Genomic DNA, 144,179 nt, shown 5'->3' with positions numbered 1-144,179 from the left:
TCATTGTTGGAAAGGTCCAAATAGTATAATGAGGCAAATTTAGTGACCTTGAACATAGGAATTGGTCCACTCAAATGGTTTAAACTTAGATCCAAAACATCAAGATGGGGCAAGTGGTCAAATGATAATGGCCCAACAATGTTGGTATTTTGAAGTCTCAATGTCTTTAAGTATGAAAGCCTAGAAAAATCAGGAAGTGGCCCACTACTAAATGGGTTCTGGTCTAGAGCCGACAACCCTAAAACTTCTTGTGTTGAACACAATTCTTGTAAGTAGTCATTGAAACTCAAGAACAACTTCTTAAGTAGTTGGCCAGACAAAGAAAGCATTCAGCATAACACAACCTGGCTGCAATGCTGCAGAACCCATTCTCGAGCTGGGTTTGCTTTCGTCAGTGCCCACATATAACATTACTTAACTCTATTCTGCTGAACCGGTGTATCTCCGAATCTCAGGCAAGACGTTACTAAGCTAGTCGAACTCACACTCACTCAATATTTTACTATATAATGTAATACAGCTATTAATTCAGCCTATGACAGCATTTATCTTGATACCGGGGCTGGTAGAAAACATCACATCTAACAGATTGTTCACCTTCTTAGAGCTCCATAGCTTTTAGTAACCTAGAAACAGGAGAAAGGGCTTAGTTCCAAGAAATGACACAACTCCAAAAAGTTAAGAATTTGAGAAAGTACATTGTAGAAAAATAAATTTCCAATATCAACCACAGGTGTATTTTACATTTACTAGAGTTACATCAGAGACCTTGGCAACATGGTTGAACTACAGGATAGCAGACCGCTAAGTACCAATCAATTCTCGTCGAGTAATTTACATCTAATTAAATTCATATATAGGAAGTGAATAAAATAATTTGATATAAAAAATATCCCAAGAAAATTTTTGGTTTGCTAATACCAGTTGCAGAAATTTCTGAATTGTGCTCGTCTTAAGGGTGACACTGACACATCATAAGTATCCCAAGCAACTTTTTGGTGACACTTCATTTGGTATATCACAGTCATTGCCAGCCAACACACAAGCATAATTTTCAAATCTTTCTGCTCTCCTAGGAGTACTATGGGTAGCACAAAGAGTGTTGACTGAGTAAGGACACTGTGGATCACCATCTATTCAAATAAATGTTTTGAATGGAAAATGGTAACTTATATCCTAATCAGAAACAAGTCAAGAAATAACAGGAGAAACATACCCGAGGTTGAGACTTATTTAATCTCTTTCTGATGTCGGTGTCGTCATCGTCATCGTCATCATCATTGTTCACGAGCATTCTATGGATTGAAGAGTTATCTGATTTCCTTCCGCGTTTAGAAGACTGTGTAGATCCTCTACCTCTTCCCTTTGAAGCAGCCCTCTTCTGTCCTGGTAGATTGGATTCATTTTCCTGTGATATAAGATGCAGTAGATTCAACTTACTAATCGTTGAGCATGTCAAGGATGCTTCAGTGAAAAGTTACAATTCATAGCATGCATGAAACCGTCAGGTTTTGTAGGTATCAGACTGGCAAGCACTCAATCAAAGAGCCTAACCAATACTTCATATTTGTAGGTATTACAAACTAAGGAATACAATACACAAGGAATTAGCTTCATGTATACCGAACTATCATCGATCTCTTCAACATCATTTTTATTGGCATCATCACTTGAAGCAGAAGCCAAGTTATCATCGTCAGCACCACTTCGGATGGCAGTTGCTGCAGCAACTGATGCAGACCTGCATTAAGTCAATGAAATCATGATGAATACCTACCCAGGGTTGTCAAGGCATCATCAGTAGAATATCAAAGTGACTTTATAAACCCATCAATGGGGAAAACTTATCCTTCATTAAATTATTTTCATGCATGTTCTTAAAAACACCCTGTCCACATTGGCCAACATACATGCAGCAACAGGATGCATGGAACAAATCCCAAGTCAGATATCAGAATGCTAACCTCTGAGGGATAAGGTTGGAGCATATCTCTTCTGTGGCTTATCATGTACACCTATTTTTTTTTCTAGTCTTTAGCAATATGAGAGACCAAATTTCAGTGACAAAAAAATTTGACACAATGACCCTTGGGTGTCCATTGGCCACCAATAATAAGTTACAAAAAAGAAGGGATATTCTGCTCTAAAGACAAATTTATTAAATTAGAAATTTTCGTAAATAAATACAAATAAACATAAAAAATGTGAAGTTTTTCAGTTGTCATTATTTCCATGTCCTTTCTGGATTTTATTTTGCTGCAAAGCATGGTTGTTAAACTCGTGGGTGAACTCGTAGAATCGGACGAGTTCACAATTTTGTGGCCATCAATCCGTTCAACTAGCATGCAAACTAGTTTCTTGGTGGGCTCAGGTAAACTCACGCAAACTAGTCCAGACTCCCTCCAACTTGCGATTGCAGGGATGGGTTACAATTCTTGGAACCAAAATCTGACCCAAAATGACGCTCATGTTGGCCATTCTGAGGTGCAACTGACATTAATAACGTTAGGGCACCGGCAGAGGCAAATTTCACAACACCCAATTCACAATTTCAATCATTGTTGATGACACCCATCTTGTGCTTTTCATCTCCGTTCAATCTCTTGCAATTCTGTCATCCATGTGGAAGGCTCTCTCTGTTATTCTGTGTTTCATCTCTGTTCTGTCGAAGGCTTCAAACTTCTGTTACACACATCTCTTTCTCCATGTTGCATCTCTCTCTGTCCAACAATAGCTGAGCAGCAAGTCGGAGCTGCAAGTTGATATGACAGCAAGCAACATGCATGGCCTCCAATGCCATCCCTCCATTCTCTGCCCTCTGTACTGGTGTGTTTTTTTAATTTATAAACTTTGTTTCTGGTTTTATTTTGGTAACAAGCCCTCCATTCTCTGCCCTATTGGTTTTATAAAGTCTTGTTAACATTGCATTTGATGAATTGAAAGTTTCAATTTGACATAATGGTTTCATTATACTAATTGTAATGGCCGCATGGTAATCATATGGGGAGTATATTTCACATTAAACATATATTTATTAGTTTTCATATTCTAGATTATGGTTTACATATTTCGAACCATAAATTTGTTGAATTTCATATTTCAGCATGATTTTTATGTTGAACCATAATGTACAATCAAGTTACTGTATTATTGTAATTTGCTAATTTTCTTTATTAGGGAATTGAAATGTTGAATGCTTTTTGTATTATAAGCAGAAAATTCTCAAGTTTGACAACTTTGCTGCAAAGAACTCAAAAAAGCTATGAAATGATTTATTTATTAGCAAGAAAAGCAACCTCTGAGAAACGCGAAACCCTAAAGCTCCATCAATAGTTGTCTGCTTCATGGTGCTGGAACCTCTACCTCTTCCTCTTCCCCTGCCCCTTCCTCTGGTTGTAGTTTGAGACGCACCAGATGACCCTTTTCGACCTCTAGTACTTGGCTTTGAACTAGATACTGGCATGGCATCTTCATCATCACTAAAGGAAACTGCACTTCCAGTTCCAGCAGCACTTCTGCCTTGGAAATCCTACATGGAATTAGAGAAAAGCTAATAATGAAGGTCACAGATAATAATATTGCCAATGCAAAAACTTCTTTTCCATCACTATTGCTATAGCAAGTATAATACACATGTAGGGTTTACCTTCCATGGTTGAGCATCAGCAGTGAGCTGTGTGGGTTCCTTGGAGTGTACAGATCGTTCCTTGACACGTTCCTAGAATAAGAGAGAGAACCAACAACAGAGTCATTCATGAGACTCCGATAAGCATTCCATCCATCAAACCATTGTCATCACATGGTAACATGTAAAAATTATGAAGGCCCCAAAAATTGCAAACAGTGCAAACAAAATTCTGATCAATGGAGGTGCAAAAGGACACAGGGAACTGTCGTGCCTAGATTATGTTGGAGATTAATTGATTTCTAAATGAATAATGAACAACAATGATGAAGCTTCTAACCTCCAAGCATTCTCCAACTTTAACAATTAAATCTTCCTCTTCAAACTTCACGTTGTCTGAATCCTTAGCAAGTTTATTCTACACAAGCATGAAAGTCATCAATCAGAAGAGGAAGAACTATGACAATAACATGAAAACATACTAGAATATATTCAATCTTAATAGGCTGTGGAACAAAATATGGACCAGATGTTCCAGCATAGCAGCATCATATAGACAAAGGCATATGGCAGATAAATGCAACATAGAGTACTCACTCGTGTTTCCTCGATATTGTATTTTACACAAGAGTAAAATGCCATTTTATCATCTTTGTTCACAAAATTTTGCAATGCAATATCCAAATCATTAACTGGCAGTATCTCCATTTTCTGCAAAACCATTAAGAGTTTAGATACATTAAAAAATAAAATTAAACTGAACTAACATTGCTATATTCATATTCCTTTTTAACGAAAGCTCAAGTCATTCCAGAATCCCAGATACTAATATAGCCATCTAGTAAAACTATAAAACTAATAAAACAGGCTTAAACAGTGATAAATTAGAACTTTCATGAAGTTTCAAATTACGTGAACAAATATGGACAGATGTATAAGAGTATTCATTACTTGCAGTGTGGTTCTTTACTTAGCTGTTATTCATTAACTACTCTAGTTAGTTATAGTTAGTAGTTTAGTCTGTTAGTGCTGACAGCTTTGTGACAACTGTATCAACTAACCCAGGTTAGTTGACAGATAGAGTAGTTGGTAGTTATCCAACCATATAAACAGTATTGTAATCTGATGTTAGTTGGGTTGAATAATATCAGATTTCTCAATCTCAATTTTCTCTCCTCTCAAATTCTCTCAACTCTATTAAGACGGATTGAGGTGAGCTTTATTTCTAATGATTATATTTATTTCATTGCACCCTTTGTTGATGAAGGGCATCATATAACCTTTAAATATTTCCAGAAAAATTCAAGTACACAATCAGTGAGTCACAAATGAATATATTTGGCTGTTTATTGTCAAAAAAGGAAGGGTCTATAAAAGCCATAAATGAAAAGAATGAGTTCAAAGAAAAGGAACTTTGATATATTCAGTATATTTTCAATACAAGCTCAAATCTTCCCTTTTATAGGATAAACAATTAGGCCTAAAAAGGGAGATAAGGAAACATTTTCAAAAAAGAAAGTATCAAGATAGAAAGAGATATTTTTTCATATCCTAAACTATCTACGATACTTACAGCAGAAAGGAATCAAGTACTCAAATGATTAAAATACCAGATTACTTTCAGCAACCAAAGCCTCTATGTTCTGTTGGTTTAATTCTTCTGGACGAAGTCGTTCTGAATCATCAATTTTTCCTAACAAAAGGAAAGAGTGGGGTCAACTAAACTTATTTGCACATTTTTTAGTCGAGAATTGAGATCATCACCTTTTTAAAAAAATTGTGTAACATGATTAAACCAATAAATAAATAAATAAATCAAATTATGCCAATAGACCAACTAGTATTATACTTTTAAAAAAGATTGCATATGTCTTGCACATGATTCTTAATATGGCCAAACAGCCAAGAGAACACAATTCCTTCAATTTGTCCCTAATGCTGATTCTAAATTTCTAATCATAACAAAATCAATAGAAATGAGGAGTAACTCACGCAAATCAAACTAATTGGTAAAGAATGAAAAATAAAAATAACTCAAATTACCTTCAACCTTGGCCCTTTTTGTAGCCTTTGAGAAAATGAGAATGTCTTGGGGATTTGCAACCTAGTATAAGGATGACTAATCAACAGTAGAAAACAATCCTCAAGAAAAATCAACATTAGCACACTAATTCATGAAGAGGGATGGATAGAAATTACCTTCCCAACATATTTCTGCCCAAATCTTTGAGGATTTATAGTCATAAATCCAGAGTAATCTACCTGTAATTCACAAAGTAGAAGTTAAGGCCATGCTAGAAAACATCAAGTAATATCCAAGGCAATTAGATGTCCATTATGGCCAATAGACTGAATAGAAGTTCAAATTAACATTTGTAATAAACTCTGACTTGACTCCATGCATCAAGAATGGAGTTTAATTGGTTTAATATCAGGAAAATTACTATATTTTCTAGAAGAAAAATAAAGATCAAACCAATAAGATTATATTATAGAAACAATGAATTACAGAATTATCTTCCTGCTAGGTGAAAAGCAAAATGAAAGTGTCATCCAATCTGGACGTGATATTCAAAAGTCTAGTTACAGTATACAAAAATTACCTTGATACGTATTAGTGGAAGCTTGAGTTCTTTTCTATTGATGACCTGCTTACTAGACTTTTCTATAAGTTTTCCAACCTGAATCATTTTCTAATATCAAAACACAGTTTCTATACATATGATCACTGATCCATGCAAAAAATAATTCAAGAAAATTGAAGCTAAGTTCCAATCACAAATTTCACTATTGTCCCAAAACAGATTCTAAAGCAGAGTAGATAAATTTCATCACGACTGAATAAGAACGATTTATTATAAATATAACCACTATGAGGAACCAAAGAGGAAGACTTTGGTCAAAAGATACCTAGGTAGGTCTCTCCCACAAGAAGTTTGTAAGCAACCAAAAGGACACAGCAAATTAAATGGCAAAAAAAACAGAAAAATTTTCATCCGATATAACAAACCCACATACCACTTTGTCTAGGTGTTCAAGAATAGAACTTTGATCATTGGGATCAATGTCCGGCTCATCTTTTAGTATAACCTGCATTATGAAGATTTTAATGATTATTGAAGAACTGTGGGATGGCTTCAAATGTCAACCATATGGTCAATTCATTTTGCTTCAAATTGCAGTGAGAAATGTAAATTTTGTACGTAATTAATAATTACAAAGGAAAAAAAAATAATATTAGTATTTTGGCTCACCTCAGTATACTCAAAAGGCCGCACAGACATCAAAGGTATCTTAGTTGGGCGATATTGATTTCCCTGTCAAGAACCATTTATTCAAGCACTTAGACTATAAAAACAACAATCGCTGATCTGATACTATGAGAGACATTTAGATAATCATTACATAGACGAGTATACAACCTTAATTTCCAGAAGAAGTACATGCTTCGGCTTTGATTCTCCATCAATAAGTGATGTAGCAACTGATGACCCTGGTTGTGAAATGTGAAATCCCATTCCTGGAACTTCCTGGAGAAAATTAAAATACATATTAATTTTGCAGAACACAACATATGTCAATCTGGGCCCATTTAAGACAAGTATAATTAGCACACCTGCGGGTCAACCAAACATTCATGTTCATGGCCCCACACAATGAAGTCTAGGAAGCGTGGCAAGAAGTGCTCATTTATTGCATTTTTTGGATTTGTTTTAACCCTACATACCATGAATGAAAACAAGATCAGTCATCAGGAGATTAAATCTAAAACTCAGATACAGTACATCATTTGCAAGATCAATAATTTCAAAGTCAAATTTATATTTCAGGATAATCAACACATCTTCATTGATGAGTGATATTAAATGCAACCTCCTAAAATAGACAGACAGGAAGACATAACCTGTTCTGATGAAGTACAAGAATGTTGAACCAATCAGACACTTGACACCCTTCCTGAGATTCAGGTCGCATCCATTGAACAGCATGCGGTGTCTGAAAATAAATATAAATAAATAATATATCACAACCAGATGGGAGAGCAGTTAAATAGATGAACTGCATGAAAGCAAATTTTATCAGTGGCATACTTGAAACATCCTATTAAGCCTTTCATCTCTAATGTTTCCCAGACCATACAGAGCTACAGATGTTGAACCCTGCAATTCATAAAAATACAGCCTCAGGACAAAATGAGATTTTAAACTATTCCAGTTTTCTCTTCTTTTATTTCCTAAATTTAGTGTGACTGCATTGGCTCATTTTGTGCTCAAAACAGCTTATAATTAAAACCTTACAGAGAAGGATTGAGGGGGAAGAAAAAAGCTTGCCCTGAAAGTTAAACAAAACCAAACAGGCTCCTAAAGGGAAAAAAAAAGGGTTCACTAAATATACTTTATCCTGGTATTAACATTATTCAATCACAAACCTTCTTGATAAGAATAGGGTGGATAGTGATCTGACCGACACCAGAACCCCCAAGAACTGTTTTCCCAAAGTAGTTGACTAGATTACATGCCGAGAGAATATCGACTACAGAAAGGTTGTCCTGTCACAATCATTCAATAAAGAAAGCACATTTGTTGTAATTTAGACTTTAGAATAGCAGTAAATAATGTTAATGTGGTCAGATATACATCAAGCTAAATTAAAAGGAGGGGGGGATCAGTTTCCTTCAAATTTAATTGAATTTTTTTATCACATGGCAGAAGGAAACCCAACAGACAAAAGAAATAAAAAATATCATCCCCCCTTCAACAGTATATTCAAATTGCTTCCTGAAAAAAAATGTAAATAAGGTCTTCCTAGTGTTATAATTTAGATGTCTTAAATTTGGAGTAGGTCCAATTCAACTCCAAAAGCTAGAACATGAGGTGAAAATTGCCCAAACCTTTCTATTGGCCATTTTTATAGTAGAACCTCACGCTCAAGATTAGTAATCTGGAGCATGGAGATTATAGGACTGATTTTATTTAGATTGCATTGGGGAAGTTGCAAGACTATTTAGACTGCATTGGGAAAGACACAGGCCAGGTACATCTTGAACAGTTGTCGGTGGCCCAGTATCAAATTTACAATAGGCTCTAATACCATCTCGAATTAGGGCTTATCGGAAAAAACCCAAATACCACATCGACTAGAGATAGTGCCAAGATAGAGTATATAAGTGGGGGCAACCCTCACTCTATGAGTTAGATTTTGGGGTTGAGTTAGGCTCAAACCCACATTCTAAGATACAACCTTCACCTTGTGAGCTAGCTTTTAAGGTTGAGTTAGACTCAAATCCACATTTTAAGATGGTATCAGAACCTATTCTAAATCCATTAAATAGGCCACCCATCATGTCATCCACACACTAAGCCTAAAAGTATTGAGAGTGTATTGGGAAAATCCCAGTCCTACATCGGCTATAGATAGTGCCAAGATAGAGTATATAAGTGGGGGTCAACCCTTACCCTTTGAACTAACTTTTGGAATTGAATTAGGCTCAAACTCATTCTAAGAGGGCTAGACCTGACTCAACCCCAAAAGGTAGCTCATGAGGTTAGAATTATCCAAGCCTTTAAATCTCTACCTTGGCCATTGTTGTATCATTAAATAATGATTTGTATGTTTAAACAACATATTCTTCAACTTACTCTAAATTTATATTGTCACAATGCAAAGTACAAGACCAACAACTCTAATCATTATTAAAATTTTAAAAAAAAAAATTCAAAGCAATTATCACTAGCAACATATCTTCATCCAATGTCATCTTGAAACATAAAAAAGAATGGTCAAATAAACAAATACTAGTCCAGATACTAGTACGTATTAATTGTATAGAACCTTAACCAGCAAAAAGTGCACTAGTATTTTCCAAGTTCACCAAAACCAACATTCAATAATCTTTAAGTTCTCCGAAATCCTAGCTATTCAAAGTTCATTTCATCCAGCCAAAACTCTGAACAATGATAAAGTAATAGGAACCAATGCTGCAACTAAAACCAAAACGCATTTCAATTCTCAACCACCAAATCACACCATAAAGCATGTTCAACCTTCCAACTCGACAACTTATAAAATAATCAATCATTTCCATAAACACATACGAATTCCCCAAATATAACATCTATGTATCATCTTCCTTCTTAATCAAACACATTCTAAATGCAGCAACAAACAAACAAACCAAGTCAAAAGAAAAACAAGTCCAAAATTACAGATAAGCAGCAACTCATACCACGCCAGCAGGATCGTCATGGTTTCCGTGAATAGTAAATACCGGCAATCCAACATTGAAGTGAGGATCCTCATAGTTCACATGACCAAACCTGCAGAACAAGCCTCAATCACTCACTCAAATTCAATCCCTAATAATCTTCACATCCACCGAACCAGCATCCATCTAGAGTGTGTTTGGATAAGTGTCAGCAAAAATGATTTTGCAAAATTGAGTTTGGTTAAAATTGATTTTGAAGTGGTGAGATATAGGTTTGGATGTTTTTATTTTTATTATAAAAACTTAGTATAAAAATTATTATCCAAAAACTACTCAAAGTTTTAATCTAGAATCAATTCTGAATTCTTCTCAAACATAAAATCAAACACACGAAAATTTATTTAAAATCAATTCTGGACTCGCAATCAATTCTCTAACGTGAGACCAAACATGCACCTAATAACATGTTCGGTTCCATGTTTGGGGACGTATTTTCATAAGCTATAATAGCTATAGCATTCACGTTTCAAACGTGATTCCAAACACGACATAAGAACCGCACAGACAATCACGTGTCATCAAGGAGAGAAGGAGAAACTGACGCGTTCTGGAAATTGAGCGTCTGGTCGCTGACGACCTGGAAGGGGACGGGGCGGTCGTTGAGGCAGTAGCGGCGGAGAATCTCGATGGCCTTGACGAGCGTGGAGCGAGAGGGCTTGTTCTCGTGGAAGAGGTCGCCGCCGAGGAGGACGAAGTCGACGCGGTGGCGCTCGGCGACGGCGCAAATCTCCTCGAAGGCGTGGAAGGAGTCGTGGCGGCGCACCTCATCCTTCTCCATGTAACCGAGGTGGCAGTCCGTCGCCACCAGAATGCGAAGCGTGTTCGCCGCTTCCGCGTCCTCCATCGTCGTTGCTCGAGGGAAAAAGGAATTGCAGTGTTGTTGTGTGATACTGTATCAGTCAGTGTTGTGCAGAAATTTGGGTGAAGGGAACAGAACGGCGTCGTATTAGCTCCGGAGTTTTGTCAGAATGGGCGGGACCTTTTTGTTTTCCTTCTTCGTTATTTTTTTTCTTCTGATTTTAGTAAATTTTGTGAAAATACCACGATAGAATCCAGGGATTAAAAACACTTTTTTTTATAAAGTTCTTGACTAAATTACATTATATAAAAATTTAGAGATTAAAAAAAGATTCAACAAAAATATAAAGATTAAAAATATATTTTATTTTATTTATTATATACCAAAAGATAATTTGTAATCGGTTACTACTGTTGGTGTAGTGGACTATATACTTTATGAATATTAAAATTCCATCATTTGTTTGAGAGAAAAAAAATAACAAAGGAAGAATTTAACTTATTGGAATCCACCAAAAAAAACACTTCTCTTCAAATTGGTAGAAAATAGGAGGAAAATGATCTTTATCATTTTCACTTTTTATTTAATTTCTTAAAAATATTAATATCACATGAAAATAATAAATAAATTTATTTTAAAAATAATTAAATAATTTTTTAATTAGTATAAAATATTTTTCTATAATTTTTTTCCACTCATCCAAACAAGGAGAGAAAATAATTATCTACTTCTTTCCTTCTTATTTTTACCTATTCAAATAAACATCTTGTCTACTATATTTCTCTTTTTTTTTTCTATTTCCTTCTTGTTTCTTTTCTTTTTATTTAACTCTTAATCCAACAAAGCGTAAGGATATTAAGTTGAAAAAAATATTTTTATATGTTTCCTTTTAAATTATAAAAAAAAAATTTATTTTTATATTTTCTTGTTTTTAAAATTTTATTCATTTTTTAAAATATAAGAAATAAAGCGAACAAATATGATATTTATAATTAAAAATAAAAAAAAATGATTTTAAATCAAAACACCTTTTTTTAAAACTTTTTTTCGGCCCAAAATTGGAAAGTATCTCCCCTTTGCACATCTACTTCACTTTTTTCCAAACCTTGCTGCCTAATTCGAATTCAGAGCAGATTCACTATTGGGACATGCTAGGTGCACCCAGCAACATTGCTGGTGCACCCAGCAATTAAGTGAATGGGCAAAATTGCCCCTGTTAAAAAAAATAATTATTTTTTCGGAAGAAGGTTCTTCCGATAGAACAATTTATTCTACCGGAAGAACCTTCTTCCGGATGAACAATTTGTTCTACCGGAAGAACCTTCTTCCGGAAGCTTCTCCGGAATAAGGTTCTTCCGGTAGAATAAATTGTTCATCCGGAAGAACCTTCTTCCGGATGAACAAATTGTTCTACCGGAAGAACCTTCTTCCGGAAGCTTTCCGGAAGAAGGTTCTTCCGGTAGAATACAAATTGTTCTTCCGGAAGAAGGTTTTTCCGGAAAGCTTCCGGAAGAAGGTTCTTCCGGAAAGTTTTCGGAAAAAAGGTTCTTTTGATAGAGCACAAATTGTTCTTCCGGAAGAAGGTTCTTCCGGAAAAAAGTTCTTCCGGAAAGTTTCCGGAAGAGGGTTCTTCCGGAAGAACACAAATTGTTCTTCCGGAAGAAGGTTCTTCCGGAAAGCTTCCGGAAGAACCTTCTTCCGGAAGCTTTCCGGAAGAACCTTCTTCCGGAAGAAGAAATTATCTTTTTTAATGCAAGGGCAATTTTGCCCATTCACCTAATTGCTGGGTGCACCAGCAATGTTGCTGGGTGCACCTAGCATGTCCCTTCACTATTTCCTCTCACAGGGCCCAACACCCAAATCCATAATTTAAGAACTAGCACTTGCTATTCACATTTCCTATTTTTTATAAATACACTCACATATCCCCTTTTTACCTCCTAATTACCCATTATACCTTTTTTCCTTAAAAGAGTACATTCCTTGGGACCCCTTTTCATTTACAAAAATTTCTTTTCAAAATAGCGTATACTATTTTGGAAGTATCTCTCTAGAAATGTGATTAACAGTTTTGGAAATACATTTATGGAAGTATGAATCATAGTTTTAGAGATATACTTCCAAAATAGTATACATTATTTTGAAAAGACATTTTGGTAATAAAAAGTCATACTTCAATCAATGTCATATGTACTTGAGAGTCATTCTGGCCTAAATCATTGACCTACACTTTGATTAAGAAATGAATAAACACACTTAAAGGAAATAATCATCATTAAAAGTTTTATTTTGTAATTAAGATGTATAATAGATGAAGTTAGTAATGAACATACCTTGAAATGTGTTACATAAGGAAAAATGTTAATTATGGTATAATATTGATAAAAACACAGTATTATATAATAAAATTTTAGATAGAATTTAAAGAATATTAATAATAAAATGAAAATAAGATTAACTCACATGAAATGTAAGATAAACGTTTATCTCATTAACAATCTTAGTTCTTAAGTAATGTTTTATTATTATAAAAAATGTCCTTCCAGAGTGACATAAACCTATTCCAAGAATGTATTTATGGAATTATGAAGCATAATTCCAAAAATACATTTTCAAAATAGATATATGGTATTCCATAAATACATTTATGGAAAGGAAAACAGGGTGTACTTCTTTTAGGAGGATTGGTATAATGGGTATAATTAAGGTCTAGAAAGGGTCAAAGGGAGTATTGGATGTACTTATAAAATATGAGTGTAAATATAAGAGCCTTAAGAACTTACGATAAAATGTATGAAATTATTGACGGCCCATTGCTTCTGTGAGCTTACACGATAACATCAGCTCTAATCTAATCGTCTCTGAAAATCTTATTCTACTACTCTCCTTTCTCAAATTGTTCCACTGATTTATTTATTCTTAATCAATTAATTTCATGTAACATATAAGTTCAAAAAAGCTTCAATTCTGAATTATCTATGAAGTATTTATTTTAAATTAATACATAAAACTTCAAATGATAACTGGCGGATGTTAGTTTTATGTGTTACATGTCTTTCTAGCTTTCTACACATTTTCAACCACCACGTACACAGCATGTGCAAGATCGCCATCTTATTGCAAAAAATAAAAAGCCATGCTAATGATTCATTTCTTTCTATAACCAGAACAGGTGTGCTAAGGCATATATGGTAATACTATTGTGTATTAAATGATGAAGAGTATATATTCGTGTTGATATTTTTTTATATATATTATATTCGTACGTGTTGAAATTTATATGCTTATTAAAGGGATGTTACTTTCTGCACTCTTATTATTACTTCTTGTTGCGTCCCTTGAAAATTCATTCTAAAAACACTTATAATTCTTTCCCATTTTAACTATTTTTTTAACTCTTTTCCCTTTTCACTATTAATAATAATGTCATACGAACACTATAAATTAGCTTACCTTTTTGTTTAATTTTTCATCGAAACTGATATTGATAAATTAAGTATAAATCGTTGTTTTTCAGGTTTTAGTTTTTAAATATAAATTGTAAAAATATGCACTCAAATTTAAAACATTTTTAACTCAGTTTTTAATTAGACGTATAACAGTATTAATTAACACCATAGTTGTCACTTATGCCATGATCATAAGTCAAAATGTATCATAATTCTGTATAAAATAAAATGAATAAATACTCTCAAAAAACGAAAAAAATTCCACCAAATTTTTATATTTAATATGAGTATAATTATTGATTAGAGATTTTGAGAAATATAGTATTAATAAAAGATGGTTTACTAAGATAAAAGTAAAAGTAAATAAACAAGAGTGACAATAGATAATAAGTAATCATTTTTTTGGAAGATAATACTGTAATAGTAGTAGTATTCAATAACCTTATTGCTGTGTCAACTAGGGATAATTTGCGTCAGAAACATGTAAGCGTGAATGATAATATTTGTCCAATTTATGAAAGGGTAAGGACACAGAATTTCATTTATTCTTTCTTATGCCATGGCAAAGGCTGTTTGTTTCTTAATTTGGCTTTCTAGCTTTTGGTTCTATATATATGGATTATAGTCTATAAGCTAGGAATTTCTATTTGTGGTGTGGGAGCAAGCCTAGAAAATAATCAAGAGCAATCCTATTGCCCTCGCAAGAAGCTAATGGGGTTGTCTGCATTGTTTGTTCTATAGTACTTGCCTAAATAATGGAAAGAGGAAATTTAAAAAAGTGGGAAATAAGTAATTTTAGTTGCTAATAAATAAGGAGAAGTGATAAATATATAATAATTTATTTAATTTTATATTTTATGTTTATTTTTCTTTTGCACATTATTTATTATATTTTAAATTTAAATTTATCTCTTTTTTTCTTTTAGTTATATATTTAGTTGTAGAATTTGTTATACAAGTATGATTTCTCATTAATAATTGTCTGATTTTACTACTCGTACCACTTCTAGGGTTAAAGCTCCTTATATTCATTCTCTTAATTTATCCTGATTAATTTACTGGATAAATAAATTATAAAACACTTTCCATCTTCACAACTCTTATTATGTTTACTTTTTTGCTTTTAATGCGGAAAAATCTTATCACTTTATTAACAGGACAAAAACAAAAAAGTTAATATCCCAATATCATATTAATAATTTGATTTTTGTATGTATTATGTTTTGTTAATACCTAAATTTTGCTACAAAATTCAGCGGTTGAAGATTTTTTATTCAGTAAAATGATTTTTTATTCAGTAAAATGGCCGCCAACTAAGGTAGAATTCTACCAATTTTTATGTAAGATGAGCGAGGTGAAGATTAGTCTAGTAGAATACAAAATTGACGACTTATCAACATTACCCAAACAAAAAGGTTAACAAAACATGATCAAGGTCAATACAACTATCTGCAATGTTATTTAGATGATAGGATTCGACTAATTAATATTAATGTTAGTTGAATGGAAGGGAGACCAATTTAGTTGAATGCACAATTGATTAATCTTCAACATTTGTTGAACATGAAGATTAGTTGAACATGGATAAAATCAATATGACTACTTATAATATTAGTCGAATTGACATAATTAAGTTAATTTTAAGATTAGTTGAATGAATAAAAGATTAATTCGACTTTTAAGTGGGAGATTGAACTAACTTTAGTGTTAATTAAACATGAATAAAGTCATTTTGGTTACTTACAATTTTAGTTGAAATGTTAGTCGAATGATAGATTTTGACTTAACTTTAAGCATAAAAATATTAGTTGAATTACGTTAGATTTAATTTAATAAAGATAAGATGATATTTTTGACCATTTTCTTATATTCAAATGACTTGCAGCGGTTAAAAATAATAAATGATAATCCTCTCAAAAAAATAAGAAGTAATTATCATCCTCTTTAACGTTTGAAATAACTAATATGTTGGCTTGTGGAAAGAAGAGAACATGCATGGATTTTAGAAGCAACAAACCATTACCAGAAGATATATTTGCATCATAATTAGTTAGCTAAAATTAGTTGTTACTTGTCGAATTCAACTGCAAGAACTAGATAAATCAGTATAAAACTAGTGGAATGACTTCAAACCTAACTATATAACTCTCAAACTACATTGTAGGAAATTATCAAGTAGAAAAACATGATCCAATAAGGGATGCGAATTTGTAGCCTATAAATAGGCCTTACATTTCAAACTTTAGAGAAAATCAATTTAACATAAATTTATTTTACTCAATATTTTATCTCCTGCCTTTTATCTCTTTATAATATAACTTTCATTTAGAAGCTTTCATTTATCATCCTTCATTTAAAACTTTCTACATTTATTTTTATGTAAATCTTCTCCTTCTTCATCTTCTTTCTTGTTTTTTGTTTACCTGCACTAAACATTCTTTGGAGAAGCTTAGAAATTCATAGCTAAGAAACAATTTTTTTCTTCTTGACATAAATTATTTGATCATTATTTACCATAAACATGACTGATCAAAACATTTTTCACGCGAGAAACATTTCTCATAGGAGATTTTGCAGCGAAAAAACGATGCATGGATCAAATAAAAGAACCCAGTATAACTGCCTTTTTGTCAAATACACATGAGCTTTTCCAGTAATATGGGTCATATGGCCTTTCTTTGAGACATGAGATGCGTATATGATCATATATGCCCGAATTAGGGACCAAAGCTGTGCATTCGTGTAGTTTCATAAGTGGCATTATTCATTTTAAGTTACCTTCCCTAACCTACTTCATTAGATGGAAAAATCTGATTTGCATAACTTGCTAAATTTGAAGAATTATAAGGAGAATCTCATTATCAATTTTGGATATGCTATGACAGTGAACTAATTTGAGTATCTGAACGAAGAATTCCAACAATATCACAACAGATTTGAAATGCCAACTACCCACTTTTACAATGGGATATAATGTCATTAGTGTGTAATTGACAACTATGGAATCAAGCTAGATAGCAAAATATTTTATTGCATTTTAGTAAGTTGAGGAATTGCGAAGGAACGGTTTATTCACTTTTTGCACGTTGGGAAATAATTAAAATAAAACAAAAATAAATGGAATTATCTTATTGTTGGTGCCCCTTGTCTTCTCTTCTGTGCCTCTATAGATAGATTACAAAAAAGACAGAACATTGAAAATAATGAAGGTTTGGTTTCTATTTTAAAGACCTACAACAAATACCTAGCCTCATTTTTCTTTACCTAAATCGTAGACAAACATTTGAGGCCCGTAGGTTGGCAATAGCGACGATTGATGTGTGCTGTCATGTATATGTCCCTCTCATCAGAAACAGAGATGGTTGGCAAAGCTATGTTCAATATGCTACATATAAAATACTTAATTATAATTAACAAATATCTTATCTTATGTATTACAATTACAAGTATGAGAATGTTATTTAAGTTAGTTTATACTATATAACTTATTTGACTATAGCTTATAATTTTGTTTTCTTTATTCCGAGCTTATAAATTTGTTTCACTATGTTAAAAGTGTGTAACAATTTAAACTAACTAATGAGTTATGACTTCTAAATTAAGTTTCTTCAATTAATTATAGCTTATAGTTGATATATTTTTTTCTTACTTTATTTATCCCTTTTAAATATATTTTTACTTTTATCTTTTCCATTTTTTACATTTGAATTCTCTTTTCACCCTCCAAAAAAAAAAATCTCTGCATTTCCAATCTCTTTTAATATTTTAATTTTGTTTATGTCTCTAATGAATTTAATTGGTCACGAGACATTTATAACAACTTTATACCAATAAAAGAATTATCAAAAAAAGTTAATTTTTTAAATAAATATGTTTAATGGTCAAAAAAGAAATAATAATATTTTATTTACACCTAGTAGCCTAATACTAATAGGCAAACATCCCTTAAAGGATAATTTTGATCCTTTTAATATATGTTAAATCTGAAATTAGTGTTTCCAACAAGTTCAATTTCAATTCTTCTAAAATATTTGATATGATATTGTTAATCGAGTATCTTAACTATGTAAGTAAATTTACTACAAATACTCTCAAATGACCGAAAGATTTATATATACATTAACTTTTTATCACTTTAGTAGAAAAGAAAAAAAATTGTAAAATAATTTATGATTTTAAATTGAAAGAGATATTTTATAACTTTTTTAAAAGTATTTATTTAAAATTGACTTGTTTTTTAGCTTGTTTCTCCTGGTACTAATAGTACTGTGTAATAATATAGTGCTACTTTTAGTACCTATTTAAGGGTACGTATGCCGCTTTCAACCTAGACCTGGCAAATACCAAATAAGGATGTGGATGAATACTAGTGATGAACAAACAAACAAAATAATGAAGTTGCTCAGAACCTCAGTTGCTCGAACTTATCTGTGAATGTGACACAACATATCCACTCCTTTTCATTCTTAACAACCGCACTGTCCTTGATCCGTCATATCTTTCCTTCTCGTGACCCTTGTTTTTTTATTTTATATTTGTTACCAAGTAATTAAAATCGCACCTTTTTAATTTTAACTCTAACATGAAAATTGCAATAGTACTAAATCCTCGGATTAATTAAAGTGAAATTGCCATGTACTCAGAAAAAAGTCAATCTAAAACGTGGATAATGTGTTTGCCAATAGTGAAAAGGCAGTAGGGAGAACTTAATTTAACGTAACCTATTTTTTTCTCCCCCTTCGTCTGCTCCTCATGATAAGCATGGAACCATATCAGTAAAAAAAAAAAAAAGTAATGACGAGACACTTCCCATAATGCAATTGTTACTGTCTATGGTTACTCGTTTTCTTTATATTCCGAAAAGAAATCACTACACACACGTTTGCAGTTTTATAAGTTGGGCAGATCCCCGACAAAATTCAACTATTATTCTCATACTCTCGCCATTGAACGTTGAACATCCTGAAAATGCCGTGACTTTATTGAAAAAGAGAGAGGAGTTATTAATATGGTTGGACCCCTTAGGCTAGAAGTGGATCTTTAGACTAGACATGTTGTAGGTTTTTTTTTTTTTTTTTGTAAAAAAACGTTTTTCGTCCTCAAATTGTTCTAAAAGGATAAAAAATTTATAAGACATATAGACCTTAAGAATTATAAATGCGTATATAAAGAATTAAATTTTAAAAATATCATACATTATTCTATTAACTCTCTTACACCTGTTTGTAAGAGTCAACTTAAGGGTAATAAAATAATTTAAACTCAAACTTTAGGTCCACCAACCAAAAAATATTTGTTTTTCATTTTCACAAAACAAAAAAGACCAACATCTTTTAAAAAAAATGACATATATTGGAAAAAAATTCCATATACACTCTCATTTGAAGTAAAAATATTTTTCTTAAAATATGTTTTTGGACTTGTCGTTGAGTCAGTCTTCCTACTTGCTAATACACCTTTGACTTAAGTATCAAAGTGTCTTTATTAACACCCGCACTCATTGACATTTGAAGCAATAGGTCAAGTACTAAGGATTAAGACAATAAGATATCGACACATAGAGGAAGAAAATACTTGAAAACTTCCGAGTAGGTATATTTTGGCTCCCCTAATAGAGCTTGAACCCATGACTAGGTCTTTGACCAACCATTTCCATGTGCCTATGTATTGGGGTTGTTGGATAAGTCTTCATTCGACCACTTTTAGGTTTTTTGTCAGCCATTTCCCTACACCTATATACTGTGGGTGGTCGAATAAGTCTTCAATTGACTACCTCCAGGTCTTCAGTCGACCACTTCCCTGTGCCTATTAACTAGGGTGGTCAAATAGGTTTTCAGCCAACCACTTGCCTACACCTATGTATTGGGATAGCCAAACAACCCCTTGACCTACCACCTCCCTATTGCGTCAACTTATAGTAGTTACATCAACAACATTTTTTTTTCCTGAGAACCTTTGTTGAGGCCTAAAGGTAACGGTCAAACATGATTACTTGAAGAAGAAAAAAACCAATGACATTTTGATGGGACAAAATTCACAATGAACTTCCATTAACTAATGAAAAACTTGTCAACCCTCTTTGATTTCATAAAGACTTGAAGTTTAGGATGCATATGTACTGATATGGCCAAGGAACCCTCGACTAAACCATAGATTCCCCAAGGCCAAGAATGTCTTAGCCATTTGAGGATATCTCAATCCTAACGTAATTTCTTCTTACGTACTACTAAGATGAAAACGCTCTGTCATAAATGCTAAGAGTAGAGTCGTAAACCCTTCAATAAGACAAGACTTGTTAGTCATATTTCACCCTTTTAAGGACACAAGACTTGGGAGAATGTGTACTGATATGGTTGAGAACCCCTCAATCGTACCCTAGACTAAAAAGGTCCTCTAGCCAATATAAAGTTAGATACACATTGATCACCCAGATACATCTCGATCCTATAAAGATTAAGAAATTTAGTTTATCATATATTAATCCTATCTTAACTTTATCAAGTAATTGATCTCATATTACATTCTCTTAATCAAGTGGTAATACCTATGGATCTTGAAGTCCATAAATCATGTATATAAAGATTATATTCTCAAGCTAACATACACTATTCTATGCATTCTCTTTACACTTATTTGTTAGCACATCATTTAATTTGAACACTAGAATGTCTTTATAGATATCTGCTCACCAACATCTAAAGGAAAAATAAGCCAATCATTAAAGATTAAGACGATAAGATATCAACACATGCATTATATATTTTTGCATAGTTTCAATTATTTTTCATCTTTTCTTTTGTTTTTCATATAAAAATTAAGCATGCACATAAATTAATAAAATATAAATTTATTACCAAATTAGTGCGTCATGCTAATATGAGGTGCGAATTTATAAATGCCCACATGTGGTCCAATATTAATCCCGTACATTATACGGACCTAGCTAAACACTAAATATTTACAAAAGGCCAACCAAACTAAGATCTTATACAGCATGCATCAAAATTGATTGATGTAACAGTTTACAATCATGCTACACAACATAAATAATGCTGAACAGTTATAAAAGTCAAGAATATCACATTCACAGAATCGATCCTACCTTCAATTTCATAAAGCAAAAGTATTCACTAACCCCTACATTCATTATATACATAACTCCAATATTATCTACTCAAGCATGTAAGAAAATCTATAAAACTCATTGACCCACACAACTAACACTAGCACTCATATATTGATAAAATACAAAATTTTACAACCATTCCAGCATAGAAAAATGAAGAATTTTCTCATATTGAATGCAAAAGTGTTTATTTATTTATTACTATAAGTTAGAAGATTTAAGTTCATCAGTTTGTTATTTTGCTGGTTCTCTCAAGTTGTCATCACCATCAATCAATTGTTTTTCTTTCACCCTCCTCTTCGCTCATCTCTTGCTTAGCTAATAAATCGTCTTCAATCTTTTTCACCGTCATATTGATCTTCCACAGTAATAAACTCCCCACATTTAGTTTGATTATTAGCTCTTTAATTAATTAATTTGCATCAAATAATTGGTACAAGTGATACTAAACTCGAATTCTTTAAACAAAGTCTTAAGTTCGAGTTTCGCGGATGAAAAAAATATGATTAGAAGAAGAGAACACTAAAGGTGTTCAATTAGATTTTTCGACAGAGATTAATTATCAATAAAATCAATAGATATTTCATATTAATAACATGATTAAAAATAATATTAATCATAGATGTGTAAATTCAAGAGTGGCCAATTAATTAATTCCACCTACATTTTCAAGTTTGCTATTTGTGGGACTAAACAAATTAAAGCTTAGGATTCGGTCTATTTCGAGGTAATATCTTCTTTCCCCCTTTTATGTGAGTGCATAACTTTTTAAGGTTTTTTAATTGTTTGTCTTATATATATATAATTTTGGTGTCACACTACAAGAAAAATGTTTATTTCTAACAAAATTTTCCCACAAAAAATATTTTGTCAGAATTTCTCACGGAATTTCCTGAAGGAAAAGTTTCCTTCAATTATTACTCACGGTCAATTATTTCGTCGGAAAGTTAACATTTCCGACGAATTATATCGATAAAATGGGGATCCATGGGAAACTAAAATTTCTCAAAACATATCACGACAACCTTAGCTGTCTAAGTCGCTACATTTTTTCGCATTCTTCTCCCCCTCCTCCCCCATTTGTGCCCTTCACAGATACCACACCGTCTTTTTCCCTCACTCCCATCCAAATCCTTTGTCTTCGCCACCACCGCCATTGCTTCCTCTCAGCTTTCCCTCCTCCCTTCTTTTCACCACTCCCGCTCCCTCTCCTCCGCCGCAGGTCCCTCTCTCTCTCTCTTACATTCTATGTCGTTTGATTTTTTATATGTATTAATAACTAAAAGTCCAATGTTGAATCATTTTGCAGCTCCTTCTGATGTTGTCCTTGTTAATTCTGAGGAAGAGTTCAAAAATATCCTCACCAAAGTCCAAGGTATATGTTCCTTGTATTTTTATGATTTCTAGCATTTGACTTTGATATAGGTTTTCAAATGTACTTTATTGTGCTTTTGTTTTGTTATTTTCTTATATATATGTGAATAAATCAATGGAGAGAGCTAACTTTTCTTTTCTGATTAATTTCTGTTGAATAGATGACTTGTTGCACGCCATATTCTATTTCACTACGGCTTAGTGTGGACCTTGTAAGTTCATGTGGCTTTTCTTTTTGTGTTGATGACTCACATAATTGATAAAGTGATCATATAATTTTAATTGAAAGGAATATTTGGTGTATGATACCAAACAATAAATTATGCTTCACCCATGAATTACACACACACGGGATCTTCAGCTGTGTGCTAAACTCAAAAGAAGCATGCTTTGTGATGTATTAAACACTGAAGATTCTGATAGTAGGTTTTGTCTAATAAGATTAGACTCTTAACCCCCCTCATCTTCATGGTTGTGCTGCCCTGGCCCTAATTGTTAATGGTATTTCCTCTGTCGCAGTGACTCCAGTCCATCGCGCCAAAGTCATTGCCGCGACCTCTAACATTGACGTTCAGGAGTTCTTTGTCGCGTCTTGTTTGCCTGATTCTCGAATCCTTTGTTAGGTTCTCTTGCGGTCAATCGCGCATCGTCAATCGCCTCATACAGGTATCGCATTATATTTTTACCTTCAATTGTTGAATGAAAAATGGTAATCCTCCACATGACAAACACAATTGACAAGTTGATTCTGTTGATATGAAGTTTGGAATGCAATACAATGAGCTTTGCGAAGTAAGGTTTATAGAGATGTATTTTAAAGTTGGAAAATTGAAAATGCATGTATGGTGTTTGAAGAAAATCTTGACCCAATTGTTATTGAATTTGGTTTTTTAAGTTTGAGCCAACTTGGGGTTTATTTAGGTAAGTACACACACATAATAATGAATATTGTTGTAAGGTCTTCTATTGTTGGAATAGGTGGATTTCGTCATAAAATAACCTAGATTAGGATAGACCCCTAAAGAGTTTAGATGTTAAAGGTCTAATCAGTCCAATCGTTCAAATCCATGCACGCATTAAAAGATAGTTGCCAAGTAACCTGTGTACAATATTCAACTTTGAATTGAACATGATTCTTTGTCAGAGAAAAGCTACGTTGTTTTACCTCATCATTTGTGTTTCCATATCCACTTTAAAACATTTTGTTAATCAGCTATTAAAGAAAAGTGAATAATTTATGAAAACAGTACCACCTAATTGTTTTTACACAATCCATGGGGCATAAACTTATTTGCAAGGTACTGAATCCAAAATAGATGCATCCAACGAGTAGATGGCTACTTATTTTTCTTCTATGAAAGTGAAAACTAAGATTGCATATCAGTGTGATAAGCTACCAATATTGTGCATCCCATAATTAGAAGAAACTCCAGGCATTGCCCTTGACTTTAATCAAATGTTGTATAAAAAAGTTGAATTAGGCTCATCATGCACATTTATAATGTTATGTTATTACTACTAGTTTATAAGAGGCATACAAGTTTCTACAATTGAGCAACTCCATCAAGTTCTCTCTTTGGGTTAATGCTTCATTTTTGTCACATTTTATTTTTTCTCCCATTTAATTTAGTTGTCTGGAGGGATTTGGTCTCTAGTTCTAGCTCATTGATCTTTGCCATCAAATTTGCAACATTGGACTTTGCTAACTTTGCTTGGCTCTTGCTGTTATTTAGTTGTGTTTGCAAATATGATACCACACCTTTTTCCTCTTTCAACAACAACTCAAGTTCTAATACTTGGTCAAAAAACTCAATGTTCTTCAAGGTTAGATACGTGTTTTTCAATCAGTTGTCCTTCAATTTCTATTTCCTGAAGCGCGAAACATTATTCTTCATTAACAACAACCTCACCAATAACACCAACACCAACATGACCATGCAGCAGACAAATGACTAACACAAACATGATGACCAACAGAGACATTTTCCTGATAACTATTTTGATTACTGACTATTGACAATCAACATTGACATTTTACATTTGTTTTCAATTTAACTTCATGATTTATTTTAGTCTATGTTTTGGATTTATCAATTTCACTATTTCTTAATTATAAGTATGCATTAATTCAAATTTGTATGGTAAATAATATAAATACATAAAATAATTGCTAAATTAATCAATGATAAATGATAAAAAAGAAAAACAATTGAAATAATAAATTATTTATAAAATAACATTTTTCGACGAAAATAATCATGGAAAATTTTTGACAGATTTTTCGTTGGAAATTTTCGACGAAAAAATCCGTCTGAAATATTACATGGAAAATTTCTAATGGAAAACAAAAAATCCGTCGATTAAAATTTCTTACAATCATTTCTCCGACGGATTTTTTCAATCGAAAATCCGTCAAAAATTTTCAATTAGCGACTGATTTTAAATATTTTTAACGAATTTTGACCGTCGGAAAATAACTTCTTTTTGTAGTGTCATAATTTTTTTCAAGTCGTTATCAAATGATTTAATAGTTATATGAAGTTATATTTTTAATTATACCATATTTTATAATAAAAAATACAATCTATTAAATATATTTATCATCTCTTTTTATTGTTTTACTATTATTCTTCTCTTCAATATGGTTTACCCATTTATTATGTACATTTTAAACCAAAATTATTTTAAAAATTAATTACTCTTCAGTTTAAACTTTAAAAATAATTATTTTATATATATATATATATATATTAAATAAACCAAATATACATCACAAGTCACGAGTCTTGCAATTTGATTTTTAAATTTTTATAAAAAGGAAAATAGTCTATATATCAAGTTATCACCAATACAAAAAGATTATACATTATTATTTAATAACAAATTTATATGAAAAGTAAATTTGTTGACTTTTTAATGATTATTTTAAAAGTTATATCTATTATATTTTCTTATTAATGAAGATGAATGAAGTTACTCCAAAAGTATATTTTATATTTTTTGTTATTTATTTTTTTAAAATAATATATATATATATATATATATATATATATATATATATATAATCTCAATAAGTTATTTTATACGTATACTATTCTTCTTTTTCTCCTTCCGCAATGACGTGGGATTCAAGTGGCTGTTTGATTGCATAATTATGGTGTTAAATTATTATAATGAGATTCAAACTTTGTCTTTTTTTATATATTTTAAAACTTAATTGTTTATTGAATTTTCAAAAGCTTTTCAGAAATATGATTCAACCTTCATCAAGAACAATACTAATCATTAATACACTTTTTAATACATTTTCACTCTACTATCACTTGTTAGTCAAAGTTAATTGAATTGAATTTGAAACTATAAAATAATGAATGAGAATTATTTGCTTCTATATTTTAAATATATATATATATATATATATATATATATATATATATTAGAGACTGAAACTCTTACATTTCTTATTTTCTCAATTAGAAATTCTCAATATTCTCTCTGGCTTATCTACCAGGGAAATGCATTTCACGCATTAATTAGTCTTGCAACTAGTTAAAAAAAAACATCTCTCAATAATTTTAAATTATTATTCTTTTATCTTTTATATATACTTTAATTTTTAACCACCTATCCATTTTAATTTTTAAAAAATAACCTAATACCACTATTTAAATATTTTATTATAAATTCAAAATATAATTTATATATTTTAAAATTTTTTTATCACAATTTTTAATTATAATAATTTATAAATGTAAAAATATTTATTTGTTGTAAACTTTAATTATTATTATTATTATATATATATATAAATATTTATTCAATATATTGCACAATTTAAAATACTGGTTAAATATAAATCAAGATCTATAAAATTTAATTTATAATTTTTAATCAATATTAAAAAAGTATGTCAGAAAATATATTAATTGTTAAATTTTCTCCATGAATCTACATTATACGGAAAATGGTTGGGGCACCCGTTTCTGTCCTTCATTTATATTAATATACGTATACCTTTGCTGATTAAAACAAAATTATAAGGATTCATGATGTTCACTTCGAACCCACTTGCTTCATGTTTTTTTATTTACAAATCCTACGGTGCCTTCAAATTTTCATGTATTTGTAATTTTTACCTTATAAATAGTATAAATTGGATAATATGAATTATTGTCCAGGAAGTGAAATTAAGTAGCTTAGAAATTGTCAAGGAAATTTAACTAAGTTAATTAAATATGGTGCATTGAATTATTATAAACTCATTAATGCTGTCTGGATTTTTATTAATAAGAAAAAAAATAGTTAATAAGCTTGTCAGCTTTGGTTTAGCTTTAAATAGACAACTAAGAATTTTTGAGGATGTACCGCACTTTTTATCTAAGGTAAGTTCTGTTGTTTTTTTGGCGCGGTTTTTAATTGATCTTTGGCCTCCCATTCAACAAAAAAATATGAATTACAGTCTAGAATTTTTATTTTTTATTTTTCTGTTGTTAAATGTCCCTTTATTTATACTTTATTTTAAATAATTAGAAGAATCTGTTTGCAAATATAAAATATAAAATGCTACTAGAATTAAATTTTAACTTATTTATAACGTGATTTTAATATATTGGTGATTATGTTTTTATCTATTTTTGGGATAAAAATACATTTTTTTATTTGTGGGAATAAAAAATAATGTAATCACATTTTTTTAAATAAAAATACTGTCATTTAAAAAATCATTTATTATTTTCCATATTTATCATTATATATTAAATTATAATTTATACTCGTATAAAATATATTATTTTATGTAATCAAAATTTTATAATAGATAATTATTTTTAATGTATAAATATATTACAATTAAAATGAATAAAAATAAATATTTTAAATAATTATAAATTATATTTTAGCATTAGCTATAATTTTTTTTCCTTTAATCTATATTTTAACTAAATTTACGGAAAAAATAGGTTATCCTTTTTTATTGTCATTCAGATATAAATCATTAATAAATTTATTAATTTTTATTATAATTATGTTAAAATTCATACTAATAATTATTTTTAATTAGTTTATATTGTTGAAGTTTTTACACTAACCATACATAGTACTACATGAGAAACCATTAAATTTATTTAAAATTAATTTTGTATTGAAGAAATACTTTGCCGTCGACGAAAAAAGAAGGAGAACATGCATGTTAGGAGCACGAAAAGTAAAAAACTACACTTCGGTAATCTGGAAACAAATTATCAATGCTATTTTCTCACCTCTTAAGTAAAAAAAAAAAAACATTATCATGAAAAACTAACAATGAAAAAGTTATAACTATTTAGAAAAACAGAAAATTCTTTTAGATATAATTTGAACTAATCCAGTTATTAGTAGTATTTGAGTTTTTCTGGTTTAAAAAAAAAATATTTAAGTGAAATGATTATTATGAGGGTTAAAATAACATTACGTGATTCATGATAATAGTGTATGATACGTTTATTATACGATGGAATAGGAGGAAAAATTGTCTATTAGCATGGACGCTCCCCAACTTCTCTCTCTTACGCACCTTCCTACTTCCTCCTCCAATTATTTATGTCTCTTATGGTAAATGCTTCTTCTCACACATTCCACATCACTATTAATTCTCTCTCTCCTCTATGGCCACCTCTGACCACCCTGTCCAGGAATCACGTTTCTCACGCATGCACTACTTCTCCACTGACGACGACCAGGACGAGGATGACGACGACACCGACCTCGACTTCGTCGACGACAGCAATGTCAGCCCTGCTGAAGAGGAGGAACCCAAAAAATCCGACATTCTCGGCGGCGAGAATTTCAATCGCCGCCGGGAATTTCGGGTGGTGCTGGACCCGCGAGGCAAGTGGGTTCAGGAATGGAACAGGGTGTTCCTCCTCGTGTGCGCCACCGGGTTGTTCGTGGACCCGCTGTTCTTCTACGCGCTGTCGATAAGCGACACGTGTATGTGCCTCTTCGTGGATGGGTGGCTCGTCATCACCGTCACTGCGCTCCGCTGCATGACGGACGCGTTGCACGTGTGGAACATGTGGTTGGAGTTCAAGATGGCGAAACGTTCTTCTTCTTTTATCGGAAGGGACACTAACGCCTCAGGTGGCGGCGGCGGAGGCGGAGGCGGAGGCGGCTATGCTCTTCGCTACCTCAAGGCCAAACGGGGCTTCTTCTTTGACCTCTTTGTCATCCTCCCTATTCCCCAGGTTAAACCCTTATTCTTTTTCTCATTTTCTTATATTAATAATCATTAATCACATTTTAATTAAGATAATTTTCGTAATAAAATTTTGCCTTAAAGGTTAAATTACATTACACGGATAGGTAGCTGGTCCGAGGGAAATTAAATTTAAATATCATAAAAAGTTTTAAATTTGAATGAAAAAATATAATAGAAAGATTTCATTCAATCTGATTATTTTTTTTTAGAAATCAATCATAAATAAATTAATAATATTTCACATCAATAATATAATAATTTAAATTAAACATTAACAACTAAGATGAAAATTTAATTTTGATAGGAAAATAAAGCTTCAAACACTTATGAAACTGTATTTAAATTTTTTTCTTGTAATAAATTGTTATATATTATAATAATTATTTTAAGAGTAGTCTTGTTTAATTTAGAATGGTTTTAAATTAATTGAAAGCATATTTTTTTTACATTAAATACATGATAATGAAATTGATAGTTTAATTAATAACTTGTTGAATAAATCATGTAAAATATAAATGTATTCAATGAATTTTTAGTGGAATATATTAAAATGGATCATAAGTTTTTTATGAGTTTAAACAAGATTTTAAACTGTGTAAATACAGTACAACTTTACTACGACAGTTAAATTTTTTTTTTGGGAAAAAGGTTATTTTGAGAGGGGGAGCGAAGTTCGAGGTTTGAGAAGGGTAGGGGGATACGACAAATTGCATGCAACCACTTGTTGTTTTTATGCATGGAGAGTGGCGACTGCGATGGTTACCGGCGTTACACCTCATCATTGAATGTTTTTTCGTGTCATGCCTATACGTGACTGTGTTAGTTTAAGCACTTTCAAAGACTCAAAGGTGGTTTTCTTTTATTTATTTTTTCAATAAATATTAATTTGTTAAAATTAGGATAAAGAGAAAATTTTGAACCCGTGATTTTTTAAGTGATTTGGGTTAGGAATGTTTATGGTAAAATTTGGTGTAATTTTTACTTAAAATTAGTCCAAATAAAATATTTGAACTAAATTAAATCAAGTATTAAAAAAAATGTAAACAAGTTTGTTATTAGCCGAAGAAAACTTAAATAATAGTTAGTTCGATAATCAATGATATAAATGAATAATAAAATTTTTACAATTGAACTTAAAGTAAAACATCAATTTAATTTGATTTTTGTGTGTCAGATCGCAAACCCAATCAAACCACACAATTTAAAAAATTAAAAGCCAAATCACTGACCATTAATTTTTTCTGCAATTTTCAGGTTTTTTAATCGATTTTGGATTTTAAATTCTATTTGGTTCGATTCGAAATATGCCTAGTTTTGGTATATTACCGAAGAATGGTATTGAGAGGTAGTGTGTGATTAATTAGGAAATTATACGATTAAGGGTATATAACTTGTTGGTCTAATTCAGTCGCTGTACGCCGAGGGAGTTAAAGTTCTACTTTCTAAATACATACTACTATAAGGTACCTCTTTTTTGGTTAATAACTATAAGGGTTCCTTGAAAACAGTAATTAATTTAAAATAATTAAAAGAGGTAAATTAAAAAAAATTAATTTTGATGTGATATGATTTATGTTTTAATATTTTAATGATAAAATTAAGTTATGAACAAAATTTTAGATTCAATGTAATAACTATTTAAAGTTATTTCAACTCAATTAATTTTAGAGTTATAATTAATTTAAAATTCTTTTTCAACATAAAATTAAATGTAAAAATTTATCATAAAATTAATTATAATTAATTATTCAACGTGAAACTAAACACTGAGTTGTTAAATTGATGGTTTAATTTTCTTGAGCTTCCTGCTTATTTTGTAAATTGGAATGACTCTTTTCCTATTTTACTTTTGTTTCTCTTTTAGAAAAGTTCCATTCTATTTATAGACATAACCTTTCACTAATAAATGTTATTTTATTCTGGTGATGAGTGTACGTCCTAATCTAATCATCACGATTTCAATTAATTATTGAACTCCATCTAAATGTTCATTAATTAATTTAATCACTAATTAACTACTCAGAACAACATATGCTAAAATACTAGTAGTGTTTTTTCCCATATCAGGCCGTAAGCTGGTTACAATTTTGTGTTTGCATTATATATTAAGCCCATATTAGACTTGTCATTATCCTTAGAAGGTAGCCCCCGCTACTTATGTCAGCATGACGGAAATGGATGACATAAACACACCATTTTTGACTAACTTTGCCAATAATCAGGCGTGCCTCAAATTCATATACAGATATACTAAACTGTACTTAATTATTCCTGCTATTACATTTCATTTTTATTTTTTAGCCAATTTTTTATTTATTTATATTTATATTATAGCATATAGAGTGATGATCACCTAATACATTTGTACCGAGTTGCATGCCTTTTCATTTAGAGAACACGTGGTCCTCAAGATTGCTGCATATATACAGAGCAAGTTCCATCTGTATTTGTTTATCTAACTTGTATTTAATTTTGAAGATTTAACTTCATACTTTTTTAGATGGCAACAACGCTGATATATGATGTACACAAATTTTTGTATGGCAATTTTACACTAGTTAAACACGTACACTTTACTTGTTAACAGTGTATTACGTAGTTAATGGGAACATCTTTGTTGACTACTTGCTGTTAAGCAATTTGTACGCATTACTAATATATGTAAAAATTGGCATATAAATTATAATTGCGGAAAAACATTTAAAAACGTCTTTATATAAATGCCCTTAATTATAGGGTTCCTTGAAAAAAAAACTAAAAAATAACATGAAAATATTTTCATTTTTGTTTTTGTGATTTGCAGATTGTGCTATGGGTGACAATTCCGTTCTTGTTGAAGAAAGGATCAATTACGTTGGTGGTGACAGTGTTCTTAATTATGTTCCTCTTTCAATACCTTCCCAAAATTTATCACTCTGTTTGCCTCTTGCGTCGCATGCAAGACCTTTCTGGCTACATTTCTGGCACCGTTTGGTGGGGTATCGCACTCAACCTGATCGCATATTTTGTTGCTTCCCATGTAAGTCATATATACATCTTAGTTTCTTTTCATGCCATGTTTATCTCTATATAGTATACATATAGCTACCTATATGAAGCAATGTCACTTTTCCTTACCTTTTGAAGTGTTGTAGCTAGCTTCGGACACTGATAATTAAAATTGAATTCTATTTTACATATGCATCTAGCACAAACTCATTAATTATTTAATTAAAATATTATTTTTGTTAACTTAGGCACTTGAGTCAACACTTATATATATAGACATACAGTACTACTCTATAACAAAAAATATATTTGTAAAGTTTTAGAAAAATAAACTTAATATATATATATATAACAAGTTATTAAAAAGAATAATGTCTTTTATTTTATTTTATTTTATGAGGCTCATTATCATATATTTTCTTATTATAAAAAATATATAGCAATTTGGTTTGAGAATATGCAGAGATACGTTTTCTGAAAGATGAAATTTAGTCTTCTTGTTTTAAGATTTTTTTTAAATAAAGAGATAAAGTATTTATATTAAAAAAAATTAAATTTTTTTATGAAATTCATCATAAAAAAGGTGAATATAAAAGAACATAAAATACTACTATTTTTTATCAATTTATATCTTTAACTGTTGTTCATGTTTTAGTTTAAGAGGGGTGTTAGTAATTTTTCTTTGAAACACACTCTCTATTGTTAATTAAAATTTATTAAAAACTATAAAATTTAATTAAATTTTTCTGTGTGCGTGTGCAGTGTGCCATTGCCTTTTATTTTGTGTCCCCATGCTTCATAGATGGCTATAGTCTACAGGGACAATAATGATCCCAATTTAATGAATCTGGCTATAAATTAACTCTCCCGTAATATTATAATTTTATAAACAATATTTTCTTAATTAATAACACAATTTTGTTGAACAATGGCTTCCAATAGAGGGAGTTTACTATTCGTTAAATTATATTATCTACAAATGAACACGAATATTCACCCAAAAGAAGGGGGGCTATCGAGGTGCTTCAAGTTATAAATCATTACAAACCTTTGCCAGACAAGAAAAGTTGACTTAAAGGAGGGAATGGATTCAAAGTTAATCAATATGGATGGATATATACGGGACTTGAAAAGGGTTAACAATAGTATAACCGTGTTTCTTGATCAACGTGCTGGCTGATAATTAGTCAATTATTATTTGTTAGGGAAAATTCAATGTATCCACGGGACCAGACCAGCAATTACAGATTATTAGGGCAAAATTTTTTATTAGTATATATCCATCCATATTGATTAACTTTGCCAAAAATAGTCCACAAGTTTATTAGTATAATGTACCTAAATTCAGCTTAAAGATTTTGAAACCGTAATCAGGCTTTGGATTATGATCCCCATAGGCCAACACAGTAGATAGCCCTTATTTTGAAGATAAAATATAGACAACTTGACAGAACCAACGTCCTATTAAAATTACCTTTGGGGTAGCTGAAACAGTTCATCAGTCACACTATTTGTTCCCCGTAAACATAGTGACAGAGACCATGTTTTTATAAACTTCTTCATAGATTGTAGTAGAGGAAATAAGAAATTAAATTTCTTCTACAAGTTCATGTTTGGATTAAAGTATATAAATTTAAGTTTGGGTAAAATTTAAATTTGCAGAATGTTTTTGCAAAAGTATTCCAAATCTTGCTTGTCCAAAACCTAGTTTCAAGGTAAAATTTCACTTTTAAATATATTTGTAGAGAGTAATCAAATATAACTCCAAACTGATCTTACTTTTAAATACACTTTTGGACTCTCCTATCGAAAATTCAAACATATCCTAAAATCAACTTAAGACTTTTATATAGATTTTCTTAAAGTGAATAAATTGATTTTAATTTAAACTGAGTTTTATTCTTTTTACTTTCCATTGCCTTTGTCCATACTTATAGAAAAGTATATTTAAACACTATTAAATTATTGCATATATAAATGGTATACCTTCTTTTTTCTTGGCGAGGGGAAACTTCATCTTAACTATCTCCACTTTTTGTGTATAGGCTGCAGGGGCATGTTGGTACTTGCTAGGGTTACAAAGAGCAGCAAAGTGCCTAGAAGAGCAATGTGCAAAAACAACTGGTTGTGGATTGAGAACACTGTGTTGCAAAGAGCCTATATACTATGGAGGCATTAACATTGTAAGAGACAAAACAAGGTTGTTATGGGCACAGAACAGGGAAGCTAGGTCTACTTGCTTGGACAGTGCTGATAACTACGACTATGGTGTATATGAATGGTCTGTACAACTCGTCACAAATGATAGCCGATTGGAAAAGATACTTTTCCCTATCTTCTGGGGCCTAATGACTCTAAGGTACCTAACCCTATTTTTTCTTTTGTAGTCCGCACTCATGCATGATTTCGCATATGCTTTATGTTTGTACTGTTTTTGACGAAGCTTTGTTTTATTACACACACACACACACCTTTATCTTGCTTTTTCTCTTGGATCATGATCTGTCGTATAGTCATTATAGTGACAGCTAAAAGCTTGATTGAAAAATAATTAGGCCTACATCCATATATGGTGTGTATTCTTTGCCCAAAATTTTTCAAAACTTGATTGATTGTAAATTGTAATGGACATTTTCAATAATAACATTGCCTCAAGGACCCTTTTTCCACTTTTTTTTGCGTTCTTATTTCTTGATTATATATATATATATAAAGGTTTTTCTTTATGTATATTCATCTTGGAGTTAAAATTATTAATAACATTATGCTTATAATATATTCTCAACAAAATAAAATTCTATGACACTGTACACATGGTGCGTGCTTTTCATCGTCAAGAAATATCAAATCAGAGTATTATTATTATTTGTATCACGTTATGTATAGTTGTTGCTTCATATTTACTCCAATATCTACTCTCACTAATTTGTTAACTGTTGATGTGACCAGCACTTTTGGGAACCTAGAGAGCACACCAGAGCGACTAGAAGTGATTTTTAACATTATTGTGTTGACTAGTGGCCTCCTTCTGGTGACTATGCTGATTGGCAACATCAAGGTGCATGCATAAATATGAAAAAAAAAGCATGGGATCCATAATAAGAAATAATTCAAACTGTTAATTAGTTTATTACTTATTGTGGCCGCACCATGTTTATTTAATTTTGGTGACGTGAAAGTTTAATATTTTATATTTTGGGTACGTAGGTGTTTTTGCATTCCACAACATCAAAGAAGCAAGCGATGCTATTGAGGATGAGGAACATTGAATGGTGGATGAGCAAAAGGCGATTGCCACAAGGGTTCCGGCAGCGCGTGAGGAACTATGAGCGGATGCGTTGGGCTGCCACGCGCGGGGTTGATGAATGCCAGATGATTAAAAATCTCCCTGAGGGACTAAGAAGGGACATCAAGTACCATCTTTGTTTGGATTTGGTGAGACAGGTAAGGCTATAAAAGGTGATCAATATTTTGATTATCACATTTTTTTATTAATGACATGATAATTTTTTTATTAGAATGTTAATTTTTGTTAACAAGCAGATTGAATTTGTGATTTTTTTTCTTCAACTCTTTTCCTTTTCCTTAATCATCTAACACATTTTATATTTTTCACATCCTTTTCTTTTTGATTTTGATTTGAGAAAATAATGGATTATCTAATTTACTCTAAATAAAAATAGGTTAAACAATCTCATAATAGTTTATTGGTATAATTCTATTATATGCACTTCAAGATGGTTGGTTGCAAGTATTAACTATACCAATAATTTATGAAGATGGTATTTAATCTCATTCTTATTTGGGATAAGCTAGATAATTCGATAACACATGCACTATTGTAATCTAATTATAAATTGATATGAATAATAAATTTGTTGACTGTGCATTAATTATTTAAAACTTATGCTTACAATAATTTCTAATTGGTTGGCAATGAAAACATTTTTATACCAATTAAAAAATTAAACCAAATCAAATCACTTTCATGAAAAAAAAAATTGGTTTGTACTGAACTACTATTTTTACAAAACTGATTTGATTTAGCTTTTTCTCAAATGGTTTATTTCTTTATGGTTTGGTTCCATTTTTGCACAACTTGTACATGGATTGGTTTTTTCAAAATACTAAACCGAACAAAATTGAATCACTTTATAAAACGATTCAATTCAAAGCGAACTATTGTAAAGAAATAGTTCATTGCAGTTTTTACACATGCCTAGCAACATTAAGAATATATGTAACTAAATACACATTTTCTTATATCAAATTCAAAGCTTAAAACATATTTGACCACCACCTAACACGACCCCAATTATAGACTTTTTAACTTACTTAAAAACATTGAAATCTTAAATGTCTAATATATGAAATCCGTCCACATTAGAGAAGGGGTCAGCTGAGTGTGATTTCCCCCCAGTCCCCACTTATCCTATGTTTTTTTTTTTTAACTTTAATTGATTGCTTTTCTTTGTTCCTTGTAATTGATGAAGTTGTTTTTCTTTTTGGTGGCCCGCTTTCTTGTTTAGATTCGAAAACCTTTTTTTTTACTTTTTTCTTTTTGTCTTTGTGTTACGTCGGTAATTATATATGCCTAACTAACCTTATACTATTCTGTTTTTAAGGAGTGAAATTGTACTCTGTAACTTTAATGGGCCTGAATTATATAGAGCCCAAAGTAAAGAGGGCTTGAGTGCTAACGCGTTAATATTTGTTCAGGTGCCACTCTTTCAGCATATGGATGATTTGGTGCTAGAGAATATTTGTGACCGTGTGAAGTCCCTTGTATTCACTAAGGGAGAAACAGTAAGCTCTATATCCTTTTGAATTGCAATGTTATTAAGAGAAATGTTAAGGTATCCTTTTGAATTGCAATTTTATTAAGAGAAATGTTAAGGCTTGATATACTTTTTAACACATTTTTTTTATTAGTGACATAAATTTATTTTAAATCATACAAAATTATGAGTCTCATTTTCTATTTATTCCACTTATCATTTTATACCTTTTAATAAATTTTAACTAAAATAAATTAAGAATTTATTAAACAGTTTGAATTGCAAATTATTGACAGAAATATTAAGTCTTAATACACTTTTTAACACATTATTTTAAATACGTACATATTTTTTAAGACACTTTTTTTATTAGTGAGATAAATTTATTTGAAATGATAAAAAATTATGAGTGTCATTATTTATTTAAAAAGTTTGATATATGATTTTATATATATATTTCTAATAAATCTTAACCAAAATAAATTAAGGTATTGAACAGTATGTTAACTTTATAAATAAAAAACACTTATGTTGTCAGTGATGACATGTAATGTGTATATATATAAAATTATAAGTGTTTCTGGGAAATTGTTAACATGAAACAATAAAGTAAAATTATATATAAATGCAGATAACGAAAGAAGGAGACCCAGTTCAAAGAATGCTATTTGTAGTAAGGGGTCACCTTCAAAGTAGCCAAGTACTCCGAGACGGAGTGAAGAGTTTCTGCATGTTAGGGCCGGGGAACTTCAGTGGAGACGAGCTGCTCTCATGGTGTCTGAGAAGGCCATTCATAGAGCGTCTTCCACCGTCTTCATGCACGTTGGTGACACTGGAAACGACAGAGGCGTTTGGGCTTGAGGCACAGGACGTGAAGTACGTGACGCAACATTTCAGGTACACATTCGTGAATGAGAAGGTGAAGAGGAGTGCCAGGTATTACTCGCCAGCTTGGAGAACTTGGGCTGCGGTGGCCATTCAGTTGGCTTGGAGGAGGTACCAGCATCGTTTGACTTTGACTTCTTTGTCCTTTATAAGGCCCCGCAGGCCTCTCTCTAGGTCTACTTCCATGGAAGAGGATAGGCTTCGTTTATATACGGCTATGTTAACCTCCCCCAAGCCTAATCAAGATGACTTTGACTTCTGAATTCCTCTCCAATCATAACCAATGTATCTATATGGCTTTGGATTTTTATAAATAACTTGAATATTAATCATGTTTATGCTTTTCATTATTTTACTATGTACATCTATTATGATATAATACAAGTAATTTCACACTTGATTATTCTTTAACTGACAACTCATGTTTAATTTCCTAGATTTATGCTAAATAATTAATATTGCGATATATTGTTATTAATAATACTTTTTTTAAAAATTGAAATTCAAGCTAGAAGTTAGAACTAAACATATGAACAATGATAGATTAAAAGAAATAAGAATTAAGTTAAAAAAAAGAAGATATAGTAGAATTCCTCTCTCTTTAGCTGCTAAACCCATGAAAATTTTATTCACTCGTATCAAGATGACACCATTTTAAAGCAACCATGTTTCTAAAACAAACAAAAAACTCTTATTGACCATGTTTTTTACACACAAGCAAGTTACATATTGCTATGTACAGCCTTTAAAATACACCACCAACATTGACAAAAATGTCTCCAACAACTTATCTTATTGAGAAATTCAAGAAAGAGAGTTCTGGGTATGCAGGTAACCTTCAAAACCAGAAGATGAGGATAATGCTTGGCCTAAACCGGTAGCCTTGTACTCTGGGTCCAGTAACCATCAATCAGTTGGTTGATTGTATCTGAAATTGCACTAACAACCAATGCATAAAGCACTTGATAACAATAATAAGCAGTCAAAGCAAAAATGCCAACCCATGACATGATGCTAGCTGTATAAAAAAAGAGTGAAAGTGAACATATAATGGTCAAAACCAAAACTGAGAAAACACTTGCAATCAGCATCATGATGAAAACTAAGATTATTTGGAAGATCACACTATTCTTTGGAAGCATTGTTCCCAGCAGCCACAGTGAGAAGTAGAGCACAATCATCAAAACCAAAAGCATCATCACATTGGGGTGGGCTATGAATAAAGCTTCTCCCATTGGTGAGATCTTGAAGGCAATGACACCAAACAACAACTTGAAGAATTTGTCAAAGATCTCTTGTAACTCCTTGAACCGGTTAACCTCTTCCTCCCTGAATCATCAAAAGCAAAATGTTAGAACAGAACAGAAGAATGTGAAATAGTGCTCAATAAATTACCTCATTGGAATTCGATTTGGTGGAATAGAATTCATAGCATTAGTGTGAGCCATCCTTTCTCTACTCCTCCAAACAAGAAGATTAGCTAGACTTTGCAGGTGTATTGTGATAACGGGGATTTTCGTTTGCCTTGAAAGTTTTGATGATGTGAGGAAGTTTTGATATTTATTTATATAAGTTATGAAACAGAGTACTAACATAGAAAAGCTTTTGAACATTTGAAATTGCGTGCGAAAACTTCAGATACCGCACCATTAATGGGACGTTTTAAACGTATTTAATTAAGATGACATATTCTGATTTGTGAGGTCCACTTTCTGTTAAAAATAAAAAATAAAAACAAATAATATGAATGTAAAGAAAGAAAAGTTTGAGAAACAGAAATATAGTAGCACAAATTTTGTTTTGAACGACGTTTTTTATTTAGACCTAAGGGGGGAGACAATTCAATTGGAATCAGATGGAATTATTATAAGTGATAATTTTTTTTAAAAAAAATATTTAATACAGTTAAAAATATTATAAGTGATAGAATTTAAATATGAAATCTTTAATTAAGTTAAAATAATTTTATGTAAATTAATTCAATCTACATACTTACAACTCAAATTTGATATCTTTAATTAAATTGAAATAATTATATTTCAATTAATTCATACGGCTTGATGGTATTTTGAACGTCGTTTGAAATGGCCGTGTCATTACCCGGACTATACTTGGAAGTATAAAACGTGCTTAGAAATAGAACCACATTGTGTTAAGGGTGGGAACTGTTTGGTACCTGCAAATTATGCCCTTGTGTGACACCGTGACTTTTTACTCGAATAATACTTGCAAGTACGTATAAAACGTGCATGAAACAGCATTGAGCAATTGAATTGGATACGTACGTCCAAGTGGAAACGTCACAAGGTTTGCAGTCATTTTTAATAGTGAGAACTATTGGCAAAAATGAGAACTATTAAATTAACACCTTCAGACAAATAAAATTTTAATATGAATTAATGAGGATTGAGAATTATATAATGAACGTCTAGAAATACATAAAAAAAAAGTCTAGAAAAAAGCTTTTATGAATGAGCTTGTTTGGTATGGCATTGACAAGTTGTAGAAAGTTTTTCCTAATTTAGGTTGGAGCTCCATTCTTTTTACTAAAATTTTTACAACCAAAAAAAGAGTTTTTTATGATACTTATTTAAGCTTATCATGTAAATACTTAAGTCTTAAGGGTATTGTTTGGCTGAAATTTTTAGTCTTTTTTCTTTAAAAAAGAAAATTTAAATTAAGTATTAATTCAAAATATTTCTTAAAAATAATTAAAAAAACAAAAGTTTTCATTACTGTTCATCAGAAAAACTTCACTTTTAACCATGATCATGACGCAAGGCTTTTAAAATGAAAGGAAAAATGAGAAGAGGAAAGTCAAATAATTTAATTGGCATGTGTATTTAAAATGTAAATATGTTTTACATTATCCATCAATATATATATATATATATATATATATATATATATAATAAAATTCTTGACTTTTGTAATAATTTTTTAAATTATGTATAGTAATTTATGATTAATTAATAGTGTAAATTTTTATATTAATAATATATCAAAATTTAAATCAAACTCACAATGGAATGTTCCTTCAATTTAAAACAATAAAAAAATGAAAAGAAAACTATATAATATAATATTCACACATGAATCTATTTTTTTTCTAAATAGGAAACTGTTGTACTAATAAAAGAGAAATCAAGTTAACACTAAGTAAAATTACTCACTTCAATAATTCTTTGTATACGTTCAATTTTATAAATTCGGAATATTTTGATATTAACTCAATAATCTTGCACATTAAATTTTAGATGAGTCGTACCTTTATATTATACGTTAAATATTTGATAACGTAACAAATACTTTAAGAAATTTATAAAATTTGTAGACTTAGTTTATCCAATTAATAAGAACTTTTAATATAATGATTAGATTAATAAAATTTAATCCTAAATACAATTTTTTTCTCCCATACTTTTATATTTTTGTGCAATTTTAGTCTCATAATTTAAATTGAGCGATTATAATCCAACAAATTCATCCTATGTTAAATTGGATCCCTCCATTAGTCTCACACATTTAAATAGTAAAGAAATTTATTGATTTCAATTATCTATTTAATTAGTAACTTTTTTTTTATAATTCTATTAGAAATATATGAGATTATTATGTACAACAAATTTTTTTGATAAATATTTAACATAATTATATATTTAAAATTTAAATGCAATAATTTTGCGACAGTTTATTCGCACATACACTTGGAGTAAAACACGAATATTATATCTACTTATTTTAGTATTTCTCTATTTACCTTTATTTAGAAACTGCATCACATAATCATAGAAAATTTCCAAAATGAAAGTCATATATATTCAAAGCATAACATACTTTTTCAAGTCCTGCTATTAAAGCCCGCTACGCAAATTTATTTGGACCTATATGCGCTTAACATGGAAATGTTTGTTCATGATCAACTCATAACTAATACCATGAAACTAATGGGACTAAAAATCATGTGTTAAGTATCTCCCATCAATATGATCAAATTACTCTTTATGTATTGATTATTCTTTCCCTTGAGTTTAATTTGGAGGTCGGTTAAGTTAGACTTGGGGCAATAGTTTTATCCATAGCTATTAACTTTTGGCTCACTCTCCACTCATGTCTTTTGAATCCTCAATAAGACCAAGGAGACAAGCTTATAACACCAAAAATAATACATCTGAAATTTTCTCAATATTTCTATAAATTATTGGCAATTAACTAATATCTAAGATCTTCAATTTTACATTTAAAAAGTAATACATAAATATGAATAAAAGAAAATGAAGATTAATATATACTTTAGCTGCCTCTAAAGCTAAGAAGTGATTTTCCTGTACCTATGGAGGAGGAGAACCCCTAAAGAGCAAGATAGCCAAGCTGCCAATACAGAAATAGATAAAGCAGCCACAACAATGAGTTACAAACGAACCAAAATCAGTGCCTACAATGCATTGCCAACCAGGTCCATGCGTCCTATCAAATTCCTGCCACAATAACATCACACAAAAATTAATGTATGTATGCAAAGAAGAGTAAGCAAACAAAGAACTCACAACACTAGGGCTTTGTAAGTATTTACTTGCCTTCTTGATGAAGCGGGCTATGTCAGTGGCCTCTGTGACATCAAAGAAATCCAATGCTTTTGATGCCAAATTCAGTGCATCCTGCTGCATGGTTTGAAGCATGTCTGTCTCCCCAATCACTGCCTTGCCTTCTAGCATGGTGAAATAAAGATAAATCTAATTTACCACAAACAGATTAATAATATACTGCAAATGAAATAAGGAGAATAATGTGCTGAATAGGAAGCACAATTTTAAGTGAGCTGCTTCTAGTAGTAAGTTGTGAAATGTGGATTAAAGGTAAGGTGGTGGTGGTGGTTTAAAAAGATTTCAATACGGCTTGTGCTAGAGGATCATCCACGTGTGGATTCCTTTCTTTGTGGCTACCAAATTTCATAAAATTAAATAGCCCCTTTTTATTTTACCATATGTATGATATATAATTACCATGGTCCATGGATTATATTTGGCGCTACTATGATGAAAAATATTTGCTAGAGATAATTAAGGATAAGAAATAAGTTACACAATAGCTGATCCTAGATAATGTTGTACACGTGTTCTGTAATTTGTGGATTTGCCATTTGAGTCTTGTCGCAAGCTAAAGCTAGGTGCTCTAGCGATTTGTCTACTTCAGATTATGGTTAGTTAGATTTGGGACACTTTGGCTAGTATAAGTGGCAGAAAATCTATTCTAATTTAGAAGCTTTGGAGATAGGTTATTAATCCAACGTGTTCCCCACAGTGGAGGAAAAATATATAGACAGAAAGTGAATATAAAAATCTAAGCTCCTACTTCAACTCCCTTTTTCTTACATAAAATCCAGATGGCAATTGAATTGAGAATTTAATTTAAATGTCATTATAATATATATACAGATTTTTCATACTATTATTAATCACATATTGTTATTTATAATAAATTTATTGATTTTTAGTAATTATCTTAAAATCATAGATTGATTTAATTGATTACTAGTATACAAATCTGTATATACTGAAAATACATGAAAATAGAACTTTTGAATTAGTGATTGAAAAGAAAATGTATAATAATTTACACATTTAATTATAAAAAATGATTTTATTTTTATTTTGAAGTTATTGTTTGTGCTCGGGCGAACTATTAACTTAAAATTATGTTTTACTTGCTTGGAATTTTTTTAGCAATGTTTAATGAAATAATTATTAAAAATTAATTTTAGCTTACCATGTTATATATATTGCCATACTGCGAGGCCATAATGTTTATTTATGAGAAACTTTGTTAATTTTGGTATGAAGTTATAGATATCATCTCAGTAAATATGTATAAAAGAAATAAAAGAACTACGGAGATATTATTTAAAATAAATTAACTTTTTTATAAGTTAAAATTAATTTATTTATCTCAATCTATATATGGAAAGGTTAAAGAATTTTTAAAATCTAAAATATATAAATTAGTTTTAATTTATTTATGAGAAAGGTTTAAATTATTTTTATTTTCTATTTAATTTAATCAAGTTAAAGTCTATATTTTTAGTGATTGGATATTTGGTGCCAGCCTGGATAATCATGACATGATGTATATTTGTGATACTACTTAAAATAATGAATTTTGGTACGAGTTTAGCCCAAGTTCTTCATAGATAAATATACAAACGGACAAAGCTACAAGGTTCCAACTTACAATCACCACAAAGTATTTCCTGGCTAGCGATAGCACACTGAACATTGCAAACGTTTGAATATCAACTTAGTCGGCATATTCATCCACAGAGTCACAGGAATATTCACAAATGTTCGCATTTTTGTTATAAATTAGATATTCATTTTTGGGGTTTAAACGTCAGATATTTATTTATTTTTATATATATTTTGGATTAAAGAAAACGTTAGGTTTAATGTTTATTTGGTATTGCATGTTTGGGCTCTAATTCTATTCAAAGATTATTTTTTTAACCACTTTAATTAAGACATTTAACTTTCTAACAAGATTTCGAGATATTTTCACAAATTTTAGTCATTTGAACCTATAATTTATTTTATTTAATATTTGAATGTGAAGAATAAAAAGAAGTAAAATTCAAATATCAATTAAAATATGAAATGTGATATCTAAGAAGTAAAATACATTTTAAGCCCTTAAAACTATGGATCCCATAAATTACCAGGTAAGTAGTAAGGATGTAACTTATTATACATTTTCGAGGTTTTTTTAAAAAGAAAAATTCCTTGATTTGGCTCCTACAATAAAAATTTACAAAAAAAAAAAACTTTGCTATGAATTATAGTCCATCTCATTTAGCTGAAATAAATGAGATGCATGTAATATTTGGACACAAATAATCTTCAAAATATTCAATAGGTATAGTTTAGACCACAATACTTGCTATGTTTGAGGAGGAAAAAAATTTGGATTTCATCTTCACAAAATACAATCTTAAAGAAATATAAAAAACTTTAAATGTAACGAAGTCCTCAGCCGAGAATTTGTGAAATTGTGCATAAATTCTATTTTTTAACATTTACAAAATCTTTTCTTATAATAAGACATGGTGTAATACTTTCAAATAATTAAAGAGAATTAGTTTAATGTATAATGCATGATAGTTTTTCATACAATTAAAGAAATTAGAGTAAGGTTAGAAAAATATGAGAATTTTGTATAATTTCACTAAACCTCGGTGTAATTTACTCAACTAAGTAATATGTTTTAGTCCGTTACCAGAAACTAAAAATGTATAATTTTATCGTTTTTAATATTAAAAATATGAATTTTAATAAGAAATAATTTTAAAAAAATTAATCACAATTTTAAAAATAAAAAACATGTTTAAGATGATGCACTATAACAAAGTATTTCAACATCAATAACTACATTTTAGTGTTTATGTGATATACTAATAAATATTAGAGTTTATAATTTTCACACTTTAATTTGAAATGAAAATTGTATGTCTCCCATCCCATGCAATAAATGAGGGCGAATGCTTAATAATCTTGCTTCTTATTATTTCCCGCGAAATAACGGTATTGAATGTTTGACATGCCATTGCCATGCATTAGTATCCCACGTAGAAAGCCTAAAGAAAGACCAAGAATTCGTTTTTGTATTAGAAGAAACAGGTAATTTGATTTCACATTTATCCCATGCAATTTCTCCTAATCAAGACCCGAAACACCAACAAACATCATATCGTGTGTGGTGTGTGTTTATATATATTATCGAATTTATCAGAATGTTAATTTTATTAGTTGAAAAAATCAAACTTGTTATATAAAGGCACCTCATATCGTGTGTGTGTGTATATATAGCACTGCTTACAAATTAAAAGTGCCACCCAAATCAAGTTTCCCACAATATCAAACCACCCTGTCTTCCCAAACAAACATTCCGCAAACCACATTTAAATCAAAAACCCCAAATCCCTCTCGCCACCTTTCATTCTCCACCCTCTATTGTTTCCTTCATTCATTTTCAACTCTATCACCATTCTCTCTCATCTCATTCTTCTCTCCTTCCTTTGCTCCCCCGCCACTACTCCTCTGACCGATGGCGCCGCGTCTCTTGTCATGCTTCCGCAACAAGCACGCCGGCGGGTGCAGCCACCACGACGAGGGATGCGGCGCATCATCGGAGGAGTCGGCGGCGGGGGCGAGGGAAGCAGCAGGAGAGGGGCCGGTGCTGGTGGAGATGTTCACGTCGCAGGGTTGCGCAACGTCGCCGGCGGCGGACCTGGTACTGTCACGGCTGGGGAGGGGGGACTTCCAGCTGGAGGTGCCGGTGGTGCTATTAGCATTCCATGTAGACTATTGGGACTACGTGGGCTGGAAGGACCCATTTGGGTCCAGCCAGTGGACCGTTAGGCAGAAGGCCTATGTTGAGGCCCTTGGGCTTGACACGCTTTTCACTCCACAGGTTGTGGTCCAAGGTCAGGCCCATCTCGAAGGAAATGACGATAATGCCCTCATCTCTGCCATTACCTCTGCGCCTAGGTTCCCTGCTCCCACCTTCCAGGTTACTACTACTACTATTACTATTCTTGCTCTTTTTATTATGCTTTTTACTTTTGAAAAAATTTGATACAATTTATTAAAAATTATTTGTACGGTTCTTTCGTTAGATTAGAGTTTTGCCTTCATAATCCACGTTTCACAATAACGATTTGCTTTAAAAAAATTATCTAAATTAAAAATTCAACTGTAATCTAATTAGAGAATTGTATAAACACATCTAAAGAACTGTATCTAAGTTTCGACTTTTTTTTCCCCCTAGTTTTTCTAAGGGGTTTTTATTGTTCAATGAATTTCCTTGTTTTGTTTGATTGAAAATTGGTGAAGGCTAAATATGTATTTAATTAGTTACTGTGAATGAAAATTAAATTCTAATTTATATACACCCCCTAATTATATTTGACAATTTAATATTAATTCTGTGAAAATGGTTTCCAGTGAGCTCTTGAACAAACGCTCCGAATCTCCTTTTGCATAAAATGGTTGGAAAGTTGGAAACAATTATTTCAATGAGTTCAATTGTTGATTCGGAGTTGACTAGTTTGCCACAACATTTTTTATTTGACAGAAAGCTTGGCAAACAACTTTACTTAATAGCCAGTTTTCGGTCAGTAATTGAATATGTTTAGCTAAATTTTTGTTAAGACAATTTTGCAGTGAAACAATTGGTTTTCGAAACAGTGATTTTTTTAAAATTTTTTTTAAGTGAATAGAACTATGGAACTGATTTTGATCAGGATATGAAGCTCACCAATATATATTTTTTGGGCAGCTCACCAATATTTTCAAAACATACTTAGGGTTTAAAAATAATTTTACTTTATAATTTAAATGATTTTGTTAAAACTCACTTAAAAAATATAACTGATTCAAGTCAATTTTTTAATATCAATTCTTTCAAAATCTGTTGCTTTTAAGTTTAATTCCTACGAATATCTAATCCAAAAATACTCTTTAACACAAGTTTCTTAATTCTTATCAATGCTTTACCCTCTCCCCTACAAAAAAAAAAAAAGAAGTTTCTTATCATGGTATTGCTTTTGTTACAAGGTAAAGAGAAAAAAATGATTTTAGGGACTCTGTGAGGAGTAGGACAATATGTCTTATTAGGCCTGAATGCCTTCTTCCATTATCAACTATTTGTTTTTATGATTCCTTTGTTAAAGAAGAAAGCAAAAACTACTATGCTACCCGAAAGTCTGTTTGGAAAGTATGATTGGGATCCTTCTGGATTTTCATCTTTTACCTCTTTTGTTTCTTCGAAAAAGAATATGATAGCATTATGCACAGAAAAAAAATATAAATATTTGTAGACTTGTGGGGACAAAATTTCTAGCACACTTTTTTTACCATACAGGTTAAAATTTATATAAATTCCACTAGCTTGGGAATATCACCCAAGAAAATATGAAATGAGACCCACATAGGTTTCATCTAGCAAGAGAAAGTGTTGTGGAAAGGAGAGTGCCTTTGTAAGAGTCATGAATCGTGAGTTTTTGGCAAGAAATTATGACTCAACTTTTACACAAAAATAGGGGGAAGAAAAAGATAATAGACAAATCCATTACCAGCTACTTTTGCGGCGCTTTACTTGGCTTTTTATCCACTTTTCTTGTTTATTCTCGTTGTTCTGGTTAATGTCGTGAATTAGGTGCCAAAAGATTGATTACATCATGTATACGACTTTAGCCTAGGTAAACCAGAAAGTAGTGGTAAATTCAAAACAGATGTTGACATATATGATTTTCAATCGCGATTTCAACACCTCACACAACAAGTGGAAGACCACTGCCTCATCTAATAAATTAATCCCAAAAAGTGATTTTATCGGTTAAGGAAGTTGTTATGTGCTTTTCACCATCAAAAAGCTGAATCAAAGTCATCCATTCTATTGAAACCAGTCACATTACTAATTAGTTTGGAAGGTTTTGAAATTCAATAAAAGAAATTACCACTTTTTCTCACATAATAAAATCACTTCCAACAAGGTAATTAATTTCCATAATCCATACCATGGAAGGTCTAACTTAGTTGATTGTGCAGGATGCATGAGTTGTTATAAATCTCCCAGTACATATATTCAATTCTTAAAAAAAAAAAAAATCTTAATCCATGCATTTGCTGAGCAAAATTTGGTTCTAAGAGAATCAACAATGCAATATAAATTTACTAAGTTTTTAACAGTTGAACAATTTTTTTGCTAAGCAGGCAACTTTCAATAAGCCTACACCAACTTCTTTGGAAGTCACCTTAGTTGGGGCATTGAGGACTAAGGTGGACAATCTTGGTGTAGATGTCATGGTAGCATTATACGAAACTGGTTTGGTTACTGATTGCCCTAGAGGGGAAAACAAAGGTCGTGTTCTATCCAATGACTATGTTGTCAGAAAACTTGAAAAGCTCTGCACTGTCAAAGACTACCCTGCTAAGAAGACAATGTCAGGAACTGCTACTTTTTCCTTATGGGATACATTCAACAGCAGCAGGTGTGGCATGGCAGTCTTTGTTCAAAACAGCTCTCATCAAATTTTTGGTTCACAGAATTTTCAGCTGCCAGATGATTTGTGATAATATGATACTCAGTAATTAGTTTTGTATTTTTCTGCTTACTATCTTGTCCCAGCTCCATTGTTAGGCTTATAGCCTTATATATTATGTATAGCACGCGCTCCGTTTTAGGATGACATTGGAGAGAAAAATTGAGATTGTGGCCTATTTTATTGTGTCTGAAAGTCAGCATATAGTTTGTTTCTTCCTTTAGGACACACATTGCACTTTCTTGTTTCTGATTGTCCTTATTGGCAACTAAGTGGGTGTGTGAATCACGTTGAAACACATACCCCCATTTTCTATACCCTAGAACACAGCTTTTGCATCAACGTGGCAAAAAAAACACGGATTCAAAATGGGCAGTTCCAAACACACTGTAAGATGTCATTGCCTGCATGTGTTTACATGTTGCAATGACAACTTTTTCCCTCTTGTATGGCTACTGGCAATCAACGTCACATTTATCTAGTTGATAGACTACACTGTCATTATTTTCATTAATGCATACCCATTGCAGGATGCTAAACATACTCCCAATAAAAGTCGCATAGGTTTAGAGAAATTAATTTAATTTCTAACAGGTAATGGATTACTTATGTCTTAAACTACGGTTGTTCAACTACAGTGTATATAATGATGTAAACCTTGACCAAGCAGACTATTGTTCAATGATGATCAATGTTTACTAAAAATTCGATGATGATCTACGTTTGATAATGACAAAGATGCACAAAAAAATATGATTTATCATGAATAACCTGTTATTTCAAGATTATTTCACAAGCAGCAGCAGTGAGGAATTGCATTTATTTTCAAACAAGCAAACTCTACTATGCACAAATCGGACTGTTCCTCCAAAGAACAAGAATTCTGACAAATTATACATCGAATCTTTCCATTAGATTGCGTTCTCAAACTACCAATTGGGTACCAACCAATTCCCCTAACAGTTATTTTGAAGCGCACCCAAGGTTGATGGCAACAGTGGCATAGCAATGATATCTTGATTGTGTTTCCCTGAAGAAAAGAATTAGCTGGAAGAACAAATTGCGTTTTACACTGAATCTACTGCTTGAACTTGTTGCCGGGCCAAGTACTTCTCCCTTCTCTCTTTCTGTAAACATTAGGGAACAATTTAAGATGTAAATAACCAAAAATATAAAAACATTGAAATGGAAAAATTCATGCTCAACATTTTGCTTACCCATTCATCAATTACAAGCCCTTCGGCAGCAACCCGAGGACCTGCCTCCACGGGAGGCTTCTTCCGAGCTTCAACTGCGGCATCAGCTTCAGCCAATTGTCTTTTCAGTTTTTCCAAAACCTAAAATCACCGGACTCTGTCATTATCACACACTAACCCCTTAGACCTGAACCAGGACAATTTGCAAAGAAGTTTGACTTACAGAACTTTGCCGTTCTGGATCTATAAAGACAACCCTCAATATTCGTTCCATTGTCACTAGATCCTTTTGTTCATCAAACTGCATCACAGAAGGCCCAAGACCAAATTTAATTATTTATTTTTATCATTAACAGTTAACCTTGAAAATATCGCCAAAAGCATGAATAAATGAAACAAGCTATCATCAATACAACAAAAGCTGATGCTAACATGAAAATAGCCTATCTACCAATATCTGTTAATAAATAAATCATATCCAGAAGTTGAAGTTGAAGTTCAGTTTTTGGCATATGTTAATGTTGTAGGGCCAATAGCTAACCCAAACAAACTGGTGTCCTACATATGGAGTAATATTATAGAATACCAGGAGTTGAAAACCACTAGCTGGCCAAATCACTTAACTAAACAAATTAAAAGCACATAGTAGTTGTACTACATAATCAGACAAATTAAAAGGAAAATCCATGATACAAGAACAGACATGAATAGCCAACAATATTATCAGCCCTTGTAGGGGGCTGATAAGCATGAAGCATAAAATATAATAATTACAGACAAAAAAAAAAAAAAACTGCCTGTGTGTTTTCACTCTGGAATTTATGTACAGTCTCACCATTTCTCCTCCTTTGCTCTCTCCGCTTATTCTCTGCCTCTACTTTTCACTTTTAGATTCCTTTCACCCCAAAAAGGTAATTAAAATGATCATTCATGATAAAACTGAGGATGAATTGTTCAATTGACCCAATACAAGATCAGATTTAGTCCAAGGAGTACCAAGCAGTTGACAATACAAAATACATTTAGTCTACCCAACTTGCAAATCTGTAGATCTAAACTCTTCCCTGTGATACCAAGTTTTGTCTACCAATTTAAAGCATAATACATCAACCAGAGTCTTGAAATGGCTGTGCACCATGATTTCTCCATATTTCCCAAAGATACTGGCTGCCAATTGACCCAATTCTAAGAAGCATCCTTCTATTACCACGTTCTGTGTCAATTATTGCTACCACAAAGAGACACAAACCATGCCACACAAACGACTTTAAGGGAGAGAACTATATAGCTTGAATTCTTTTAAGCTGAAAATTACTGTGCACCTAAAAAAGTACTAAAGACTAACTATAAACCTAGTTAGTAAGATTTTTCTGCTCTGCATGAAAAAATAATTCTCTTCTCACTTAGGAAGTCCATAGCACCTACCCAGCTATCCTCCAGATATTCAACCCCATTAATGGATTCATGCTAACGTGTTAATCAATTATAAGGGGGGTTGAGAAATGTCAGAAAATTAAAGTAGATCTTTTCCTTACCTACTAGTTAATTTCACATCCTCTAATTCACCCAACAGTATAATCACAGAAGACAAAATTTACGAGGCAACCCTTCTCTCTCTCTCTCTTACCCCAACCCCCTAATGGTCTCTCATCATTAGTAAAATCAGAAGGTACCAGACATACCAGCTCAGGTACATAGTCCACTCCTTCCTTCACTTTGAGACTCATGATTTTGAACTTCACCTTGTGCTTCTGATCCGACAACTTCTCATTGTTTTCAGGTTGCTCCACAAACTTAAACACTGAGAAACACCAAATTTAGAAAGAAACATTAACATACTAATGCACACAAAAAAAAACTAAAAAAAAGACAAATACAATTTCAAAACACAATTTTCATATCAAAATTCCCTTTGCTAGCGACAGCCACGCGAGCAGTTGACCAAGTGAGTTGGGAGACACCAAGGTTTTAAAAAACAGACCATGACCGTGATTTGGGACAGCAATGGTCGCAATATCAACAAACGCGAAGAAAGTGCAACATGACCGCGACTGATATTGTAAAACCTCTCTCTCTCTCTCGGGACAAAAAAAAACCCACAATTCTCATATTAAAAAAAATTACCCGTTGCAATCAAACTTTCTCCCGGAGCAAGAGTACCACCCGGAGGCCGCATGTAACAACTCTTTGGCGCCGTCGTTTGGAACTAAAACAATAAAAATAAAAAATAAAAATAATTATAAAAAAAAGTCAATTACGACTTTGAGCACATACATCTTAAATTTAGAAACACATTTATATTCAAACTTAGAAATTAACACATTTCAACCAAACGGTGCATAATAAACAATTTTTTTTATTTTAATACAAACTTCAACAACACGTACCTTGAAAGCAACGTGAGACTTGCTAGTGTTTTTCAACCGAACCGCGCTCCTCACCTGCTTTCCCGGTTCATCTTCAAAATAAACGAAGATTTCAACACTATTAACAAAAAATCGACGAATTGAAAAGAAAAAAAAACGAATAAGGAACAAATTGAAGCATAGAAATATGAATTGGAATGGCTTTTACATGGAAAATAGAGGTAACTGGAAGGATCGAGGCGGAGTTTCCGGCGCGGACGGAGCAGCGACCTGGCGACGGACGACACCGTTTTGGTGGACCTTTGAGTAGCGTTGCGCGAGCTCCAGAAGGGGCAGAGCGTGAAGAGGCTCGCGTCGGAGCTCGGCTTCTGGCGGCCGGCGACGGCGACGGCCATGTTTCGCCGGAAAGTGGTGGGGTTATTAAGATTCGCTCTCTCCGGCGAGGAATTTAGGGATTGAATTAAATTGAATACGAAATAAAACGCAGCGTTTTGGATTAGATTGGAATGTTGAAGAAGAAAACGCAGAAGAGAAGGAAGGAAGGAAGGAAGAAGTGAGAGTTTGTTTTCGACTGTCAACGACTTTATGCCCACGCTCCTACACTCGCAACGTGTCCTTCAGGTAGCGTTTTATTTAATGCACACACACGCTCTTCCTCATTTCACTTTTATTATTATTATTATTATAAAATGTAAATTTCATAACTAATTAACTACTAGTACTATACTTATCATTCTGAGGTTTAAGTAATTACATCAGGTGTAATGATTTGATTTTAATGTTATTTTATGTGAGATTATGCTTGCAAGCAATGTTCTCTCTCTTTTTCTTAATATTCTCAACAAACTAGTCTATTGTAAGATTTTAAGCATTCAATAGATTCCCTCCCAGTTCCAACATTATTATTCTTGCACACTTTTTTTCCAAACCAAATTGAAAATTGCATCATTTAAGCAAAAAACCTACTGGTGGTATATACTAGTACTTATAGCATTCATAAACAACTCATAAAATTATATAAAAAAATATTTGTGATCTCTTAAATATGCTTGATGAAAAATATGTTTAAGTGCTTTTAGCTTATGTAATATTCATGATTTTTATTTTAATTTTTTATAAATAATTTTTATAATATTTTATTTTGCATTTATTTTGTCATTACTTAATTTTTTTTAACTACTCTAATACGTAATATAATAAAATGTCATTTTATATAATTTTCAGTTTAGTCCATATAAATATGTGTCATTTTAATTTAATCTCTATAGTATATTATGTTTTATTTATTTATTTTTTGACTTTTTTGTCACAACGGTAGTTAATCACGACTAAATAAAGACAAAGTTTAGCATAAAAAAATATTAGAGACTATTTTATAAAAAACAAAAACTAAAATGACTAAAATGAAAAGGTATATTTGAAGTATCAAAAAAACATTTTTAAGGGTATAATTTAACTACTAGTTTTTTTAATAAAATATTACTGCAACTCATCTCAATGGTCAAATCATTAAAAGTAAGGAGGCATGGGTTAGGATTGAAGGGTGAAGGCATTAATGATGGGAGATTAAGTTAGGTGTGGCTTGATGTAGGGGGCATTAACAAATGTGGGCTAGGTTTGTTGGTGTGGGTTTGTTGTTCGTTGGGAAATTGATTATGGGAATTATTATGACATTCCTTTGCTTTATCACAAAGAAGGAAGAAGGATTTCCCCTTTTCTTTTCCTACTACTTTAACCAAGATATTTTAATGAATTGACTTTCACCCTTTATTTCCATTAAATGGATATACCTGTGAGGCTGTGATTATTACTACTCCACTTTATCATTAGGATTCGTCTTGTTAATTTCATTTTTTTTTCTTTTTCTTAACAAAATATCAAAAGCAGGTTTGATTCCTCTAATTATTGGATTCGAAAGTGGGAACAACCTATTCTGACTTCTACAATTTGCTAATAGCATTACCAAAATGTTTGAAAATATTTAATTATTCCTAATTTCATTTTTCAATATATCATCATTTTAACTCAAAACTTTAAGACTCAGGTTTATGGATTTTCTCCTCATTTATATGGTATTCAACTTTTTTCATTTCTATTCGATGTGGGACTTTCCCTTATATTGATTTGATTAAAGAGGGAGGTGTATTCTAGAGAAGCTTCTCTGATGATAAAGGAGTGAATTTTTTGGGTATAATTGGAATGAAAAAATTAAAAGGGGAGTGTATTAGTAGCAATTTCCATAGTTAATTAAAAGGTCCGATCCATCACACCTTTCTTTTTCAAATCTATTAAGTTGGCCCAACTATATAAGAAGAGGCGAGGTTTGATTTCAGTTATTGGTGGGAGGTATGCCATTGTTATCAACATTTTCTTAACACGTTGTTCATGATTAAGTGAAATTTATGTAAGATTTGTTAGATAAAAATAAAATTCATAAAATAAGAAGTAGTAAACTTTAAATTATTTAGTGAGTCTTAAAATAAATTTATCTAACAAAAGATATATTACTAACATTTTTTTTATAGATTTGTTCCATAAAAACTAAAAATGGATTTGATTTTTTCATACATCATCCGTGTCACTTTCCTCATTCCATTTCTCTCTCCTTGCCATGATCCTTTTTTTTTGTGAGTGTGTCCAAGTTTAGAGCTTGGCTTCATTTGACATATTTTCTCCATGCTTCATATAATAAAAATCGCAATCACTTTAAAAAGCTATCTTTTATAGTTTGTTTGAACTATAAGTTTAATTAAATTTATTATCTCTTTCTATGGTTAATATTTTAGACAAATTTAAATCTTCAATTTTTCAATTGTTACAATTAAATCCTTCATTTACTTTCCCTCTATACAAATCCTTTATTTCAAATAATTAGGAGCAGATTGAATTGACATAAAAAAATATATTTAAAAGGTTCAAAATAGTAAAATAAAAACTCAATAAAATAAAAAAAATTGTTTAAGAGTTTGCTTGTATAAGATTTTCTCCACTGGAGTTTTTAAATTTCAGCGTCCCAATGCAAGTTTGAAAGGAGAAATTGTTGTTGGTTTGATGGCATTAAAGTGCTAATCGTGTTTTTGCTTGTGTGTTTTCCTACCGTTCAAAAACAAAGCCATAACCGTGATACTAATTTTAAAATGATTGAATGTTTGGTTCCGATAGTATATATATGGACACCTTAAATGTTCGTTTACAAAAGAAATTCCGTTGTCTGTGTTTGAATTATCGGTGGAGGAATCTGAAACGGAGGTTGGAGAAACAACATCTATGTTTCTGCGGTGAAGTAGCCTCATGCTAGGTTTCGTGTTAGAGCAAGTTTACCGGAAAAACAAAAACCAACTTTTATAGTTTTAGGACTCAACGTATGTTTAGAAGGTGTCGAACGGTCTTCTAAACATAGGCTTAATTAGCTATTTATTCATTCATGAGTTTTAGTTTTAAAAGCTAATTAAAACCTTGCCAACGTTTTTATATATGAAAATTTAATTGCAAAACCTAATTAATCTTCTTTGAATCCAATATTATCACCTTGCAGGATTGCACCTATGCAGGTTTACACGGAGTATTCTAATTTAATTTCTAACTTCTTTTATGTTAGTATTCTCACATTTCTAGATTCTGGATCTAGTATTCTCAACCAAATTTTTCAATAAGTTTTTTCACCTCTGTATGCTTCACCCTTTAGCAATGATCGATCAGTGAAAAAAAAATACAAGTTCAAGATCTAAATGAATAATTTAAGAACTTAATAAAATAAAGTCAAATTTTTAGAGACCTAGAAAAGTGATTTAACCTAAATATATAACCAACTGACTGCATTTAGATTTTGTCCTAAATTATATATCCTTTTAAATATTATAAGCAAGTGATGCTCTGTCACGAACATCGAACGCTTAACTGTAAAAAAAAAAAAAAAAAACCCTCCTTAGGCACCTTTTCCTATAATATTTTATAAAATTCTTTTTTTATTGAAAATTTTCTATTCCATCACAACATCACTTGACAAAGGTGGTTAGATATACGTATGACTCGGTGACCATATCCTCTAAATTCGTCGACCTCTAATCTCTTTGATACGATTATGTCGCTGACTATGACTGAAAGAGAAACAATGGCTTAAACAAAGGCTCGAAATTAGTCAGATTTTACAAATTCTGGGAGCTGTTAGGTTACTTACAATAACAGGTTGCAAAAATTGGCTATTTAATTTACACCATTTTTATATTATTTCTATATCATTTTAAATAATAAAAATAAGTATACATTAACATACTTTTTTTTTCAAAATTTTAATTTAACAATAAAAATAGTATAATAAATTTGATATCATATACTATATATAAATGATAAAGAAATTATATTTGGACGTCAATTTTGTTAGAACTTAAAAGTTAGTAGCTTTTACCGCACCCCAGAAAACACGGACAAAACAAAAAATAGGTGGATTAGAAAACCGCGGGTGTTACAAAATCTGGGAGCTGAATCCTGGTTTTCATCGAAGAGTCGCTTTCCGAATAAAATCCCAGACCGAAATTAAAAAAAAAAAAAGTTATATATTCTTGTATCGTGTATATAATAAATCCATAACTCAGCAATATTTATTTAGCAAGAGAGACACGTTCTTAATTTTTCTTAAGAAGTTATATCAATTTGGCAACACAATTTGATTACGCTTTTGTTGTAAAAAAAAAAAACAACAAAAGAGAGGGGGGAGCGATGATGAATGGTATTGGTAACATGAAGATGTGCAAATCAGAGAGCGCGTTGAAAACGTTGTTGCCGGAGAAACGAATCAAACGACAAGCTTCAGGGGCGGAACGTGGTTGCAGTAAGGGCAGCAATGGTATTGCAACGCAATCTAATGTCGATGACAAGAGGAAGATGGAGAAAGCTGAGAATATCATGCATTTGATTTGCTGGGGACCCACCTGGTCTTAGATCTTACTAAATTTTATTTGGGGTTTTATTTTGTGTAGTAATGAGGTGTCAGGATTTTATAATAACTCAGACACGAGCTAAATCCCTTTACAAATACTATTTGGGTTTGTTTGTTCATTTTATTTTTACCTTTTTAATAATTATTTTCTGTTGGTTGGATTTCAAATTTTGCAATTTCACGTATGTGTACATACGGAAGAAGCTACGTTTATGTTCTTCAACCCCTGAATCAGTTTGGAGCTATTTGTTTAGAGGCAAGGAAGAAGAATGTTTAAGTATATTTTTAGTGTATGTAAATATGAGGATTTTTGGTTTTCAGTTTGTAGCTATACGTTTATATTTCATTATCCTTAACTATAAGTATTTATTATTGAGTGGTTTACATAATTATATTTTCCTGTGTACTAGCACTGAAATTTAAATGTAGCAACTCATCTCTAAGTTGAATACTGTATTCTCTCTTAAATATATCTATTTTAAAATAAAGGAATAAAAAAAAAAGAAATATAAATTAATGTTTAAGGACCACAATCCAATTATCGTAATAACTATTTGAGAATGTTTACTTTCCCATGTTATTACAAGTAGTAATTGATAATCACTCGAACTACTTTGAAATTAATTTGAGATTTGATCCAACAGTTTTGAAATTAATCACTCCACAAGTTAAAAGTTGTTTGATAAAAATATTTGAAAATTTAAATTAGATTAAAACAAATTGTTTCACTCAATGAGAGATTACATGTATCAAAATAAAAAATTAATTTAATCAACATAAACTTATTTCAAAGATAGCGAAAATTATATAAAAGTATTAAAACATATACATTTTAAACTTTTTAAATTTAAAACGTTGTAATTATTTTAGTTAATAAAAATAAATTTTAAAGATGACTTACAAATAATTTATTATATATAATATTAATTAAAGCAATTTAAGTATTTTTTTATCAGTTTTTTATTACAACCAACGTTTGTTTTATGAATTCACGGTGGGTTTGGAATATAAACCAACAATGCATCCTTTGCTGGCAAAGACTAATGTAGCATTATTGTCCCATTTCATACATAAATGATCGATTGAGACAATATGATAGGATCACCTTTATGTCCAAAATTAAATGGTGCAAGAATTACGAGATTAAATATGTATTTTATAATTATAATTTTTATTTTACTGGTGTATTTGGATAATTATTATCCATTGATTCATATCATCTAGGACTATATAAATATCCTCATCTTTATATATTATCATCAATAAATGAAATATCAAGTTTTATCATATTTTTCTTAATCTCTTTAGCTTTAGTAGTACTATTTTAGGCTAATTTCCGGTAGATAGAAAATTGCCTTCTATCACAATACTAAAAGAAAAATTCATACAATTGGACTCGATTGAGAAAGTATGAAACTTCCGAGGAACAAAACAAGAATACATTCAACTTATAATAATTATAATCACCACTATGGTCTCTAGTCAATGGTGATTATTGTCATTGTCAACCAGCTTTATTTTTCTACAACGTGTTAACTTTTCAAATTACCAATACCACGCAGCCTATACAATCTCACGGCAAAGACTTGGCAACGCGCGTGGCTTCATTTTCTTTCTTTTTTAACAAATGCTGAATTCAACCATTCTTGCATGCTCATATTTTTCCATGCTTCTTACTGATGGGTCTGGTCCTGTTGGTTCACACGCACCTAGATCATTGTGATCATTTGAACGCAGAATAAGGATCACTACATTAGAAAGCTCTTTGTGTGTCACCTGAATTATTCATTCGAAGAATTCAAATCCTATATTCAGGTAAACATTAGCGTCTTAGCTCCACGGTTTCTCACTTTTTTTTTTTACTGTTTTAATTCCTTGCCCTCAGTTGAGTAAATTCAATTTCCTTTCTCTTTCTGGTTGGACAGTAGTCAGAGTTGCTTGTTTTCTTTTGTAACTGTATTTTGTTAGTGTGATGGTTCTTTTCTATGATTGTTGATATGGGAGCTTCATAATTCTAGAAATTGAATTTTCAATTTTTCATCTTATGTTCTTGGCCGTTGTTTCCAATTTTTTATTTGAATGCTTTGTGTTGGAAAGATGATATCATGCTTCTTTAGTTCTCCACAATTTAGTTTAACTGAAGGACATTTTTTTTATAGTATAGGTCAAACAAATGAATATAATTTATTGGCAATCTGGTTCTCCGAGGGATTAGTTACCAATAAAATCGGTTCCTATTAAGAGAGTTAGCAGAAGCTGGGAACATGAACATACTAATAAGTTCAATGAGATTCCTTAAATCTGGATATTCTGCAGGCACAGAATGTATAATTGAGCCATGACAATTTACAAATATTCTTTTTGCATAGTAGTAGTTCGTTTATTGTATAACCTTAAAATTACAACATTTGTTCTTTTTTTTTTTTACTTGGTACTATTTTACTGTTGTGTTTTGTTTAGGGAACTTTTCCTTTAACAACTTTATTTTCTTTATAAATATAGGCCACAGAACTTTTGCTTGATTTTTCTTTTGTTTGCTTTTCTGTTTCTCTTTCTGCAGGAGCATGCTATGGCTACTAGGATCATAGAAAGCTTGGTAAAAATCAGTGAAACATATTCTCTAATCTTTGATCTGCTCTACGGATTCAACAGCTTCAATGATAATGTACAAGTGCTAGAAATGAAACTAGAAGAGTTATGCAGCCTAGAATATGACATAAACAAAGAGCTTGAAATTGCAGAGCTACAGCAAGGCAAGAAAAGAAAACGAGAAGTTGAAAATTGGCAGAGAAATGTTCAAAGGAAGAAAATTGAAGTCTATGGCATAGTTCAGGAATTGAGGGACTGTGGAGTGTTTAAGCATCTAAAGTTAACTGCACAAGTAAAGAAACTAATAGGACAAGTGACAGATCTTGTGGAGCGTGGTAGGTTTCCTAAAGGAATTGTGGGGTGTGCACATGAATCTAGAGGATATGCATTGTTGACAACAAAATTAGCAGGTGCAATGTTTCAGAAAAATGTTGCTAAGATATGGGATTGGTTGATGAATGATGGTGAGTTGATAATTGGTGTGTATGGAATGGGAGGAGTGGGGAAAACTAGTATGCTAATGCACATACATAATATGCTTTTAACAAGAGTCACCAACTTTGATAGTGTGTTTTGGGTGACTCTCTCACAGTCATTTAGCATTCACAAATTGCAGTGTGATGTAGCCAAAATAGTTGGGCTAGATATTTCAAAAGAAAGTGATGAAAGGAAAAGAGCAGCAAGATTATCATGGACATTGATGAGAAGGAAAAGATGTGTACTTTTTTTGGATGATGTGTGGAGTTATTTTCCACTAGAGAAGGTGGGAATTCCTGTGAGGGAAGGGCTAAAGTTGGTTTTGACAAGTCGTTCATTAGAAGTGTGTCGAAGGATGAATTGTCAAAACAATGTCAAAGTGGAGCCTCTTGCTAAGGAAGAAGCATGGACCTTGTTTCTAGATAACCTTGGACAACAGACTACTCTTTCTCCAGAAGTAACAAAGGTTGCTAGGTCTGTCGCAAAAGAATGTGCTGGTTTACCCCTTGCAATTATTACAATGGCCAGGAGCATGAGGGGAGTGGAAGAAATTTGTGAGTGGCGGCATGCTCTGGAAGAACTAAGAAACACAGAAATTAGGCTGGAAGAAATGGAAATGGAGGTACTCCGTGTGTTGCGATTTAGCTATGATCACTTAAATGATAACATGCTACAAAAGTGCTTCTTATGTTGTGCATTATATCCTGAAGACTTTGAAATAGACAGGGATGTTTTGATAGAAAGTTTTGTTGATGAGGGACTGGTGAATGGAATGAAAAGTTTGGAGGCTATGTTTGATGAAGGACAAACCATACTGAATAAGCTTGAAAACAGTTGTCTTTTGGGGAAAGTGGAAAATTATGTTGGTGGAAAAAAATGCATGGGGTTACAGGATGCCAGCAGTCATATAGCTATCAGCATGATGAAAAGGGGATGCCAATGTGTGGCACCAATAGATAATGTGGAAGGCTATTATGTGGGAAGTCAATTGGTGAAAATGCATGATTTGGTGAGGGCTATGGCTATTAATGTTATAAAGGTGAACTACCATTTTCTTGTGAAGGCTGGGTTGCAATTGACTGAGATTCCAGATGAAGTAGAATGGAACGAAGACCTGGAGAAGGTTTCTCTGATGTGTAATTGGATACATGAAATTCCAACAGGCATATCACCTAGGTGTCCTAAACTTAGAACCTTGATCTTGAAGCATAATGAATCCCTGACAAGTATCTCAGATTCTTTTTTTGTTCACATGTCTTCACTCCAAGTTCTTGATTTGTCCTTCACAGACATTGAGGTTTTGCCAAAATCTGTGGCTGACTTGAATACCCTCACTGCTTTGTTGCTAACATCTTGTAAGAGGTTGAAGCACATGCCTTCGCTAGCAAAGCTGCAGACCTTAATAAGATTGGACCTATCTTTTACTGCGATCACAGAAATACCTCAAGATTTGGAAACGTTGGTCAACCTTAAATGGCTTAATCTTTATGCAAAAAATTTGGTGTCAACAGGAAAAGAAATAGCAAAATTGATTCACCTGCAGTTTCTGATTCTTCATTGGTGGTCCAGAAAGATAAAAGTGAAAGTAGAACACATATCATGCCTGGGAAAGTTGGAAACATTTGCTGGTAACTTATACAACATGCAGCATTTCAATGCCTATGTGAAAACAATGCATGAATATGGACCTAGAAGTTACCTTCTTCAGTTAGACAGTGAAGAGTCTCCTGGTAAATCTCCATGGTACTTTTTTGCTGAAGTTTGTTTCAGCAAGGATGTGATCATTTCAAACTGCAAAATCAGAACAGGAGTAACACCCCTTATGCTCCCTTCAGACATTCAACGCTTGAAGGTTGAAAGATGTCATGACATAAGAAGCTTATGTGATATTTTGTCATTAAAAAATGCCACTTCTTTGAAGCGCTGTGAGATTGCTGACTGTGATGGCCAAGAGTACTTGTTTTCTTTATGTTGCTCTTCCTCCTGCTGCACCTCTCTTCACAACATAGAATCTGTGGAACTCTATTACCTGAAAAACTTGCACACTCTTTGCAAGGAAAACGAAGCTGTGGCTCAAACCCTTCCACCTCCAGGAGCTTTTACTTGTCTCAAGTATTTTTGCATCTACCATTGTCCCATTATCAAGAAGTTGCTGACACCAGGATTGCTAGCCTATCTACAGAACTTGGAAGAGATAATTGTTCATAATTGCAAGTCAATGGAGGAAATAATTTCAGTAGATGGCATAGATTATGAAAGCTCTGGTGGTAACAAATATTGTGTGGCTAATAGAGATGCTGTTAAAGTCACACATCCAAAGTTAGTATCATTATCATTGAAGCACCTACCAGAACTCAGGAGCATATGTAGAGGACTAATGATATGCGAGTCTCTACAAAACTTTAGGATCTTTAAATGCCCTAAACTAATAAGGCTCCCTGAAACTGCTACCCCAGTTCAGACTTTGTACGATTGTTTCTGACTCTGACCAATCACCATAGACTAGGTTGACTATTAGATTTTGATATACAAAGTCTATTAATCTTGAGAGATTTTGATGGGGTTGGGTGATTAAAATCTAATTGAAAATTTGTTGGTTGAAATGTAAATATTGAAACGTTGAAGACAACATAAATCTCTTAATAAGATTAGTTGATTGCCTTGCCTAATTCCTCAAGTCCTCAGTAAAGACTGTTCTGGCAATTCTGGGGTGGAACGTTTGGTGTATAGAAAACTAATGTTCAATGTGAATGTAGAAGTTTATCATCTCACCTTGGGTTTCATCTTCCATGTTATGATTGTTATCCAATTGCGTAATTCGGCATCATAGCCATATCTCTGTAAATAATGAAAAACCTATATTTTTTTCTTCTTCATGACAATTGACAAGTCTATTTAGGAGAACAACGAACTTTCGTTTTTTCTCACTCGATCCAAAACATCCTCTTTTGAATAAGACAGCAAATAAGGTTAGTTGGATTGGTTGATCCGATAAGGTTTTCTTAATTATTGCTATCCTTGATTAACCAGAACGCATTACTTTGACCAAATTAACATGAAAAAAATTGTTAACATATTATTTTGATCATTTACTTATTTCTTTCTTTGATGAAAAGACTCCTCTGTAGTGTGTGATTGTTGAAAAGCCAGATCCTGCAAGCCAAAGAGAGTGGCTTCACTGCAGTGTAGATAACATGGCTGTTATTTTGATACAAAGTAACTCCAAATGGGGATAGTTTCATTGCAATCCTTGACATTTTATGCCAATTCTTGACATTGCCGGAAATCACAAAATAATGCAGTCCTTTATGTTGGAAATAATCCAAGTCTCATATCGACTAAAAGTAATCTCACATTAAGAATATATAAGCGAGAGACAACCCTCACCCCATGAGTCAGCTTTTGGGGTTGAGTTTAAGTCTCTCACATTATTCAATCTAAGATGGTATCAGAGCTAGAGGCTTTATTCCTGAGACCTCGCCTTCGCTTCCGCCCCTCTTATAAATTTTTTAGAAAAACATTCACAGATTCATGTGCACAGAATTAAAAATTTAAAATTGAACCAAACAGATAGTAAAAACTAAAAAATAGACCTCAATTATGTTTTCATTGGATCAAACATTTACCATTTTCATAGACAAAATTTTTTAATTATGAATCAAAGAGATGCATAAGGTTAAGGGGTGCCATGCCATCACAAAAGGCTACAAAGTAGTATATCGTCATCAAACTTGCAGCACAATGATCAATGCAGTTACAACAGTCCCCAAACTAAAACCTTGAAGTATTGGGACCCCAACAGCTCAAGTCCATGATTTTCCTCATGGACTCTTCCTTGGTCCTCTTGACCTTATTGGAAACAGCAGCAGAAGTAGCAGAAGACAGGTTCTTGGCCTGAGTGTAGGATCTGATGTTGCTCTTGGCATGCTGCTGGAGTGACCTCAATGCATGGTTCCACCTGCACACCCCCAATTGATCCTTCAATGCTTCCACTGCTCCAATGCTTGATGCCACAATCCAAGCTCTGGTGGCTGCACTCATGTTTAATTGTTGTAGCTTTTGATGAATCTCAATGAATATTGGTATGTGTTTTTTGATGTGTGGGATGTATGACTTGTTTATTTCTATATATATGTGAGTGATTGAGTGATTTACAAGTAGGAGTTTAATGCTAAACCACAGGCTGTTTTGGCCTTCTGGGGTGGAAGAGAATAAAGGAAAAGGCAAATCTAGGGGCGTTACACACCCACTGTTTGGAGCAGAATCCACACGGCTCCTTGTTACAAGATTCATGGGACAAGCTGTTTAATGTTTTATTTAATAGTAATAACGTGCTTATTTATGAATTAAATAACGTAAAAAAAAAAAAAATGCGTGGCTCTACGCTTATTCGGTTCTTTCTGAGAAAGTTGACATGGCCTCAAAAAATATCTGTCACAGTCAGTCTGTAAAATTTAAGTTATTTAGAATTTTCTTATAGGTGAAAAAAAATTATAGGGGAAAATGTGATTTTAGCTAGGTACTTGTATTTTCATATAAAAAAATTGTCATAAAATTTTTAAAAATATGATAATTTAGTTCATTTTTCCTTATAAAAATTGATCATGTTTTTATAGTTAGGATGAACTAAATTTACATGTTTTTTTAGAATTTGAAGATTAAATTCATTAATATAAAAGTACAAGAACTTTAATAATGTTTAACTGAAATATAAAGACTAAAAAAATACTTCTATTTATATTTTAAAAGTTTGTAAGTTTTAAAAAGTTAATAGATTGTTTTAATTAGTTCCTTGATTACATTTTTTTTATTAAAATTCCATTGTAATTTACAATAAATAATGCATGCACAGTATAAAGATTTTTTAAAAAATTATCATCTAACAAAAAATTGTCAAGATAATTTTTTTTTACTTTTATAAATAATTATCTTAAATGTTACACTAAAAATGATTTATAATTGATTAACGATATATATTATTTTATATTAATTATACATATCTATTAAACTCTATAATTTAATTAAAATTTATCAAATAAATAATTTAACTGAATAATCGGCAAAGAATATTCTATATGAATTGTTTTTCCAGATTTGTTGTTTTAAAAAAAAAAGAGGTGAAAAATAATTTTTGTCTGATTAAAATTTTTACTTTATTTTCTTAAAGTAATTTATTAAATCAAGTTGATCCTTCCATCATTTTATGACACCCACTTAATTAACTTGATAATACGTAACAAATTATAAACGATATCATATTAGATGGATGTTTACCTAGTAAGCAATTAGTTAAAATTAACACCATGGATACAAAAATTTGACGAAAAGCTTAATTTAATCCAATAAAAACACTGTAAGAAATCAAATTAAATAAATTTTAAAAATCAAACTGAAAAGAAAACATGAAAGAAAAAAGAAATATATATTTAACCTTGAGAACAAAGGTATAACAAAATCCGCAACAAAAAATAATTAATTCAATAGCATTTCACATAATTTAAGAGATTTAATTAATGATAATTTTGTTAAGAATTGATATAATTGTAGTGATATATTTCAAAAATGAAATAATATAGATATAATCATTTTATTTTATTAACTTTTTTGTATGACTAGGTGCATATTTGGATGCATAACACGAATTCTAAAATAAATCTAATAGTCCGCAAACTCAATTTTATAAAAGAAAGGATGTAGATATTTTTGTAAATTTTATTTTACTCCAAACATCCATTTGAAACTGAAAAACAAACATGCAGTCAATTCATTATCAAAACTCGTTAGTAACCTTTTGTTATTACAAAATACTTCGGTGATCTCTAGTACAAAATTTAGTCTCATGTGGTCGGGAAATATTTTGGGGTAGACAAAAAAAAAATTACATAATCTAAAACCAATCTAGAATTTTTCATCATTTATAGGGGTAGAAGGAAAATACACTATACACCTCATTTTTTCTTCAAATCGATCGAGATATATTTGCTATAATAATGGGATGAAATAAGATACATAACATGAGGAGATGAAAGGACTACGAATAAGTATATATCTTGCAAAGGGGCACTAGACATTGGAAGTGAGATACATAATGATGCTTAATGGGGGATATTGGGATTGAATATGGAAAAAAGCAGTCTCTATTCACCGTCTCATCGTAGCAACACCCAAGATAAATATTAACTAATTAAAACTTTGCAGTACTAGGACCCCAGCAATTGAATTCGATGACTTTCCCCATATGCTCTTCTTTGGTTCTCTTGACCTTGTTGGAAACCGCAGCAGAGGATGCAGAGGACAATTTCCTAGCTTGACTATAAGATCTGATGTTGTTCTTTGCATGTTGTTGTAGTGACCTTAAAGCATAGTTCCATCTGCATACACCTAATTGGTCTTTCAAGGCCTCCACTGCCCCTATGCTTGATGCCACAATCCAAGCTTTGGTTGATGCACTCATGGTGTAAGAGAGAGACCAATTGGCTTGCTTTGATTTGGTTTGGTTTGGTTTGGTTTGGGTTGAGGCTGTGGGATGAGGATCCTTAAATATGTGGCTACTTAGGATGTTAGAGTTGGGTGGTTTTAAAGTGGGGTTGGCGAAACCATGGGTGGTTTTGGGTGAAACCGTGAAAGTGAAAAGGAAAACAAAACTAGGTGCGGTTGAAACTTGAAATATTTGCCCCATGTGTTGGGGACTTGGTAAGTGAATCCTAGATATTCCCGATACCAAAATTTGTACTATGCTAGTATTGATTGAGCCTAGAAGGTTCGTGACCTACACCAGGTACCACACATTGGTTCAATTGGGTATTTACTTTATTGTCATTATATATTATATATACGAGAAATTATTTGATATTTTCGGTCTTTTCATGTGTGATATAATTGAGATTTTATTAATTTTTTTAAAATTGATTATTTTGGTTAAGTAATATATAGAAATTGTTTTTTTATTGAGTTCTTACTTGTCCGATCTCTCAATTGTTATCTTCTAAATACTATAAGTTCTGCTTGCGAATGAGATGTAGGGTACTGAAAAAGGGGTTTTTTTAATGTACACGCTCTCTCTTTCTACAAAAATTTCAACCCCATTTAAACGGTACTTTTTTTTAATGTACACCATCTCTCAATTGTTATCTTCTTACTAGTTTGTGGCTTAATTTTTTAAAGTACACCACTTTTACGTGACACTGACACTGAGCAGTCGGGATTTGTCAACCCCATTTAAACGGTAATTTTTTTTTAATTTAAATTTTATTTTTAATTTTAATTTATGTTTTAATTTATATTATTAAAAATATTTTAAATTTAAACTTCCGTACTTTTTTATTTTAAATATTATATCATGTGAAAAATATTTTTAATTAATTTTAAAAATAATTTTTTATTTGTTTAAGAAAATAATGTTATTAAATATAATTTTTTTCTTATATTATTTAATTTATATAAAACTTAGTTGATAATAGACTTTATTTGATAATATTTAATTTATATAAGATTTATTTTAGTTAATATTTTAATTTTTTTAAATTTGATTTTTTTTAATATTATTATTTTACTAAATATAATTTGTTTGTTTATGTCATTAATTTTTTTTTAAAAATGATAATAATTTTTGTTTAATAATTTATTTATAAAAAATATTACATTACATTATAAATAAAATATTTAAACAATAATATTTATTCAATAAAAAACTGAAAATAAAAACATGCTCCCACAATTGTCGGAAAGGTTACACATTTTTTTTTCATACATTCTCTTGGAAATTATTCATTTAATGCTAGAAATTAAATAATTTTTCTTTAAATAATAGTAATTTAATATTTGAATATTCAAATTTACGAATAAACTTATCTTCAAAATTACTCGTTGTTAATATATTTTATAAATTTCTCATTCTTCAATTGGAATTGCATAAGTATACATACAAGTCATTTGACAGCTATGTTAATAACTATACTTGACACTAACTAACAATTGTACTAAATATATTAACAACAAAAATACAATGAATGAAATATATTAACATTAGCGTTTATCAACGTTTATTGGTTCCTTTTAAAAAAAAATCAACGTTTATTGATTTAAATTAAAGAGTTTAATTTTTAAAAAGTAAGATTTAAGTTGAAGTCTTGTAAATAAAAAATACTGAGAGAATTTTATTTCTTTAGTGAGCATTTATTTCACAGATTATTTTTTATTCACCAAAATATGAGGTTGGAAAAAATAATTTTTATATTTATTATGAAGTGATAAAATATTTATTGTCAGCTATACAATACATTTTTAAATACTTAAAAATAACATTTTCATATTATTTTTCCGAGAAAAAAATATTTCTAGAATTAAAGAAATAATCCGTAAAATAAACATTTTCTTAAAGATTGTGTAAAAGAAAATGCATCCCACTTGACCCCTTCTGCGTGCATTTTTGACTTGCGTGGCGTGAGTAGGTTCTTTTCTTTATTAATAATATATGATAATGTGTGTGGTTATTATTATGAGTTCGAGTTGCGGCACAAATACTGCAGTGGCTATCTTCACTTCATCCCACGGATTTGGAACATGGGCTGCCGCCGAAAGAAAACAAGGCTAATTGTTTCGGCAAAAACCAGCTTCGCAAATACTAGCCCTTATCGACTAAGTTTAGTTGGATTCTTTTTTAGATTTAATTTTAAATATTAATAATTACATTTTTTAAAAATTTAATAAATATACCATATTTAATATATTATTAAAATATATTTTCATCTTTATAAAATTATCAAAATTTATTTTTTAGTTATTTTTATTCTCACATAATTATAATGTCTTATTTCTTGTCTCAAAATAAATTCGATCTTTTCGAGCTTATGTGTAATTATTTTTTATTTAAATTTTTCAATCTAATTTGTGGACTAAAAATAGCAACAAGTTGTAAAAAAAATAACTAAAAAAATATAAATAGCCAAATACCACTACGCCCTAGCATCTCCTCCCTAAACATACTACTATCATCATTAAATACTATATTTGTTAAATAAAATATGCAGTCAAAATTAAGGATAAAAATTAATAGATAAATTATTATATTATATTATAAAATATTCAAAATTTCTATTTTAAAATATGTTTAATCAAATAATCCTTTTGAACCTTAAAAATAGTAAAATATTTAGTAAAATTGACTGATAAAAAAATTAAATACCATTTTTATTAAATATAATACTTATTCAAGTTATTAACTAAAAAATTAAGAGACAAAATAGTCTATATTTATATATTTATTATTTTAGTGTTTTGAATTTTTTATTTTAAATTTTTTTTATAAGATAATTTTTTAAAAATTACTATAAATAAATAAAAAATTAAAGACCCTTTTATAAAAAAATAAAAATGATAAAGACTTAATTTTTTTAAATTGATTTACAAAATGAACATTTTAGATTTAAAATTTAAAAAATATTATAAATCTGTTTCAGAATAATTCTAGAAATTATTAAAAATATATTTGTAAATTTTAAATATTTTATCATACATAATATGCTTTAAAATAAAATTTTACGAAAAAAATTAAAAGTATTACAACTGGTAAGAAAAGATGATATTAACTATTAAAAAACGAATTTTCATTTTCCGTTGCAAACGCTGTAAACAGGCCTAGAATATGCTAAAGCTCAAAGGTAGTCCAGCAACACTGAGAGTACAAAAACAATCCCGAATGGGCTAATACCCATTTAATATAAGCCCACAAATTACTGGACTACCTTATGCTACCATCTGAATAGCATTTTAATCCTGCACCTCCCATTTTGAATCCTGCACCTTCAAAAGAAGCCGAATGGACAAAAATAGCTGAAGTCTTTTTGAAAATGTCCATCTCAATGGATCTTAATCCAATAGTCTATGGGAAGTTCAATACATTTTGATTTTGAAACCCCACCATACCACCACTTCTTTTTACACGGAACAAAATAATGTTTTTCAATTATCAATCATTTTGTGTATATAATGATTAATATACATTTAAATTTTTAATTAAAAATAATAAATTAGAAAATTTTGTTGATAAAATATTTATTCCCCTCAATTAAAAAAATAATTATCTTATTATTATTTAAAAATTATTTACTTTATTATTTGCAGAAAGTTAATATGATTTTAATTAAAATATAACATGTAAAAATATATTTGATGAATCAACACACACTAAACTAGATCAGAAGATTTAATTTGAGAACTATCACAAGAATATAAAAAATATAATTTAATTTTTGTACCTGAAAATGATATATTCTTTAAGATTGTGGTTGGTGAGGAAAGGTTGAATATATTGCGTTTGAATGTATATAGTGTATAATTTCAAAACTACTACAATTTAACAAATGAAATGGAAAGAGTTACATGCGGCCAAGGCCAGTCGCAATAAACTGACCTGTTTCCCTGACTTAGGCCAAGTTTCTTCAAAATCTTTTTTTTGTTGATTAATATAAACAATAATTTATTTTAAATGGAAAAATGGGGTTAAGACAAAAATAAGGCTTGTATATTTGGGGAAAGATGAGACGATATTATTAGGTTGTGAAATTGTGATACTCGAGATGGATACACAAAATTTAATTTGCTATCTTTTTGTTTTCTTTTCTGTATATATAGAGATGACAATAAGTCAATAATAAACCTTAAAAAATGAAAATAATAAAATATAGGTAGGTGGCAACTGAGATAATATACGGCATTGAACTTGACTCCAATTTAAAAATGATAGTATATTATCCATGTGTTTATTTATTGACACGCCATAAGAAATTAGGTACCGATTGGTTTTTGATGATTGATTATTTAACTCGATCTAGATCCTAAAAGAATTATAAGAAGTACAGATCTACCGAAGATCTCAATGTTCAACAAATAAATTGAACAATATTTTATTATAATTAATTAGTATATCGTCTTAAATCATATTTTTTTTAAACTTAAAGAGAGTATATTATTATTAACAATCTAATGAAATATAAGATAAAATAAACTTATAATAAGAAAGTAATTTTATTTAATAATTTCACTGGATAAATTTTTAATTTGAACAGTACAAGTATTATTTTATGTCAGAATCTATTTGATATGTTTATATGATAAATAAATAATTTTAAAAATTACTGTTTAAGTAAGTATAATATTTAATAATATATAATTTAATTAACTTTCAATATTGAAATTTAACGCGTTATATTTATTGAAAAATAATTTTCACCCAATAAAGAAAAATTAAACGTGTTATATTTATATATTTTTAAAAAAGGAAATATAAAATAGAAAATATATTATTAATAAAACAGTCAAAATTTATATTAACTAAATGTCTAAATACTATTCAAATATTTTTTTCATTAAAATTGTAATAACGAGATTCAAGATAATAAAATTATAAATTTTGTATTGTAAGAAATTAAAGTATATCAATTATTTAAGGAATGCTTTGATATATATTTTTTTAAAAGCTATTCATCATGCATGCATATAACTTTTATTATTTTGCTATTTAATTTAATAGTTTTTCAAAATATATAGGAAAAATTAAGATATCTAACTTGTATATTTAATGAAAATGAAAAAAAAAATATCAATACTTTTTTATATCACCGATACTCCTTGAGCTAGAAAACTTGCATATATACTAAAATTGGGAGGTTCCGATGCTCATGACTTTCAAATTGACGTATGACCAGAAGATCTTCAATGTCTGCCATTATTTCACAAATTATAACGTCGGCCCAGCTGTTTATATTTCACTGTTCATTACCAACAAAATTGTTAATTAATTAAAAGAAATGTATTAATATTGTTGAATATCTAGTGCACGTATCTATGTGTATGCGTGGTTGAGACTTTCCACCTAAAACACACTATGACTCAGCAACACATGCCTACGTGTTCGATTTTCTGATTAACAAACTTTTTGTTTGCAAGGATCATGCATGCATGTTGCTTGCTCATCATTTAAGTTTCCATGCTTCTGCATGTTCAAGGTTTCAACTTAACATATGTTATGATACATATATATATCTTGTTTTTAAAGCATAAACTAGAGGTCTAGACTGTAGGTGGGTTACTGGCTACGTAGCATGAGAAAGTTCTGGAGTTCAAGTTACCAAGTGTCATTCGTGTAATATATTGAAAGATTCTGTGATGTAATGCTGTTTCCTGGATATGATTATTAATTGTTCAATACATAATCTGATGAAGAGGAGCAAGACACAGACATATGTATTAAATTAAGTAATGTTTATGCGTATCAATATTGTGTAGTTAAATTAACAGATGCTATATATATTGTCATATATGGTAGAGTATGCTTGGCCAGTAGTTAATCCAGTAAAATGGTAGTATATATATAATCATATATGGTAGAATTTGTATGTGTTGGTGAGTTAAGCTGATAGATAAATGGCGCAAGCTACTGATGGATGACAGCATCAAAGCCAAATGTACGTGCTTATAAAAAAAACCAAAATATACAACACTTGTAATTAAGCCTCTACTAGTATGGCCTAAGTTTCAATTAAAAAATTTGATTAATTAGAAAATCTGAAAAAGGACCTGATATTAAACCTGTTCAATAAAATTTTGTTAAGTAAGTTTCTTAAATTATTTTTTTTGATTCTCATAATATTTTTTTCCCACCGTATTACGTATTATGTCATTTATAAAAAAATTATATACAATTTTATTTCGATGGTAAGAAATTTTAAAAATTTCAAAAAATTCACATTTTTATATTTTTAATTATTAAATAACTAAACATAATAATATTGAAGAAAAATAGTTAAATAAATATTATTTTTTATAAGAAATAGTTTCTTATACAAAATACAAATCTTACTTTAAATTTTTTTTGTTACATAAATTTTGTTCCAATGAAAAAGAGACTGCAAGAAACATTTATTCATTTAGGAAAACCTCCAAGAAACTCCCATGGGAGATTAATGAACCTCAGATTCAAGCAAATTTAGTAAACTCACATAACAATATATGAAAGATGCATGCGACACAAATCTATAACTGATGGCAAAGGGTTATTAAATATTTACATTCTAATATGATAAATTGAAGACGGCATACATACACTTTCAGGATCCAAATAAGATATTCTGCCAAAAACTTAACTAAATACATCCTAATTAATTAGGTTAAACAATTTAAAAAATGAGATCTTAATCATTTTAATTATTTTAAAAATGACTATAAAAGTGTTAAACAAATTATTAACAAATTTAATATTAAAATTAAATTAATTAAATATTTTTTAATATGTACAATGGGAAATCTTGTAACACATATACAGTAAGAAAAAGTTTAGTTTTAATATATACTATTAATATAATTTATTTTTACATTACTAATCAATTAAAATATATAAATATGATTTTTTAAAATACTTATTATAAATATTAATAATTTTTAATTACATAATAATTTATGATTAGATGATATTTTTTTATATTTTTAATATGTTTTTAATTATATTTATCAAGAAAATTAGTGATAAATGCATCCATAAAGCCATGACTACTAATATATCGTTTACTTGAATAGAGTTAATTAAATTCAAATTTCTTATGAAAATTTTTAGATTCAAGCACCGTGAATGCAAAAATATAGTTACAAAGAAAAAAAAATGATAAATATTTTACACCAAGAATCCTATTAATAAGATAAAAAAGGATCAAGCAAATACTGGGATTATTGTGGTAGCTATAATTATTGACATAGAATATTGATGCATGCATGAGCACTGATTTGCATCGTCGATGTTCAACATTTCCGAGTAATAACGGCTTCATGATTGGATGAAGTAAATGCATGCTGCTGTGGGCACCAATTTTTTCATAGTCAGCAGAAAAAGCGAATTTAATTTGGTCAATAAAATTGTAACTACTTTTTTCAAATCTTTCCCACGAGCCTAACTTCACAAATGGAGTTTAAAAACCGAAAAAGTCCCTTACAATATAATTAAACAATGGAAGCAAAAACAGATGCTAGCAGAGACTACTACAAAAGTATGTCATTCGTTTTATTTTGTTTTCAATCGTAGGAGACAGTAACATTATGCTGAGAATTCAACGAAATGGACTCAATGGAGATTACTTTTCAAAAATCATTTGGATCTTTCTTTGTCGAGGAAGCTAATTAGTGACTTTTGAACTTGGAAAAAGTTTTTTAATTCTGTATAAATACATACTGTATATATATAAATTGTAACACATAAGAATGAATGTGTGTGAAAGAGAAAAATGATGAATTAATCAACTCACACTAAATATAAGTAATAAAATTGTAATGAGATGACAAAAGTATACTACAAGAAATGTGTGCTTTAGAGTCGAAATGTTAGTGTTGATCAAGACATTGATGTTGGATGAATGTAAACGTTCATATTCTATTTCATTTTACTCCTTTAATATTTGACACTAAAATAGAAAGTAGCGGAAGTCTAGTGCTAGTGATGGCCATAACCTGTGTTAAATAATATTTTTTAAAATTTTTTTTCTATAAGGTCAAACTGCCACTAGTTCTTAATTTGAGTGAGTAACAACAAAAGTTAGTGATGAACATGATTTGGAATAACAATTCTATTCCTATTATTATGAGTATCAGTAGAAATAAATGGATAGGATAAATATTAAATACCTACTAATTGGAAAATACTAGGTCTGGAGTCCGATTTTACGCTTCAAAATTAAGATAAAATCAAATGTATATATGATAAAATTTAAAATTAATTATAATTTCAATTTTGAATTTTCTAATAAATGGTTATTAATATTTCTAAGTATACATCAGAGTATAACCAATATCCCTTTACAAAGAGTACTCTTCCACAATAGAAATAAACACTTAATTTTATCTTTCAAAAAATATAAGACTTAATATTTTGGCCTTGAAAATATTTGAGGTTCAAATTTAAGAACAACCGAATATTGTTCTGGAGTCTAGGGATAGCAGAAAACCCATACTCATTTATATAGGGTAACACCCGCTATGAATTCAAAATGAAAAATTAAATGGATATATACTTATTAGCGAGACGAGAATGGATAGTAAAGTATCTATACCAATTGGATATGTACACTTAGGTGATTTTTATAATGATTATATTAAAATTATTTTTAATTTGATTTTAATTAGTTGACAGTGTAATTTTTTTATATTGTCAATATAAATAATTAAACATTTTTTTAATATAATTATAAAAACGTTATCTTACTTTTCTTTATTTTTAAAAGTATAATAAAATAGTAACAAGGATTTTATTGTTTTATTGTTTCTTATATTTACTTACAAAATAAAATAACATGATATATTTATAAATTATTTAAAAAATGATTTTTTAAACTATATAAATTTCTAATGTTTTTTCTTGTGTAATCAGGAGATATCCAAGACATTTATTATTATTTAATACTCAATTAATCTTGTCGCACTGAATCAACTCATTTTAGGTAAATTAATATTTTTAGATATGACTTCATGTCCAAATCAAAATGAAATTCCAGTCCATAATTAAAGAAAATAAGTACCAAACCAATTGCACCGATAACTTTTGTTATAATTTATAAATCCCTATATTAAGAATGTTTGTGTGGATAGAGAGAGAGAGGCGTCATGCATGACCTAAAATTAGTGAAAACCTAATGTAAAAGGCGCACACCGTTCATGTAGTCACTTGTGGAAATAAAAAGGAAAAGAATAAAAGTTAAAACATTAATTGCAAGCTAGGCAATTTACAGTTATTTATGTGCTTGAAAATAGATAGTTCTGATGAAGACGTTATACTTGGTTCTTTTGAAGTTCAACCTTAAACAGTGGTAAAAATCTTCCATACCAGCTCAGGCCAGTTATTTGCATCACTTTGCGATGAATACGTAGTATCGGTGCCCATTATCGGTACCTACTGTAACACAGTCTATGGTACCGTCAGTTTTGGACTAACAAATATAATGTCTGGCTACACACTGAATTAAGAAGAAAGAATTTATTATTTTGTAAATAAAAGTATTTTTATCAAATTCAAACACACACTAACAATATGCATGCACTAATATTTGGATAACTTAAATCTCATATATTGTAGTTTTGATATTATGTACACAATTAAATATAAGCGATTTCAGTCACTAAGGTCATATGCTTATATAATTTAGTTTTGAATTAAGATCCATATTGCAATTTTTGTTTAAAATAATTTAAATTATTAATATAAATGTCACGAGATTATACAAATTAATAATATGATATATTATAATAATGAAAAGTTTGTTGATATAAAAATTAATATATACTGTTAATTTATATAATACATCTTATACTCTTGAATGATTTTCAAAATTTACATGGTGAAGAGGCCGTTAACTGTGTCTGTGTGTGACACAGTGGTTTGATAGTTCAAAGTTGACTATACGTGGAACAGTATTTTAAATCCGCAGTCCATATTAGTCATTAAGTCATTTTGTTAGGCAGAATTAGATTAAGTTCCTAATTTGGCCTTGGTGCGACTCATGACACAAGAAATTTAGAAAAAGAAAAGCGTATTTAGATGTCTGAATTATGATCAAATTTATCAAATATTTTTAATTATTCGGTGCCATTAGCGTGACTAGTAAGACATATATATGTAACTTTAGCCGGCGCTCAAGTAGTAAATTACGAACTGTTTAATCTGAGTAGTATGTAGGTCAATAATTAGTAATAAACAAATTAACCTTTTTTTTAGAATATACAATTTCATTTTGTTTCCGTTAGAAAATATTACATCATAATCACTCTGCGTTGTGCTGAAATTTTGGGTTAATCTTAATTCTCTTACTCTGTGCAAAGGAAAGTAGTTGGTCATGCATATTTGCCTATTATCTAGGAAAGTTTCTTAAGTAATTTCAGAGTCTTTAATTAAGAAGAAGAAAAACAGGAAATAAAAAAACAAAACAAATTACAGTGAAAATATTAATTAAAAGGTTTTAAATTACAGTAACTATAACTAACTTGAAACTGAAGGAAATAAATAATAATATAATTTTGTAAATTTTAAAGTATTAATAAAAATATCATTGAAAAACTAAGTTATATGTAATTTTGGCTATAATAATAATTTAATTAGTAGCATTAGTAAAGTTTAATTTATGGTGAGTGTCTCAAACTATAGCCAGTGTATGCTAGGCAGAAAAATACGGATGTACAAGTGAATTTAATTGATTTAAGTCAAATTCAAACCCAGCACGACAACAATAACTAGCTTGGTTCATTTAATGTAGGGTTTATTAAGAAAGTGAGCTCATTTTCTTACAAAGCTCCATATATTCATTTTTTTTCTTTAGTTCAAAAGATATTTAATAATGTAAAATTATATATGTTCGAGTGTGTGCAAGAGTATGTGTGTAGTGGGAGAGTCGATCGGGGCATATATAATAAAAATACTTTTTTCATTTTAAGAATATATATATATATATATATATATATATATATATATATATATATATATATATATATATATAGATAGATAATTAACAAATTTTGACCTTATATAATATCATACATAAATATTTAAAATTAAAAATTAATTAATGTGCATGTAACTATCTAAAAATATCGTGTAAATTATCTATTAATTAATAATTCCAATAACACGCACATATATAAATCATATTGTATAATATATTTTATATACTCATCACGATAATATTATTTTATTTAACTGTCAAATTGATAAATTTTATTTTTGACAGAAGCTATTAAATTTAACATTCGGTATCATTTGATCTTTTCCCACATGCACACAAAAGAACTCACAAAAATTAGAAGGTCAAACATGCATATAAAAATTTCAGCTCGATTATATATTCAACAAATAATTTTTCTAATTTCAACTTTAACTTATTTGCAATGAATGAATGGATCAGTCTTTAATTTATCCTGTGTCGGGTTGAATGGATGCTAGCTTCATAAACTTTTTCCCACATTAAGACACGTAAAGCAAGCAATAAACATAGGAGTGAAAGGACGGTACCGAATCCCATTGACTTGAACATGTTTCTTAGGTAGATTGCTTTCCACTTAGCTCTATACTATTTATATACGCATTCTCCCTCATTTTCCTACAGCTAGCTAGCAATTATACAATCCTTTGTTTTGTTTCCGTGTTTTTCTCTCTCTGATTTTTTGTGACCCAAACTAACTTTAAAAGCATTACGTGTTTGAAATTAATATCTTGTGTGAGCAAGGTTCTTCATCATGGCAAAGTCTTCTAGTGAGAAGAATGGACTGAAGAAGGGTCCATGGACTCCAGAGGAAGATCAGAAACTCATCGATTACATTCAGAAACATGGACATGGGAAATGGAGAACCCTTCCCAAAAATGCAGGTAAGTGCATACTTTGTGCTAGCTAGCTATTTCTGGCTCTAACACTAGCCACTTTATTTATCATAAAAAGGTTTTGTTTTGTTTTTGTTTGTTCACAAGTTTTTTTTTTATCTTTTCATGCCACTCAAACGCATAAAAACAAATAATCATGTACTTTACCATATCGAAATCCGATCTTACTTTAAAATGTACTTTATCACTCTAGATAGTTAATGAGATTCAGTACAATAATAGTAGCAACTTTAGTGCATCACTTAATTAAAACTAAAGGTTCATTGACATAAGTGGTTCTGTTCTTGAACCCTTAACAAATTGGAGTTTCACTTTGCTTTAAAACGAGTTGATCCGGAGGAAGAAAGATTAATTAGATGTCAAATACATATTTTATGATTACACTATACCACAAAAAATAAAAATTCTTAACTCATTTTCAACGTGTCTTATCATGCCATATTTGAAAGTCAGAAGCTAGGAATCTTAAGTAAGATGTACGATTGTTTACTTGCACGAATCAATGAATAGTTCTTATATTTGATGCACTTAATATTTTTTTTTCCAAAGATGCACTTGACATAAACCTTTGTTTTTCATAAAACATATAACAGGACTAAAAAGATGTGGAAAGAGTTGCCGGCTTCGCTGGGCAAACTACTTGAGGCCCGATATAAAGAGAGGGAGATTCTCATTCGAAGAAGAAGAAGCCATCATTCAGTTACACAGTGTTTTGGGAAACAAGTAAGTGATGAATTCAAGTACTGCATTATTTTGCTTAATTAGTATTCTAACTTCTTTTTTTCTCTAGTTGGTAAATGGGTATTTCTCACACTACTTTAAAAATGCATTAAAAAGAGTACCTTTTTGAATTTGAATATATGATATACAGAATCGCCAACTAATGCATGGACTTTAAATGCATTAAAATTCATACTATAGTTAGAGAATGGTAGCTAGGCAACTATGCAAAAAGTCAATGATATATTATTATATACACAATAACAAACAATAATATTATTTTCTTGTCACATTGTAGCACAGCAATTTAATTATTGCTATCTAATTGGAAAATTTTGTCCTGCATCCACAGGTGGTCTACAATTGCTGCTAACTTGCCAGGAAGAACAGATAATGAGATCAAGAATTATTGGAACACTCACATCAAGAAAAAGCTATTGAAGATGGGGATTGATCCTGTGACTCACACACCTCGCCTTGATGTTCTACAACTTGCCTCCATTCTCAACACATCTTTATACAATTTACCACCCCAATTCAACTACCCTTCTCTTTCTGGAATTGGAAGATCAGTGATAAACCCAAGCCATATGCTAAGTTTGCTCACTACCCTGCTATCATGTCAAAACAGAAATTACAACCCTGATGTATTGAATAATAACCAACTTAGTGACAGTGACACTTTATTGCAAAATCAACCCCAATGTTCCCAAATGCAACTTGATTCTATACAAGCCTTCCAACCAAACCAACCCCATGTCTCACTTCAAGAAAACCATATTGCTAAGTCTAATTCCAATCCATTGAATATGGAATCCCAAGTTATGAAAACTAAATTAGAGAATCACATCATTCCAATTGCTACCCCTTTTAGCCACCAAAACACACTACCAAATTTGTGGCTCTATAATAGTGAAGGTCACATATCTGATCTACCAACAATGGCCCAATCATCATCAGCTATGCAACGTTTCTCTTCTCCCAAGTTCAACTCTATATACAACAATAATCTCTTGGAAAATCAGAATTTGTGTAACAACAACGAGGGGGCGCCAAATTTCAATTTAAGTTCACTGTTATCGTCCACACCCTCATCTTCTAGCCCAATTAGTACTTTGAATTCATCATCTTCCGCGACATTTGTCAACGGAACCACTGAAGATGAAAGGGACACTTACGGCAGCAACATGTTATTGATGTATAACATTTCAAATGGCTTGAATGACTCTGGACTTTTGTGATTGTACAAGTTGTGCTGTAATAATGTGATTTATTTTTTTGCTTTTTCTGGGATCAGTGATAAAGTTTGTTATTAGTACTTCAATATTTGTTTATTTCGGTTCGGACTGTTTTCAGACTTTGTTTTAACAACCATATGAATTTATTTATTACTATATAACATTGCACTAGGTCGATTGCTATTCATAGTCTTGTTCCGCTATTACATATGTTGAAATAATAAGCATGTCTTAAATTTTCCACAAGTTAGTGTGATGGGGTTCTAATTTTTGAATGTCTCGTATGAAAACTCAATTAAAAATAATAATAAAAATTAGAAGAGAAAAATGAGCTATATATTTCACATATAATTTGGCTTTCAATTCAAATTGTTCAAGAGGTCTATGCATGATTTTAAGTTATCCTAGCTGGTTAAAATTAAATAGGTGACAAATATATTAATAACATCGCTAGAATTAATTGTCAAAATTATAACCATGCACACGAATTATGTTTTACAAAATTTATTTAAACGGCATAATTCGTTAACCCATATCTGGTTCTGCTACTTATTAAAAATTTAGGCAAACTAATTATTAAAAACAATTGAAAAATAATAATTTGATCTCAACGTAATTTCTGATAATTTAACATGAATTTAAGCATGCACGTAGAAAATGTTGCATTTCCTGTTTACATTTCAAATACATAGTTGGAATCTTAGAGTGGACTGAGAATTTGATTATGTTCGGATAATTAGTTTAATTAAAAGTTTAGTATATAAACTATTATTATAAAAAAAATAATGTCATAAATTTAATCATAAACTTTGCTTGAATGAGATGGAAAAAGTTTATTTTCATAAATTTTAACAAGAAATTATTAAAATGTTTTAAAAGAGTTATATAAATGATGAGCCATTTTGTCAGTTCAAATAAAAGCACAAAGCAGCGAAGCATTCTCAAATACTCTCTTTAAATAGAAAGTTACATGTGTAAGTTAGGAAAGGATAAAGTTGTTCTGCAAAATGTTTATTTTTAAAGTGTATAAATAATTATTTATTAATTTTTTATTGATTTAATTTGAAGTATATCGAGATTTTAGTTTACTAAAATCTTATAGTAGACATGACTCTACTTACTTTTAAAGAAAAACTCACTCTAGAGAAACTTATTTCATACGAGCATAATAACAACAAAAAAAAACGAAATGTTAAATATGAATCATATTTCCCCCTTGCTTTAATGTTGAAATAATATTTGCCAGTTGCATCAAACTGGCCAGTTAAATTGATCATCACCAAGCCGGTTTGAATTACCTCAACAACCTCAATATTGGTCCAACAAAAAAATCGGTATAAAATTGGTTAAACTAGTTTAAAATTAAGCAAACCAATCAAAATTGGTTCCTTTAAAAAATTATTGATTTTTTTAATTAAAAAACCTTATATTCAAATTATAGATATATATAATAGTATAATATTATATTAGTCGATATTTATTTTAATTATATTGATTTAATTAGTTTCTAATTGTAATTGTTAACGAATCAATTTAATGACCAATGAAGTTTTAAAAGCTTTGGTGGTGTGAACTATGAAGCTCATTAACAGTTAGAATTAGTTTTTTCTTTCTTACAAAATTATAAATACTTTCAGTCTTTTATAAATAATTTGAAGAAAGAGTGAAAAGCGTCCTCCTTAAGCTTTTATAAAACACAAATTTGTCTACATTATCCTTTCAATTTCTCAACATGAGACTTTTTCTTTTTGGGTGGGGTTGTCTTTTGTGTCTCATTCCATATTTGAGAAGTGAGGGAGAAATTGAGAGCTAGAAAGGATGGAGATAGCTAGGGTTGAACAGAACAGTGAATGGGAAAGGTTTATGTGCAATGCACCAAAGTTCCGTCTACGTATCTATTTGTCGTTCAAAGTGTTTGACCACTTGTTGCTGCATGCATGCCTACGGGTATTCCAGCATTGTCACCACGGAAATGCATGTGATCAGCATTCTACTGTACATCGCTATCCTATGCTTTCAAAATAAAATATTATAACTTAATAGTGTTTAGATGAATATATATTGATTAAATTAATTTTTAAAAATTGATTTTATAATTAATTTTAAATTTAAAATCAGATTTTTAACGTGAAATTATAAAAAGCAAGCTAAAATAGTGTATATGAATAGTTTCCACGTTTATAAAGCATTGGAGCTTATGAGAGCTGTTGACACCTGGCCCTGCTAGCTGCATGTTTCACGTGCTAATTAAACTATGTTCGTTGGCTTGTGAAACTTGTTTTGTCTCACTTCTTTCTTTCATGCACTGTTTAGGATAGATAATGATTTAAAGTTTTTTGAAAGAAAAAAACCATAAAATTAAAGATTTTCATGTTTAATTTTTTTAGTGCAAGACTTTCCGGTTTATTAAAATACAAGAAAACATTCTTTTTAATAATATTAATTTTAAAAAATAAATTTTTATAATAATAAATGATAAAGTTACTAAATCAATCTTGGCAACTGAATCAAGAAAAGTAATCTGAATAAAAAAAAATCTTGGCAATGGTTACTTTTGAGCACTTATAGATGTAAAATGGATAAATTGGACAAATTTTAAATTGATTTATGGAGAATGGATTAAAAAATGATTTATTATCAGTTAAAAGTCCTTTTTAAAAAAATTTAATTAACTCCGGCCATAAGTCATTTAATTTATTTATCGATCATTCGTTGTGAACGGATGTCCGATCCCGTTTAAAGTATATTAGATTGTATTTTTAAATATATTTGTATAAATCAAATATTATATTAATAATTCTTAAAAAAAAAATGCCCATTCTCATATCTGTCAGGACTTGTCACTTGACCCTTAAGGCCTTAAAGACTTTTGCTAATAGCATCTCTAATAAAAAGAACTCTATCATTTTTAACTCTGTTTTGGTAGGCCCGTTGTCACTCTATAGGGTTTAAGAATATTCAATGATTTTCACTTCAACGGTCTACAACTCAATTGAAAATTTTAAAATATTTTGAATAATTATTTTATTTTTTATTTTTGTGTATTACAATTATATAGTTTTAGTACGATAAATTTTAATTGTTTCAATTGAATATTCTAAGTATTATTGTCAGGAATGTGCAATTAATCTATCATATTCCGATTATATAAATTGGACCCTTCAAATAAAATAATTATGTAATTTTCCAATTGGTTCTTTAAGTACATCATCATAAAAAGAATACTATTGTCTATTAAATGAATATTCAATTGATGTAATTAAAATTTGAAGGACTAAAATAATACAATTATGATACAGATATACTAAAAGTGCAATAAAATCTATTTTTAATAAGCTTACTTTTATTTAATTGTTCACAAAAAAACTTTATTTCACTTAAATAATTATTTTTTTATTTTTAAGTCACCTTGGTGGTAGTTACTTGTATAAGCAACTTTTATATAAAAAATAATTAAATTATAAGAAGCAACATAAACAACCTCATTATGTTAGAGCCAAAGTGACAACCCGAGAACACTCGTCCATAACAAATAACATAAAAAGAAATATAACCAACTGTTATCGAAAAAAGTAATCCAAATTAAAGCTTTGGAATCGAAAGCAATTAAGAGGAATGATTTTCATGAGGCTTATCCTTAGCTGCCATCCACACATGAATATTCTCGTTTAAAAGAATATTTTTTTGTGTAGAAAGTTTCAAATTCATAATCTTTCATTGTGTGAATTTCTTGAGAACCGAAATCACAAGCACGTAAAATCAATGTATATTCTAAAGAAATAACACAGAGACCGAAGTTAATTAGCAATATTCTAGATATTTATAAGGCATGAGTTAAGTTAAGTTGGTCCTATAACAATGTCACATGGTGCATGAATCCATAAAATGTATACTTTTGACTAGAGAATTACTTACTAGAATATTCTAAAATCTCAACATTGAAACTATCATTTGGCTCAATTATAGGTTGGTCCAAAACAACTCATTTATTTTTAATTTTATAGGCATTCATTTATTTTGCTACTATAATTGAAAGTGATCGTCCATGCATGGCTGGTCTCTAATAATAAGATTCTAGATCAGCTGCACCAAGGGATAGTGAAGATGCAAAACAATTCCGAACAACTCAACTTTAAGACTACCAGAGAAAGCACAAATATTTAATACCACCTATAATTAGAGGGTCTTTTATTGAAAACATGCCTTTTATTATATTCTTACTATGCTAGAAGAATAGAATTAATACCACCTATAATTAGAGGGTCAAAGTTAACGCATGCACTTATTTTATCCTATCATTATTAGTAAAATTAAAATTAGAAAGGAATATATTCGTTAACAAATATTTAAAATTCTATAGTTAATTATGTTTTTAAATTTGGAAAGACATTTATAATATACAATTTAACAATGTATATATATATATATATATTTATAATTATTTGTTAGAAGAATATACCACATTGTTAGTAGGGGTGTTCAAAACCGAACCAACCCAAACGAAAAATCGCAAACCGCAAAAAAAAAATAATTGAAATCCAAACCAAACCATGAATTTTTGGATTAGTTTGGTTTTTTTTTTATAGAAACCGAACGGTTTGGTTCGGTTTTGATTTCTAGTTGAAAAATCCAAACCAAACTGCATATTTGCATAATATATATTTTTTTAATTTAGTACGTGTGACATTACCCATTAGGTTCTTATTTCTGTGTTGCGTTTCACTTACACTACCAACTACACACTTTGTTATCAATTATTCTCTTTTTTTATATAGGTGTGATTAAGGATTCAATTTGATGTTCATGGGTTGTCTTGATTTTGTAATTGAATGGTGAGAGATACTGAAATATGATCTTTTTCTTGGATTTGGATAACTAAGGATTCAATTTGATGTTCATGGGTTGTCTTGGTTTTGTAATTGAATGGTGAGAGATACTGAAATATGATCTTTTTCTTGGATTTGGATAACTGGATTATTGCCTTTGATCTTAATGATAATATTACTAATCAACTTATTAAAGATTGATTTTGTCATGTAGTATATAACAATATATATGTTGCTGGTTAGGGGAGATTTTCAGGAAAAAAATTATTGTAGGGGAGATTTGTAAAAATTTATGTTTGATTAGTATTTGAAGGTGTTTGTATGACATGATTTGTTGTTCTAGTCAGAGTTATTCTAGGAAACATGAATAAATTTTAATTTGGATTTGGATGACACATCTCCTTTACATTTTCAATTCAAAGATAACATACTAAGTATGATTGAGTATTAAAAGAAACATTAATTCTTTGATTGTTTTACTTGAATTAATTATTGTTGTAGCATATTTTTATGAATTACTTGAATTATTTGATTATTTTATTTTTATATTTTATTTTCTTAAGAAATATTTAGATCTACAATATGTTAATTTTTATTATGATTATAAACAAGATTTAATAATTTAAAAAAAATAAAAAAATTGCCCAAACCACACTGCATAGATTGATTTGGATTTTATTTTTAAAAAAACTCAAACCGAACCAAATTACAGGTTAATTTATTATTTGATTCGGACGTAATTTTGAGAAAAAACCGTCCAAAGCGCACCCCGAACACCCCTACCTGTTAGTATAAATTCATAACGTGTACACTAGTAGTTGGCTTTTTATTAGAAAAATGTTATACTAAGAAATTAAGGCCAATCTAATATTAAATTATTAGTAAATCAATTTTTTTAGTGGCTCAGAAAAAATGCCATGTATTTGCTCAAAACGAATGTTGTGATTTTACTCTAAATCTTTATAATATCTTTTTTTGTCTAGTGAAGATTAATCTTAAAAGTTTTTACAATTATATAAAAAATTAGTTTAATATTTATGTACTAACAATATAAAATAATTTTATATTATTATCTAATTATAAATTATTATTAAATTTTTTAAAAATAATTCAACAAACTTATCATAATAAGAACTTATCATAATAAGAAGGTATAAGTGAAAGATAGGATAAAATCTTTTGTACTCTTAGTTAATGTCCAACTCTTTTTCTCATACGAAATTCACCTTTAGATGGAGTTATTTTTTATTTGAATTTGAAATATTGATAATAATAATTAAATTGACGTAGCATATTATAAAAGTACAATATCAAAGTTTAATCAGAATTGTAGGGCACAATTTTATTACCAATTATATCTAGTTTTGTTTAGGTTATAATTACATTCACATCTGCACCACAGTATACCACTATCTTCATCTTCTTCCAAATCTACGTATTGGGGTCTCTTTTCATCTGAATTATTACACGTTCAATGCTATTTCCAGCATCTTAACGGTTTACAAATATCAAAACTAGTTTCACGCTTTGTATAATATTAATGGTTCTATTGGAAGATGGATCAAGATTACTGCTGCAATAACTAAAATAAACTATTTTCATGCATCTAATTAAGATAAGACCTTAAAATTAAATAATTATTATTACATGACCAGTGTTGTCCTATTAGAGAAAATCATTTAATCTTAATATTTGTTTTCATGTTTGTGCATTACAAATTAAATTGAACTATTCACAATTTGTCAATAGTTATTAATTAATTGTATTATTATAGTTAAAAAATAAATCTAGAAAAAAGTAAATAAACATAAATCGGAGACAAAACGATGCCGCCGTGCTTCTTAGTTCTATCCACACGACGTCGTATATGAAAGTTTAAAAACGGGCGGGATTGAGAGCCAGTTCCGTCAGCAACAAACAACCGTCAAGAGAGAAAAAAAATCCAAAACCCTTTCAATTCTACAGATTTCGCTCTCTTCCTTTTTCGTTTTCTTGAGAAACAAACCCTCCTTCACTTTCCCTCTAACTTCAGAAGCCATGAATTCCAAAATCACCGAGTTAAAGGGAGCTTGAAGCTATAAGATATTGCTTCCAAGTCGAGCTTCATTCATGGCCACCAAGAATTTTTACAAAGCACCATACAACCGTCAGCATAGGAAGAATGCAGTTTTAAGAATCGCTAGGGTTAGTGAAATTTGATGTTGCCTTCTCTTTCATTGCGTTTAGTCATCATCATTTTCTTTTTGCTCTCTGATTTCAACAACGATGCATGCGTCTTATGCTTTTATGCAAGATTGTTAGTTTCGTTTTGCTCTTTGTTTCTCAGGCTTGTTGTGAAGCAAATTTTCGTCTGTGATTGGATTATATCGAAAAGTGTTTTTGATGTAATCCAATCACATATGAAAATTTGCTTCTAAACAAGCCTAAGAAACAAAGAGCAAAACGAAACTAACAATCTTACACAAAAGCATAAAACACATGCATGGTGTTGAAATCAGAGAGCAGAAAGAAAATGACGATGAAAGAGAAGGCAACATCAAATTTCACTAACCCTAGCGATCCTTGAAACTGCATTCTTCCTATGCTGACGGTTGTATGGTGCTTTGTAAAAATCCTTGGTGGCCATGAATGAAGGCTCGACTTGGAAGCAATATCTTATAACTTCAAGCTCCCTTTCATCAGGCATGGGAAACTCAGTGGTTTGGGAATTCATGGTCAGAAATCAGAGGAAGAAGCATCTGAAGTGAAGGAGGGTTTGTTTATCAAGAAAACGAAAAAGAAAGAGAGCGAAATCTTCAGAATTGAAAGGGTTTTGGATTTTGTTCTCTCTTGACGGTTATTTGTTGCTGACGGAACTGACTCTCAATCCCCCCAGTTTTTAAACAAGCTGAGTAAGTTGCAGAGAGCACAAGCAAGTTGCCAAGTTCCTAATGACGCTCTAGTGACAAGCAAGTTGCCAAGTTCCTAATGACGCTCTAGTGACAAGCAAGTTGCCAAGTTCCTAATGACGCTCTAGTGACGGATGATTATACTAGTTTTTCCCACTATTGATACAAAGAGAGAAATCATACAAAATCCAATATTCCATACCTCGCTTTCAGTATCTCTATCACCTATCTCCCCTATAGTTCGCACATAATGGCCTGATGGATATCGAGACTGACAATCCCAAGAATCAACTTCCACAATAATCCTCTTATCCAAAAGGTTCTCAACTTGACGGGTTTGGATTCGAATCTTGGGAATTCTGCGATCTTTGGAGACAAACAAGGCATGGGCAATACCACCACTCCCTGCAGGCATAGGCATTGGCTCCAAAGATCCACAATACCTGAAAAGAGATTTAAATATACCAATCATGAAACAACAGAACATATACACTTAGAAAATGAAATATACAGACACAAACTTATTGGTTAACATTTCAGCAAACAAAAAGTACTGATAACTGATAAGTTTAACAAGATCAACATTTTAATAAACAAAAATTTCTGATTAGTTAACAAGGTTTAACGTTTCTAAGAACAAATAGCATATCTATCTTAAAGAAAGAATCTACATGAACCTTTATGCTCAAAGACATGACAAATTTTCCTTTAGATTTTACTTTAATTTTTTACCTTATGTGTTGCACCTAAAGCTACCTAAAGTATGACATATGAACTATGAAAGAATAGGTAGCTAGTGTGCCACATAATCACATCACAAAGATTAATTATAAAGTTAACTATCCCATTTGCATTGACAGTATAAACAGTAAACGTATTTTGACAGTTACAAATATATTACCCAGAAAAAAGATGCTGTACACATCTAATAATGTCCTACAGATATGCAGATGAATAGATGTAAACAACATTCATGAGCCTACACCAATGTGAACAAACAATTTAAAATTTGTTCGCTTTGCAGTTTGCTTGCCAGGTTCCCTATTTATGAGGCAATTTTAGTGGATGACAAAATTTCTTGCTTTCGAGAAATGGAGTTTGAAGAAGTCCTCAATGTAAAAATAATTGCAACCTTAAACTTTGGTAGATTTAATCATTGATAATAGAGTTCAGAGTACAAAGAGAGTGAGGGAGAATTTAGGGAAAGAAAATGTTATTCATTTAATTGTGTTTTACAGAGAAAAAAGTGTATATATAGAACATCAAAGCTTCTCATAGAAGCAACTAACTAACTGCTGACTCAGGAGCTAACTAACAGATTAGTCTAACAGAATTGTAACTGTACAAACAGAACAATAGGTTACTCTATTAATTGACACCATTTCATAGCCTCTATGAATAAGTGGTCAAGAGTTATATCTTTACAGCTCCTATTTTTCTATATATAAGTTAAATTTCAATACAAGGAAGGTGGGCCTGTGCATTGTTCACACTTCAAGGCCCGAAGAACACTTGTTTTAGGAGGTCTGTTAGATATAAAAACCATTCGCAGAGTCTTTGCCTAAGAGAGTAAACTTTTGGGATATTTGGTCATTGACAATGACTACAAAATTTAAAAAAAAATAAATTCCACCAAACAAGCATAACTTGCATGAGTGTAGAGCACCCAATCTCTGACAACAAACCAGCAGACCTATATGTTCCAGTTCCATTTGCCTTGTATTAACTTAGAGGATTTGTTGATGGAACAATACTCGAGATGGTTAAGGATTTTTAAGAGTGTTGCATTCTAAAAGGGCAATGTAATCCATATTCTGCTATGAAAAAACTGTGAAGGCACTTTCCCTTATCATCGGTACTTACCAAAGTTGAGACTGAGGTTATCATTTCTATCTTTAAAGGAATTATTAGTTCAAGATTGAGCCAATACAAAGTTTTGGCTGTTCAAAAGGTATAAAAATAGATCTCATCATCCAATTAAAGTATTTAATAATTTAAATGCCAAAATCCCTCCAAAAGAATGAGAGAACACTTTCCTTTTATCCTATTTCTGTTTTTATATTTGTGGAATTCTTTCTTACACCAGTCCTTCCACATGCATCCACAATTCCTCATGGAGAAATTTTTTATTAAAATAAGGAAAAATAACTACAGAATGTTCACAAAAACATTGCTGCAAAATGTTTGCCTTTATGTGCTTTTTAACATTTTAAGCCAAATAGGTTGATGCTAAAATGATGTAGAAAGCAACATAGGCTCATGTGCTAGTAAAATGAATGCACCTCATTCACATATGGTGCCAATTAGCATTAGAAGAAATGTGGTCAACAGCTACAGCCAAAAATCCAAAATTACATTGCCGCTTCGGTACACTTCATCTTTTATATTTTTGTATTTAAGTTCAGATCTATCTCTACATTTCTCTACCAGTTCTTACTAATTCACACAAAAACTGATATAAAACAATGACAATAGCAGAACATCCCTTACTTAATGGAGATAAAGAGACATTAGTTTCCTCTAATGAAAAAAGGTGAATTCAGATTCCAATCAAATGAATACCAGTTTGTAAGTAAAACAGAAATGCTTTGTTAAGGGAAAAGGAAAACAAGAGACGTCGGATGAAACCCATGCATCTAAAGTCTAAACTGTACAGCAGAGCTCAATTATATGACTAAGATCATAACCACACAAATCATTGTTAACCTAATTAACATAAATGCATGATTTCATTAGCCTATACAATGAACTTAAACACTATTTACATATTTCCAACATGCTCCACGTAATTAAAAAGATACTTACGAATGCCAGTTTCTCTTTATAATGCCAACAATACGACCAGAAGGACGACTGGGCACAGCATTTACTTGTTCAGAAGAACCCTGCTGAGGAATAGTTCTAGGTGCATCATCAGCACTATTTGGAGCTAGATGAACATCTTCATCCTCATCCTCGTCTTCTGCAAGCAAATAATATTACTTGAAGAAGAATTCAAATAGAAAAACAAGTTCACAGGCATGTGCATACACAAAGACTGAAGCTATTTCAGCCTTACGAAGTAGCATGCACAGGTCAAATACAGTATGGAAGAGAAGAAAACAAAGCAGCATGTTTTCACACTTATCCAGCTCATATTAAGGCAACTTTAATATAAATCTCTCAATAACTTAAATATGTGAACATGCAGCACTAATGAAAAGCTCTTGGTATTAACGTAATTGTACTTTCAGTCCTAACGCATCTCATCCCCTCTTTCCCTTGTATTTCTTCTCTCCTATAATAAAGTTTCTTTTTCCGTCCAAAATAATAAAAATAATATAAGTACACAAAGAACATTACTGTCTGACTTAGTCAAAAATCATGAACCAAATGATAATAACCTTGGGAGAACCACACCACAAAACTAGCTATTCTAACTGGAGAGCCCAAGGCCTTATAAACCCCATATTAGAATCCCATACTTCCAATGAGGGACACAAGTACCATAACTTGCAATTGGATCCTAACACAAAATGAATGGGAAGGCTTATTTGTGAATTGAAATGCATCATAAATTGTAGGATTTACGATAAATTACTAGAAATAGCATAAAATATATTTTATCAAAATAAAACATTACAAACATCCATATATTAGCATTTTCAATCCAAATAACTCATTATTTAGTTAACAAATTGAAACATAAATTTCAAAATAAATTGAAATTCATGACATATAGTCGAAAGGGAAAAAAAATGAGAACACTATCATTGTTGGACAAAAAAATATCATAAAAAGTAGAAAATAACAAAACATAGTAGGGTTTCTTACATGCAAAGTGGACTAGCAGACCAAAAGTAACCAGAAAACAGGAGTTCTCATGGGAAGAATAGAAAAGGGGCCCAGGCAACAGATTTATGATTGAATTTCTTTTTATATGGAGACAGACAAAAAGTTCAGCACTCTACTCCTGTGAGAAAATGAGAAAGGAAATTTTTCTGATTGTGCTTAAATGTTTTTTCCACCAACATAATTGACTTATTGATATTCAAGAGCATTACAAAGATAACCAATTTACCAGAGAACAATTAACGATACCAAAATTGCTCTCGAATAGTATCTCGGGATCAGTCTGAACCTAGATCTCCTAGACCAACCCAGTTCACCTGGACAGGTCATACGGACCATGTGTCTCACATAACACCAACAAGGGGGCAAGCGTAGAACATGTGACCCTGGACAGGTCATACGGACCATGTGACCATAACTGCCTAACTTTCCTACCCAAACTTGCATGTATAAAACGAACCCCAAGTATGAAATTTAACCCAACTCTCATAATCTACTCCCTATCTTCTTCATACACTAACTTGGACGTCGAAGTGCATGCAAGTACTCCACCGTCGCTGCGTATCCCATCACCACCACGCTCCACCACCACACTCCATCGTATGACATCTAGATCCGGACCAGATCTTTGTTGCTGAACTGGTTCTTCACCATTTCCACCAAACACCAAGTTCACACGGTTAAACAATAGACCATACTCAAGAAATGTGTTACTTTCTTCATGGCTTTTTAGAAAAGATGGCAAATGTCTCCCAAGTCTGAGAAATTTGAACACAAATTCTCTGAAGAAGAATATCTTCAATTGAAAGCCACAAACCAAGCTCAATTATCTTCTGCCACTATTGCTTCAACAGCTTGTGTCTCACTATCTGCTAATTGTCCATGGATAATCAATTAGAGTGCCTCTAATAACATTTCTAGTAACCTATCTTCATTCTCCTTCTAAATATCCTCATCTCATTAGCAAATGGGTCTAAGGTTACTTCCAAAGGAATTGGTCAAGTTTCCCTCTCTCCTTCATTAAACTTGAAATATGTCCTTTTCACATCCCTAATTGTCCTTTTAATTTAATCTCTTTAAGTCAATTAACTCGGTCTCTAAATTGCCCAGTAACATTTGATGTTGAACATAGTATGGCTCAAATGAATGTAAATCTTAAGATCTCTACTATATAGGATCAACTCCTTCTATGGCTTGTGTTGCTACTACTACATTCCCAAAGATTCTCCATGATGATCTCAGTCATCCAAATTTGTCAAAATCAAAGCATATGGTCTCAAATCTTGAACTATGCAAATGTTATCTTGTGAGTCTCGTCAATTAGACCAACATGTCCGCTCTTCTTTTCCAAAACCAATTGAAAGTAGGCGTAATTCTACTTTTTCCCACTATTCTCATTCAGATATATATGGTCCAAGTCCTATATCTTCCTTTGGCTTCAAATATTTTTTATCGATGAATTTTTTCCATGCACTTGGGTGCATTTTACGAAGAATGATCAAAATTATTAATATAGCCACTATTCTCATTCAGATTATTACAAGTTGCAAGTCTGCTTTGTGGCAGGGTACAAATAATCTAGCAATTAACATACCTTCATGGGCTATAGATAGAGATGAGACTCCTTGCCACTGGTCCTGAGGCAGAAGTTCAGCTGCTTCAATATCCCCATCAAATGCTCGATTCATGTTTGAGCGCCCATAAATAATTATTTCATCACCGATGCTCTCACTCCCAACATATGCTTCAAATGGATTATAACGGTTAACACGAAGTTTCCCATGATGATATATTCCACGATGCAAACCAGAAGTAATTTCTGACATCGGCTTATGCTGAAAATTAATATAGCATCAATACTCCATCCTGTCATTTTAACCAAATGTGCAGACACACATTACTATATAGAAATGAAATTAACTGGATACCTCGGAGTAGATGACTTTCCTCTTGGATGGTCTAAGATCTTCAACCTCTTCCATGTCCACATCTTCAGATGCAGGCCGCACAAGCAGATCAAGTAAATCAGGTTGGTCCAAAGACTTCACATATGACTCAACTGAAACAAAAGACAAATTGAATAGTAAGATTTTAGGATGACTTCATTCAACAAAACTGTTAGTTAGTTTTGATATTCCTCAAAGACACAGCAGAAGTACAATGGATGTCTAGCTATTCAACATACATTTCAATTACCATGAAAGATAACTACCTGTTTCGGCCAAAATGCCCTCTTCACTAGCCTTCCTTTTGTTCTCTTTGTCATTAGTTATAAGCAACACCTTTACTGCACCACCAAGATGATTCTGATACCACTGAGTAGGCACTCGAATAGCTGCATTGCCACTATTTAAAGTTAAAGCCTCAAAACAATTTTATCTTTATTGGCAACTCATGTAAAAAACCATCCAATGAACCAGAAAGCATATAAAAAAAAAAAATTTATAAATTCAAAGCCCATCTGAAAAGCCAACCTCTATCATTCCTATCATTTTTAGTTTCCCCACTCATTTCCTTAATATATGTATCCCTGCCAATAGAGAGAGAAAATATCAAATCAATATAGGTAGTTGTTGGATATGCAGCAAATTAAGAAACTGATCAACCTTACTGCATCCTTAAGTTTCCCTTCCTCTCCTTTGTAATACTGTAACACAATCTCACCCTAACTACAAAGTACAAACTAATAGTAAGTCACGAAAAAGGGGGCCAAAAAGAACTACCTGTGGTATTCATTGGAAAAAACAAAGAACTTCCTCATGGAATGGCTACAGATAGCTCTTATACGGTTGTAAACAGACATGTTCTTGTTCTTAACCTCTTCCAACACAATGGACAACACCACAACATCGTCAATCGCCGGATTCTCCAGCAAATCAATCTGCAGCAACAACACACATTCCAATTCACAAAAAAAACAAGCCTAAGTTGAATTAAGGCGAGAAAAATAGAGGAGGAAGCGGACCTGGTTGAGAACGACATTGGTGTCGACGAAGAGAATGGTGGAAGGCGAAGCACTGAGGCGAGCACTGGAAGAATCGCAAACGGTGCAAAACGGTGCGCCGCAGTATATATCGTCGCGCAGGTAGTGCTCCCGCACTTGGTACTCCCAAACAAAGAAAACAAAAATAATTAATTAATTAATTCATAAATAAAAGAGGCATAAAAAATACAAAGAAAAGAGATTGAGTAAGTTAGGGTTAGAAAGGAAGAAGAAGTGTGTACCTTTATGACTTTGCCACCTTTGGTTTTCTTGACGAAGGACTTGTTGTGGAGCATGTTGACAGCGGAGGAGATTGCTCTGCGCTGAGTAACCCTACTTTGAGAGTGTGTTCGTTTCGAAGCTTTCTCTACTTTGGAATGGTGAAGATGCTGGCGTGGAAAAGAAAAAGTTGATTCTTCCGGGAAAAAAAATTCACTTTAGCGCCTAAGAAAGGAACCGGTGTTGGGAGTGGGACCGCGGTGTTTTCCGGCGGTGATCACAATCGCCGGAGTGTCGGAGCAGGACGCAGGTGCGGGCGTGCAGCGGCGGCACTGTGGAGGTAGCAGAGGGCAAGCAGTTCAAGAGAATTGTAACGAGTGTTAAGTGGTGCGAAAGGTGTAGAAAATTTGACCGAATTACCCTATGATTAATTATGACTTAATCATACAATTAATTTCTTAATTATAACGAATTGTACATTTTTTCCTTATGATCCTGTGATTACTATGATATGTACATTTGATAAAATTGATGTGTATATTTATTTTTAAATTAATGTTTTTTTTTGCATGCATGTTTATCTATGATCTTTCATAATCTACAATTTACTTTTTTGCATTACTCAAAGTCCAATCTTTTTTTTGCATTGCTCAAAGTACAATTTTTACTCTGTCATTATTAAAGATAAAAAAATCATAATTTTTGTCTCTCATTTATTTTCTGTTCACAATATTTTAAAATAATATAATATGTGGTGATCATTCATGATATTTTCATGATAGTCTGAATAGGAAATCAAATTTATGAATTAAATTACTGAAAAATTAATTCTGAAACTAAAGATAAATTGAAAGATCAAATTTACAATTTTTTCTAAAAAAGTGTAAACACACAGCAGCATTAGTATTCATTAACATTCACATAATTGGATATCTTTTTTTTTTATTTTTCTTGTGGGCGAGTGAGGCTAACAAAAAAAACATAAATTATTAAAAGTCATGTGGAAAAGAAATAAAAGCTACATTTAGCTAAGAGAGAAATAAAATTTGGAATTACATAGAGATCCTATAATATATTAAGTAATATTCTTTTAAAGAAAAAAACATTAAGTAATATATTGATGCTAATTTATTGGAGAAAATTTTGTTTTGTGAGTCTTTTTTAATAACGTTGATTTAACAAATTGTCGTGATAAATACAATTAAAAAGTATGTTTTAATATATTTTTATATAATGAGTGAAAAATTGCGAAAATGTACAAATCATTTATTACCGTTATTGTCAAAGAATATGGTTTTACAATCACGAGGAGAACATAAATAAGCAAGAGCAATAGCTACACGTATTTGTAGCCCTTTTTCCGCATAGCACATAAGATGGATTAGGCGTTTCAATACCTGCCAAAGAATAGATATGAAAAATCATATATCCAATAAAGTAATTTTTTTTTAAAAAAAATACAGTTTTAATAGATTATTATTCTCATCTATGACTGAACTAAATCACCCAGATAGAATTTGCAAGAAAACTCACTTGCCCCTGCATCTTCTCCTCTAATCTTTTTAATGTGGTTTCTATACACTGTTTAGTAGACTGCAAGTTAAACCACAATCACAAGGAAACCCACTTTAATATATTGGTGAGAGAAAGGTGTTCTGTTAGTGACCATTAATAACAACTAAATTATCATTAAGAAGAAATTAATAGCAACTATAAATTATCATCGAGAAGAAATGCAAGTATGTTAAAAATAAATTCTGTTACTTTAATTACAAAGAGTAAATGAACATACTTGATATTTGAAATGTCCATCCTTCAGTTTCTGAAAACCACCAGCCTCGATAAAATCCGCAAGCTGTTACATCAGTGGCAGCATATAACATCATCACTGCACATCAATGATTTCTAAAGGGCAACATACAACGTTGGCCAAGTAAAGAACAAGGAAATTAACTTCACCTCATTATCAGCAAGACCATAGAGAGATAAAACAGCTTGATTATGTGATTCCTAATATATGCAAAAAAGGAAGGAAAAATGATGAGAGCAAAAACCAATATATATATAATCACCAAAACAAGAGAGCATATTTTTTTGTACCAAAACAAGTGAGCCCTAACACAACTATAAGGTTGAGCGTTGGTGACCGATTGGTCACGGGTTCGAATCCAAAAACAGCCTCTTTGCATATGCAAGACTAAGGCTCTATACAATGACCCTCCCCCATACCTTCACTTAGTGAAACTGGGGTATGTTAGTTTTATTTGTTGCCATTTACATATAAATTAAGAAAAATCCACTCAATATGAGTTAGGTTTAAGAAAGGCGATCCCAAATACAGCAAAAAAAATACTCAGGGTAGACAATAGTGTTAGAAAAATTCTTAAGGAGGCAATGCCTACCATGGAATCCCCCCAATCAACATTAACTATATGCAAGATTGTATGGCTATATTAGGCCTGCTTGTTTAAGCTTATTTCTTATAAAAAAAAGGGTTTTAAAGGCAACTTTTTTAAAAACACTTTTCTTAAGTTTAAACTTTAAGCAAACTGTCCCATTATAAGCACACATCTACAAGGAGGGCAAAAAACAAGAGATTATTTGAGAATCCTAGATCAAGTTGATCAGTTACTGCTATGATAATTAAAAGAATCAATTCCAATACTTCAATTTTATATTCCTTATAAGCATACGGCCAACTGATTGCTGCTAGTAAGTAGTAATAATCACCGGTGCCAAACTCCCAAGTGCAAAAACCGCCATTTCCCCATGACTATTAAGCATGTCAAGTAATTGTGGAATAACCCCTCTTTGGATAATATGAACCTGCATGAACAACAAACCATGAAAGTCAATAAGAGGATTTCATAACTCAGATTTAGCATATAAAAAGCTTGCAACACAAAGCTTAATCCACCTTGCAATCTGAATCTGTTGCTGCAAATATACCAATTAAACGGGCTGCTTGCTTTTTGCTACTCCAACAGCCAGAACTATCATTGAAATTATGAACTTGCAAGGATTACTTGAGGGACAGAAGTACTAAATTACTAATATGAGAGTAGTAGCTGACTTTCAGCAAACAACTATAATGTTCAATAATTCTTCTATGGATTGCTTAGAGTTCAAAACCATGACCAAACTAGAAGGTTACCTAAGTAAACAAATAACAGGTTCTAAAGCCCCAGCTGCAAGCACTTCTTTCGTAATATCTGGCGATGAATGGACCAGCTTTTCAATCACAACACCCTACAAAAAAGCGCTTATTCAGCTAGTGCTAGTACATTATTTAGAACTTGCAAGCAGCAAACTGAATAATACATGGGATTGTGTAAAGTCATATAAGCATCTTACCGCCTCGTAATGCATTTTTGAATCCTCTGATTGAAGCATTAGTACAAGAGTGCGTAATGCACCGCATTCAACAATCTGCAATTTTTTTATTCACGTACACAATTACAACAATACAATCCATCACATAGTTTACTGCAGAAAGTCAGCTACCTGTTTTTTATTGTCATGATTATCATATGCAAGAGTTGCCAACCCCGATGCAACTGCTTTCTGTAACTCTGTGACATTGAATTCAACCAATTCAACAAGAGGAGGGATACCACCTTCCATCCTGAATATACCATATATGTATATATAAGCATAAAGAATAGAATAGTTATACGGCATGAAAAAAAAGGGAGAGAAAAACAAACCTGACAAGAGTCTTAATGTTGGTATTATCAGAGGCAAGATAGCATATTGCATTAGCTACTATCCTTAGAAGACCAACAAGTGGACTACAAATGGGACAGCTCTTGTGCCTTCTTAACAAATCTACGAGACAGGGCAAGGCTCCAGCATCTATAATAAGTTTTTTATGCTGTGGCAGTTGATAGTTGATACTACAGATAAGAAAAAAAAACCAGTTAAGATGCTTCACAATTTCGTCATATATAATAATCATGGTTTTAAATTGCCGTTGTGATCGCGTTACAGTGAGCCAGAAAACCCTTATATTGCGAGAGAATGCGGCAGATGCAGCCGCCATGCAATTGGGGAGTGCCAAAATAGTTTGAAGTAACGAACCGCAATTTAAAATCATGATGATAATAATAATAATAAAGAGTAAAACTTAACAGCAAGTCTTCCGAGAATGCATGCAGATATTTCCAGGACCTCGTGAAAAATCTTTTTTTCAAAAATCTGAACAAGACTTATCCTAGGTTGTTCCGAATCTCTGGGGTCTTGAAAAATCGCAACTTCGCAGAAACTTAAGCGGTTTTGTGGGAATTTCTTCTTATGCTGCATGAACAAGGTACAGGGTACTATGTAGGAGTCATACTTAGAGATTTCCATGGCAGTTTGCGAGAGGAGTAGGAGTAATATCGCCTGGCTTGCTTAACAGGGTTCCACAGAGATCTCCATAGTAAAAGCTGAAAGCAATATCGCCCTTTTTATGCTAATACTAATATTAATTATTATCTTTATCTTTCTCATTAGCCAAATATTTTTTCATTTAGTTTTGAAGAAGAAAGTTTTATCTTTAATTTTAATCTAAATTTATCTCTTTGTTATATAAATTAATCCTCCCAACTTTGATAATTTTAAACGCATTACAATAACAATGTTCAGTAATAAGAAATAATTTTAAATATAATGCGAGAGAGAAGAGTATTACTGTCATTATATATTTTGCCTATTTAAATATTACTTTCAATTAAAAAACATAATATATTATCTTCACACTTGACACATATTGTCAATATTATACGTATTACTTTCAAGACATATTAGATGTCATACAATGCAAATAAGATTGATGTAGTTGATAAATATAAAATTCATATTTTAAAAAGATATAGATTTAAATTTTGATGTTCAGTTAATTATGTTGTTGATGAGTAATATAAATATCTCATTAAATTTTGAGACGTATGATGAGTTCTTGAAATATAAATTACTTAAATGGAAAAAAGGTTAAATTAATTTTTTTATTATTTAATTTATTATTTATATTTGGTTTGGTCCTTTAATTTATTTTTGGTTTGATTTGATCATTTTATTTTTAAAATTAATTTAAATTGATTTTATCGTCTAAATTAAACTCGTGTTGTTAAAAAAAATATATTTTGTGGTGATTTAAAATCATTCAGTGACAGATTTTAATTTTAAATCATCATAAAGTGTGATTTGATTTGTTCACATTATTGACCCAATTTAAATGATAAGATCAAATGAAATTAATTTTAAAAATTAAACAACCAAATTATATTTGAGAAAAAATAGAATACCAAATGAATTTTAAAAAAATGAGGACAAAAATACTAATTAAAAAGAAAAACTTGTTTAGATGTGTTACAGTATATTACTATCTTTATCCACTGCTAGGTATAGGAGTTGAATGCTATTTTCACATCTTTGCTGTTCTGAACCTTCAAAAAAAATAAAAAAATCAGAAATAGTTCCAAGCACTGCTATTGGAGGATGGATCAAGATATCTTGTGTAACTAAAATACACTGATGTCATGCATTTAATTAAGATAACACCTTTAAATAATAGCCATATTGTCACGTGTTGTCCTACTAAATTAAGCCACTTAATTTTCTAATGAAGATTTTTTTTCATGTTTGCATATTACAAATTAAAATTGAATTATTCTCTTTCTCAATAGTTATTAATTACTATTATTATATTTTTAAAAATTCAGAAAAAGAAGCAAGTAAACATACATGGAAACCGACGAAAGGATGTCGTTACGTCCTTACTACTCCTATCCACACGACGTTGTAGCGGAAAGTTTAAAAACTGGCGGGATTGAGAGCCAGTTCCGTAACCGACAAGAGAGAGAGAAAAACCCAAAACCCTTCTGATTCTGCTCTCTTCTTTCTCGTTTTCTTGAGACAAACAATTCTTCACTTTCCCTCTAACTTCAGAAGCTTCTTCTTCTGAGTATGGATTCCAAAACCGAGTTTCCAATTCCTAGTGACAAAGAACGTCAAGCTATAAACAATTACCTCCAGATCGAGCGCGAATTCATGGCCACCAAGGGCTTTTATAAAGCAGAAAGGAACCTTCTGCATCGGAAGCACGCGGTTGCAACAATTGCTAAGGTGAGTTAAAATCGAAGATGCCTTTTCTTTCGTTTCGCTTAATTAGCCGTAATTATTAAGAATCTTGGTTAAATAAACGCTTGCGTGAATGGATTTTCTGTTTGTTTCTCCCAAATTTTCCGTTCAGTCATTGTCAGTTTCATTTCGCTCTCTGATTTCAACGATGCATGCGTTCTGCGCTTTCTAGTTTTTTTGGCTGCATTTTATGCTTTCGTGCAAGAATCTTTTCCGTCATTGTTAGTTTCGTTTTGCGGTTTGTTTTTTAGGCTGTGTTTTGTAGCGAATTTTCGTCATGATTGGATTACAAATACATAGAAGACACAAGGAGAAATGAATGTTCGTTTTATTTCAACTATGACGTAGCATTGTTTATGGATCTGAATACTTAGAAAACACATGAAAAATTGAATAATGTTTATGAAAAACTCTCAAGGAAACAGAAGCAAAAACTTGACGTGATATTTTTGCATAATTTTGGTAGTCTTGTTTATGGATCTGTGTAACTGTGGGGTGAAATGTATAAACTGATTATTTTGTGCAAGAAAATGTTTGTTTCATAAGAAAATTTTGGTTATTCCAACATTATTTATTTGTTCCTCTCTATTTTTACTAAGCTGTGTTATGTATGCTGTTATGATCCTATTATTCTGCTGATTCCCTGTTAGATAATAGCATCTATTTCAGATACTTTTAGATAATAGCTTTTGTTTCAAATCTGTGATAATAGCTATTTCACTTTGTTAACTAATTCCTAGATAGAATCTGCTTTCATTTTGTTAGCTTAATAGCTATAAGTATCCAAGCATTCTGTATGTAATCTTTGAGTTTAATAAAACATCTTTTGTTACTTTCTATATTATGAAGCTCATTTTCATCTCTCTATAGTTACTTAGAAAACAGAGGGAAAACTGAATGTTCGTTTAATTTTAGCTATGAAACATAAGAAGAATTTTCATAATTTTTTTTTAATCTTGTTTATTGATCTGACATTGTGGATTAAAATGTTATTCTATTTAGTTCTCTCTATTCTGATTTTGTGTGTGCATGTTTTGCTCCACAGCTCTCTCAAGGCCAAGTTGTTGATGCGTATGTTGCCTATCTTGCAATGAACTACTTCGATCGCTATGCTTCTTCCACGAATCCATTTGCAGTAATATATTTCTTTCTTTTGGCTTCCAGAAATTTTGAAATTTTTTTGTTGAAGTTTCTCTGATTTCTTTCGTGTAACTGATACAGGTTGGGCTAGGCTCTTCTGTAACTGATACAGTTTGTTTCGTTGCAACCTGTTGCTTCATGCTTTCCGCTAAGATGAGGTCAAACCAATTCGATCTCCAACAGTTTCTGGTAAACAAACCTATGCCAGTCTCACACTTTACACTGAGAAACTAACTCACATTTAATTGTAAGCTCATATTCTTTTAATACGCCACTACATGCACTGATTCGTTGCACAGTTCGAGAAAGATTTGAATTACCAGCCTACTAGGTTAGCGGCAATGGAACTTAGCATTCTCAGTGGCCTTAACTGGCGAATGCTACCTATAACTCCGTTTTACTTCCTAGATCACTATTACCCCACCTTCAGCGAAATCGGTGGTTTCAAACGCCGATCGATCAATGAGATCATAGTCCAGTCTCAAGGAGGTATATATATTCACACAACAAGAGTTTTTGGATTCTATATTTTTTGTCTAACATTGGTACTGAGAGAACATCTTTATTTTCCGTTTGTCTACAGTGCACCAATTCACTGAATTCAAACCTTCTCATATTGCAATATCCGCTTTTCTAGCTGCCACTTTCGTTGGATATCCCTCAGAGTTTAATGCAATTCAAAAATCACTTGACAAACCGGTACATGGAATAAAAACTTAAATTCTTAATTGATTAGATTAGATTTGTAATATATGCCTAATCTTTTTTATGTTTTTCTAGGGGAAGCTGGAGGGCTGTTGGAGGCAGCTGGTCCATCTTTGTCATAGGAGCGCCATCGAGATATGTAGCGCTTCAGGAACTGTAATATCTGCAACTAAAATTAGGACAAAGCTCCCAATCCAATCTGAAGAAGCTGCAGCGGAAGAAGCATCAGAGATACAGACAAGGAAATCTGAAGTACAAAAATATAGCACAACCAAGTTCATCCAGTTCACGGTATTGGATACTGAAGAAGAAGAAAATGTAGCACCATTAATCCGCCGACGAAGACGGGAAAGGGTGGAGGCAACTGAAGAAGGTGCAGAGCCAGAAGCTGAGACTGAGGCAACAAAGCAACAAGGACTTGACCAGGGAAAGGCTGTGACAGTGGGAGATTCATCTGAACAAAAAGATGCAGAAGCTGAGACTAAGGTAAACCCAAAAGAACATGACAAGGGTATAGGGGAGATAGAGGAAATATGTGAAGAACCTGTGGAAGCTGAGAGTGAGTTACGACTAAGAAAGGCAAAGGGCAAGGCCAAGGTGGGTGAAGAGGTACTGGAGAAAGGGAAAGCCACAATCATTTCAGAGATAGTTCCAGCAGAAGAAGCTGCACCAAAGACACTAATGAACTTTGATCTGCGGTGGTCGACTTCTGTGCCTGAATATGTAGAAGACAGTGAACAGGTGGAAGACACCGCATGCTTTGGAGTTCGATGTCCTGGAACAATACTGGGATCTGGCGATGATTCACCTCTAAAATCCTGTACTTGTTGTCAATGCACCATCTTGTAGAACTAAAAAATAATCCTACTAGTAACTAAAGAAACATATACAAGACACTCAAATCAACTGCTATCACGTGTATTTTCATGTAGGTTCTAATCCTTGTCATTTGGTAATTGTGGTCTAGAAATTTATCAGACTCACATATTGTGCGATTCAAAAAGCTTTAATATGTTAATAGTTGTTGATATATACGGAATTTTGTTTTTTTTTTTTGTTTCTTTCCATGGTTTATCTCCATGGTGTTAGAAGGGTCCATTAAGTGCTGCTGTGTCCTGCCTACATGTTATGCCACAAGCCCACAACATTGGATTAAATGCTGACACATGTAATTTTTTTAATTATTTAATATAGCTCATTTTCTGATTGTTAAAATACGCCAAAAAATATTTGAAAAACTTGTTTGAAATATATTAAATGATTTTTTGGTAGCTTTTTTCCACAACTAGGCATGATAACGAAATATGTACCCATGGATACCTGTTTGAATCCGTTCAACTTTGACGACAAATACTTGGATTGATCGGATAAGAGTTTGGGGATAACCCAAATTTTTTAATTAGGAATGAGGATGTTACTACTCGTCCTATACACATATCCATAATATGATGTGATAAATTTATTGTCATATAAGTAGTTAAAAATAAATATGTAATAATAAATTTATTTTTTCTAAAATCACATTTTAATATAATTTTTTTAAAAAAAAACTTATTTTACAAATCTGAATTAGGACGGTGTGGGGACGAATGTGAATCAAGATTTGAATCCTAATGGACCTCCATATGTGGGTTCGAGTCAGTTGGGTTAGGGTATGAGTCTTGTAACGACGTTGGTGGCGGAGCTTTAGTCCTGAGAATGGAAAGGGAAGGGGAGGCGATTGATGGAGTATAAATGTGAGATGAAGTCTTACATCAAGTAGAAATAAGAAAGTTGAACACCATATTTATAAACTTAAACCTTAAGATTTTGGATTAAAGTGTGGTGTCAAGTTCCTTGTGTGCTTGTTTATAGCTCATTGGTGTAAATCTCCCAATACCTCAAATTTCCCGTAAATAGTGACCCAATTAACTAATAATTAGGAAAATTACTAACTTTAATTAATATTTAAATTATTTAACAATTGTTTTCACATTATTAGCTATTAATTTTTTTGAAAAAATTATCATCTTATAAGAATTATATTTAATTATTAAAATTTCAACATATTATTCTAAAGTTATATTAGACAATGTAATGAAATTATATATAAGAATTTAATAGGAAATATTTTTTTTATTAGATAGGAAAGTATTTTTTAAGGTTATCATGTTTTGTTTTGAAGGAAGGTCACCGTGTTATTGTTTGTGTACAAGATATGTTTTGAAGGCATGGGGAGGATGAACGAAGCACATCACAGGCTCCTTCAAGGAGGTTGACAGCATCTCTTGAGTCAGAATCGCAGCATCACAGTTCAAGGCTATTTGATCAACCTGAGGCGCTTTCCATCTCCCACAATATCCCGTGTGGCACTCGATCGACAAGCAAGTATGAGGAAAATACTCGAAATAATTTCAAAGTCTAAGCATCTTCTTCTTTGGGGTCATGCATGCATGATGGAATCGACCACGCAAAAGAACAAAGGCAAAAAGTCATCGTTGTTGATGCGTTTCAAACCCGTTATGGGCATCGACGACTCTATTATACCAAAACGCAATGGGAGCGACCCGGTTTTGTCGTATCTCGCGGTCGCTTACAGCGACGGTGCCGTTTTGCCGGCCATGTTGTCGTCGTTGTTTGGAGCGGCACATGCCCTCAAGACGGTTATCAGTGCAACCACTTTGGTAGTTTTCTTCTTCTTGCCACAATGAGATTCGAGTTTATGTTGAAAGAAGTATACACATTTAGTTTAAGTTCATGTCTCTCGAACAGAATTACCTTCCAAAGAGAGAACTTGTTGGAAACCACAAAATTTTACTTGTCATAACTCTTGACCTTAATTATAATTATTGCCATATAAATGTCTGTTACAATATAGATAACAAAATAACATCGGAACTATATTATAATTATAAATAATTACAATTGAAGAAGATTATGACGTAAGAATGCTCATTTCACCAACAATGTCATTTGTTTTACCGTCAACATGTTTTTGTGAAACTGACTCATTTCAAATTTAAACACCACCTTAGATATATACAATCACAATATATTTGTTAGGTTGAAAATTATCTCTGATTTGTTAACCATGCATGCAAACATGTTGAATTCTTTTAAATTTAAATTAAATTGTAAATACATATATTCCCTACAGTTTGAAATACGTATTCATGCATTTGATTAATTGATTTTGTTTTTGAAATTATAGAGACTTAAATGCAATATTTTTAACTGCCAATGATTTTCAAAGTTTTTACATCTGGAAAATTTCTATCAATAATCACCGCCGTCTGACTATGAAGTTTTAAAATATAGAGTTGACATAATAAACTTATTAAGTAATAGTATATTTTTTCTTTTTTTTAGTAAGTTTTGTGGATAACTGATTAATTACCTTTTTTTGGTGGTTCTTTTAGATAAGGATGGTTATTAAAAGAAGGAAAGTGAATAAGGACAAATTGTCCTTGTCCAGATCCACTAGCAACTTGGAAGAAACAAGTGGTAAAATCTCGAACCCACACTGTAAAAGCACTTGCCGATCTAGCTAGTTCAAATGTTCCCTCAACTTTTGGAAGCTCATCTGTTTCAGCACGCACTGTTTCAAGCTCTTCCACTCATGAAACATTTCGAAATGGTGTAACAAAACAAATGCAATGTAGTGTTAAAGATAGAAAGAAAGACATAGCTCTATGTTATAGTCTTTCAATTACTCTAATGATTTTGATTTTGTGAAGTAAAATTCTTGCTATACTACTTCAATGTGGTTATAATAAACAACTCTTGCCTAAGCTTTTTATTCTTTTAGACGTTGCAATAATCTACAGGAAAAACAATCTGGTTTCAGTTAGATAAAATTCTAATAGTTGACAAAAAAAAAAAAAATCCTTCGCTCTAAATATTTAATATAATTGTATGATTGAAATTTAAAATCAATGGTTAAACTGCAACAAGTCAAAGTAATTTTTTTTACCTCACAAGTCAAGAGTAGTTATATGATGAAATTTGTTTTTAAATGTTTCAAATTTGTTTCTATAAAAAAAATTAGTACACTTTTTGTTCTTTTAAAATTAAAATTTATCATTTTTATGTGGGGAGCAAGTTATATGCATAACCAATTATAAAAAATATCATATTTACATGTCTATAATCAACGCATAATCAGAACTTACCGCCATACCAAAATTGATGCATTTGAATTTTATAAAAAAATAGAAATGTTTTGATATATTTAGAAAAAACAAAAATGGCATCTGAGGGTAGTTTTTATAAGGAAGCGAAGGCGAAGTAGTTGATCCAAGATTTTTGAGTTGAGTTCGCTATCCTGGGTTGCAGAATGATAAGCAACGTATTCCTAAAGCCGCAAGTGGTTGGGCTTCTTCCCTCAAAATTGGTCTTCCCTCACAGAAGCAAAGCTTCTTCTTCCCTTTCCCTTCCCACACACTTCTCCACTGCCCCTCTCTCCTCCTACGGACCCTCTCTCCACAAGGGAACACCAATCCCTTCCCAAACCCTACCCCAAGACGACGCCGTCCTCTGCCAAGAAGCATTCACTCGAGTCTTCCACCTCGCCGCCCTCCGCCTCCCCTCCTCCCAATGCTCCGCCCTTGAAGGCCGCCTCCGCGGCCACCTCCTCAACTGGCCCCGCCTCCGCAACATCGCCCGCGTCCCCGGCGACGACCTCGACCCCTCCCTCGCCCCTCTCTTGCCTCAACCAGGTAACGCTAACGGAGATTTCGACTATGATGATGAAGAAGAAAGACGTCTCGTCTCGCTGCAACGCCGGATCCACGGCAAGGCGGACGGCGACGGCGACGTTCTGGGCCCCGTGCTGTACCGCGACCGGCTCGCCAGGACGTTCAACACCAGCGGCTTCGTGAAGTTCCGCCACCTCGCTAAGATTTCGCGGCCGAACAGGAATAAGAGGAGGAGGAAGAGTAGGGAGGCGAGTGAAGAGGTTAAGCCCGTGGGGGAGAACAGGTTTGCCGCGGTTGAGGTTGTTGAGGATGAAGAAGAAGGAAGTGATGGTTTGAGGAATTTGCTTGGCGAAGAGTTTGCGAGGAGCAAGTGGAGGGGTTCCACGAGGTTGCTGCTTCTGGATGAACGCTACGCGGGTCGCGGCATGGAGGAGTTGCCTGAGGCAATTAAGGTGCTGCCTCTGTTTTTTCAGCATTCACTCTTTTCTGTTATGTGAGTTTTCAGTGTTTGCATACCCCTTTCTGTGTCAGTTATTGTGTCCAAGGTTTTAAATTGCGGTCTCAGTTTCATCACAATGTTGTGGGAAATTGCGGATAAAAGTTTCCCTTGATGTTGCAGCCGAAATTGCTGTCCTGGACTGCTTTTTAAAACCTTTCTGTGATTATTTTCAACTTGTCATGTACGTTGTTAAAGGTTTGATGAAAATAAGAGGATGATAGTTATACTGATCAAGCATGCTCAAATTGTAAGAGTGGTAGCTGGTTCAGCAATGTTCCTACTTCCTTGTAAAGGCTCTGGCATTGACTTAGCGAAGGGATATGTTTTCTGGTTCAAAAGTTGACTAGATTGAGCTCTAGGGGTTTACACTTACTGTAGCAGCCTTTAGCATGCTAATTTTGGACATTTGTGTGAGAAAATTGCGAAGCTTCCTATCGGTCATTAATGTGAATGTAGTTGTCTATAGGAAGTCCATGGCACTTAGTTTTATTAACAATGGGAGTTAACAGCGGGAATAATTTGTTTTATTCCTGAAATGATGGTGGTTCTTCAGCTGTAATGTATGGGGAACTTTTCTCCTGCCGTTGGTCAATTTGGATGTCCTTTAGTAGTAAAGGAGGTATTTAATCCACAAATATGCTATGCATAGTGATGCTATGGTGTACTGTTAAGCATCTGAAATCATATTAGTTAAATTGCCATTAGTCATTACCTTTGGTTTGTTCTTTATATGACTTTATGCAGGCCATCTTGGCTTTTGTGAAATTATAGCATTATGTGATATTGCCAGAATTTTTATCAATGTTATCGGTGGCGGATGGCCAAAATTCTGCCATATAAACACACCATTGTGGCCTATGGCACTGCCATAGTGTGCCTTCCTTCTCAAATTGCCTATGGTGGTTGGCAAAAATCTGCCATGCCAAGCTCTGTTTGAGAGCTGAAGTAACACTCTCTCTTGACAGACAACTGTCATATGAATTTGATATTGTTTGTCCTCGGAGAATTCTGTATCAAACTATCATTATTTGAGGGCTCATGCCTCGTGTCCTAGTTTCAAAAGTGGTAGTTTAAAGACAAACTAGTGAACAGTTGCCAAACTATCTTTAATGTAAAACTTTCATTATATGCTGATACTGTTGAGTATTGACCTGATTTGGGTATCTCCTTGTTCTTTGATGTTCTATCTTTTAGTTTAAAATGGGATAAATCACATGGTTCATATTTTCATCCTGTCTCCAGGCTGTTTTGAAGGAGTATGCAGAAAAGAGTACAAATTTGACGCTTGAGCTAGTTAGATGCAAGCTGACACTATTCTATGATTACTGGCAGATGACTGAGGTATATTATAGTGAGGACACAGTTATGCACATAATCTGCGTTTGGGTGTATGCATATGTGTATTTAAGTTTTTCTTTGTACATATTATTATCTCCCTCGCCTTCACTGTGTGTGATTTGGTCTTTCATGATAAAATGAACTTTTCATCTGTATGATTTTCTTAAAATGAACACGTGCTTCAAATCAAAATAATATGGTATTTCTGTTTCATTCTTTGTTTCTATTTTAATTTGTTAACTTGTGAAAATTGGATTTTAATTTTTTTGAGTTATAATCAACATCTGATTTATATGTACAATTATTTTTTAAATCTAAATTTGTATTCATGTATGCAACCTAGAAGCATTTTTGTGATAAGTTTTCCCCCTTTCATGTTCTTCATTCAACTTCAAATTGTGAATAAAATAGAAAAAAATCAGTCCTATATTATTGTTACAGGTCTTGGAGGCCTTGCTGCCTGAGGGTATGATTATTCCTTCTGCTTTTGAGACTGTTGGTCATATAGCACACCTGAATTTGAGAGACGAACATTTACCATACAAGAGGCTAATAGCAAAGGTTTTTATTTCAGAAATATTTTTGGTTACTGTGTTAAATATAAAATGTAAAATTGTATTGCAAATTCTTATCTGTGTTAATTTATGAAAGGCTACTTTCATTCATATTCAGGTTGTGCTGGATAAGAATAAGCCAAGGATACAAACCGTTGTGAACAAGATTGATTCAATTCAAAATGAGTACAGGACCATGCAGCTTGAGGTTTTAGCTGGAAACCACTCTCTTGTGACTACAGTAGTTGAGAATGGTCTTCGCTTTCAGGTTGACTTAGCGACAGTGTATGCTCTTCTTTCCATCCCTGACTAAAATAGCAGGCTTGCTTTATTAATTGCTCAATTAATGTCATTTCATGAAAATTGTTTGATATAGTCTAAGTCTACGCATACCTTAATGGGATCCTCTGATTGTATTTCTGTTTGTGTAACACCGATGAAGCAAATATATACTTACCAGATCTGAAATATACATGTAGACCAGAAACCATGTGATAGGTACCAGCAAGCAAGAAATACTAAATGGAATAAGCTAAGTATGAAAATATTTGTATCCCAGTAACAGTTCTGAATCAAGGGAATTTGGATTCTGGTAAATTCTCTTGCAATGGTAGAAAAATGAAAAAAAAAAAAAAAAACTCAAGACAGTTTCAAGAAGTCTCTCCCAGTCCAAATGTAATTCCAGCCTCCGGTGCATCATACCTTTTGCCTCTCCTTACACACACCTTAGTCATTTTGGGCCTTGAGGCTGCATCTCCATTAAGAAATGTTAATTTTGACTTTATGTTGAAAAGTTTTGTAAGGTATTTTCATAGGCAAGCATGGTCTTGGTTGTCCTATGAATATTGATGGAGTTACCTTCTTTTAGCTTCTCTCTCTCTTTCTACTCATGCACACATAATTTAGTTTGTTAATGTGTATTGATACATTTATATGTGTGTTCAGATTATTTCTATTTATATTCAGTATTCCGTGTGTTTATTTCTTGAATTCAACACTAGATAGGTGGCCTTGACTCACTGGATCTATAGTGTAACAGTGAATCAGTTAATGGTTGCACTTTCTGAGCATATAATATTTATGATACATGTTCTTGTGAAATTTCATTTGATGAATATGTAGTCTAAAATCATAAGTAAATTAAATATCAATTTTTTTTTCAAATTTCAAAATATACTTCTAGAGGAAATTAGGTGAAAGAATAAATGCAAAAGTATGAATTACCACTTTTGTTTCTCATCTTTCTGTGCAGATATTGGAGTTCTAGGCTTGGAACTGAAAGACAAAGGCTTCTGAGTGGTTTTACACGGAACGATGTCGTCTGTATGTGTCTACCTTTGTAATAGCAGTCTATTTATGTTATAACTTTCTATTTCTTTTTATTATTGTCTTTCTGATAGTGGAATTTAGCTGGTTAGAGCAATCTGATGTCCGATACTGATGAGTGATGACAACATTTTGGTTTGTTTGCTGTGAGCAGGAGCTTGAATATAGAAACTGTTAGAATATATGAAAATATGTTATCATATCTTAAAATATCCTTTAGGATTTGTTTTCCTATTTTCCATTATCTCTTAGTCTTACGGTTGGTTACCATGTTTCCTTGTCTCATAATTTGTTTCCCTGTTTAGTTAGGATTTAGTATAAATAAGGGTTAGTGCTAATGCCTAGTGCTCTAAGTTTTATGCACATAATATCACATTGTAATACATCATATTCAAGATAATATCATTCAAAGTCTCTTTCTCTCAATCTCCTCCCTAAAACTCCATGATTTCAACAGAACCAACAATTACTTAGTGATTTAAACAAAAAAAGAAAAAGAATTGCTCAGTGGTGGCACAAATAGATAATGCTGCTTGGTTCTTGGTACATATTTATATGCAGTATAAAACTGTAAAAGTATGAATGAGATTAATGTTTTGGGCTTGGTTCAAAAAATGCTCATTCATGTCATTTTACTCGTTGGTATATTGATGTAAGCATATCAAACAATGTATTGAATATTGATGTTGTAAGCAGGTCCTATTTTCAAGAGGCCAAAGGATAACCACATAATTTGTAGTCTATCTGCTTCTTGGATTAGATCATAAGAGATTAGTTAATATGTTTGCATGATATTTATAGAATTTATACTTTCCTTTCAAATATAATTACTTATTACCTAATGCAGATACTTATTGCATTTTAAAATATGCTTTGAAGTCTTAAAAAATGAATTGCATATACTAGTAGGGTATCATTGATTTGACTGCACTTAAAATGGAGGCAGAAATGTATTTAAACTATCTTGGTATTATGCATAAGAACTTCAAATGCCTACATTAAGAATCTGGACACAAGTATGTCATCAGTGACGAAATCCTTTTCATAGCTTTACTAAGATTTTTCATGCATGTGCATATAACCTGTTGGATATTATTCTAGATAAACTACTTGGAAATCCCTTGGCTATTATTGGGATATACAAGGCTGACCAGGGACAAGAAAAATTCATGAGGCTTGTCAGGACTAGGTTGTTTTCCCTTTGTTGTTTTCTTGATTTATGTAATGAATGCCAAGTCAGCACTGACTTCTTTTAGAAGTTATGCTGTGAGCTGTCAGAGATTTGAATAATGAACACTTCCTTCTCCCCTGCAATAGTATATAATGTTCTTCTTTGTTTTGTTTGTAATAAAAAAATATTCTTGACTTGCTTACATGTATCACCATTGACAGGTGATGTTTTCTCTGGAGTTGGTCCTTTAGCCATATCTGCCGCAAGGATAGTTAAGCGTGTTTTTGCTAATGACTTAAACCCTTATGCAGTTGAGTATCTGGAAAGAAATTGTGTTCTAAACAAACTTGAGAGGAAGATAAAGGTATGGTTGCTTGTTGAGTATTTAGTATAAGATGTTTTACCATCTTTTACATAGGAAAAGATAAATAAGAAAAAGCTTGTTGGAAACGTGATCCAATTTTGGATTTTTGCCATATCTTGGTAAAATTAAAAGTACTGCAAATTATTGTTTTCCACTGCATTTTTGGACTTCTCTAGATTTTTTAAGCTTAAAACTGCTGTGAATTATCTTGAGCGTAGAGCTAAGAAGCATGGACACAAAACATAACACAAACAGTAAAATTTAAAATGTCCCATTTGTATTTGAATTATTGCATTGTGTCTGTCACAAAGTGTCCAATATACGTGTCTTCAGGCACTACTTTCTTGAAGTGTCCATACTTCATATGGTGTGAGTGACTAATGGTTAAAAGGATGTGATATATATTTTAATGTTTTTTCACGAATTAATAAAGAACAAAGGCAGAAGTTGCATTTGAATCTGCATGTGGCAGCACTAGTTATCTTGATGAAATTTTCTGCCAAGTTCATTGTTTGTTGTTGTAGGTCTTTAACATGGATGGAAGGAGGTTCATTAAAGCTATGTATGACAGTGATATTTCTCAGTCCATCACACAAGTGGTTATGAACTTGCCAAGTGAAGCTGCAGAATTTCTAGGTTGCCTTTCCTGACAAGATCACTCTTTCTTTATCTGCATGATATTTTATATTATGCCACATGTCCAATTTGATCCATCTCATGTATCTATAATCTTACTCGTTTTTATTTATATATTTTTTTTCATATGATAATCTTACTTTATAAACATAGTTGAGGTTAGAGTAAAAACATTAACACTTGTACCTATAATCTTACTCAATTTTTTTTTTCTTGTCATGAAAATCCTACTATATAATTGCTTGTTTATTGATGTGCTGTTTGTTTATGTATTAGTGGAAAATTAATTTGTCTCAGAATATGATATTAGTCATTAGGGTCGTCAATGTTTATTATGTAGCGAACAAATGCAATGATCAGCAGAGTTGTGAGTTGCTATAGTTGGTCTGCTTTTTTTTTTTTTTCCCGTTACTTTCTGTAGGAGTAAACAATTCTAATATCTTGATTTAATTTCTGGATATGCTTGGCTTCCTCTGCAGATGCATTTCGGGGAATATACAAAAATAGACCCAAGGATGGGGAATATACTTTGCCATTGATCCATGTTTATGGATTCTCCAAAGCACGAGATCCAGAATTTGATTTTCACGAGGTTGGTTGCTGATTTTGTGTGTTTATATTTTTGTAGCGTCTTTGATTAAACTCTTCACTGATCACTTATGTTTTTGACATTTCTATTGGGCTATTGTCATGTAAACTTTGTTGTAAAGAGACAACATCTTAATAAAGCTCTTATGATGTAGAGAATAAGAATTGCGCTGCTAGAAGTTGCGGTCAACGTAGACATGCGACGGGTACGACTTGTTGCTCCTGGAAAATGGATGTTGTGCGCATCGTTTATTCTCCCTAAAAGTGTAGCATTTGCTGATACTGCTGCAGTTGATACCTAAACAATATTTATTCATTGCATGTAGTAAATTTTGTTCCATTGCATTAGCTGTCTAAAATTGATATTGTGTATATATGTAACATGAGTATTTATTTATTTTTTTAACCTCTAGGTCTCTAGCATGACCAATAAGTGGATATTGAAAAAATTAAAATAAAACCCAATATCCGTTTGTTTAGGCTTAAAAAAGTGCTTTTAAATAAGTGATTTTGGTTAAAATCATAAAAAACACTTTAATTAGAAGTTTTAAATTTGCTTGTGTGTGACAATTGAAAAGGTGCTTTTTTATAATAAAATTACATAAAAGACCTTGTAAACAATTCTAAAGTAGCATGTTTCTTTGGAAAAAAGACTCCTCACACAACCTTATTCTGCATAATTTAAACATGACGTTACATGTCTCAACAATAACAAATCCACAATGATGTATTGAATCCAATCAAAGCCAGCCATAATCATAGCATAAAGCCGCACCCCTATTTCATAGCCGCAGACTGTGAGCAATAAATCCCGTGTACACTAAGAATGTCCCAGTATAAATCACCAAAACATTTCAACCCCTTCACTATTGTCATCAAACTGATGCAAGCCACAAACAATAAAACAAAGCCCTGCTTTTTTTACGCATGCAATATCCTTATCAACAAAACATCTCTTGGCCAAAAATAATCATCAAATTAACGAACCCCACATAACTCAAACAGCATCAATATTTTGTCACAATAAAAATCAATTTCAAATTCTGTCTCTCGTTGGAACATATTCAATCTCGCTAGAATTTAGAAAGGAACCAAGCACCAGAGGGAGCTCTTTGTTATGTTAGAGGAAAGGAACCAAGATTTATGTGTTTAAAAGGAGGGGCAAAGCTTGTCATTTTGAATTTTTACCTAGGACAAAAATTTCATTTAACTCCTCTCCTTTATTGTTCATATATGCTTGCAACTGCTTATTTTTTGCTTCGACTTTTTCTTAAAAAAGTTTAATCAAACATAAAATAATTACAATGAATAATTATTTTGTTAAGAAAGTTTAACCAAAGGGATTCATTGAATTCTAAGAGTTGCAAGAGGCCTTTTTCTGAGTTTAATTTAAATTGGTTTTACCCTATAGACGTAGGACCAAATTCTTGTACTATTTACGATTAATTCCTATTTCTTATGCTATCCTTGCATATAACCATTCAAACTTGCGATTTCTTTTAATGGAAATGGAAAAAAAAATCCTCAAAATTTTGCAAAACATTTCATTAGATTATTTTCAATAAAATAAAATTAATGAAGGAAGGAACTTGTGTTTTAGATTTTATCGAATGGACCGATCACTATCCCAAGGGAATTAAACAGAACATATCCTTATTTATGACGTGCCCAGTGGCTTATACCTCAAGCATGAAGACGCGAAACAGAATTATAACAACCAATCTCAGCGAAAACAATACACTAGTATTAAATTTGGATATCAACTCTGAAATATCTTGAACTAAATCCGATTTTGAAGTTTCAGAGCATGAGAAGATCCTTTCATGTCATTCATAGAGGCTCCATTGCATATTTGCATCTCTCTCAACTCTCAATTGAAGTACAGGTTGGTACTTATTCAGTTTTAATATCATGATTTATTAGATGCTGCCCTTGTCTTTTAGCTTAGTGATTATGAGAACTAACAAAGTAACAATACAATTAGTACACGTACTATGTACCATAAGGATATATGTGAGGCATGTACCAGACACATATTGCTTTTGTGTCTGGGCATTTTGTTTTGTAATTGTTTTGTTTTCCTTTAGGCAGGACCAGGATCAACACAACTACCTTCTGGAGGTGACAATGACATTTTCATGCATAAGAAAAAAAAAACACACCCTTTTCTGTTCTGCAATGAATGCGCCCTCTCTCTCAAGCACATACTCAATTCTTCTTTGATCCTGCAATCCCTGGATGGTCCAGGTAACACTAGCTAGCTAGCCAAGGCTGCACAAATGCTATTCTACGTATGATCCTGTTCTGTGTGATACATGTACTATATACATACATACATATCTATATGTGTGTGTATCCATATTCCATATTCCATCCCTATGTTATTATGTTTGTGTACTCTCTGCCTACTATGTGGTTGGTTGTGTGAGGGAGAAAAGTGTCCATTGGGGGATGGTAGGTGAGGGTATAATGGTAAAATGGGTGGATGAAGGCAGAGCAAATCTCAGTTCAGATTGAGATCTAAATAATGATCTCTGTGGGGCGGTGGTCCTTCCCCTTGTGATTGTCTTATTGGTATATGTATGGATATGCAAGGGAAAAGAAAGAGGAATAAGACTTGTTGGGGAGGGATCTCTTGCAATTTTGTACTAAAATGGATTGGTCCTTCACAAGTTGCATAAAGCCAGAACCAACAATTACTCTAACTGCCCCATTCCTTTATGGCAATCTCTCTCTCTCCCTCATTAAACCATCCCTTTTTGTTGCTATAAAACAACAAGGGCCTAATTTCAGATAGTGGATTCCTCTATATTTGTGAAATAAAGTATGGTTATGTGTCTAGGGCATGGTGATAAGGCCTCTTGGTGGGCACTTAGTTTTCTTCTTCATCCTTATTCACTTGTTAAAATAAACTCCAAACAGATATGTTTCACTTGTTAAGTCATAGTTGACAGATTAACTACCACACAAGCACATTGGAGCTAGATACATGACGGATAAATTGTAAAGTGTGAAAATTTTAACTAAAATTAATTATGATTAATAATCAATGAATTTAAAATTTGAATGAACATTAAATTAGTAAAAATATTAGTTCACTGTTCAGTAATTTAATTTTAAATGAACCATAGTGACACGAAATTAATTGTAACTGAACCATAATCAAGTAATAATTAAATAGTGTTAATGGTATTTTTAGCAGTAAAAAATTTCAAATTTTGGTATCTAATTTCTATCCCTTACTTTTAAAACTAATAATTTTTGTTATTTTTTTTTAAAAAAATTCAAACTTTAATCGCTTAAGTTAGACAGGAACTGGAGTTTTGGTATTTTAATTAAAAAAATATAGGGACTAAAACTAATATTTTAAAGAAACGGTTAAAAACAAAAACTTAAGAAATTTTTCTGTTATTAAAAACACCGTTAACAATCTTAAATATATGTTAGTGATTTTACTCAATCAGAAAAAAAAGTAATGATTTTAACCACAACAATGCCAGCTACATTAATTAGCAACGGTGTTAATGATAGAGATAAAAAATTTAACTTATATGTATGTGTACGTAGAGACTAAAAGCTTAATTAAGTTCTTTTGTATAAAGAAAATCGTAAAGTAGGATCAACTCTAAGGACCAAAATATTAATTAAAGATATATTAAATTAATATATAATTATAAAAAAATACATTTTATTCAATTTGTAAATTAGGATAAATGAGTATAATTGCATGTCTTACGTGATTAAATTTTCATAATAAATAATTAAATAATAATCCACACAAAGAACTTATATAGAAGCCTTTGCTTATCTCAAATATATTTCGGAGTAAAAATAAAAAATTTAAAATACCATATTTTTTTATTGTCAATTCAAATCAGTTTGTTGGTATCAGTTTCATCAAAGTTTTGACCTATTTTGACAACATTTTAACTAATTTAACTGATTTTGACTGAATTTTTGCTTTATTAATTTTTTAAGTTAATAAGTAAAGTAGCCTAACTAATAGGCCTTCTCTAACTTTTTCATTTATACCAGTAACATGCTTAAATATTTAATAATAAACCATCCTTCCAAAATTAAGATACCATGGCACATATGGTAGTTAAAAAAAGAACTATTCATACCTATGTTTATTTATTTATTTTAATTTGATCTAACATGGGGATTGTGGTTATAGAGGTGAGGCATTGGCAAAAGAAAGAATAGTAGATTATGAGAAGGTTAATAATAGTTGCATGAAATGGTCCCCAACTAGAAAAATCAATCCAAGCAAATTAATGCCCCACCATACCACCAAAGAGTGAGAGAGAAATCCCCAAATGCCAATGATTTTCCATGCAAATGAAAGGCACAATCTGCTTTGCAGGTACCCAAAAACCCACCTATGTTTGCTCAATCCCAGCAATGCCCTCTCTCTCTCTCACTTCCAATGCTTACACGTGCCAATTCTCTCTCCTCTCTTCTCAGCCGCCTAATATAGTCTGCACCAAAGCTCCTCCTTCCTTCCACGTGGCAAGGGGACCACTACCTTAGGGTGGGCCCTACCACACAAATAATGTCCATTCATCCTCTCTCTGCTGCCACTCTTCATCCATCTTATTGTACATCAAATGAGAAATCTTGGGTTGGTCACGCGGTTTGGGTTTTATGTCCCAAACACTATATATACTTTTCCAATTCTTAATTAAGATTTGCAAAACTGGGTTTCACAGGATTTGCGTGTTGGAGTTACTCTTCAAATATCTTATATGAATACCCCAACAACAATTTTGACGTGCATGTTGAGATTAATTAGAATGCTAGATACTACTAATTAGCTAGCTAGCTATATGTGGTACTTCAATTTGATTGAGTAATATATTCATATATGTGTCTTGATTTTGTTGCAATTAAGTACACAACTCATTTTGTCGGTTTCCTTATTCATAAGGAATAAATTAAAAAAGTAATTTATATTCTATTTTGAGCATATATATATGTTAAAAATAAATGAAAATATAATTGGTTCATTTTATTTGAAAAATGCTAGAAGGAATTAGAATTTTGCTATTTGGTTTGAGTTCAGTTATTCGTTGCTCAATATGGTCAAACTTGAGTTACAAAAGATAAATTGTTGCAATGAATTAATTGACGAGGAATATTAGATATGGACGGATTTAGTAATTAGGGCGGTGTCGCAGTGATGAAATGATGGTGAACGATTTTATCTATAAAAAAATGACAGTGTGAATGAGACATTTTAATTGTGACTTATTGTTTTAATCAATATTATCACATTTTACAAAGGCAAAAGAAATTTGATTTTCATCAATAAGTTGAGGGTGGGATTAACATGGGAAAAATCATATTGATAAAAAACTAAAGTTCCATCAGAAGAAAATAACAAAAAATTCTGATGTCAAGTTAATTATGGATAAATGGATGTTGTAATTCATGGAATAATTAGTTATATAAATTTCATTGCATTTCTGCAATTAAACAACTAAATCAACAACTTTGCATAAACATTCATTTAGTCATTGATTAATTTCTTCACAAGATATGCATTACAAGAATTCTACAGGTTTCAAAAGGCAAAAAAAAAAAAAAAGAAATACCGGATTGCACAGAACGAATAATCACCGAATCATTCTAAAAATATCAGTAAAACTAAGATATATAAGACTTCCTTTTATTGGTCTCAATCACATGAACAATGTTAGGACTTGCTAAATAAAATAATAAAAAAAAAAAAAGAAGAAACAACCAAATCAATAAATAACCGAAGGGAATAACAAGTGCAGTTGCTTTATATATGATTGTTATCAAACAAAGTAACAAATACATAAGATCATTGAATATTTGGGTAGGATAGATTGAAGTGAAGTCTATTAATTAATCACAGATTGAGAAGTAGTATAGAACATTCGTTAAGTAAGATAATTTCTTCAAGTGATTAATCAACAATAACAGATCACATTAATTAATATAGTATTTGAAACTGCAGAGGGAGGAGAGAAAATGAGTAAAATTTCCACATTAGAAGCCACACCACGGTTCAAATTTTCCTAATTTTCATATATGAGTAGAAAGGCCATCATTGCAAGCCTATTCTATAGGTAGATATTCTCATAATTCATAATCAAATATCTTACTACATATGATTGCCAGAAGATCGTTTTCTAATTGCATTACCGCTTAGACCAAAAGAACTCATGATAACATTAGCACCGTGATGATGTACCCAAAATCCTTACTTAATTAAGACAGAAGCAGAAGAAAAGAAGAGAACAAGAAAAAAGAGATATTGTTGTCTGGAAGAAGTAGAAACATTGGAGTGGAACTAGCAAAAGACACAAAGGAGGAACAAAAACCAATACACAAGACCCCCAAAAGCAAAACACACACACGTATTAGCCATTGTCCTTTCACCATTCCACACAGGCAGTTTCTGCTTTGTTTTCACTGAACTCTCTCTCTCTCTCTCTATAAATATTCTCATCTCATGATCCTACTAAACCCTCCATAAAGCAAACAAGCATTTATTTATATCGAACACACATATTCTCTCTTCTGTTGCATTTTTTTTTTCTTTTTTTCCTTCAAAAAATGGCCTCTGATCAGCACAACATGTTCCATGAGGAAGGAGGTGGCAAATCAGCATGTTCCAGGAGCAGAAAGGGTCCAAAGAAGCCACCCCAGAGAGGTTTAGGCGTGGCTCAGTTAGAAAGGTTGAGGCTTCAAGAGTCTTGGAAGAAGATGAATGAAGGGTCTTCTTCTGGAGGAGGAGTGCTACAAGTACCACTACCAACCCTCCATGATCACCACCATCATCAACAACAACAACTTTTTCAGTGCCACCCTCCTCCAGTGTTTGCAGCAAGTGGTGGTGTTCCTATGAGGTATGGTGCACCATCACCAAACCTTGGCTTTCAGTACTTTCAGCATCTTCAACAACATGTGATCAATGGCCACAACAACACTATTGGTGGAGATTGTATGCTTCCTTCATTTGGATCTGGGCCTCCACTTTTGGTTGGAACCCCTCTTGAGACCTCAAAAGAGCTCTCTTCAATTCCAAATCTTCATTCTCAGCCTGAGTGTTTTGATTTTTGCCTCAAGGTATACATTACTCCCTTCAACATCATGCATGTGTATAAATAAATTTATGTTATTGTGTTGCTCATTAATGTGTTATGATTAAAAATGTTTTATCTACCCACTTTGTGTACGTGTGTGTGTTTTTAATTCCTGTGGAATGTTGATACTGATCCTTCCTGGTGTTTGAGTATTTCTGTTCATTGCTAGCTTGTTGAGCCATTTTGTGTTTGTAAATGTATTATTGTATTTGTCTCAGAAAACACGTTTCAATGAGTACAATGAAAAGGGATCATCAAATGAAAGGGGAGAGAGGGCTTTGGAGATAGGGCCCAATGGCAATGGCCATGATTTTCTCGGATTTATGCCCCAATCTTCTGCCCCAAGCTTTGTTGGGGAAACTTGTGATTTCTATAACAAACTGGTCTATCATGATGCTGCTGCTAGTGCTAGTGCTTATTCTTGTGCTACTACTCCCAATCTTGATGAGGTAGATTCATATCTTTTGATTTATTAATTTCTTGATGTCTGTTTGTTGCTTCATGTTTAATTTAATTTCATCAGTGTTCATTTTTTAGAAAAATGTGCTATTTTGGCATTAAGATTTTATACAATGACAACTGGGTTTGTATAAATTGGTTTGTTTTTTATTGTGTTAGTGTGTGGAGGTTGTTGCTGTTCACAGGAGGGGAAACTCAGGGAGTGGCAGGGTTTTCATGGAATATGAGTTTTTCCCAGTAAAAGATGGCAATGACACTACTTCCAAGGAGCTGGAATTGCCCTCAATAGGTTCAGTTGTTGTAGGTGGTGCTGAAGCTTCTTCTATCACTGCTGCAGCCTATGGAGATTCTGCTTCTAATTATGTTGATTTGTCTCTGAGGCTTTCTCGCTAGAAGCAGATGAAGTGGCACCCTTTTTGGTGTTTTGCTCTAGTACAGCTTTTATGTTTATTTTCTTTTTGCTGTTAAACTAATACCAAGCAGAACTATTTTATGTATGTCCTCCTTGGGAAAATTAATCCCCCCTCTCTATGACTCTATCCTACACAAGATTATGTCATTTAATATATCTTTCCATTTTCTTTCTCTTCTATAATTGATTCTTTGATTCATATTCGTAACTAGTGTTTGGTATATACTAATTGACCATATATTATATTAATTAAATAATTCAATGGTCAAGATTGTTAATCAGCAACATGTTGTAAAGATTTTAAATTGAAGTTTTTATAATTACAAATGGGATCTCCATGACTTGTATAATTAAAATAGTTTTTGGTAAAGTATGCAGTTTCTAATAATCCCGTGAAATGTAGTGTGCTTCCAAAAATGCAAAATGGTCTTTCTTCACTTTAATTTAAATAGGGTTTGCAAATGAAGAATTCTCAGTCACATATTGCTATTTCTTATGCATTATTATCTGAGTACCTCAATTGCAGTGTAAACCATGGATAGGAAAAGTATTATAAGAAAATTAATCTTCACAAGCGTGGAATAGGAGTTACATAAAGCTTTAGGTCTCAATATAGGAACTAGTCAATTATTAGTTGCAGCAGTACCTTTGATAGGAGTTTTGGATTATTGCAGTTCATTGTTGGGGTCTAGACATTACTTCTCACTCTTTTGATGCTTCAAGTAATTATTTTTCTCCTTCTATGAATCAATCTTCAGTATGCCTTGAAGAGCAAGTTTAAACTATTTTTTAAGATGAAGTTTCTAAGCATCTACTGACACTCTTACTACTCTTACTAGATGAAATCTTTGCTTAAAATAAGTTTTGTAATTAGAAATAAGCTGATTTAAAGGAATAAGCTAGCAATCATTTTAAATCCAATTTTCAAAAGTTGTAAATTAGAAATTAACATTTATTTGTTGTTCTAGGACTACTCATAATTAATCTTGTAGACCTGTGAAACAAAGTGGAAAGTAAAATGTAAGAAAATAGAGGAACACCCACTCTTCATTTTGCTGGATTTCATCAAGCAATTCAAAATTTTCTAGTACTAACAGTTTCCACAAAAAGGACTAAGTACTTTCAGACAGAGTTAAAAAGATCCAGTGACACCGAATACCGAGACACGCTATTGCTACCTCAGAAACGGTGAAACGGAGATGAATTTGTCTTTACATGAAGAAATCGTGAAATAGGAGTTACAGTTTGTTTATTTTTGTTAATGATATTGACAACCATTACCATTAGTAAATCTATTGGGTATGCAAATCGTGAAACAGGAGCTTCATTTTTTCGGTTTGCAATTTTCAATTTTTCAGGGATGAATAAATTTCAATGACTGAATCTAACCTCAAATAGCCTGAAAAGTCAAAGTCCCATTGGTTTATATCACATGAACATCTAAGTTACTTATAATATAGTGCTAAGAGAAGAAATAAAAGTGTGCATAATCCATATCATATGTATGCAACAAGTGCTCTAATAAATAGGAGCAGACAAGAGAGAATAACGTTATAATTAATTAATTGATCAACTTCTTTGTGGGCTAGGTTAAGTTTTTTGAAATCTAAACCCTAGCAAGTACTGTTCCATACGAACACTGTGCAGGTTTCTCTATTTTTTTTTACTTTATTATATGTTTCAAGGTGTTTCTGTTCTAAAGTTAATTTACATCTTTTATGTGCTGAAACACATGGCTGGCAACTCTGTCTTGCCTTTTATGGGAGTGCAAGTAAGTAATGCCTACAGAGAGTGTTCCAAAAACCGAGAAAAAGGGTTTCATAAGAAAAGAAGCAAATGCCAAAGCCCTACACTAGCATTTTCATATGTGGCACCTAGAAAGGCAAGGAAAATCAAACAAATCAAAGTATGAAACCATTAAACCAAAATACAAAAAGAATAAAAAAAAAATGAAAACAAGATGCAAGATGCTATGTGGCTACTTGTTATGAAGCCATGAGGACAAGTGTGTGATGAGAGTATAATTAAAACTATAAATATGTTGAGGCAATAAGGAGGTGACTGTCAGTAGAAGTAGGAATGTGGAAGCTTTTTCAACCTCTTTTTGATAGCAAGGGTGCCTTTGGCTTATTAATCATCTTGTCCTATTTATGCATTATGCCTACCTTTTTCCTTTTCTCTTCCCTCTAGCTTGCTATTGTATTTTTGGCAATGCTGCTCGCTGCTCATCTCTCTCTCCCTCTTTCTCTCAGTTCAAAATACACACACTCATATACTCTCTCCCCTATAAGTTTTCAGTTGTTGTACTGTATATATCTTGAATCTTTAGATAAATGTTAATATCAACATCCCCAACACTTTGTGCAAAAAAATTATTACTAATAAAAGTGATGCCTATTGTTAAGAGTTGTGGTCTAATCCGGAGAGAAGGGATTTGTACGTGTAGCATGTTCTTTTTGGTTAAAGTAACATGTTCAATTTAGTTTTGAGAATCGTGAAACATAATTAGTGAGAATATTAATCTACATGTTCATTTTCATTGAGGTGATTATTCGATTCCTTAAATTAATAAAATTAATATTTTATATGTGTGTGTAAATAAATAAAAAGTTATTCGACAAATTAAATTTACCACTTCCAGTTTTTGTCTTTGGTTCCTTATGGAGAGAGAAGGGTCTTCGCTTTTTATTGACAACAGCCCAAAACCAACATAAAGCACACTTGAGAGCATAATCATGGGTGCAGATCCTCCCAAGTCTCATCTCCATTTCCCTTTATTTTAATCAAACACGTGGCACAACAAAATTTGGAAGGCTGAGATTCATTAATTCATTTATTTTAATTGCTTCACTCAAAAGTGCAACTAGGAGATAACTGCCCATTTCAAATTTCATATTAACATATTTTTGGTACTTGTAAGGTGAAACATAATTTTAATTTTTCACTTCACAATACTTTTTTGTAATGCTTATTTTTTAATTCTCAACAGGCCGCGCCGGAACGGCCGAAACAAAGATCACCTTTTTATAGTGCTTTTTTTAGGGCTACTGTTAAAATAATTTAATTTTTTTTCACGAGTATTATTCTATGGGTTAATTTTGTCGGGATAAAGAATACTATTAAATATCACTATATCAGTCTGTTTTAAACCAGATTTATTAAACACTTATTTTTATTATTTTAAGATGAAATAATTTCTTTTGTGGACACTTTAAAAATTAACGATAATTATTTGATATATATCTTGAACATATGAATGTTATAGTCAAATGTGAATTTGACTCAATGATGCAAATTGCGTACACATATAAGCCAATGAGCTAGAAAAAAAAAAGGTATCATGAGAACAAGACAAGACAAGAACACAATGGGCCACCTACGGGTCGAATCTAAAACCCTATCTGTTAAAAATCTAGCCCAAATATATCACGCTCCACATCAATATTTACTCCCTCCCTTAGTATAAAAAAGAATTGTATGGTAAACTAATTAAAAATTATTGTTAATATGGTTTTTAAGTTAATTATTATAAAATTTAATAAATTATTATAATTTATGATCAAATATAATGTAAAAAAGATACCAATGTAAAAACATTTTACAATTTCTAAGAATAATAATCCATGGAGCCATTGTGCTCTTCCACGTGAGTCCCACCAATGTTCTCTATGATAGCCTCTCCGTCAACGGCCAGGAGGAGGGTATTGGTTACGGTATAAATAAATGGAAGTTTTGCTAATCTTATTACTTTTAATGGAATATTTCTTACATATTATAATTTTTTTCATCCACAAAATTTGAAATCGAAATCATTTAAATAAACATCACACTTCTCTTAATTAATGCAAAAAATTCAATTTTAAATCTTTATATAAGTGGGGACGGAAGAGATAAGATTCGAGTTTTAATTAATAAAAGTTTATTCAATTTAAAAAATTTCATGCATGGCTCTAGTTTTACTAGTAATTCATAACAGTGTAACCCAGGATGAACAATTGCGTAAATCTGTCTCAACACCCCTTTTCTACAACACCTATGTATGTAACAGAAAAAAAAAATCAAATAAAGTGTATTATTAGCCTAATATCTTTTATCAAAAGAATGACAGAAAATGAAGTGTCTCATAACATTTTTAATTAAATAACAACATAACATAATCTAAAGTAACATTATTCATTATCAAACTTTTTTTTCTTCAAACAGCAGTTATTAAAAAAAACTAAATTTGTGTCCAAAATGACTAGTAAAATCATCTTCGCAGATTCATTGTTTTGATTTCGTTTTGTTATTCTAGGCCTTCATTTTTATGACCCAACCCCCCCTTCTTTGTTGGGCTAGCCTGAAATTCAACGAAGACATTGGGCTCATTCTGATAGCGTTTGATAGGCTGAAATATAAATTTACTAAGATCATGCCGAAGAGCTTAACAGTTAACACCGACGGTTGTTACAATAAATAATAAAATGGGGAACACTATTGTTTTTACAGATTAAAAGATGAACAATTCTAACGCTAAAAAAAACAAAAGATGAATAATTATAATAGAAATTACAAAATTAGATTTGGATTTAAGCTTTTACTGAGATAAATATTAAAAATTAATTAAAACAAGAAAATATGATTTTACAAATTTTATTTTAAAATTAAAAATAGAAGAATGCAAAAAGATATAAATTTGAATGAAAATGAGAAAAATATTAGTCAATTTCATTTTGTCTCCTCCCAAAAAGTGGGAGGAAGAATCCCTAATCTTCTTTCACTAACTCCTTTTATATGTGTTTTTTTTTTTTTGGACTAAAAATGTAACTTGTTATTTTTATGATGCATGTGTCATTTGGATTAAAATTTAAATATATAGATAATTCTTGTGGTTTTTTAGTTAACATATATAATAGGAAAAACAATTCTACTTTATGAAGTGAGAGTAAAAGTGTAAAAAAAATGCTTATCTTCTACTTGACTCGCCTTCCTCTTAAGATAACTTTTGAACTAATAAATATGATGAAGACAAATTGGCATATATAATTATTAAATACTCTTTACACTCGATAAGCAAATAAGCAATATGGATTAACTTCTGTTAAAAAAAAGTAATGTGGATTAACAGTGATAGCTCACCACGTTATTTCTTATCGATTATCAAATGGTCCTCTAAGGTAAATTAGATTATCGTTTAAATTTAAAAGTTGCACTGTTATAAAACATGATATAATTTAATCCATTTAATAAACACTAGCATTTTAATTATCCAATGCACAAAATAAATATTTATTATATATAACTAAAATTTATAATAAATAAATACTTTAAATATGTATATATGTTATAATTCAAATTTCTAAAAAGTAAACATTTATGGATAAAATTTATTTTACATTTATGATAATTGATTTATATTGTGATACAATGTTATTTTTAATCATTGATAAAAAAAAATTAAAAATATTAAAATTTAAGTTAAAACACATTTTTTTTAGAATTTTTTTATTTTATCTGTTCATTTGTATGTTGAGAATCAATTCGCCTAAAGTTATTAAAAATGATAGATAAAAAAATGTTATAACACCTAAAAATATTCCTATTAAAGAAAAATAGCTAACCTCGTCTTCGTTGAATGACAAATAAAAATATTCTAATTTAATATAGTTATATTCTAATTTATATGTAAACTATTGTTGGTTATTATTATTAGTTTTAATACTTCTAAAGATGAAATAAAATGTCATATATAACCATAGTATTAGTTTTAAAACTAAGAATTATAAAGAAATAAAAAAATATTGCTAAAAAATGTTTAATTAAATAAATTAAAGTATAATACACATTATTTTAATAAATGGTATAATTTTTAAAATTAAAAATATAATTTAAATACTTTTTAGGAGAGAAGAATCCGGTATATTTTGGAGGTCTTTTCATTGTATATAATTTTAATCTATTCATTGTCTCATGCATGTTTTCGTCACACACGCCAATAATTCCCTTGCAGTACAAATGCCAGTAAATTTATTGTTTGCATTTTATTATTCCCTTGATTTCTCATATGGCCGATTTTTGCAGAGAATCATGTAATATTGATAGCTCATGGTTGTTCGTATGATTTTATCAGACACGGGGATTTATTACATTCTGGGTGTCAATTGTGAACTCGCATTCCAATTCGAATAATAAGGAATCCTCATCATTGTTGAACTTGGTCTCGGGATCAAAACTTTATGAACCCACTCTGAACAACAATATCTATAAACGGAATCTACAATTCTAATTGGCCTCACATAGGTTTAATTTTTTTGTCCTAATTGTTTTTAATATGTCGAATTAGAGATTAATCTTAATGCATGATTATCGTTAATGTAATAGAACTTTGCATATAGAAGAAATTAAACATAAATAAGTTTAACATATATAACTGTTTTTAAATAAATGATTGCGTAAATTGAAAAGGTGCAATTTTATCGAAATCAGTTTTTAAAAAAAATCAAAAGCATAGGATATTTTAAATAAAGATAGTGACAAATGCACGTATGTTGTTCTTTTACGTTATCGTATATAGAAAGCAAGGGAGGAGTAAAATTCAAGTTGAAGAATGATTTCATTCAAAATCAGTCGTGTACCACACGGTCTCTCTCACGTTACTATAAAATTCACATGGAGTTTTGTGTGATAATGCTATATCATGTGTGATCTTTTGTTTGGTTTGTTGGTTTGAAGTTAACAGAAGCATCAACACATCATGCGTAACGAAATACCTGAAACATATTGGAGAATGATTACTCAACAACCACATGGAGGAAGGTACAAGACATGCAACCCCAGCGGGTTGTTGTCCGAGAACTTTGGGACTTGTCGGCTAATATGAACTATTTTCACCCTCCTTCGAGTTTGAGAAAGAAAAAAACAAACCAACATATAGATAAAAAATACTGGGTTTAGAGACTAATTAAATTCCTAGATTAATTTTTCGTACGAGTAGTTAGGCAGATTAATGACTCAATTAAAAAATAAATACATTTTCATCAATTCAATTAAAAAAATAGTTCAAAATTTAATTAAAAATTGCCAAATAACTTAAAGACCTACAGATTAGTTTAAGGTTCATTTAATATAAAAGAAAAGAAAGTATTAAGGACAAACAGGAAAAAAAGAATTAATATGTTTTTATTTCTTGACATATTGTATAAATAATAATTACTTTTTTTGAAGAAAAATAATAACTAGTTAAAGACTGAATGTCAACGTAATTTAATTAATCAGTTTGCACGATCAAACTCTATGTTATAAACAAATCATATACCACTTATTATATGAATAAAATTGGTATACACGCAATGAATTCCGCCCGGAAGGAAATAATGGTGATTATTAACGATAGCATATTAAGTGGTGTTGTTAAGGTTGATGATGATCAGATGATGACATGCAGCGTGAATATTAGCTCCATTCATATCTGAATCTTCTGATGAAACGAAGAAGCAATAGTTAGCAAATGCTAGGTTTTCTGCAGAAAGAAACATGCATGAGAGAAAGACGTGACAAATGATTCTATTCAGGGCTTGCTTTGTTTTGTGGGTGCGAGAAGTAATTTAAATATGCTGTAATTTAAACATCTATTACTGTCTTCATTTTCCATTAATTAATTTTTGTCTCCATAAGAAAAAGTCAGTAGTTTGGGATTTGTTGCCCAACCAATTATGTCGAGTCACAGTGAAGATTGGACAAATTTTAGAATTTTCATTGAAGTCATATATTTAGCTGATGCAGGACTATATCTATCTCTCACACATACTATAAGAAAATTAAGATTATCAAATTCAAGAATTTACATAATTTTGTGAGAATTTTATAAATTTAACTCGTAAATTCATAAGAGTCTACTTCATATAAAAATAATAACAAAATATTTATAAATAGTATATTAATTAAACATTTCAACAATATAATAAAACAAAATAATAAATCATAAAGTTTATAATATTTAAATAATCAAGTCTAGTAATAATACATCATTATTAAATAATAACTTACAAGGGTTATTATAGTGGTAAATCATTTGAGGGTTTAATATTATTAGAGAACAAGTGTTTGATATTATTAAAGGTGAGAATTTTGTATTTAAGAATAACACACTAAATGAATATATCTCGAATGTTAAACAAACATAAAACAATAAAAAATGACTTACATTTTGGTCTAATTTTTTAACTTGTTAACTCGTTGACTCGGTGCTAAACTCGAGAGTCTACCGAGTTTACTTAGAGTTTATAGAGTTTGTCCAGAGTCTACTAAAAAAAGAGTTTACTCAAGAGAGTCAACTCGCAAAGAACAAGTGGACTCATAAACTCGTAAGAGTTAGCAAGTTAACTCGAAAGTTTGATATTATTAAAGGTGAGAATTTTGTATTTGATAATAATACACTAAATGAAGATATGTTGAATACTAAACAGACAGAAAACAATAAAAAATGATTTACATTTTGGTCTAATTTTTTTAACTTGCTAACTTGTTGACTCGATGGTAAACTCGAGAGTCTACCGAATTTATTTAGAGTTTATAGATTTTATCTAGAGTCTACTCAAAAAAGAGTTTACTTAAGAGTCAATTCGCAGAGGACAAGTGGACTCGTAAACTCGTAAGAGTTAGCGAGTTAACTCGAGAGTTTGATAACCATGATGAAAATGCATGAGACTATACAAATTAAAACAAATTAAATGTGTTCGGAATTAAAACAACTTGCCAAACCTCACTACTATTGAAAAGGTTTTTTACATAGGTTATTTTGAAGATTTTACATCAATTGCAGAAACGGCGTAGCCTCTGTCGACGTAGGTTAAAGAATTAAGAGGCTTGATTTTGATGGAGGATAGAAATAAATACATAAAAATAAAAGAGAAGTTTTTAAATTAAAATAGAATATAGGAAATGTGAGACTCACGAGGAATCCACACAATTTCTTCTTTATTTCTCTCTTTTTCCTCTCAACTAAATACACAATTATGTTAGGAAGGGTTAAAGATTGGAGGGTTTCTAGTTTTGGTGCAAAAGGTTGATTCATGGGTTTAGTGGTTTGTGATTTTGCTTATTCTTTGTAATTTTACTTACCATATATGAGTTGTTGATTTTGCATTTTGGATCAAGTTTCAATGAGTTGTTGATTTATATATTGAGAGTTATTGATTTTGCTTATGGCATCTTTTTTTTTTCCTTCAAAATTTCATACCATCTTGTAGTGGTTCATTAGAAAATTTGCAACATTTAACACAACTAGAAATTGAGAATTGTTGATATTGATTATTGTATCATATTTGCTTCTCTCGTTTCTTCTTCAAATTTTCAAACCCATTTTCTAACTGTTTACATCACTAAAAAATTTGTAGTACTTTAAAATTGTTAAAAAATATCTCAAACTAATAACATTTTAATTATCACATGACTAATATCAAATTAGTAATTCACATAAAAAGTGATGTGACCATCACATCATGAGTGAGAGACTAAACATCATACATTTAAGGACTAAACTTACTCAAAAAAGAAAGGTTTTGGGTGGTGGATTCAATTGGTGGCGGTTTGGGGTTGTTGGTTGTGGTGCAATGAGATTGGTGATTGTGGTAACGGGGTTGCGATGTCGACGGCACCAATCGAGTGGCCCACTGGTGGTTTGTGGTGGTTCAAGAGGCGGCATTGGTGTTTGGGTTGTGATCCATGTTTGGTGGAATGGTCGTTATGGAGGTGAGGTAGATAGGTTGAGGTAGTTTATGGTGGAAAGAGAAAGACAAAGGAGATGAGTGAAAGAAAATTGTGTTTTTCCTTTACTATTGGCACCCTAACTTTACTATCAACACACAACTTTTTTTTAAGAAGCACCCCCCTTAAGAAAGATTATTTTGATCTTTCACTAAAAATTAACATTGTTAATATAGACACTTAGAGTACACAAGAAATGCATTTTAATAATAGAGAAAGTGTGAGTGTAATAAGTCCTAAATTTAGGAGAAACTATTATAATTTGTTTCAAACTTTATAAAAATCATAATTATTACTTATTTTGATGCTGTCAAGTAGAGAGAGAAATATATATAATAAATGAAATTAAATAAAAAGTATAGATGAACATAAATATGTGAGAAATAAAAAATATTTAGTTAAAGTAAAATTGAGAGATGGATGGAAATAAGTAAAAATTATTATTGTGAGTCCTATAAATTTTTAAATTTTTCTACTCTATTCTTTTCTTCCTAATAAACAAAATAACTTTCATCTCCTTCCTTTCAATTTCTTCTCTATCAAACAAAGCAACAACAAGTAAAGCATGTTTGTAGGAATTAAAAATATATTTTATTATTATATTATTTAAATTTGAGGATCTTTACAGGTTTGTTCATTTAATTATTAATTAGTTCATCTTCATAATTTTCATTCGTTAAAATATTCGTATGTAATGGATCAAAGTCCATTTAAGGGAAAAAGAAAATATTTATAAAAAATAAAAATAAAAAATTGTTAGAGATATTTTTTAAAATAATTATTATAAAAATCAATAAAATTATTATACTATAATTTTTAATTGGCCAACAGAGTAAAATTCGTTTATAACGCATGTACTATTTTCTTCCCTTTATATTAAAGTGATATAAGATACTTAAAAATTAGTATATTAAAAAATTTCACCAAAATTAACAATATAGAAAATTTATTTACGATATTAATTTTTTATGATCTTATACAATAAAAAAATGTAAAAATCACGTTTTTTTTTATTCAAACAGGTTTATATATTCAACAGCTGCTCCGTCCTTTCTGCAAAAACAAACTAGCAGTGAGTAAAAATGCAAAACAAACAAACAGTTAAAGTGACTTTATAAAAATCTTCCACGCCCACCACTCATCACCCTGGCAAGGCAGAGATCATTTACCAAAATGGTGGTCCAAACTAACAACAACTCACTCATACACAGACAATATTCCATGCACGTAATAATCACCAGAGCATAGATAATGTTTGATATGCAAAAGCTATAATGCTAAGGTAACTGATAATAATCCATTCCCGTGATGTCAAAAGATAACATAGTCCATAGAAGAACAAATGGCACAAAATGGACCCCGGGGTACTATCAAAGATACTCAGGTACGTACAAGCTATATATCTTTAAAGCCATCATAAGGGTTGGAAAAAAGGCATGCCAACATGGAATGATAGTGCAGTCTAAATCATAAAAAATAAAATAAAAACAAGTGATTGTCATAACTTCATGGTGCTGTCTCCTCCTCGCTAGCTCTACCCAGCAGCATTCTTCCTCCTCCTGTATTGGATGTGATGGCCTTTTCTTTTTTGTTTTTATATATAGACAATTCAATCCAAAACAGATAAAATTATCATATATATAATTTTTTTTCTAAATATTTAAGGTAATTACATATTCGTAATAATGGATTAAGTTATAATGATCATATTTGAACACCTACTAATTTTAAACACTTAATCATTTTTTATTTCTCTCTTCTTATTATTTTACATCATCAATCAAATCAATTATTTTTTTCTCATCTTTTTTATCTTTCTCAAGATGTAAACACCTAAGAGATGTCCAAAAATAATTTTTTTATTAAGTTAGTACAACTCCATGTCATTTTATCTACATATCCCACCATGAATTTTATAATCATATTAACTATTAATATGATCAAAATATTATATATAAATTAAAAATATTCTCACTTTATAACTTAATTTTTTAGTTGAATTACGTCTAAATTTAAATTTTAAGAGTTAATACTAACAAGCTACATGTAACTAATGACTTCAAAACAAGACATTTTCATGCGGCATGAGTGTTGATATTTTATTAGTCCACGGTAAAATAATATAATAGATAAGAAACATTTATATACAAGTGTAAGTGTTGTAAAGGTGTAAGATGTTTTTGGTTCCTTAAATTTCAATTAGTGTTGTTTTTTTCTTCTTCCAAATTTTGCTTCCGCCAAAAATTAATCAAGATAACCTAAAAAAACATTTTTTAAAATTGAGGGGTGTAAAAAAAAAATTCAATTTATGAAAAAAATAATAATAGTAACCTTTAAAATATCAAAACCATATTTAAGCTTAATGTAGAATATAAAGTTGTAAACATATGTTCTATAAAAAAAATAGAAATAACAGATAAAAAAAAGATTTTCTATACTAAAAATTACATACAAATACAAAATATTTCATGCAAAAAGATGTTTAATTTGTTGGATGAAATTAAAATTTTGTTAAATATAATGCTTAAATAAGTTGAAATTAATTAGTAATAGAAAAGGGCTATTAAGAAAGCCGACTAGATCGATTAAGTCATTGTCAAGGAAATTGAAAATTATTTTTCTCTCATTATTTTTTTATTCTTTTGGACCCTTTCAGTTATGGGATTAATGTCGTTGCCCCTCAAAACACGCATGGGGGATGGGCTGTAATTTCACTCTCCGTCGAGTCATATACATTTTTGAGAAAAAAAGAAAGATAAAAATGAAAAATAAAATCTGATGAATAACGTAATATAAAAAAGTTTTGAAATATTTTTTTAAGTTTAGATTGTTTTTGTCTCTAAATTTATTTATTTTTTATTATTTTCAATTTAAAAAAATAATTTTTATAGTTCCTTTTAACTGATTTTTTGTAGTTTAGATTCATAATATGCGACAACTTCTTACTGCATAAAAAACTACCAGGAGTATTTTTTAAAATTAAATGACAAAAAATAAATAATTTGAATTTAAAGAATAAAACCTAAATTTGAGAAACAAAACAATAATATATTTAAGTCTATAAATACATATAAAAATAAAGTCAGATGAACATAAATAATGACACTGACAGTATTAGTATTTGAATTATAAGTTAATTAAGATGATTTACTTGCAATTACTATTACCATATATTAACATAACTCTTATTTTGCCACAACAAATAACAATGGCTTATCTAAAAAACAAAAAAAAACTCATACATTATTAAATAATAGCCTATGCGGTGCCCTTCTAGTGATAGGCCCAGGGAATCCGAAATTCTTTGGATGGTGACAAGTCTCTGCCCTCTGTTTGTCGTCTAAGCGACTATATATTGTAGATTCTTATAATATCTTGGACTAAAATATTATTTCTTTCCTTCATTTTTTGTATATTTTTAATTAAAAATAAATTTTCATTACTATTAAAGGTGGTATTTTTTTATTAATTATTGTTTATTAGTTAAGATATTATTATTGTTGAATTTAAAACAAAAAAATCGATTTCTCAATTTTTCAAGCAAGTTTTCACATGAGATTTTTTTTCTCATCATCAAAATATTAATGTAACGTATCCATTGATCTTTATTGTAGAACTTAATTAATCAATTAATCATCTTCAATGTAATATCTTCTAATCTTGTTTTTATTTTTTTATTTATAAAGCTCAAATTCTATATCTTGCCCAAAAGATCTAGATCAATGTTGGTAAAATTATCTTTATCATAAGATTAAGAGTTCTAGAATTTGAATTAAAAATTGAATAAGTAATATAATTTGTTTACTGCTTTTTAAGCCATTATTTTAATTTCATAGAACAAAATTCAAAATAACTTTTTTAGATTTTCACTTTTTTCAAAAAAATATTTAATTAATATTTTTTATTTAATTAAAAAAACATAATTTTACATATAAAGATCTTGGTTGAATCGGTATAGTAGGCCAAATAGGTATTAGCAAAGAGTATATTTTGTTAAAAAAAATTGTGTTAAAATATACAATGGAGAAATTAATGTTAGAAATACCTTTTTTTTATATAAATGTTTAGCTTAATAAAAGGAATACATTCTTTTAACATTCTTTTAATATATATAGGTCTACCTATTTTTTTATTTTTAAAAATTATTTATATAAATTAGGTAGCTTACAAAAACTAATACATAGATAATAAGCATAGGAAAAAAGAAGATAGAGCAAGGAAGATATGAGTAACAGTAACTACTATTGTCAACGGAGTTTCTGTTTCATTTTTTTATTTAAAAAAACAATTTTCAAGAATTATGAATAAAACAAACTCTACATATGTATATCTCATTCTCCATTTTGTAAGTCTCGATCATTTCCATAGTAGTGAGACCCATATAAATATAAAATTTCAAACTAATAATTAGAGAGCTAGCACAACACTTTTCTATTTGTATTTCTGTGCATTTCAAAATTAAATCAAATTAATCTGATTTTAAAAATAAAAATAATTAAATTAAATTTATTTCATTATATTAAATCAGAAAATAATCTTATAAACGTCTACCGTTGTAAGTTTTCATTTGGTAAGTTAAGACGTATACTTGATCAAATTTTGTTTAGTGTAACATCATTACTTAGCTTCCTTTTCTTTTTATGAACTCTTCTTACTCTCTATATATGCATTTATATTTTTTTTCTTCTCCTCCATCTTTTTTTTCCTCACTTGTTTTTAAGATTGATTTGTTATCTATAGTTATGTCAACTAGATTTATCTTTGATGGATTTGTTGCATTTTAAGGATTTTTGCAGTTTTAAAATTAACCTTGTAAGGTAAATAATGATCGTGCATTATCACACGTCTTATGTTTATTTTTTTCACCTCTTTCTAATCTTCACAAGATTTTGAACACTCATACGAAAAAAAGGTTAATTATATTTTTTATCTTTTAATTTTTTAAATTTACTTTAACTCCTAAACAAAATTTTTAGCGTTTTCGATACGGGTTTTTTTCCTTTGTTAACGTACAGTTTTATACTTATTGTCAATTAACAACATTTTTTATCTTTTAATTTTTTTTTTGTAAAATTTACTTTTAATTCCTAAACAAAAACTTTAGCATTTTTGATACCTGTGTTCTTTTCTTTTGTTAACAATTTTATATTCTATTGTTAATTAACAACATTAATTAATCACATAAAGTAACATTGATAATTATGTGATTTGTCATATCATAAGTTTGATGCAAAAATATTGCTTTTAATTCATCATTAAATAGTTTAGTGTCATTGATTAGTTTAAAAAGATAAAAAATTAAAAACATAATTTATATAAAAAAAAATATGACTATCATGTTAAACTCATTGATAACAAGGAAAGTTCCTACTTCACAAAGTAATTATCATATCATCAATTAGCTATATCATATGATTTTTATAGGGATTAAAAGTGAATTTTGTAGCAAGTTTTAGAACAAAAATATAATATAAAAAAATAAAGGGATATATAGGATTCAATTATGACTGATGTGATAAGTGGTTCTGTGAATGGAGACGGTGAAGGGAAAATGATTGAATTTGATGTAGCATGTTTTTGTCATGGTTTTCAGAAGTCAAGTATAGGCTGATGCTTCAATCACACAGTACATATTCGCCCCCACAAACACAACAATTTTGTGGTCCACATATCAATTTTGTGGTCCATGGGGTCCTTAGATCCATATTTTTGCATACGTGCCACCGGTGTTCTTATCACATTGAATGAAAGTTTTTTTTTTTTTTTTTACATGACAGAACACTAATCACTAAAAGTGTGAAATCACATATATGGATCTAAGGACCATATATATATATATATATATATATATAATTAAAAAATTAAATTCTTTTTTATAGAGAATATAACACTATGTTTGATTTAGAAAAAAATACTTGGAGTGAAAGAGAATGTAATGAAATAGAATGAAGAAAAAATATTTAAATTAAAATAGTATAGTAAAAGTGTGAAATCACATATATTTTTAAAATTTTTACTTCTTTTCTCACTTATTTTTCACAACAAAACCATCCTAATAAAGGAAATAAAAAAAAGAAAGAAAAGTAAGGCAAAAAAAGGAGTAAAAAGATGAGTTGATTTTTTAGATTATTTGATAACGAAGAAAATGGGAAAAAAAGGTACTAGATTTTTTTTATTTCTATATATAAAGAAAGTGTATAAAATAACAGTTTAATTTCTATATAGTGTTATTGTAAAAAAAATACATGGTTAATCGTTTAATAGTTATAGTTAATATGTTTTTAAAAATAATTATAGTAAAATTAATAAATTAATCATGAATAACAATTTATAATTTGATCAAATTTTAAACTATACTATTTTCAATTTACAAATTTAGAGTTTCACTTGAATAAGAATAAAAATAGACTAAATTAGAGTTTTCTATAATGAAAATAGTTTGATACTTCAAGTCCAAAAACAAAAGTTAACTATCAAAGCATTTAAACCTTTGCAAAACATTTCAAAATACTTTTCAAGCTTTAAAACATTTTTCTTGAAAACGTGAATGCATGATTAAATAATTTTAATCATTTGAGCCAACTTAAGACCAATTTTTTGATTAAATAATTTTTAAATCATTCGAGCCAACTTAAGATCAACTTTTAACATTGAGATGTTATAAATTTCTTAGAAACATATAATTTTCTAGAAACTTAAAAGTAAAAGGCTATTCATATTTTTATAAGTGTAAATGAGTCAAGTCTAGCTAAACACTAACACTTGAACTTGAGTTTGACTTGTGAAAAAAAAATTGTTCAGGCTTAATTCACCTATTTAAATGAATTTAATTAAAAACTTCACCTTGACTTATTTAGTTTATTTATAACTTAATTATTTGTTTTTATGAAGTTTTTTCTTAAAATATTTTAATAGTATAGTATCCAATACTATCATAATCTATAAATAGAAATATCTACTTCACATGTGATATGTGAAATTCAAATATTCAAGACTATCAATTTTCATAATTTAATAAATAACTTCATGATCATTACAAAAATGAATTTTCAAAATTATTTTTAACTCTCTTATCAAAATTTTGCACATTTCCATAATGAATAAATAAATTAAAAGTGGTAAGATTTTTATCATCAATTTAAATAAATGAGATATTCGTGATCCATAATGTCAAACTTCTAAATTTTAGACTTAGACTCATTTAAATGATTGAAGTTAATATCAAGTTTAAATTTGTTTATTAGTTCATGAATAGTTTAGCTCATGTATACCCTTAACCTCCACATACTTTTAATGAATTCCCTTTTTAATATCCTTTCGGATCAACCTTAATATTTCTAATTATATATTTTTTTATTTGAGCTTCATACTTGAATAGAAACATCAATAATATAGCAAATCTATAGAACTGATAATTCTTTTGATATGTTACTCAAAGATATTTGCCTTAACAAAGAATGCATGGAGATAACAACAATAAGCATAGTAAGGTAATAAGATAAATTATCTTATTTCATTGTTTCGTCAAATAATAGATCAAAATATGATAAATTTATCACATTATTTTGATTACTAATATCCCAAAAATTCTTTATTACTAAACAAATTTTAAAACTATAATTCACTATTAGACCATTTTTAACGTTTCCACCATAAGTGAAACCATATTTTTCCTCATACTAAGAAAAGCGTGGTAAGATTTAGTCGATTATTTACAAGATAGAGATGCGTAAAATTTAAAAGGTGGCAATGTATGGAAAATTACATTTATTAATATTACCATATATGGTCATTAAATTTACCAAACAATTTCAAAAACATTAGACGACTTTTAACGTTTTTATTTTTAAGTGAAACCTGTTTCTTCATATTAATAAAGTGTAGTGAGATTTAGTCGATCATTTATATGATGAAGAAAAAATTAAAAAGGAGTACAAAGAAGATTAAATTTATTATCATCGCTATTGTTATTAAATTTTTAAAATTGGTGCAGAATGTATACCCCCACGTTGCTTAATGTGTAGGTTCGTTGTTGCCATTCAATGTGAATACTATATATAAGTACAATTACAAAATGATCAGATAGGAGAGACGAAAAAAGCACATAGCTAGTAACCAATTGATGTTACAGATGTGTAGTTCTGCATTATTAAATATGTAAATAATTTCATTAGTACGTTTTTAATAATTTTGTGTGATATTTTGGTTATTTTATTATTAATTTGAAATTATGTTTTATATATATATATATATATATATATATATATATATATATATATATTATATATATATATATATATGATGATTAAAATTAGAACTAGTAAATTTAAAAAAAGTAAATGATGATAGTCAAAAGTAATTTTAAAATAGTTACTTTTAGAGTAATTTAATTTCTTGGGTTTTTTTTTTCTTTCATTGACTATAATATTATCCAATTCAACTTGGACCAAAAATGATGGAATTTAATATTATGATGGGAAGTTATATGATGTGTTATGTTCTTTTTCATTAATATCGTTGTCACTAATACCCATGAAGATTTTTGGTCCATAAAGTGATTAATTGGTGGTGATTAAAATGTAAAAAATTGATATGCATGAAATGAGAGGATAAAATATTGAAAATTTGTTATATTAAGATTATTTTGTGGGTTAGATAAATTTAGAGAATTTTTGAAATTTTGAGTTTGTGGAATATTGATAATTTGACATTAAATCAAACTATACATAATGATTTTTGGTTTGACTCCTTTTAATGAAAACAAATTAAAGAAAGAAGTTGAGAATTTTTTGAGAGTGAGAATGAGAGAAATTAGGGAGGTTTTAGGTGTGAAAAAAAATAGATTGAAGTGCACCCTATTTATATACAATGCTTACATTCAAAAAATACAATTGAAAAAACAAACTTAATGTTACACAATACGGTTTCCAATGTTTAAATTATAATGGATCTATTTTTATGAAGGAAACTAGCAATAAAATTATAAAATTAATTTTTTATATTAAAATAAACATAATTAGCAATTTTTATTCTCTAAAAAAGAGAAAATGATTAGAATATTCAAGAAAAAAAATAATTCAATCAAATCCTAATTTGAAAAATAAAATCATTGTTGATATTCTTACTTGTTTTCATCTAATAAATTTTATTTTAATATATTTATGTAAAACATTTTAACACTAGTACAATGAATTTAATTTATGATATTATTTATTAAGTGATATTTTGTCTATTTAATAAATTGATATTAAAATATTTTTTTATAATTATGTAAAAATATTAGTTAACCTTAATTTATAAATTTTAATTAAAAAAATTCTTATATAAATTTATTAAACATAGAGACAAAATATCATTTAATAATAAATATATTAACTAATTAGATTTAAATTAATTTTTAGTATAAATTGTTTAACTATATAATATAAATATTATTAAAAAATAGTATTGATTCATAAAATTATTAAAAACTATTTTATATGATTTATAAGTAAAAATAATTTTATTGGATTTCAAATTAAAAATAAATATTGTTGATTCTTTGATATGTTGTTATGTTAATTTCTCAATCTCAAAGAAAGAGTATTATCACCCATAATGATTTGTCTTTAATTTGGTATCTATCATAAAAAATTAAACTAATTTAATTTATGATATTGTTGAGTAATTGTTTTAAAGTTATTTTAATAAAAATATTTTAAAGTGGAAATGAATATTATTTAATCTTTTGTACGCATTTGCGTTAACAAAGTTGTGTCTTCCATAATTGTATTGAGTAAAATTATTCTCCTAAATGATATTTGAGGTCTCTATTATAATTATAATTATTTTTAATTATGATATTATTGCATCTTTTGCATGCACTTGAATAAATAACTTATTAAGTAAGTAACTTAAAACTATTTTATAATAAAAAAATATTTCAGTAAATTAACTTTAATATATTTGTTACTACATATTAGTTAAACAAAAAAAGAATTTAAATAGTTGACGTAACAGTGTAAAGTTTCTCTAAGTTTACATGAATGAGAACAATCTATTTAACGAGAAAGTTCATGAATTTTCATTGTATATAAAATTTTCTTGAGTCAGCGACAGTCACGCACTACGAGCGAGATTAATCTTTAACTTAATAAGTTGAGAGACACATGTAGTCTTTGACCTAAGACAAAAAAAAATAAAACTAATATAATTTATGATATTATTGAGTAAGTAATTTATTATTATCTTGTAATAAAAACATATTTAAAAGTTATTACATATTTTATGTAAAAATGATTTCTGAGTAAAAATAATATTATAGGATTTTAAAAAATTATTATTGAGACTTTTGTGTCCAATTGAGTTAACTACTTGGATAAAAAAAATTTGTTGTCTATAATGGTCTTGAGCAAGGTTTTCTCCCACAAATGATATTTGTGGTGTCTTTCATAATTAAAATTATTATAATTTATGATACTATCAAGTTTTTGATATATACTTGTGTGAAATACTCAAAGAGAGAGTTTTATCAAACATAATAATTTCAAGTAGAATCACCTCTCATGAATGATATTTGTAATTTCTACTAAAAATGTAAACTAATTAAATTTAGGATATTACTAATAAAATAATTTAAATTTATTTTTATAAAAATATATTAAATAAAAAATTAATTTTAAACACAAAGTCAAAATACTACTTTATAATAAATATATCAACTAATTAGATTTAAATTTATTTTTAGTATAAAATTTTCAACCTATAATGTAATATAAATCAACAAAGTGTTTATTTAAGAAATTATTTAAATTGATTTTATACGATTTCTAAGTAAAACTGATTTTATAAGATTTCAAATTAAAAAAGATATTATTATTGAGTTTTTTATATGATACTTATAGTCTTTATCATAAAAAATAAAAATAATTTAATTTATGCTATTTTGAGTGAGTAATTTGAAATTTTTTGTAATAAAAATTTATTTGATAACATTAATTTTAATAAATCTATTATATATTTATGTATAAATGGTTTTATAGAATTGAAAAGTAAAAATAAATATTATGGAGATTTTGGTTTGCATTTGTGTTGACTATTAAAGAGAAAGAATATTGTCGTTTGGAATGGTCTTGAATAAAATGATTTCTCGTGAATGATATTTATGATCTCTATTATAATTATAATTATTTTTGCATAAAATGATTTCTAACATAATTTTCTTTTATGAATGATATTTGTGATATTTACTTAAAAAATTAGAATTAATTTAATTTATGATATTATCGATAAAGTTATTTAAAATTATTTTTTAATAAAAATAATTTTATACGAATTTAAAGTAAACGTGCATGACAGCCATAATTTTATACGAATTTATGATATCTCATTTGCTGGCTAATGAACAAAATTGGTGATGACGAATTCATCACAACCTTAAAGGTTCAAACTAAACGTGCATACATGCACTGTTTACATGATTGAGATTTAAGACAATGACGCGCACTATTGCTTTCTGCTTTATATTAATTGTTGCCTAATACTTTGGCTGTTTTAAATGTCATATAGGTCGCATGGAATTGTTATATAATTCGATCTTATCTACTATATTAATGGTCAAATTTGGTCCATTTCAGCTTGCCACTTTATCTTGATGCACATTTTATTGTATGGTCTCCCTTTGATGTTTATTTATCGTCTTTCTCACCTATGGTTGATGATTGGATCAATAAACGAAATAGAAATAATAAAGTAAAATAAAATGAAATAATCGATTTTCGTTATTTGTTTTGGTTAAAAGGGACGAAATAAATGAAACTTAATGTTCTATCTGGTTCTCGTTTTTTTAATTTCACTCTTCTAGTTTAGAAATTTGAGATAAAACCAGTTTTTTTTATAAATAATATAAAAATGTCTAATTAGAATATTACAATAAATTTAATCCGCTGTGCTGCATTTTATTTAAATTAGTCTTGTATGTTTTTATTTTTAATTTCTAGTCCACCTAGCTTTGCACTTTTTTTAATTTTGGTCTTTTTTTTTTCAATTTTTGTCCTATGAGT

The 144,179-nt window shown here is 30.6% G+C and overlaps 11 protein-coding genes and 1 long non-coding RNA gene across 12 annotated transcripts in view; 6 read left to right on the top strand and 6 right to left on the bottom strand.

Moving 5' to 3' along the window:
• LOC114380222 (double-strand break repair protein MRE11) overlaps positions 1 to 10,875 on the bottom strand; it is a 10,896-nt gene extending 21 nt beyond the window's left edge. The window contains exons 1-20 of the mRNA XM_028339217.1: positions 10,433 to 10,875; positions 9,852 to 9,942; positions 8,055 to 8,174; positions 7,717 to 7,785; positions 7,530 to 7,621; positions 7,242 to 7,344; positions 7,048 to 7,155; positions 6,880 to 6,942; positions 6,644 to 6,715; positions 6,229 to 6,306; positions 5,825 to 5,887; positions 5,669 to 5,729; positions 5,236 to 5,318; positions 4,223 to 4,336; positions 3,966 to 4,043; positions 3,647 to 3,718; positions 3,297 to 3,529; positions 1,624 to 1,741; positions 1,217 to 1,408; positions 1 to 626 (exon numbers count right to left, since the gene is read on the bottom strand). The exon at positions 1 to 626 is cut by the window's left edge and continues 21 nt beyond it. Of these exons, the coding sequence (XP_028195018.1) occupies positions 594 to 626; positions 1,217 to 1,408; positions 1,624 to 1,741; positions 3,297 to 3,529; positions 3,647 to 3,718; positions 3,966 to 4,043; positions 4,223 to 4,336; positions 5,236 to 5,318; positions 5,669 to 5,729; positions 5,825 to 5,887; positions 6,229 to 6,306; positions 6,644 to 6,715; positions 6,880 to 6,942; positions 7,048 to 7,155; positions 7,242 to 7,344; positions 7,530 to 7,621; positions 7,717 to 7,785; positions 8,055 to 8,174; positions 9,852 to 9,942; positions 10,433 to 10,734 (2,145 nt within the window). The 5' untranslated portion in view covers positions 10,735 to 10,875 and the 3' untranslated portion in view covers positions 1 to 593. The remainder of the gene's footprint in view (positions 627 to 1,216; positions 1,409 to 1,623; positions 1,742 to 3,296; positions 3,530 to 3,646; positions 3,719 to 3,965; positions 4,044 to 4,222; positions 4,337 to 5,235; positions 5,319 to 5,668; positions 5,730 to 5,824; positions 5,888 to 6,228; positions 6,307 to 6,643; positions 6,716 to 6,879; positions 6,943 to 7,047; positions 7,156 to 7,241; positions 7,345 to 7,529; positions 7,622 to 7,716; positions 7,786 to 8,054; positions 8,175 to 9,851; positions 9,943 to 10,432) is intronic.
• Positions 10,876 to 28,163: 17,288 nt separating this feature from the next.
• On the top strand, positions 28,164 to 37,927 carry LOC114378491 (cyclic nucleotide-gated ion channel 4-like). Its single transcript, XM_028337089.1, has 7 exons — positions 28,164 to 28,859; positions 31,677 to 31,892; positions 33,907 to 34,220; positions 34,811 to 34,919; positions 35,069 to 35,305; positions 36,581 to 36,667; positions 37,271 to 37,927. The coding sequence occupies exons 1-7, from the start codon at positions 28,281 to 28,283 to the stop codon at positions 37,784 to 37,786; spliced, it is 2,058 nt and encodes a 685-aa protein (XP_028192890.1). The 5' UTR covers positions 28,164 to 28,280; the 3' UTR covers positions 37,787 to 37,927.
• A 3,726-nt stretch (positions 37,928 to 41,653) lies between these two features.
• On the bottom strand, positions 41,654 to 42,391 carry LOC114377925 (dynein light chain 2, cytoplasmic). The gene is made up of 2 exons (XM_028336400.1): positions 42,102 to 42,391; positions 41,654 to 42,002 (listed from the first exon to the last, which is right to left on the bottom strand). Exons 1-2 carry the CDS (start codon positions 42,237 to 42,239, stop codon positions 41,856 to 41,858), a joined length of 285 nt encoding a protein of 94 aa, XP_028192201.1. The 5' UTR covers positions 42,240 to 42,391; the 3' UTR covers positions 41,654 to 41,855.
• A 3,041-nt stretch (positions 42,392 to 45,432) lies between these two features.
• LOC114380487 lies at positions 45,433 to 49,082 on the top strand. Its single transcript, XM_028339569.1, has 2 exons — positions 45,433 to 46,083; positions 48,288 to 49,082. Exons 1-2 carry the CDS (start codon positions 45,619 to 45,621, stop codon positions 48,645 to 48,647), a joined length of 825 nt encoding a protein of 274 aa, XP_028195370.1. The 5' UTR covers positions 45,433 to 45,618; the 3' UTR covers positions 48,648 to 49,082.
• Positions 49,083 to 49,355: 273 nt separating this feature from the next.
• On the bottom strand, positions 49,356 to 52,790 carry LOC114380488 (vesicle-associated protein 4-1-like). The gene is made up of 7 exons (XM_028339570.1): positions 52,387 to 52,790; positions 52,200 to 52,270; positions 51,937 to 52,018; positions 51,495 to 51,613; positions 50,036 to 50,113; positions 49,834 to 49,953; positions 49,356 to 49,743 (listed from the first exon to the last, which is right to left on the bottom strand). Exons 1-7 carry the CDS (start codon positions 52,571 to 52,573, stop codon positions 49,684 to 49,686), a joined length of 717 nt encoding a protein of 238 aa, XP_028195371.1. The 5' UTR covers positions 52,574 to 52,790; the 3' UTR covers positions 49,356 to 49,683.
• Positions 52,791 to 58,631: 5,841 nt separating this feature from the next.
• Positions 58,632 to 63,052, top strand: LOC114378323 (probable disease resistance protein At4g27220). Its single transcript, XM_028336895.1, has 2 exons — positions 58,632 to 58,929; positions 59,675 to 63,052. Exon 2 carries the CDS (start codon positions 59,684 to 59,686, stop codon positions 62,660 to 62,662), a length of 2,979 nt encoding a protein of 992 aa, XP_028192696.1. The 5' UTR covers positions 58,632 to 58,929; positions 59,675 to 59,683; the 3' UTR covers positions 62,663 to 63,052.
• A 702-nt stretch (positions 63,053 to 63,754) lies between these two features.
• LOC114378324 lies at positions 63,755 to 64,319 on the bottom strand. Its single transcript, XM_028336896.1, has one exon. It carries the CDS (start codon positions 64,219 to 64,221, stop codon positions 63,952 to 63,954), a length of 270 nt encoding a protein of 89 aa, XP_028192697.1. The 5' UTR covers positions 64,222 to 64,319; the 3' UTR covers positions 63,755 to 63,951.
• Positions 64,320 to 66,068: 1,749 nt separating this feature from the next.
• On the bottom strand, positions 66,069 to 66,828 carry LOC114378505. The gene has a single exon (XM_028337100.1). The coding sequence runs from the start codon at positions 66,632 to 66,634 to the stop codon at positions 66,365 to 66,367; it is 270 nt and encodes an 89-aa protein (XP_028192901.1). The 5' UTR covers positions 66,635 to 66,828; the 3' UTR covers positions 66,069 to 66,364.
• An 11,488-nt stretch (positions 66,829 to 78,316) lies between these two features.
• Positions 78,317 to 80,589, top strand: LOC114379430 (transcription factor MYB41-like). The gene is made up of 3 exons (XM_028338080.1): positions 78,317 to 78,571; positions 79,177 to 79,306; positions 79,656 to 80,589. The coding sequence occupies exons 1-3, from the start codon at positions 78,442 to 78,444 to the stop codon at positions 80,542 to 80,544; spliced, it is 1,149 nt and encodes a 382-aa protein (XP_028193881.1). The 5' UTR covers positions 78,317 to 78,441; the 3' UTR covers positions 80,545 to 80,589.
• Positions 80,590 to 87,045: 6,456 nt separating this feature from the next.
• LOC114379041 (exosome complex exonuclease RRP44 homolog A-like) lies at positions 87,046 to 99,330 on the bottom strand. The gene is made up of 19 exons (XM_028337598.1): positions 99,260 to 99,330; positions 98,996 to 99,184; positions 98,793 to 98,913; positions 98,643 to 98,717; positions 98,443 to 98,537; positions 98,206 to 98,263; positions 98,019 to 98,114; positions 97,248 to 97,298; positions 97,081 to 97,143; positions 95,527 to 95,620; positions 95,312 to 95,436; positions 95,052 to 95,222; positions 94,810 to 94,967; positions 94,561 to 94,616; positions 94,299 to 94,421; positions 94,015 to 94,145; positions 93,681 to 93,921; positions 91,061 to 91,214; positions 87,046 to 88,698 (listed from the first exon to the last, which is right to left on the bottom strand). Exons 1-19 carry the CDS (start codon positions 99,328 to 99,330, stop codon positions 88,380 to 88,382), a joined length of 2,391 nt encoding a protein of 796 aa, XP_028193399.1. The 3' UTR covers positions 87,046 to 88,379.
• A 3,127-nt stretch (positions 99,331 to 102,457) lies between these two features.
• Positions 102,458 to 103,248, top strand: LOC114379306. The gene is made up of 3 exons (XR_003659456.1): positions 102,458 to 102,543; positions 102,630 to 103,037; positions 103,132 to 103,248. It is a non-coding gene; the product is annotated as an uncharacterized LOC114379306 (long non-coding RNA).
• Positions 103,249 to 107,510: 4,262 nt separating this feature from the next.
• On the top strand, positions 107,511 to 114,819 carry LOC114380249 (tRNA (guanine(37)-N1)-methyltransferase 1-like). The gene is made up of 9 exons (XM_028339257.1): positions 107,511 to 108,381; positions 109,671 to 109,769; positions 110,208 to 110,327; positions 110,439 to 110,605; positions 111,573 to 111,643; positions 113,039 to 113,181; positions 113,706 to 113,817; positions 114,297 to 114,409; positions 114,561 to 114,819. The coding sequence occupies exons 1-9, from the start codon at positions 107,569 to 107,571 to the stop codon at positions 114,705 to 114,707; spliced, it is 1,785 nt and encodes a 594-aa protein (XP_028195058.1). The 5' UTR covers positions 107,511 to 107,568; the 3' UTR covers positions 114,708 to 114,819.
• Positions 114,820 to 144,179: the final 29,360 nt, after the last annotated feature.

This window comes from Glycine soja, chromosome 12 (assembly GCF_004193775.1).
Source record: "Glycine soja cultivar W05 chromosome 12, ASM419377v2, whole genome shotgun sequence".
NCBI classification, from domain to species: Eukaryota; Viridiplantae; Streptophyta; class Magnoliopsida; order Fabales; family Fabaceae; genus Glycine; species Glycine soja.
Note: the sequence above shows the minus strand (reverse complement) of the source record. Positions and strands in the feature narration are given on the sequence as shown.

Bases quoted from the DNA above. Each gene is read 5' to 3' on its own strand.
- LOC114378505 (XM_028337100.1), bottom strand. From the start codon at position 66,634: ATGAGTGCATCAACCAAAGCTTGGATTGTGGCATCAAGCATAGGGGCA.
- LOC114380487 (XM_028339569.1), top strand. From the start codon at position 45,619: ATGGCGCCGCGTCTCTTGTCATGCTTCCGCAACAAGCACGCCGGCGGG. The intron at 46,084-48,287 runs GTTACTACTACT...TTTGCTAAGCAG, and splicing joins TCCCTGCTCCCACCTTCCAG to GCAACTTTCAATAAGCCTAC.
- LOC114378324 (XM_028336896.1), bottom strand. From the start codon at position 64,221: ATGAGTGCAGCCACCAGAGCTTGGATTGTGGCATCAAGCATTGGAGCA.
- LOC114377925 (XM_028336400.1), bottom strand. From the start codon at position 42,239: ATGCTAGAAGGCAAGGCAGTGATTGGGGAGACAGACATGCTTCAAACC. The intron at 42,003-42,101 runs GCAAGTAAATAC...TTATTGTGGCAG, and splicing joins TAGCCCGCTTCATCAAGAAG to GAATTTGATAGGACGCATGG.
- LOC114380249 (XM_028339257.1), top strand. From the start codon at position 107,569: ATGATAAGCAACGTATTCCTAAAGCCGCAAGTGGTTGGGCTTCTTCCC. The intron at 111,644-113,038 runs GTATGTGTCTAC...CACCATTGACAG, and splicing joins TACACGGAACGATGTCGTCT to GTGATGTTTTCTCTGGAGTT. The intron at 113,818-114,296 runs GTTGCCTTTCCT...CTTCCTCTGCAG, and splicing joins TGAAGCTGCAGAATTTCTAG to ATGCATTTCGGGGAATATAC.
- LOC114378323 (XM_028336895.1), top strand. From the start codon at position 59,684: ATGGCTACTAGGATCATAGAAAGCTTGGTAAAAATCAGTGAAACATAT.
- LOC114379041 (XM_028337598.1), bottom strand. From the start codon at position 99,330: ATGGCGGCTGCATCTGCCGCATTCTCTCGCAATATAAGGGTTTTCTGG. The intron at 98,914-98,995 runs GTTTGTTTTTCT...TGGTATATTCAG, and splicing joins AACATTAAGACTCTTGTCAG to GATGGAAGGTGGTATCCCTC. The intron at 94,617-94,809 runs GTAGTTCTTTTT...CTCTATTGGCAG, and splicing joins TTTTCCAATGAATACCACAG to GGATACATATATTAAGGAAA.
- LOC114378491 (XM_028337089.1), top strand. From the start codon at position 28,281: ATGGCCACCTCTGACCACCCTGTCCAGGAATCACGTTTCTCACGCATG. The intron at 31,893-33,906 runs GTAAGTCATATA...TTTTGTGTATAG, and splicing joins CATATTTTGTTGCTTCCCAT to GCTGCAGGGGCATGTTGGTA. The intron at 34,221-34,810 runs GTACCTAACCCT...TGATGTGACCAG, and splicing joins TGGGGCCTAATGACTCTAAG to CACTTTTGGGAACCTAGAGA.
- LOC114380488 (XM_028339570.1), bottom strand. From the start codon at position 52,573: ATGGCCGTCGCCGTCGCCGGCCGCCAGAAGCCGAGCTCCGACGCGAGC. The intron at 52,271-52,386 runs GTAAAAGCCATT...TTTATTTTGAAG, and splicing joins CAGTTACCTCTATTTTCCAT to ATGAACCGGGAAAGCAGGTG. The intron at 49,744-49,833 runs GTAAGCAAAATG...TAATGTTTACAG, and splicing joins GGCTTGTAATTGATGAATGG to AAAGAGAGAAGGGAGAAGTA.
- LOC114379430 (XM_028338080.1), top strand. From the start codon at position 78,442: ATGGCAAAGTCTTCTAGTGAGAAGAATGGACTGAAGAAGGGTCCATGG. The intron at 78,572-79,176 runs GTAAGTGCATAC...AACATATAACAG, and splicing joins AACCCTTCCCAAAAATGCAG to GACTAAAAAGATGTGGAAAG. The intron at 79,307-79,655 runs GTAAGTGATGAA...CTGCATCCACAG, and splicing joins CACAGTGTTTTGGGAAACAA to GTGGTCTACAATTGCTGCTA.